General features: G+C 41.8%; 1 protein-coding gene across 2 annotated transcripts; it reads right to left on the bottom strand.

The window, feature by feature from the left end:
- Positions 1-8,570: 8,570 nt before the first annotated feature.
- Positions 8,571-100,064, bottom strand: PTCHD4 (patched domain containing 4). 2 transcript variants are annotated; one of them, XM_075089830.1, is made up of 3 exons: positions 99,519-100,064; positions 71,793-72,273; positions 8,571-10,204 (listed from the first exon to the last, which is right to left on the bottom strand). In XM_075089830.1, the coding sequence occupies exons 1-3, from the start codon at positions 99,942-99,944 to the stop codon at positions 8,571-8,573; spliced, it is 2,541 nt and encodes an 846-aa protein (XP_074945931.1). In that variant the 5' UTR covers positions 99,945-100,064. The 2 variants fall into 2 exon arrangements, with proteins under 2 accessions (XP_074945931.1, XP_074945930.1); XM_075089829.1 differs by having other exon boundaries at positions 99,345-100,064.
- Positions 100,065-144,179: the final 44,115 nt, after the last annotated feature.

Below are 144,179 nucleotides of genomic sequence, written 5' to 3' on the forward strand. Positions count from 1 at the left end.
AATCCAGTGTGATTATTCACAACGTTTACAGCTTGGAGGTTGCATCTTTTTTTTGCAGGAGTGAGGACTTGATTTCTTTTCCTGGTGTATGATCAGTGTTCCTTACCAGATGCAGCCCAAGAACATGTATAGCATGATTCTCCACTTCTGCCCCATTCATGTCACCATTCATATTTAATTTAATTAAAAAGCAACAGATGATGCCATGGCAAGTTTTACACTAGGCACAAAGCCAGCTTTGGTTTTTTCTTTTTTTTTTTTTTATTGGCAAAGCTGTCTTATCCATAACAGAGGCATATCCAGCACTTCTCCAGAGTATCACTTGAAAGAAATAATGAATTACATTAAATGAGAAGTTTCATTTTGTCTTTTAAAAATGAGCTTTAACATCATGAAATACTGTATTCTCATTCTGAGTCAAATATCTTCTTGTTATTTTTCCAGAGAAAGTGCTCAGCAAGGCTTTGTTCTTGCCTGAGTGTTGTATGACTGTAACAAATCACTAAAATGTCCCTGAGATGTCTCACATCAGGGAAATTGAAACCCTGAAAAATATATGTTCTTGGCACGATCTTTCTACATATTGTGAAATTGCTACTATAATTGTAGAATTTAGTATGTTATGGGGAAAAGGCCTTTTCTTTTAAGGACTCTTTTTCTGCAAAGCTCATGTTTAACTTGAAGCAGAGAGATAAGTGCATCTTTATTTAGCTCAGTACTTAAACACATGCTTAAATTTAAAGATGTCCTGGTCCATGAGACTTAAGAATTTGATTAAACTAAATAATTTACTTGAGTGCTTTGCCAGATTAAAATCGTCAGAGTAAAATACCAGTATGAATATAGGCTGCATTCGTCTCTGAAGTTATAAATTCGCTAGTAAACTAAGCAATGTCAAGGTTTGCTCTGTGGTCCCGAAGGAGGCTGTCATGGTCTGGCAATGCCCATAATATCAAACTCTCCTGTATTCTAAAAAACGGGTAACTGTAAACAAGCTGTCTGGTGGGAATGGTCCCTGGGCCACGCCAGCACCCAGACCGTGCCTAGGAATCGCTGGGGAAAGAGCTGGCTTTCTGGACCAAAGCTGTGCCAGAGGCTTCCCTAGATATTTAATAATTTTGAAGATTAATTCCAGCACCTGTATCATGCCATAACCTGGAATCACCTCTGAAGGTAACTGCTTCAGTCTTAAGAGGCTGCACGTTAAGTTCTGTGCTTCAACAGGTTTTATCATGCCCAGGACTTAGATCAGGCTTGAAGGTGTTGTTCAGTAGTAGTTTGGTTTCATACACATGGTGCTCTGAGGTAGTGAGGAGAGAACAAGCTAATGTTCAGAGCTAGCTACTGTCACTGTTTAGGCTTTCACAGCTAGATGATCCCTCTCTGCAATTCTCACACAGGTACGATAATTGCAGCCAGACTGGCACCTTGGTCACTCTGCTTTTCCACCTCATGGTGGAAAGCTGATCACCGGGCAGAACTGAATTTTGCAACTACCTCATCTTTTTCTGTAGAGGCAAAATCACATGCCCCACAAATCCTACATATTTAGGATTTGGGTGTACATGATGGGAATGAGGGCCTATGGCTGGATAGGCAGATACTAACACCTCTGCTGTGCGAGATGCTGCAAAATCTCCATTGATATGGAGTTGAAACCAACAGGGTTTCCTCCAAGACAATGTCTGTTTCTGGTAGACAGGATGTTTTTGTAGGTCAGGAATTATCTTCGGTGTGATAAGTGTGAAAAAAGTTCAGTCCTTATTGACAAGAGGAAATAAGATCAAGGACCAGGATTTATCTATTCAAGGAGAATTTTACTCCCTATTCAAATGACATTCCTAGTCAAATTCCCATGTAAAAAAATTATATCCATGACTGAATCTAAAATACTTCATGTCCTATTCTCAAGTGCCTTAATGAAACAAAAGCGATGCTCTTTGTCCTTTACAGAGGAACTCAGTACAACATCCAAGATACAGCTGGGAAACTGAGAAGCAGTCTTAACAGTAGAGGGCTGCCATACTCTCTTACCTTGGGATATATCCCTTCTCCAGCAGAAGCTGTGCTAATCTTTCATGATTTTAGTACATAAGCAGGGTAGACTCTGATATGTGCTTGGGAGAACTGTACAGTTGGTATTGCCAAAATAGTGGTGTTGCAAGTAATGGGGAGGCCATTATCAATCTGTGTTAGAAATACTGCCTGGAGTACTCAGCAGGCGGATGCAGAGGGGTTGAAGTTAAGCAGGACACTGATGAGGTGCCATTAATTTTTCTCTAGTTAAGGCTGTATCAGCATTTCCAGTAGATTACTTGTTTCCAGAGGATTGTATAATTCAGCCTGGAAAATGTGCTTTGAGCAGAAACTTGGCACAAACAGTTTGAAGCAGGGGCAATATTTTCTTTCTAAGGGCATGAAGAAATACCCATTTATTTTTGTTTCTGAGACAGAAAATCAGTGAAAAACTAGGCATTTCTATGATAAAAACATGTTGAAGAAAAGAAATGCCTACAGTAAAAGGAACTAGAAAGAGTAGATGTTTATGAGAGAAAAAGTTCAGAAAAATGGAAATTTAGGCTTAATTATTTTCTGAGTTATCTTACAGACACTCTTCAGTCTGAAGAAAGTTTTTAGTTGTTTGGGTGCTGCTATGAATTAGCTTGCTCTGTACCAGAGTCTGCACTTTGATGCATCCAAGCATCTTCCATTTATTTCAACAGGGTTATGCTCTCAGAGTTTTCAAAAATAAATACGAAAGTTTTGCAGAGGTTGAGAGCACACACAGAAGATTAAAGCACAAAATAAGTTGAGCTGCAAAGGAAAGATAGCCTCAGGGAGTGGGAAAGAGAAACTTTATTTTCTTTAATGAGGAAGCAGGAAGAAAATGAGAATAGGAAAGATGAAGTTCAGAACTGCTTCACATTTACCAGTTTTCAGCAGGATTTTGATTGCCTCTCTGGGCAACAAGGCCAGATCCCTGTGTTTGGCTTGAAAACCCACAACCCACCTCAACCTTGTGGTTAAGCAATGATGTTTCACACTGCTATGGGTAGGACAAGCATCCAAGTTTCACATTGGATCCTTTGCTTTTAAGCCATGAAGGAGGTAGAAACAGTTGGGGAAAAGAAGACCTTGAGAAATGAAAGGAAAAGCTTCCAGAAAATTTTCTTCTACCTGACTGACATGTCAGAAGAAACAGTTGCACCTCTCCAGTGTTGGGCAGGTGAGGTGATGTGTGGGGCTCTGTAGTGAGAAACGGGGATCTCTCAAAAAACACCTCTGAAAAAGTCCCTAAATCCTTCTTGGTCGGAGGTGTATGCCTGTGAGCTGCTGTGATCACTAATTCCATGTTACTGCTGAGCAAATTATGAATGCTGGCACTCAGCACCAGGCAGGTACCTCTACATATCTCCAGGAGGCTGGGGTGTTGCTGCTCGTAAGAAGGCAGAGAACAAACAATGGTGGCATGCAACGCCTGTGCGTGCAGTGTGGTGTGCACCTTTCAGCTCTCATTCACAGCTTCGTCAGGTAAGGAAGCAGTTCTGAATCTCCTCGCCAAGCATGCATGAAACCCAAGGTGGGATCCTTTACTTGCTGTACACGGAAAACAGGTCATGGAGAGGCCCATGCTGAGGTGGGAGAATCTGCACTAGCTTGGTTTAGAGCATTGCTTTATACAAGACTATAATGAAAAGAAGCATTTAGGCAATGGATGAGCTTCTTTACCTGTTCAGCTTCCTTCCCTGTTCAAATGTTTTCTCACTTGTGTAAGATAGTATGGAAGAAGAATCAAAGTTTATCCTGTCTATAATTTGATTACACTATCCTCCAAACAACATGTTTCATTTGGTTTCCACTTCACCTTAATCTTCTGAGATAGCATTAATATAATTTTTTATTTAAAGCCTTGTTGGAGGATACGGTGCCTCTTTGTGAAGTATTCCTTTTCCACAACACTACAACATGTCTCCTGCTCACTAACCGCCTAACTATACTTTCTTTTAGTGTTTCCTAACACATCAAATGAGAGCTTGAGGTACTCAAAAACCTAGTGTTGTAATGAAAAAGAACTTCTTAAAGTTTATAATTACAGAAAAATTAATCAAAGAGACTTAGCATGGTGCTTGCATAAAGACAATAAGCCAAGCTCCTGTCACAGTGAAATATGGAATAACTCAATTTAAATAAATCTTAATTATGGTAGAGTCACTACTCAGTGTGACTTAATTAAGAGTAGAGCAATGAGTGCCTTTCGGGAAAAAAGAACACTGATGACACAACTACTTTACTTCATATTTCTTCCTTTCCCACTTTTTTTTCCTTTCCACTGGAGAAAATTTCAAAACTAGAGTTGTTCAAGTGAACTTGAATAGATATTAGCATAGGCAGGTTACATCCTAAACAGGAATTGTTTGAAGTAAAACGTTGAGAACGATAACCCTGAAGACAATCTCTTTAAATTATGCAAGGTGTCATGCATCCATACTTATCTTAGCCATAAAAAGTATGTTGCTTTGTTAGGCAACAAATGTATGGAACATCAAGTACTAGACTACAGAGGTGAAGGCTTAATTGTAATAAAAAGACAGAGGAATAGATTAATTAAGGTTAAAATAGCTCACATGGGGAAGTGTAAAAGAAAAAATTAGAGATAGAAAATATATCTTCACTGCAGCCTCCTGAATGCACCATGCAACAATGGCTATAGACAGTTATATTGTTCAACAAGCATATCGACAGTGTAAGAGGTTCATTTGTCATTATTTCATTTCCTACCAGACAGAAAGCATGCAAAGCGAGATATATCATGGCAATAAATCTTTTTACTTCAACAGGCTTATCTCAACAATTAATTCAAACCAATATGCTCTGAGGGAATAAAACCAAACCAAATAGGAAATGTAGGGTTCTTGGCAGCTTATGGAGACCATATATGAAACCAGACAGTAAAGGATTATGCACAATATCCCTGGGGACTTAAGGTAACTGGGAGAAAAGTGCATAATGAAGATCCAATACACAGCATGTATTAGAGTGTCAAATTGCTTTTCATGGGCTGTGTGCTTTCTTCAAAGGTACTTATGTAGCTCCAGGTGAGCTGAACAGATGCTGCAGAAAAGGGTAGAACTTATTGAAAAGGATTGAAAGCAAAATAAAAAAAAAGGCAAAGGAATTAAAAAATATGGACTCCCCATCTACGAATGATTCCCGTGTGAACTGAGTTATAGAAGAAAATAATCTTTTTTTTTAGCTTGAGATGAAAGCTTCCCTTGTTCCACAGGGACTGACTTATCTGCAGGAGCAACAGCCTTTCTTGGTGGATCTGGAAAATGGTTGTTAAATAAAATAATATAATTACATCCATGGAAGATCTGGTTTGTTTTCTGCTCCACCCCTGCATTGACGTAGAACTAAAAAAATTCTAGTCCCAGAGTGTAATCTATATATCTCGTGTCTGGTATATACAAGTGCTACTGCGCATGCACAATATTGAGAGAGAAGCTGGTTTGTCATCTCATCAAACTCTAGCTCGTTTGTGTGAGCCCATCTTCAATATTGACATCTGATTTCTTAGCTCACCATTCTCTGCTAGAGGTATTCCAGTGGCAATTTTTAAATTATCTATTCTGTGTAAAAGCCTAATAAGCCAAACATAAAATTTGAGCTGTATTACTCCTGGGATTCATCCCTAAAATAGATGCTCGGGAAGCAAGTTTTAAAGTTTTTTTTCTTTTCTCTTTCACTCGATATTTGGTCATTTCAAGTGGGGTTAATCTCACCAAATCTGGATGAGTCTGCGCTGCCGATTGTGTCTGAACTAAACATGCTGAGTTTCCTTCATCACCAATGGACAGAAATACAAATTTTTAAAGGTTTGATACATTTACTCCTAATGCACAACTTTAAAATGGGCCAGAAGTGTCTGTCCCTCTTCTATGGCCATAAAGGGAGCTCAGATAAAATCATTACATTGTCAATGTCCAAAGCTGGATGAGATGAATCCTGACTTTGATGGCTTTGGAAAACACTACTTTCTTCATTGCAATGCATGACAGAGATCCCTGGGATACATCTAGGCAGTACAAGGGAAGACCAGCAGCTTCCCCTGTGACACCTCTAGAAGCGATACACAAGGGTCACAGTTGTGCTACAATAATCCAGGTTTTGTATGGACAGAGGAGGAAATGTAAGAAGGTATGGAAAGCTTGACATTCATAACTGACTGTTCTAAAAAAGATGGATATTGCACGATGTCTTCAAGATGCAAATCAAGGTCAATAAATACTTCCCAACTAGAGATGCATCCGAGTCATAACCCAACATTAAAATATCCCCCCTGCATCTAAATCTTACTAAACCATTTAGATCTCAGTTTTGCAGCTGGCCCTTGAATATCCTGGATCAAACCAGTAACCCTGATCTAGCTACACCTGAAGTTTAGATCTGGATTCAAACTTTGGAAGCTTTAACTATCTAGAAAGTTTACCTTTCTCTAAAGCCTGTTGTACGCAAAAGGTCCCTTGAACAATCAAGAGCTTTGACCACTCCTAAAACACAGAGGTCATTTTTGGCAAATGGTAATGGCAAAGTACAGAAAGTATAGAGAATAGGCGAAACTGCATTGCTTGGAAACAGAAGCAGTTAATGAACATTAGAACTGGCGTTCAAATGGCTTTTTGTGCTGCAGATGAATTTTCTCTGGCTCTCCCTGACTATGAAACAGGAGAGGTGTGAGAGATGTCACAGAACAAAGAATCAACTTCTTGCAGAGAGCTTTTTAGTGAAACATACGTACACACCCTCATCAGCAAATTCTGCAGGTTTGAGACTGAGTTAACCAGCCACAAATAGACATGTATACACATTTTGGAAGGCAAACAGCTTCCAGACACGTTTTAAAAGTACCCACAAGTAAAACAAACATAAACACTCCATATAGTGATACCTTTACATAGTGTCCTCATGGATACTATATATTCAGGAAGACATTGCGCATTTAGGTGATCCTATACCATACTCCAGAGAGTAGAAAGCAAGCCCTTTTAAAATACTCAAGGGGGAGATGGACATGGCAAGCTCCAGCACAGAACTGGGCCAAGAGCAAACTGAAATGGCTAGACCTATTTTCACCCCTTCTCTTGGGCTACTAAGCTGTATAGTTTACAAAGCAGAGAAATTCATTCATAGTTGTTTACAGTACAATTTCCAGTGTCACATAGTAACTGCAGATTTACTGCACTCTCCCGTGAAATTTCAACTGCCATTACAAAGCTTTATGTTGCAGACAATCAACACTCAAATATTTAGGAGTAATAATAACAAAGACATTTCGCCCTCCCCTCCCCTTTCCACAGGGGACCGATCTGGCTTTTTACAACTAGGGGTTGATTCAGCCCCATGCAAACCTTAACAAGGTTTTTTTTCGTGTGTGGCAAGTATTTGACTGATATTTTGCTTAAAGAAGGGGAAAATCCCACTTCCTGCAGCATATTGCAGGGACCAGCAAACGTATCCCTTCATCCGTTGGACCAAATATATAATGATAGTACTGTGCGGGTGCCCCAGAGCTGACTCAGCTGTTGCATGATCACATAATGCCTGTGATATGCAATCCATCATTACGTTTAAAGTGCCTTCTTGATTAATATTCAGTATTTAATGTCAACACTGAGAAATTAAAAGTCAAAAGTGTTGCACTGCAGGAACTGCAAATACCACTGCAGTGGTAATGGCCTGGGTTAGTTTAGTGAGATCTGTTATTCAAGGGGAATTTCACAATTCAGAAATACCAAAATGTGTGTATGGTATTAATTACCAGCTCTGACCTCTTGGGAAAAAGGTCATGTGTCACATTTAAAGAAACTAAATGTTAAATTTACAAATGGGTATGATTATTTCTTCTTCTATATAAATAGTACCTCTATTCCTCAGCAGTATAGCTTTGCCACCCATATTCGCAATAACACTCTTATTGTGGTGTTACAGGTATACATGGTATACTAGGATTGGGAAGTACTTTGGCTTAGATTGTTTTAAACGTCTACTTCCCAAGTGCATAGGTTTCATCTTAATCAACTTACTCAAGAAAATAAGAAAAAAATACCATGGGATTTTTTTTATCTCTCTTGGTCTTCTTCCCTTTTCTCATCTGAAATGCTGTTTTTTCTTTTCCATGGACAATTTTTTCAAACAAACAAATCTGCCTTTTTCCCTACTGTTTACTTAATGGTAACTCTTTTTTTCACCTTTGCTTCAGTCCTACATATGACAGGTCAAGCAAATTCCCATTAGAGCTACAGCTGAGATTCAGGAACACTTAATGGCCAACAGACTCTTCCCTGGTGGAGGATGAGGATTCAAAGGAAACGTTTGAGATTATTTTTACTTTCATTATTTTTGTTATAAAAAGTTTGCACCTTGATGTGTCATGAATACCCCTTCTTGATCTTCCTTTGCCTTGTCAGACCTGGCCAGCACAAGCAGCTGAGATCTTTGCTCTATTTTCCCTGCATCTCTGTGCAACGCTTTTTTAAAAAGAGAATATACTATTACTTTTTCTAAGCCTTTCAGACTGCTGTAACATGATCAGGATTCTCCTGAATCTCTATGCATTCGATCTCTTCTCGTTCCTTCCTTTTGGCCCGTTTCTTTTTCTTGTGGTGCTTTTTGGAAGGTGGGAAAAAGGTTAGAAAGACGGGCAAAATAACAAAACAGTGCAGAAGTGTGCAACTGCCGGCAAGCAGCAAGCATTTGAACAGTGTGAAGGTCAAGTTTGAAGGCACAAAGAGAAGGGGGACCAACCCAATAAGAAAAGAAGAAACGTTCTGCAAAATGGCTGTCCCATGCTCTTGGAGGGAGTTCTTTATACACTGAGTTCGGGTGTGCTCAGTAGCTAGTACAAATGTATAAAGCAGGGGTGCACAGTGATCTATGGCAAAATTCAAAGTGTAGATAAGGCACAGTATAGAAATGCAATCCATGTCTACATTCCATAAGGTCATCAAGCCAAGGACACCCAGCTCTATCGAGGTGACACTGAGAATTAACCAGAAATTTCCCAGAGGATGGATAACCAGGAAAAAGGTCAATATTAACACCAGCAGGATGCCAAAGCCAGAAATCAGGACAGGCATAGTTACTGATAAACCATAGTGGTCCATGAAAACGAAGGTAGGATTGAACACAATGAACTTGATGCTCTGTATAAGAGAGAGTGGCCTCAGCTTCTCCAACAATTCTACCGCCTCCCTCTGTGTGTTTTCACTAGTCCTGGCCACCAGGTACAAACGAGAAGCAATTATGTTGTTCTCATCTCCAGCTTTGGAGAAAATGATGTCATTTTTGAAGTGCTGGAATTCTGGTTTTTTTAAAAAGGAGCTCTGGAGGATGCTGATAAAGTCACTTTTGTTGGTTGCACTAATGTTACCTACTCGAAGGTATTGGTAATACTGTTCAATCCAGGACACTGTATTGAACCCCTGGCTTAGTGTTTTCAGGTCTTCTTGCACAGTGCCATTCCAGTAGTCCAAAGGTTCGTAAATGTAGAAACCTATCACTGGGCTGTAGTTGCTGAAATACTTTTGCTGTATGAGGGCATAGGAGACGCTTGGAGATTCACTGGCAAGAAGGTTAATAATGTTGGCTCCATCATTAATCTGTAAGCACCCCATAAAGGAGAAAGAGGCATAGATGAGATACAGTATCACCACAAATGGCTTGACATAGATATTGGTAATCCACTCATTGTAATGCTCTCGGAGGAAATGCTGGATAAAGTGATGCTGGTATGGGTTGGTCTCATGATGAGAAGTATGCTGATGGCCATCGTTCATCATGGTCTGGAACCACACAGGTTTCCGGTCCAGGTATTCTGCTGAAGGAATTTTACAGCAGAAGATGCTGTGATAACGGTTCTGCTCCAACTGGCCTGCAAAGACCAGGCAGGAACCAAAAAAGGAGAAGATATAGAAGTAGTTCAACAGGATGGAGACACACATGTTCTGGCAAAAGACTTTTACAGCTTCAATGTTGGTGAAAGGGCTTGCACCCATGCCAAAGGCTATGAAATACAAGGAGCTTGTCATTGTATAGGAGACCATGACATCTGAGTAGGCATCTGCTACTCTGTCCTTAAATGGCAGATTCTCTCTGGTTCGACGCCATCCTGAAAGAAGTTCAAACACTCCTTTGGTTCCATGACCTGAAATGAGAAAACAAAGTATATACACGTCCACATATAAAGGGGATCCTATCATCCTCCAGGCTTTTCATCCTCCAGCAGGCAAAAAATTTGTCAGCTAAGCTTCATTATGATTTTGTTACCAGTTAAACAAATGGAAAATTGTGAAGTATCTGTCTAAAGCTAGATATCAGAATTCATATGCAGGTGCTTAAATTAACAGCCTGATATTATGAGACTCTTCATGCTCAGAAATGAAATGATAAAATACCCTTTAAAAGACATTCATTGATTTTAATGGATATTGAATTAGATCCTAAATGGACTACCTATATAAGACAAAGGAGACCATTAAGTTTAATTCAAGTCTGGGTTTCATTCTTGAAATTCCTTCTGGCTTCCTACTACATCTTTCAGTGTTTAAGGGATTCAGTTTGAAACACTTACAAATGCAAATAACATTTTTTTCCAGAAAATAGAAATTAAGGCATTAGTTGAGAAATGAGGAGGTGTGACCAAGAAAGGGACACCTTGGTTCTTCATGCTGGACAGAGAAAAAATATACTGCCATAAAGTACAAATGACTAGAATAATTTGTATGATGGTTCTCTACCTACTGAGTGAAACTGGAACTTTTCAGTGATACTTTTGTCCTTCCCTGGAGACATTCCTAACCTGCCTGGACGCGGTCCTGTGCCCCCTGCTCTGGGTGTGCCTGCTCAAGCTGAGGGGTTGGACAAGACGATCTCCAGAGGTCCCTTCCAACCCCTACAGAATCACAGAATCACAGAATGGTGGGAGTTGGAAGGTACCTCTGGAGACCGCCTTGTCCAACCCCCCTGCTTGAGCCTTGCTACCATTCTGTGATTCTGTGATAGCCCACAAGTTACCACACTACATGAAAGTTGACGTGCCGGTGGTAATGATGGAGAGTACAGTACTGGCTAAATCACGGGTCCACATCAGTTGTCTAGAAAATTCCTGGGTTTTTTTTCATTCTTATGTCTCCATCTGTCTCTCTTTTACTCTCTTAGCTATCTAGAGCTGCTCCTGGGGAGAAGAAATTCCCTTAGCTCACATGAAAGGACACTCAGAAAAGAGCCAGGCATGACCAGTGCTCCATCATGGGTTCTTACTTTGTATTGTCTCCCGAGAAGGCTCTTACGTGTATGAATTTTTAATAAATTAAAGCTTAATACAGGCTTACTTTCATTTTACTCATCACAGTCACAGTCCAGGAAGTCTACAGCTATTAAACTTTGAGACAGAATGGTAAAGTTGAAGCTAATCTTACTGGAAAAGTTTTAGCTAGTGAAAATTATTCACTATGTATACCTATTCATATAATTTTTGTGTTGAATAGATATATACACACACATTCTTTTATTTCACATTAGAGAATTTCACATTGGGGGAAAATATAAAAACTAATATTAAAAAACAGAGCCAAAAGGGTTTGGCTTTGAAATACTTTTTTTTGGTCAAAAATTTTAAAAACATATTTGAGTTTATATGAGAAAGTGGAAATTCTCTGCACTTTGGATCAAGCCCTGACAAAATTCTGGACAATGTAAGGAAACACACTACTGAGCAGAGAAAGAAGTAGAAGCAGAATGCAGATGCTCCTGCCTCTGTTTGCGTGCCTTCACTCTCTGCAGTAGAAGAATTATATGCAACAAAGCATGCACAAAGGTAATCTTCTTGTAACAAAACCAGAAATATGACAACAGGAGATTTGCAAATAATGAAGTGTGTAATAGTGAACAAAAAGTCAGTTGAATTTGTCTTTTGATTTAAATTGTTTGGATTCATACAGCTGCTTACGTTGCCCAAAACAGACTCCTGACAGCCATTCTACACAGGGAAAATTACAGCATAAACCGTCAAGTTCTGTGAATGTTACCTGTTTTATTGCAAATCAGTGTCCCCAGTGAAAGATAAACATACAGTATTACAGAAGTCTTGTGGTTAGCATAAAGCCTGTGTGGAAATGCTGCTCTCTTACAAATCAGCATCTTGCTTCAGGAGGGACCTTGAATTCCCTGGTAGGTTTAGGGTGAGTCTGTTCGAATTCTCAAGGCACAGCTGTCTTGCACACTGTCACTTTTGGACCGTCAAGCAGAAAGAATTGGCTCCCTAGGCTGAGTAAAGCTGCAGAATCCAGTGACTTGGATGCAATTTTATATTATGCATAAAGCAAACGTGTAAGTACCCTGCAGGGTGTGGACCAGGCTTGCCTGTCACCACTTCCAGTGCCTGTATCCTGGCATGGCTTAATTTAATGGTATAGGAGCTGTGTTTCATTGTCTTTTGGGGACAGCAGAGCACAATGATCTCAGATGTCTGTGCTCACCCCCTTTCCGTCTTCTGATTGATTTTGGATGTTTCTTCTCCAGACATTGCTGACAAAGGTCCCTTTACTGTATGACTTTGACATTTAAATCTCGTTCATATCCCATGTGTCCATAACACCTATCTTTCTGTGCCAGCTCTTGACCTCAATCTTGCCCCTTTTCTTCCAGCTTTAGGCACCCCTCTTCTTCGTCTCTCTTTTTGTTTTCTTCTTTTAAGAGGAAGGCTGAGGGGATGAGTAGTGGAACAGGATTTCTGCTTCTATTGCTGGTGTTATTCCTCCCATCTCCCCATCCCAAGACTCTTCCACTGAGGACAGAGTGATCTTACCGAGCAGTGATGTTGTTTTCTACTTAATTTTCTTCTCTTCCACCCACTCTTCCAGGTACCTTGCTGTGATCTTAGAGTAAAGGAATCCTTGGTCTACAAATCTCACCTTGGAAACACTAATTTAGGGTCTATCTGAGACTTTGAGATCATCTTTTCTCTCTTCTCCCTTTAACAACACCATGGTAGCCACATTGGGTCAAACCCAGGGTTGTTCTACTTCGGTCTAGTTGACCTGACAAAGTGCAGAGATAGATTTTCAGGAATGAGCATTGCCTTTAATAGAACCTGTTCTCTATACATGAGTCCTTTGTTCCTGGGATCTCCCACCTGAACAGTCCCAGCATTCCTCACCCTTCTGACACCTCTCCTTGACCACTTGTCTACAGCTAGGCATGTGCTCCCTAGCTGGTTGCCCAAGACAAATATGCTAATTTGCCACCTAGATGTTACCAATAAAATATAAAATAGCTGAGTTCTGTCCTCTACCTCCTCTAGGAGGTACTAATCTGGGATTTTTTGTCTTTCTAGGCAACAATTTTAACAAAGCTTCTAGGACGGTAGTAGTGTCTGAGATCTCTATCCCTCTTCTAGATGTGACTGAAATGGGCCCATTATTTGCAGGCTATTGTTACACATGCAAATGTATGGAGAGAATAACTGTGGGAGACTCTTGTTAGGAATTACAGCTAGAAGTGATTGGCAAAATCAAATAGAGAAAAAAGATTTTGAAATGTTAAAACAGATAGTTTGGATGATTGTAATGGTTTTAAATTGGAAATTTAGCAAAAGCAGTCCTTTTGCAGAAAGAGTTTAAGTTATGATGGATTGGCACTTTCCAAAGAAGCCTTAAATGAAGCAATGCTCTACCAGCTCTATCTGCAATTTATTGTAGTAATGACTTTTCTCTGCATATTCCAAAATCTCACTTATCTGCTGACCTGAAAGGATATGTTCACAGCTCCATATTTATCATGGTTTTACTGTTATTAATTTATAAATTTTAGTGTATCACATTTTCAGTGATGAGTACCTGGGTGCATTTAATCCTAGGGTAGGTATGAAATGACTGATAGAAAGGGGTTTTACTGTGAAACATATACATATGCAAGGACTACCCAAAAGTATACCCTGATGTGTATGTACTAACTTGTGTTAATACTGAAAGTTAAAATACTGTAATTAAACTCTAGACTTTTTTTTTCTAATAGAACAAGTAGTATCATAAGGAAATAAAATATTGATATTCATAATGTCTTTGAGGATGAAAATGGGCACTAATTTTGTTATGATTATTATTACACAAATGTAAAATTTCCACTTATCTCCCTTTTGCAGATAACTATAGCTCCGTCACACAAATAAAGGAATTGGGGAATACAGTGGAGTAATTCCCTTGCTGCCACAAGAAGCAATCTTTCCCTGACTCATTTTCCTACAACAATATTCATATCAAGTTTTCCAGCCAGCATCTGTTGTTTTCCCCAGACAAGCAGATCTATTCCCCTTTCCCACCAAGAATACAAATCCATTTTTTTCTGAACTGGACAGAAACCAACATTTTCCTGACATGTCTGATGATTCAGACACCACAGTCACTCTGTAAAATTCTGTTGTTCCTTCAGCTTCATCACTAATATCACTGACAACATTGACAGTGGGGTTAAGTTCACTGAGCAGTTCTAGGAAGGTTCACAGGGTCTTTGGCTCCAGGTCAAAACTGCCAAGTTTCTCTAGTACTAACATGACATGAACGAAGTACAGCAATTTTTTATTTGCCAGACAAGCAGTAGCCTATGACTACTTAAGAAGAAAGGAGACGAGAAATTTTTATGTCATTACTTATGAGGTTAGGAGAGCAAATAAGGGTGGCTGCAGAGAAAATGGAAATATATAAAGCTTTTTGTGCCTTAATTTTCAAAACAAACAGTTAATTATGAGCAGATATTTAAAATAAGTTTCAAGAGGATAGGAATAAGACCATGAAGAGTGAAATAACAGATTTAAGACCACTTGATTCAGGTAAATTTATTCAAGCTGGAAGAACCTGGAGAAATTAATCAATTAAAAACTGAGCCAAAGCTATTTCTGAACTATTAGCCGTCACCTTAGAGAATGAATGTATATGGGATAGTCCAAGAAGAATGGAGAGGACAAAATAGTACGTATCTTCAAAAAGGAGAAAGAAGAAGACCTGTAGAACTTAATGTCCATCAGCTTAGTCCCTATATCAAAAGATGATAGAATAAACAATTGCAAACCATTTTACTATCACTGAGAGGATAGGAAAGTGATCAGAAAAAACCAATATAGGTTTATAAAAAAAATAATCTCAAGTCAATCTAATTTCTTGCTTTGAAAAGTAACTAGCTTAATAAAGGTATAGGACAAGTTTTACAAAAGATAAACCTGAGGGCAGCACGCCAATGTTTGAGGGATGGTGTACTAGTGAGGTCCTTCAGTCTGCTGTCTCAGTGGAGGTAGGGGATGGAGATCCATGCAGTAGAAAAGATGCAGGGGTTATGGATGTTTTAGAAACCATGGAAGAGCCTGAAAATGGTCATGTAAGAACTGGGGTTTCTCTCCCCAGAAAGATGGCCAACTGAAGTACATCTACACCAATACACGAAGCATGGGCAACAAACAGGAGGGGCTGGAAGCTATTGGGCAGCAGGAAAACTGCGATATAGTTGCGATCATGGAAACATTGTGGGATGACTTACTGGAGTGCTGCAATGAATGACTATAAACTCTTCAGAAGGGATAGGCAGGAAAGGAGAGGAGGTGGGGTAGCCCTGTATGTTAGGGAGTGTTTTAACTGTCTACAGCTTAATGATGGTGATGATAGGGTTGATGGTTTATGGGTAAGAGTCAGGGGAAGGCCAACAAGGCAGATATCATGGTGGGAGTCTGTTATAAACCACCCAACCAGGATGAAAACGTAGATAAAATATTCTATAAGCAGCTGGGAGAAGTCTCAGAATCACTAGCCCTTGTTCTCATTGAGGACTTCAACTTACCAGATGTCTGCTGGAAATACAATACAGCAGAGAGGAAACAGTCTAGGAGATTCCTGGAGTGTGTAGAAGGTAACTTCCTGACACAGCTGGTAAGTGAGCCAACTAGGGAAGGCACCCTGCTGGACCCGTTGTTTGCGAACAGAGAAGGGCTTGTGTGTGATGCGATGGTTGGAGGCTGGCTTGAGCATAGCAATCACAAAATGATAGTTTTAAATTCTTGGAGAAGTAAGGAGGGGGGGTCAGCAAAACGGCTACCTTGGACTCCCGGAGGACAGACTTTGGCCTGTTTAGGACACTGGTTGACAGATTCCCTTGGGCAGCAGTCCTGAACGGCAAACGACTCCAGGCAGTTGGGAATTCTTCAAGAAGGGAATCTACAAGGTGCAGGAACAGGCTGTTGCCGTGTGTGAAAGACAAGCCAGTGGGGTAGAAGACCAGCCTGGCTGAACAGAGACCTTTGGCGGGAACTCAGGGGAAAATGGGAAGCTTTTGACCTTTGGAAGAAGGGGCAGGCAACTCAGGAGGACTACAAGGTTCTTGTGAGGTTATACAGGAAGAAAATTAGAAGGGCCAAAGCCCAGGTGGAAATTAAACTGGCCAGTGCCATAAAAGACAATTTAAAAAGTTTCTACAAACATATTAGCAACAAAAGGAGGGCTAAGGAGACTCTCCATCCTTATTGGATGTGGGGGGAAACATAGTGACAAAGGATGAGGAAAAGGCTGAGGTACTTAACACCTTCTTTGCCTCAGTCTTTAACAGTCAGACCAGTTATCTCCAGGGTATTCAGCCACCTGAGCTAGAAGACAGGGATGGAGAGCAGTATGAAGCCCCCATAACCCAAGGGGAAATGGTTAGCGACCTGCTACACCACTGAGACACACAAAAGTCTATGGAGCCAGACAGGGTCCACCCAAGGGTACTGAGTGAGCTGGCAGAAGCCCCCTTCAATCATTTATCAGCAGTCCTGGCTAACTGTGGAGGTCCTAGTTGACTGGAGGTTAGCAAATGTGACAGCAATCTATGAGAAGGGCCAGAAGGAGGATCCGGGAAACTACAGGCCTGTCATTCTGATCTCAGTGCCAGGGAAAGTTATGGAGCAGATCATATTGAGTGCCATCACGCAGCACATACAGGACAACCAGGTGATCAGGCCCAGTCAACATGGGTTTATGAAAGGCAGGTCCTGCTTGACTAACCTGATTGCCTTCTATGACAAGGTAACCCACTTGGTGGACGAGGGAAAGGCTGTGGCTTTTGTTTACCTGGAGTTTAGTAAAGCCTTTGACACCACTTCCACGAGAATCCTCCTGGAGAAACTGCCTGCTTATGGTGTGGATGGGCATGATCTTTCCTGGGTAAAAATCTTGACTGAATGGCTGGGCTAAAAGACTTGTGGTGAATGGAGTTAAATCTAATTGGTGACTGGTCACAAGTGATGGGAACATCACAGGACTCAGTATCGGGGCCAGTTCTGTTTATCATATTTAGATCTTTATCAGTGATCTAGATTACGAGATTGAGTGCAACCTCAGTAAGTCTGTGGATGACACCAAGTTGGGTGGGTGTATTGATCTGCTTGAGGGTAGGAAGGCCCTACAGAGGGACCTGGAAAGGCTGGATTGATGGGCCAAGGCCAATTGTATGAGGTTTAACAAGGCCAAGTGCTGGATCTTGCACTTTGGTCACAACAACCCCAGGCAACGCCCCAGGCCTGGGGCAGAGGGGCTGGGAAGTGCCCGGGGGAGAAGGCCCTGGGGTGCTGGCTGTCAGCCGGCTGGGCATGAGCCAGCAGTGCCCGGGTGGCCAAGGAGGCCACCAGCACCCGGGCTTGTGTCAGCACTGGTGTGGCCAGCAGGAGCCGGGCAGGGATGGGGCCCCTGTGCTCGGCACTGGTGAGGCCCCACCTCGAATGCTGGGCTCAGGTTTGGGCCCCTCGGGACAAAAGGGACATTGAGGTGCTGGAGCGTGTCCAGAGAAGGGCAACAAAGCTGGGGAAGGGTCTGGAGAACCAGTCTTATGAGGAGCGGCTGAGGGAGCTGGGGGTGTTTAGCCTGTAGAAGAGGAGGCTGAGGGGAGACCTTATCGCTCTCTACAACTACCTGAAAGGAGGTTGTAGCAAGGTGGGTGTTGGTCTCTTCTCTCAAGTCATTAGTGATAGGAGAAGAGGAAATGGCCTCAAGTTGCATCAGGGGAGGTTTAGATTGGATATTAGGAAAAAAATTCTTCACTGAAAGGGTTGTCAAACATTGGAACAGGCTGCCCAGGGAAGTGGTGGAGTCACCATCCCTGGAGGTGTTCAAAAGATGTGTAGATGTGGCACTTAAGGACATTGTTTAGTGGTGGACTGGGCAGTGTTAGGTTTATGGTTGGACTTAATAATCTTAGAGGTCTTTTCCAACCCAAACATTTTTATGTTTCTGTGATTCTAACGGAAAGAAGGAGAAGGAGACAGGCTATCTCAGTAAGGCTTTTAATACCTTTCTACTGGGCTCAGTAAGTTTTAAAATACTATTGTACTTAGTATTCTGAAGAATTAAGGCAGTAATGTCTAGAGGAAAACATGGGAAATAAGTTTCAACTGATTGCAAGTGTGCACATATAGAGTTGTTTCCAATGATCTATCAATTTTCACAAGGACATTGTAAGTGAGCTTGCATTAAAGGTCCATCTTGGGCCTAGTTCTTTTTGATATTTTCTGTTAATGATCTGGGCACTTACAGAATTTGTGTGTGAGGCTTAGCTGGGAGATAGTTCAAATCCTCTGCAGAGCAAGACTTTAAACTTAGAGAAGTGGTCAGAAATCAATAAGATTAAATTTAATGAAGATAAATGCAAGAGGCCTTGAGGAAATCAAATGAAAGAAATGCATAATAAAGAATAACAGGTGAGGAAGAAGTCAGACAGAAGATTGTTTAGAGGATGTGGGGAACTTCAAAAATTCTCTTAAAACATATAAAAAGCTGAATTAACAGTAATAACAAAAATTGGAGGCAATAATTTTGCTTGCTCTAGTATGATGGAGGCATAAACTGGAACACTGTTTTGAAATGGGGCATGATATTTTCACAGAATCATAGAATCATGGTTTGGGTTGGAAGGGACCTTTAAAGATCACCTAGGTCCAGTACCCCTGCTGTGGGCAGTGACATTAAAAAAAAAGAAAAAGGCAAAATTGGTATGAACACTTTGAGCAATGAAACAGCAAACAATAACTTGTTTGTGAAATATGAAAAGCACAAAGAAAAGCTGAATGATTTGGCCTTTTTCCCACTATAGACCACAGTGCCAGTGAGGGCTCAGTAGGATTCTACATGAAAAAAGTTATTATGAAGAGGACCGCAATCAATTCTTTCTCATTTCTATTGGGATGAAGACAAGGAATCATTGTCTTCATTTGCAGAAAAAACATTTAGTTTAGATACCAGAAAAAGGAAAGCTTTCTTCCTCTAAGGTTCGTTGAACACTGGAACACACTAAGGAGGCCATAAAGTCTTCTTCATTGCAAGATTTTAAAAAAATGTTTAGATTAGTAAATGTTAATGGAGGTGCTAGGTACATCCTGTCTTAGTGCTGTGAGGTGGATTCTATGCAGATTCCTGAAATCTCTTACATCTCTGCTTCTGTACCATTATAACTAACTTAGACTTAAGACGCTTTAGGATTACTTAAGCATGAAAACCAGTCTACTTTCTGTGTTGTCTTAATCAAAGCATGTCTGTTCAGTGTTTATCTGTTCCTTCTGCTACAACCCATCAACTTCTTGGGATAGGAGTTTGATCTGCATTTATCACTCAGCATAATGCCAGTCTGAAGTCACTAGGCATTGCTGGAAGGAGGGGTTGGGTACTGCCAGCTTTCATACTATTTCTAGGATCACCACCATGACTCTGAACTGATGGAAGTCAATGTGGTGATATCCTTGTTGTCTATGTTACATTTCAAATAAAATCTGCAATGGATACTGTAATGGGATTTTTAATCACAGGCAAAAAAATCCACAAGGCTTTTAATCATAGGAAAAAACAAACCCAAACCCTTAGAACTTAGTGCCATAGCACAGCTTTACTCAACATTTCTGCACTAAGAAACCTAAGTATTTTATTCAGTTTTCATTAATAGCCACACCTAAAATCTTGACATGTATATACAGGATGCAAGGATAGCTTTCGTATATTTTTACGTTAAAATTCTTTGTTGTGAGTCTACAGGAAATGATCTTTCCATTATTTTAGCTAGAAAAAGAACTTATAACTCCTTGAGGGGGGAATCACATTTTTTTTTCCCCCTGAGAATAGACAAACAGGGTACACGGAGATCTTTTTTCTTCCTTAGCACTAGAGAGGCCAATTCATCTCCTGGAAAAACTGGGCTTGTTTTATCTAATCAATGCCCCATGATAGCAGGGACTGTGGCCACTAGTAGCATATTGACACGACTTATTCTCTAATTAAATTTTTTAAGACAATACAGTTTATTTGGGTGCAATTTAACAGCCTGTGGTATTTAGAAAGTGAAGCTGTGATCTAAATTCTCTTCTGGTCTTGAAATTTATGAATCTATGAACTTATTCAGGACTACTGATTTGAAAATACACCCCATTTTAGAAAGTTGAGGCTCACGCAATCACTTTTTTACAGAGGCGAAACTTTCCATGTCAACACAGTGCAATGTAGGATGCATTTGTTCTTCTGCTTAATCACTAATATTAGAATCCCCACTCACATTTAGAAAACAGAAGCACAGAGATTAAGCAAATTGATCATGGTCACCAAGGACTGTCTACATTTCAGAAGGGAAGAAGCAATAGAAAGGATGATTAAACTACTTTATGAAGAATCAGTAAATCCTTGTGGTCCCTGGTGCAGAAGGCAAAGAGGATTTGAAGCTTGGTGATACCTCAGGCAGCATTAGGATATATAAGGAAAAGTGTACATTAATCTAGATCCTCTTCTGTAAAGGTAATTCTCAGGACAATGAATCCAGGCAAGAAGTGGACCTTGACCACAAAGCTGAGTAAACAACTTCTAAGCTTGATTAGAGGTAAGGAAAAGATAAAGTATACATTTTTTAACTAATCTAAAATATAGGTTGGAAAAGAATGGTTTTCATTTTATATCTCTCTGTGTAGCTCTCAAATGATTGAAGTTGAATTCTTCACACAGCTGGGTTGCTGACCGTATTTTGTTTAGTTTTCCCTTAGCTATTATGATGTTTTAGTGGTAACTGGGGTAACTAAGGGGGTCTGCTGAGGAAGATGAGGTACTAAATCATCCTCGCAGTGGTTAGTGATTTACTCTTTCTTCAGAACCTCAGTACAAGAAGTGAAGTAGGATGTCATCCTACCAGTAAGATGCCTGGGATGGTTCAGACTTTGGGGACAGAAGGTCTAACTGTGGAAGCAATGCACCACTGACTAGCATTGTCCAAAGGGAAATTTAGTAATTTCTAGGTACATTCCCCTTGTGATTCTATGGAATACACATTTTTTTCTCTAACCATATTTATGCAGACATGCTGACAGAGGGGTTTATACCCTGCTGTGCCTTTCCATCTTGAAAAGTATGCAGGGTGCAATTGTTCTTTTAAGCAACAGATCGCTGTCATCATAAACTGGCTAATTTACAGAGCTGGGTTCTATAGCAGGAGTGTTTAACCAAGTGCAATGAAACGTCAGCCAGCTGAACTGTGCATCTTTAGTGACAAGGACCTCAGGGAAATCACCAGTGCTACAGAAGGGATTTTGGTATTGCTAGATTTCAGCACTTTCAACAAACACAACAAATGCACTTAAAGCTATCACAAATATCATAAATGAAGTCAGTAATGCCTATATTTTGATGTCCTTAAAAACATTTCTTCTAGCCTATGACGATTTTGCAGGCCTGAACACATTAGTGGCTTCCAGCTCCCAAGTTCTGGTGTATCCCCATTACGATGTGAACCCCATTCAAAAAATAACAATGCATCATGGGGTACTTATATTAAACATACAGACTATGACTGATGCCTTCGTGTGTGCTCCAAGTGATTGCATTTATTTCTGCTCTCATAAGCAGTTCTACAAACCTTCTAAATAATTATGGGAATTGCTGATGAGGCCAAAACGTAAGAGAGTCTCCTCATGGGTGGTTTGGTGGAGCCTGGCAGATAGCAACCCCATGAGTGTTTGAGGCTGGAAAGCAATAAGGAGAGAGGCAAACATTTGATTCTGTCTGGTGTTTGTTGTATAATGGCATTTCAGAAGAACTCAGTATCAGCCTAACACTGCTCCCATAAAATATTGCGAACTTCTCAGCCACATCCATAACTGTGGTAGCTGATCTCCCTGCACTGACTACAGCAGGAGATATTGGCCTCTTTAGCCTAAGGTTACAGGTTTGCCTGACGCAATGAAAATGCCTCTCCCTTTTTACCTGTTAAAAAGGGAGCTGAGACAGCTAGTTTAGCTTAGGAGCCTGACTTTTAGACTGCTGAAATTATCTTCTGTCTCCATCCTGTTTTCTTAAATCCTTCTGATGCACAGGGATGCCTATACAGAAACAGATGCCTTTAGAAGAAGAAAACAAATTAATAATGTACCAGTCATAGTGGAGTCTGTTGATTTCCAGGATCCTAAGGATCTCAGATCCTAAGGAACACCAGCCTGTAAATTACATTATTGCTGATCTGTTGGAAACACAGACGAAAGACGATGGTTCACGTGCTCTTTTGGTCTCTTTTTTATGTGCTCTCTTCAACTAATCAGCTCCACAGTCCTTAGCAGCCCCCTCGCTCTACCCTTTCCCATCCACCTCAAAATACACGTTGTTCCAGACAACATAAAGAAGCCCAGACATAAGCAAGCAACTATGGAAACTGTACTAAATTGCACAGCAATCATTTACTTACATGTCACATCCCTTCAGCACATCCTCACTCTTTCATCAGTTTCCCTTTGTCATTTTGAAGACTCTCCAAGGCAAACACTGCTATTCCTGTTTGCACAAAGCCCAGCATAACGGGACCTTGATCTTGATTTAAATTAAAAATAATTAATGCTAACATGAATTTGGCATCTCCGATTTTGAATCTTATCCAGTTTTGGATCTTTGATATTGAAAAGGCCTTTCCAGAGCTTCACCATGAGCATCCCTGGGTAGAAGCCCAGGGCTGAGTATGGGAGATGAGCCAAAGACCTGCTAGTCCAGACACAATCATGTTTCTAACAGAAGCACAGTGACATCACTTTGTATTCAAGGTTTGTTTGCTACAGTTCATTTTAAGGTCAAATTTTACATTTTTTCATGCCTAGAAGCACCTCTTCTTCTTGTTAGAAGGAACTGAAATATTAAATAGCAACCCCCCACCCCGTGCATTTAAACACAGCTGATCATGGAGAGTGTTTCAATGGATGTGATTAGTCATCAGGCTGCACACCTCATTATGTGAGATTTACGTTTGAGCTAACGTATTCTGCTTGCAAATTGTATATAAACTTGGAATCCTGCTTAGTTTTCTGCTGTGCTTAGCAATGAATTAAAATGCTTTTCGCTGTTTCTCATCTAAACCTTTTAATGAACATTGTAAGCAAGAACTGCACATACGGAAATTGCTATTCATTGATAGGAGTTTAAGTGACATATAGAAGACAAGGGTATGAATTTAGATCAAGCTATTAAGGAATTTATTATATATTCATTTTTGCTAAAATCTTAGGATGGATTTGTGACACTGATCAGAACATGCTTTGTTTATCACCTGGATTTCATAATCCAGTAACATTCAAAAGAAAAACAGATTAATAAGGTACTTGTGAGTCTCAAGAAAGGAAAATACTTTGATCAGATGTGGATTCTGGCATTCAGAAGAAATAATCTATACTTGAATAGTTATAGAAACCATGAGTTTTGTCATTTGCCTTTTTCTGGAATAGAGAGAGCAATCACGGATTCTTCAAAGGAAAGCAACAAAATGGTTAAATAGTTGGAGAAGCAAATCAAAGGTGTGAAAGAATACACGTCTGAAAAATGACTGTTGTGTTTGTAAGTCCAAGCACATGAAGAGAGTACATGAGTGTTTGAAGAGAATGGGGCAGATTTCTAGAGCTACCCATGAGGGAAGTGAACAAAATTTTCCATGGTGGGACCCGGTTATGAAACGGGGAAACTTTTACCTTTCAGTGAAAAGATGAATTCGTCTGCACAGTCTGCAGTTTCTGAAGTGCAGGATGACAGTGTGTAACAGGCAATAAGCAGGAAAATGTTCACCCTGCACATCCTTCAGTGAAATCAGTCATCTATCCACCAACATCCCCTTGCTTGAACAGCTGGAAGCTCTCCTGGACAAAGCTCTGTGGGGTTTTATCACCCCTTGAAAGGGATATGGACTGTCTGATCACAGATATTGCTCATACATCCCCAAAGCCTAATGTGGCACCGTCTTTTCACACTGGCTGAAGATCTGGTCCTGTGGTTAACTTGGTTTGTGGGGTCTGTAATACGCTAAAGAGCACAACTACTGCATCTTGACTGAAGTAGCTCATTTTTGATTGCTACCCCAGGGTCAAGTTCTAGCTCAGAAATGCAGGGCTAACTATTATCTCGATAGTTAATGCAGACCAAATACATTCCTTCTCTAATAATATCTATCTGGAGATTACTCCAGCTGGTGACACTACAATGCAGAGCATAGCACATCTGCCTTTCACTCGGCCACTGAAGTTTCCATCTAGATTACATACCTGAATGGGACTGAACCCATCTGCTGACAGGGTGATATTTTTAACAGCGCTGTTAGTGTAGGATTTGCTGACAATTGTTTACTTCAGTAAGGAGATGGGGTGGCAGAGCAGGAGGCAACATTAGCCTTTCACTTCTGTTTGCTGTGAGTGAAGGAAATAGGGAGGACTGACTCAGCAATTCAGAAAAAGAGGAACTAAATCTCTCTTTCCCTTCTCAAAAAGCCCAGGTTCTGCATTGCACAAGAATGTGGAGGGAGGCTGCTCTGCTGCCCTTGCTAAGCCCAGGACTGCGCTTGGGAAGGAGGCGTTCGGTGCACTGCAGCGCCGGGCTGCCTGCGCCCCACTGCAGCACGACAGCCCTGGCTCAGGTCATCCCGCCGGTGGGACTGCTCAGGCGGGGAAGCATCCTCCCTTTCAGCTGCAAGACACAGGCAGCTGCCAAGTGGCTGACGCAACGATGTGGCTGCTGCCCTACGTTGTGGCACACGAGCTGTGCTGCTCATACAGTAATGCAGGGAGCAACAGCCCTCTCCTATATTCCCAGCTAGTCCCTAAAAATTTACCCTGGGGACTGCAGTTTGCAGATCGAGGGTGTGTAGGTTACCTATATACCATTTATCAGACAGTGGTGTCAAGGAATGCTGTGGATGCAGGAATTCATTCAACCAAGCTGCCAAATGATTATAATGGTCCTCACCATGCCTCTGCATGGGCAAAAGCCTATCCTTGGACCTAAGAGTTTCCTTTCGTTAGACAAAGAGTGAAAAGTAAAATGAACAAAAGAGAGAAGAAATCACCTATTCAAATGACTGGAATAAAACCCTACTCCTTCCTTATGTTTCATTATGCAGCTGTATTGAAAAATTACAGCTGCACCATATTGACGCCATGCCTGCTGCTCCATGACTCTCAGCTGGACTCATATCAAAATTGTTCAAAACCTGTAACAGTAATATGGACCATTCAGGAGGTTAACAGGACTTGCATACATTCATGGAGGAAAACTGCGTGGAAAGGCTCGTTAGAGTCAGAGAGAGCACATTTGGATGTGGAAGCCAGTGAGCCAAGAAAGAGCTGGAGCCTGGGGGCTGTTTTGGGGAAGTGTAACTTTATGTTCGATCAGTTGAAATCCTAATTTTTAAAGCACTTGTCATTGGCTACTATCAGAGATAGGATGCTGAGCTAGATAAACCCTTTGGCCTGAATCATTCTGAATGCTTTTATGTCCTTATGTATTCATGGGGCTGACAGCGTTAAAATCCATATACAAGTTAAGAATGAATTAAAGCTGTGCAACTCTTCCAGCCCTTAATTTTGGCACTTAAGTTTTTGACTTTACTAATTGCAGTCTTATAGTAATACCATTTAGAAACCTGTCTTTGCATTGATACAAATACTTGCCTCATTCACTGCATAGTCTCAGGTCCTATTTACCCTCACCATTTGTACACAGCACTGATTACAAATTGATTATTTTGCCATAGGTTGATATGGCAGTGTGTGCATCAATTCCCATGTGCACTACATACATTAATGAATGCCATGACCTCTGTGAGCTTGTTATGGGTATTACACCAATTTTATGGCAGGGTAATGAAGACAATAAGAAATTTAGTTTTAAAATATTACCAGGATCCATCAGTGAGAACTTGGCATTGACCAAACCTTGCTGTTCTCATGTAGCACGGGACTTGTACCGCAATTTATATGCTTAAAGCCTGATATTAACTAATATATGGACATGTCATACTTTGAGGATTCATACCTTGGGTGTTAGACAAAGACACAGAAGTAGTAAACTGTGCAAACTAATAGGCATCTGTTAAAACATGTTGCTTGCCCAATATTGGAGATGGCACATAACTGCTGGTTTTTTTTCCCCAAGCCCTAGAGTCCTTCCCTTGTTGCTTTTCAGCCTTTCCAAAAGGCAGGGCTGCCACCAGCAAAGGCCGCCTCCTCTGCATGGCTCTGATTCACCCCCCGAATCGCTTGCTACAGGACCCCATGAGGAACTGGAATCAGACCAACAAGCTCTTTCCCAGTTTTGTGGTGCATGGCCTCATCTTCAAGCTGCTTCTCATAAAACCTGGTGAAATGGTTGTAAAAAAGCACAAGAAGAGCTTTCTTTTCATGGCAAAATTCCCACAGACATCTGATATGCCCAGTGTTGGCATTAAAAATATGAGTGGGTTGGCTTGTGCAGGACTTAAAAAAAGCCTTTCCCAGTTAGCAGCATTTAGCAGCTCATTAATGTATCTGAAACCTGACCTTTAGCAGTCTGTCCCAGGGGGTTATAATTAAGATTTTCACTTAATTATTATTCTGGCTAAACTCACCATAGCCTTAAAGCAATATATGAGAAACATTTCTGGCTGAGGGGGGTGGGGTGTCCTTTTTGCTAAAAATACCAGGAGCAGTGAGCCAGCTGGCTGCCCACCCTTTTCCCATTATTATTTTCAATTTCCAAAATTTCAGATGAGAATAATTTTGAACATGAAATTAGTTTGAATGTGTACTTTCCTAATACCTCAAGGAGGAAGACAGTGGGATAAGGACTGAAGAGGGAATGCTTTCTCTGATTAATTTTTTATTGTGCGTAGGTCTCTACAGAGTTCATTGGATATTCCTAATCTGCAACTATTCTAATTAATTAAATATTTCTAGGGTTAATTTTCTGATATGGAGGCCAGCTGATACAATCTAAGCATCACTATGGTATTTTACTTCTTTAGCTTCCAAAATAGAATGGCCTCATCCAAGCCCTAATTTGCACCTAGGAATTATTCGGGAAAGTGCCATGGACAGGACAAAATCATGCCGGGGAGCATGCAAACAATTTAATACTATAGAGATAGTCACAGCTCTGACCCTGTTCTGTTTTCTAGTAGAGGTTTTAGCCAAAGGGTGGTGTTCCGGCACTGTGCATGCACACGAACCACCGAGATGCATAATTTCCCAGTTCTGGTGAGGTACCTAACTTTTACGTTTGTATCTACAAACACAGGAAGCGGTCTTAATCCCTTTTCTGTTCTGAGCCTGTCACTCCCACCTGACTTTACTGTGCATTAATTTCTCCAACCATTAAGGAACGGCAGAGTTTTTCATGGTAATAGGAGTGGAGGAGATAATCTCTGCCTCTCTTTTTATCTGACATGCTGATTCAGCTATCTTCCTTCTCTAAAAAGTCTGACAAACAGATTACCCCTTATAGGAAGCCCAGTGCTATGAAATAAAAAGGAGGAATGAGGAAAGTGCTAAATCAAACTCCTTCAAACTCTCTGGTTTTAGTGCTTTTGATACACTTCTAAACTGTGATGGGTGTCAGGCAGAGATAACCTGAGCCCAGACTACAGACCACATTTAATTGCTGGCGAGCTGCAACTGAGAGATGTAAAAAATCTGGAGAGAAGCAGCCTGTTAGTCTGTTACCAAAAGAGGGCTTTGCTTGCTAAATTCAGAAGAAAGAAAATTATAATCTATGCCAGAACAAGGTGCTGACTGTTCTCAATGAATCACTGATCTTATGGCATGCGTCTTTTCATTACTTTCATGTCAGCAAAGCTTTGCGAGTAGCACTTCACAATGTGCTCTCAGTACATTGAATTTACTCAGAAAGGCAAATAACAATAAATATAAAATGAAGAAACCATATATATAAATCACTGCAATTTAAAGATGGAACAGAATCCAAAGTTACATTTTGTTTTAAAAAGAGATTTTAAGATTGTTTGCCTCCTGCAGGAACCTATGTATCAGTTTATTTTAGATGATTGCTTCTGAGAATGTTGCTCATTCATCCAAACTATGACATTGCAAATTGCTCTTTCCCTTCAGTTTCAAAGAACTAAAAGGCCTTTCAGATATTGTCATGAGTTATCATTATAAGACTGAGCCAGAAATTTGTACAGTTTCAGTCTACATCTCTCAAGATGATAAATGACTGTTATAATGGTGTTTTCATTCATAAGGCTCCAACTGCACTGTACAAACTTAAAAGGTTGCTAAATACAAGCCAGAGCAGTGGGGCAATAATTTAAAATATAACAGTGAGGAATATTAAAAGGAATTTTCTTGCATAATCTGGGGTCTGTAAGAAGTACCCTGTGCCTTCCAAAGAGTATTTTTCAAGAGATACAGTAAATTACCAAAACAAATATTTACCCATTAAAAAATTTACTACATAATCTGTATTTGGAAACCTCTTTTTAGATACAATATTATTCTCACCTATGTAAATTTAGGATTAAATATCTTTTTCTTTTTTAATGGGAAAGAGAAAGCTTCACTTAGCTATGCTTTCATTATATCTGGAGTTCTGCTTCTCTAGCACCAGATTACCGCAACTCGGTGCTGTTTTCTCAGGATTTGCAGCAGCACCTGTGATTCCTCTGACAACTGCAGTTATTGGTGTCCTGGGACTGTGCAAGAATCCTGATCCTCAGCTGAACAAAAAGAAGCTTTCTACACTCCTAGTTTGCAAAGAAAGCCCCCAAATTCTGACACCAGACTATGAGAAGAGCAGAAAACAGTCACAAATATTACTTTCTTTTTCCTTCTTCTCTTCCCCTTTGCTAGTCGCAGAAATTTAAAGCCAATTTCATGGTGAATTCTGCTACAAAACTTTCACCTTATTGAACCTTTTTTCTGGCCAGTTCAACTAATTTGTAAGCATCTCTCATGCTTCTGGATAAATTCCAGTAACCCAGAATTATCTTCTTTCTAATTAGCAACTCTTTACTGTCTTAAAAGTTATGTAGGAAATGTAAGATAGCTCCTGCTTTCAATGGATCTTTTCTATTTCCCTGAGTGTTGGTTAAGCAATAAACCAAACCTCACCTTCTATCATTTCAGCTGGTAATGCCTCACAGAACCCATATAAAAAGTTTATTAGTTTTGTAGGGTATTATTCTCAGTGATGGAGATTTATGTCACTGAGTAGAGGCTATACGTTCCTCAGTCCCTCCTTCCAGGACAAGGCAGGAAAGGACTTTTTCTCATACTCAGTCTGTCTCATAGCGCCTGCCAACTGGCCAGCATGCCCACACCAGCCCGACAGTCACACATGTGCTTCTCTAAATCAACCTCATCTGCCCTAGGTGACTCACCACATCACAAGAGGAGAAGGGGAGGCCCATGGACTAAAGATGGGATTTGAAACAAGATGTTATGGAGATATTCTGTGGATGAACTATTTTAAAAAGGATCATATTCAACCTGTTGGAGTCAACATATTGCTAATTTTGCTGTTGCAGCAATTTCTGCTGTTGCCAGCGTCGTAGGAAAACAGATATGGCTGGAGATGTCCCTGCCCTGAAAGTGCTGTTATCAGCCCCAGCTTGCGTCACTACTTCAGCTTGTGTCACCGCTTCAGTGGTGTAGGTCAGCCCCTTGACCATGAGGTGTAAGGGCTGACTTCCTCTCCTTAGTCTCCTCATTTCTGCTTCCTTTTTTTCTCTGGATGTGAGAGAAGGCTCACCTACTGTGCTGGATTTGGCTGGGATAGAGAAAGTTTTCTTCAGAGCACCTAGTATGAGGCTGTGTTTTGGATTTGTGCTGGAAACAGTGCTGTTAATACAAAGACATTTTTCTTATTGCTGAGCAGTGCTGGCACAGCATCGAGGCCTTTTCTGCCTCTCAGCCCACCCCACCAGCGAGTGGGCTGTGGGGGCACAAGAAGTCAGGAGGGGAAACAGCTGGGGCAGCTGACCCCAACTGACGAAAGGGATATTCCATAGCGTATGACATCATGTTCAGCATTATAAAGCTGGAGAAAGAAGGAAGAGGGGGATGTTCAGAATGATGGCATTTGACTTCCAAAGCAACCATTATGCATGATGGAGCCCTGCTTTCCTGGGGATGGCTGAACCCCTGCCTGCCCACGGGAAGGAGTGAATGAATTTCTTGTTTTGCTTTGTTTGTGTGTTCGGCTTTTGCTTTACCTATTAAACTGCCTTTATCTCAACCCACAAAATTTTCTCACTTTTACTCTTCTAATTCTCTCCCACTGGGCAAGGAGTGAGTGAGTGTCTGTGTGGTGCTTAGTTGCTGGCTGGGGTTAAACCACGACAGTCCTTTATGGCACCCAATGTGGGTTTGAAGAGTTTGAGATAACGACATGTTTGACTGAAGTGTGCTAGATCAAATTTATAGCTGTTATTTCTGTTTAGCTGTTAATTGGCAGGTATCTGTGCTTGCCATGGGGCTTGCTTGTCTTACTGTATATTAAAGCCTAGTGCTCATTAGTGGCTGCTTCTTTGCTTTTGCTGCTTGCTGTACTGCTGATCGTCTGACTCCGCCGTGCCTGGGAACAGTTTGATAACAGCAGTGGCGATGTGCCTGGGCTGGCAGATGGCCAGGGCATCGCTGCTGTTTCTGTGCTGCTGTGCTAGACAGGCTGGAACTCCAGTGTGAGCCTGAGCCAAAGGGATTGTGACCTGTGGATGAGTCCATGTGGGAGCAGGGCATTTGGAAGCATCTGTGGCTGTGGATAAGCCCATACCAGAGCACATACATCTCAGTGTGTCTGTGCCCATGTCTGTGCTGCAGCAGGTATACCTCTGGAGGGACTGTGGCCCAAGGATAAGTCCACGCTGGAGAAGGTACACCTCAAAGCAACTGTGGCTGTGGCTAAGTCCATGCTGCAGCAGGTACACCTTGAAGCATCAGTGGCTGTGCATGAGGTCATGCTGGAGCATCTCAAAGCGTGTGGCCATCGATAAACTCTTGACAGAGCAAGTACTCCCTGGGAGGGACTGCAGCCATGGGTAAGGCCATGTTGGAGCAAGTTTACTTCTGAAGGGACTGTGGCTGTGGGTAAGGTCATGCTGGAGCAGGAATATCTCTGAAGGCATTGTGGTCCATGGAGAAGGCCACGCTGGAACAGGTGCACCTCAAAGTGGCTGTGGCTATAGATAAGCCTACGCTGCAGCAGGTGTACCCCTGAGAGGCTGTGGCTTATAGATAAGGCTCCACTTGGAGCAGGTGCTCTCCTAAGGGACTGCAGTCTATGGAGAACTCCAAGCTGAAGCAGGGCCAAGGGGAGAAGTTCACCACAATGTTCTGGTCCAAAGGGGCCAGGGGTGGAGATTGTAATGGAAACACCTTTAAGTTGTTGTAACCCATGATTTGAGTTGCATGTTATAGAAATTACTACAGTAGGAACCACCAGAACCAATGGAGGACAAGCCTTACAAGAAGCAGTGCAAGTGCAGCAGTGACCCAATCTGAGCTGGCTTTTGTGCCAGGTATCTCCATGTAACACACCACCTTTCCTGTCCTGAGTGACCACTGGAACAGATGGAGCCCAAAGTCATGGACTAAATTAACCAAATGGACATTTTGCGGACATTTTGCAGACATTTTACAGGGGTGGTCAGTAGACTAAGGCAACGATATCTGTGTATTGCATCAAGGATGGGAAGGGTGGTGGTGGTTAATGAGGTTGTATTGGGTAGTGTGGGAACTGAGAATGATATGTATGGAATAAGAGGTGTAGAGTGTGCTGGTTTTGTCTGGGATAGACTTAATTGCCTTCAGAGCAGCTAGTATGGGGCTGTGTTTTGGATTTGTGCTGGGAACAGTGTTGATGACACTGGGATGTTTTTGTTATTGCTGAGCAGTGCTTACACAGAGTCAAGGACTTTTCTGTTTAGTTGCTGGCTGGAGTTAAACCACGACACCTGCCTTTGCAGGAGACATTGCTAGTGAAATAAATAATGACATCTATGTAAAAATCTGTTCATGAGAAACAAGGAAGTGGGTGAAGCTGGTGGTATAGAGACAAATGTAAGGGATAAGGGAAAGAGATGGAGGTATCTAGTATCAGGCCTTAATGGACCTGGGAAGACTTTGGAGCACTGTGAGAAATTTAGAGAAGAGAGGGGGAGGGTGGGACATAAGGAGGGTTAGGAGTATTGTGAGAAGGTGTGGAGCTGACCCACCAACACAGGGGGCCACAGTCACAGTCATCTTTCTTTGTAGTGATGTGAAGCTGTTCTGCTGTGCTTCATGCAGGGGTGGCCCAATGAAGTCATCAACCCTTCCTTACTACAAACTGCTCCATAGCAGAGCACATCTTTCCAAAGAAGAGTGTATCTGACCTAGCTTTCCTCTCTTTAGACTTCCCATTATTTGCAGTCCAGCTTGCTTCAGTCCTCCAAGCTGTCTCCATAAACAGTGCAATCCACAGTTAATGGAGGACTCAGTATGGTATATCTGTGCTGTTAAAGAAATGAAATCCGGGACCATTTCCTGGTCTGGAGGCCAGCTGAGGGATCTGGTCATAGCCTTAATGCTAAATCTCTCTTATCAGACTGAATGGCTAGTTCCTGACTCCCAAACTCTGTCTAATAGTTTGTTAGGAAAATGTGAGTTGTTCCTGACCAAAAGCACGCCAGGGATTCTGTAACTGTACAGAGAACAGGTGTGCAATGTCCTGCCTGGCACGCCCTCTGGCACTGTGATTTTACTAGTATAGATGCAACCTGAAGGTCATCCCAAGGTTATTCAGTCCACATAGACAACCTGAGCAGATCTTTCATTCAGTTGATCTATTCCTCTTTCCTGTGTAATGTTAGGTATTTGTCTGAGGTGTCTAATCATCCTAAGATCCCTCTGTAACCAGAGGGATAGAGAGAGGACAACCCTAGCTTGTCTATCTGGAGTTCTACAGGTGTCTGTCTCCTTCCATTGACTTAGAGGGAGGTCTAGAAAACAGCTTCAGATGTAGGCAACTTAGTTATGTCAGGTGAGATGAGTCCAGGTGTGTGTAAATAAAGACCACAAAAAGATTATCTGTATGGAATTGGCTCATTTGATGCAGTAGGGATTTGTGCTGAAGCCAAGGATGCAGCTGGCAAAGCCAGATTTCTACACCATGGAGCAGTCAGGCAGATTGTCACATTTTGGCTGTTAAGTGTTGGGGTGTTTCCGGGGAGTATTCTGAGACCTTATAAAAATATGTGCTGATATGAATGGAAAGTTGTTGTGGATTTGAGTTATTACTGTTAGGAGGTCTGTCTTCTCCGTGCCAACAATAGCTAGAAGAGTTGCCCTTGCATAGTAAGGAGAGCAATATCTGATTAGCAGGGAATAAAAATATAGTGTCAGCAGATCATACAAATGTTATGGTTGCAAATTGCCAAGGAGCCTGTCATCACTTAATTTTCTTGCAAACAATTCTGCAGAAAACTCTTCGTTGTCTTTGGCACCAGCAGAACAATGATGGCAGATTTTATTACATCTGGAATAGCAGAATGGGAGGTGGTGTGTCCAAGCAGATTTGCCAGCAGACCAGACAAAGGCAGGGTGTACTCATATATCTCCTCTCTGTCTGCTTCCTGGGCTTTCAGGTATGAACAGAGTAGAGCAGAAAACAAAATGCTATTTCTCACTATTGGCCATTTTATCTCTTCTTCTTTTTCTCTTTCTTTAGACATAGACGATTGGGAGACCTTTCTCAATTGTTTTTCAGACTTGCTTGTTCAGGTGTAACTTTCTTCTCCTCCAGTGTCTACTCACTGGTAGCAGGGTGCTCAGTGATACCTGCCCATGTCCTCTGGCATTTGGTGACGCTCACTGCAGTGATTCTTGCAGTGTGGCAGGAAACCCAGTCCCAGCCCTGCTGTGAATGATTGTCCTTCTTCTGTGACCCCCATTTTTGTCTGCAAATGCAGAAAGCTTGTCAGTTAGCCCCAAGCTTGCCTTAAACAGAAGACAAACTTCTGATGGAAATCACAAGGGATTGTTCAAAGGAAGTAAGAATTTTAAGTTCTTGGGCTACAACAGTGAAGCACACAAAATGTAAAATAAAGGTATAGGAGTTACTTAAGGCAAGGCTCCTGTTTTGGCTATTTTTTTATGTTTGTTAGCTGGGGAACTTGTTCACATAGTAATTTGCCCCATAAATACTATCCCTTGAAGAAGAACCTTGGAGACATGCTCTAACCTGTAAAGGCACAGTTTGACTTGAATACCTACCCAAAAATGCAGCTAATCAAAATGAGCTAGCTGCAAAACTGTTGATTTTGGTTATACTTAGCAATTTTTATCACTGTTCCTGAAGTATCCCATCATGTCTCAATAATCCTTCTCATCCACCTCTTGTTTTCTACTAATGAAGATTAATTACTTTAGCCTTGTTGGTAAATATTCATCATCCACAAGAGTGTTTTAGGCTTATTTGAGGGTAGATTTGGAACAATGAGGAATCTTGGTGGGAAAATTTTTGTATCCGTATTCTTTCAGGTAATTGGCTGAATTTGTGCCATTATATTTCAGTCTGTTTGCTGTCTTGTACAATAAAGGTGGTTTTTCGTTTGCTATAAATTTATAGAGTACCACTGTAACCAGTTAATGTTTTTTTGTAGAAACACATAGTTCTTTCCTCCCCTGTTCTTAGGACTTGGCTTTAAAAACACATTTTAAATGAAAAAGCAAGTGAGATGAGACAAAGTGAGAGAACAGCAAATGACTGTCTATTGAACTGAAAATATTCAGCACATCCTGAAGTGGGCAAATACATTTGATCAACTGAAAAGCTGTCTTGACTATGTTTGCTTACTACTGATGAAATCCAATTGTGCAAACATAGACACTCTCTGACATTTCAGATACCTTTGTGCATCTGACACACAGGCAAATGTAGGGCAGAATGATACAGGACCTTTTCATGTCCTTTTGATTTGGCAGCTAGAGACCACACAAAATATGTCCCAAGGCTTCTTAAATAGCACAAGATACTTGCATTTAAGCAGCCGAATTCCACCTTTGACCTCTGTTGATACAACTGGAACCCAGAAAGCCTTATCTTTATTCAGGTCCCCCTGGATAGGCATCTCATGCCATTAAAGATGCCCTAGGGCAGACAGCCCGGTGGGTTTCTACCTGTGATTCAAGAAAAGCATGAGTTTCCCATAGGTCTCTAAAGTAATGTTCCTTAGCATGATTCAAGCAGCAGTAGATATCATTATCTACTGTGTCAAAGCAACACAAATTTACTTGCAGAGATCACATAAAATCAGAATCACAGAATGGTGGGGGTTGGAAGGGGCCTCTGGAGATCATCCTGTCCAACCCCCTGCTTGAGCAGGCACACCCAGAGCAGGGGCACAGGACCGCGTCCAGGTGGGGTGTGAATGTCTCCAGGGAAGGGACTCCACAGCCTCCCTGGGCAGCCTGTGCCACTGCTCTGGCACCCGCACAGGGAAGGAGTTTTTTCTCATATTGAAGTGGAACTTCCTGTGTTCCAGCTTGTGCCCATCGCCCCTTGTCCTGTCATTGGGCACCACTGAAAAGAGCCTAGTCCCATCATCTTGACACCCATCCTTCAGATATTTATAAGCACTGATGAAATCCCCCCATCGTCTTCTCTTCGCCATGCTAAACAAGTTCTGTGTCCTTCTTAAACAGGGGAGCCCAAAACTGGACACAGCACTCCAAATGTGGTCTCACTATGGGAGAGTAGAGTGGGGAGGATAACCTCCCTCTCCCTGCTGGCCACACTCCTTTTAATGCAGCCCAGGATACCATTGGCCTTCTTGGCCACAAGGGAACATTGTTGGCTCATGGTCACCTTGCTGCCCACCAACACTCCCAGGCCCTTCTCAAAAAAGCCGCTTTCCAGTAGTTCAGCCCCCAGCCTGTACTGGTGCGTGGGGTTGTTCCTCCCCAGGTGCAGGACCTTGCCCTTGCTCTTGCTGAATTCCATGAGGTTCCCCTCGGCCCAGCTCTCCAGCCTGTCCAGGTGTCGTTGGATGGCAGCACAGCCTTCTGGTGTATCAGCCACTCCTCCCAGCTTGGTATCGTCAGCAAACTTGCTGAGGTTACACTCTGTCCCTTCAGCCAGGTCATTGATGACTATGTTGAACAGGACTGAACCCAGCACAGACCCCTGGGGAACACCACTAGTGACAGGCTCCATCCAGACTCTGCTCAACTGATCACAACCCTCTGAGTTCTGCTGTTGAGTCGGTTCTCTGTCCACTTCACTGTCCACTCATCCAACTCACACTTCCTAAGCCTTCCTGTGAGGACGCTATGGAGACAGTGTCAAATGCCTTGCTGACGTCAGGATAGACAACATCCACTGCTCTCCCTTTATCGACCCAGCCAGTCGTGCCATCATAGAAGGCTATCAGGTTGGTCAGGCATGATCTTCCCCCTTGGTGAACCCATGTTGACTGTCTCTGATAACTTTCTTGTCCTCTACATGCCTGGAGATGACCTCCAGGATGAACTGCTTCATTACCTTTCCGGGGGTGGAGGTGAGGCTGACTGGCCTATAGTTCCCCAGGTCCTCCTTCTAGCCCTTTTTGAAGGTTGGAGTGACGTTTGCTTTCCTCCAGTCCTCGGGCACCTCCCCTGTCCTCCACAAGCTTTCAAAGATGATGGAGTGGCTCAGCAGGAACATTCGCCAGCTCCCTCAGCACTCGTGGGTGCACCCCATTGGGCCCCATGGATTTGCAAGGATCCCATTTGCATAGGTGATCTCTGACCCGATCCTTCTCAATGAATGGTAAGTCTTCCTTTGTCCCAAATTGTCCTCTCTTCTCTGGGGGCTGAGATGCCTGAGGGTCAGCCTTAGCAGTAAAGGCATAGGCAAAGAAGGCTTTCGGTAACACTGCCTTCTCTGCATCCTGCGTTACCAGGGCCCCTTCCGTGTTCAGCAGTGGGCCCACTGTATCCCCAGTCTTCCTTTTACTGCTGATGTATTTAAAGAAGCCCTTCTTGTTATCTTGGACATGCATTGCCAGATTTAATTCCAAGTGGGCCTTGGCCTTCATTGTTGCATCTCTGCATACCCTGGCAACATTCCTATATTCCTTCCATGTGGCCAGTCCCTTTTTCCACACACTGTGAACCTCCCTCTTCCGTTTGAGTTTCTCTAGAAGCTCTTTGGTCATCCTTGCAGGTCTCCTGGCTCCTCTGCCTGACTTCTTCCTCCTGGGGATGCACCGATCTTGAGCTTGGAGGAAGTGGTCCTTGAATACTGCCCAGCTCTCTTGGACCCCCTGCCTTCCAGAGCCCTAGCCCCTGGGATTCCTTCTAGCAGGTCTTTGATGAGGCCAAAGTTGGCCCTCTTGAAGTCCAAGGTTGTAACCCGACTCGTAGCTCTGCTTCTACCTTGCAGGATCCTAAACTCGACCATGTCATGGTCACTGCAGCCAAGGCTACCCCCAGCTCTGACATCCTCAACCAGCCCTTCCTTTTTTGTTAGGATGAGGTTGAGCAGCACATTTCACCTCATTGGCTCCTGCACCACATGCATCAAAAAGTTGTCCTCGATGCTCTACAGGAACCTTCTGGATCGTGCACATCTTGCCATGTTGCTTTTCCAGAAAGTATCAGTGTGGTTGAAATCCTCCATGAGGACCAGGGCCTGTGATTGCGAGGCTACTTCCAGCTGTCTATGTTGTTGTGATTGCTTCATGTCATATAAAATGATCAGAAACAAACCGTGTAGTAATTTTATGTTCTTTTGATCTTCTTTGACTTCAGTTATTTGCCAGTGATCACTTTAACGCCCATCTCCCATTGATCCTATCTCCTATATTCATATATGCTTAGGTTACCCAGCAAATATTCCCCTTTATTGGCATCAGCTGTCATTCATTCTCACTGTATTATGACCTTCTTTCATAGCTTCTAAATCTATTTTTATATTTTATTGAAAATGGAGACAAGATAACTAAGAGATGGGTCCAGCATGCGCTCGGGTATTTCTTTGCCACTGTCTCTCCTGAAGTGTGCTACAGGTTATTGAAGCCCAAATTATTAAAGCTGTGCTATAAAGTACTTTTCAGTGGGCACCCCTATATCAGTACATTGTTTAATGTACTGATACCCCTGGAATGGGCACTGCAAACCTATTTGCCATATTTCTGATTGTCAGAGAAGTCCCTGGCACAGGTTTGGTCTGGACAAAGTAGCATTCTCACAAAGAGTTCCCAGGCACAGTTTAGGACCTATTATAGACCAGGAACCATCCCCAGTAGGAAATATTGATACGGCCACTCTCTTTTGAAGGCTAGGGGAACTGAAACATATGGATGTTGTCAGATAATGCCAGCTGGCCTCCAGGATAAAAATTAAACAGTGGTACAGTCTTGGTAACTGGTATGGTTACAGCCATTGTTTCCAGTGGTTATTAGATGCATAGATACTTAAGAGAATGGGAATCCAAGCTACAAATTATTATAATTTTGTTTCTTCCTTGCTACATATAGATTCTGCTTAGAATCAGATAGGCTTTATTTTCTTCCCTGGAAGTTCATGCATTTACAAAACATCTAGAGTGGAGTTCATCTGAGCACATGTAACCCTGAGCTAGCTATATAAACACTCTTCTTAGTCCATAAAAGAAGGATGTTTTTAGGGGACAATTAATTTCAGTCTAGGAGGGCTTCTAATTCAGGAAGGATTAATTATGACCCAACAGTGCATATTTCATCCCATTGATTACAAAGGGAACTTACGATCACTTGCTTAGGGGACCATGGCTAAAGCATGGCTGAAGTTATGACAGATGAAGCCCACTCTTTACTTCTTCTGGTTTCTGTGCATTTCAGGATTTCAATTTTGCTTTCTAATTTATTTTTTACAAAGCTTTTACTGCTCAGCAAAAGTTAGTTGGCAGCATAATACTGAAACCAAGATACTTAAATCAAACATAACAACAAAACAAGCTCAAGATCAGTTTGTTGCCTTTTTTTTTTTTGTGATACTAAATGTTTTATTTTGTGTAATTAATTTTTAGTCTTCATTAAAAAAAGTAGTCCTTCATCTAGATACCTTATTTCTTTCCCATTTGTCTAGTTTACACTTTGCATAGGAATGATGATTGATGTACATCTTATCTGTTATTCTTCAGGATTTTCTCTCTAACTTTTTACTGTCTTAATGGGTTTATGTTTTAGAGTCTGCCTAACAACTCTAAAGCCTATCTAAATTGTCCTTTTCTGTAGACGAAGACCAAAGAGCTATAACATACTAATAAACTTCTCCTTGGAGTAGTAAATTCAATCATGTATTAATAAACACTCACTCTCAATTCACTCCTTGCCTTTAAGCTCTTGAATATTTCTCCCCTATTAGTCAACAGAGACTCCCAAACTGTCTCAATTCAATTGCTTGTTCAGACTGTCAGAATAAATAATTAACGCAGTTCAGTAATTCTGTGCTAACTTTTTCTCCCTGTAACTGATTGGTAGAGATGTCTTATGGATAAAAAGGCCTTTGATCTTTCCTAAATCTGCTAAGGTGCACAGGAACTTAACCATCACCTTATCTCTGGGATAAGATATCCAAACACTTTTGAGGTTCTGAGTTTTTGTCATATTCAATTATCTTTCCTGATTGGGTGACATTTTCTTCCTGACTTGAAGGGCTAGGGGAAATGTTTCTTTTATTCATGTGTTTTGCTTGTGTGTTTCCAGATGGGCAAACAGTAAACAGCTTTGCAAGCTTAGACATGGCCCTTTGGCAGAATTTAAAAAACAAGTGATCTCCTCTGCAAAGAGGCTGCAGTATTCTGCAATGGATAAAGCTGTCAGTTATCCTTTAAAATAGAGGGGAGAGATGCAAATCTCATCTAATACCCGACTTTGCTTCCTCTGGTTCATTTACCCATTTTGTCACTTTCTTATCCTCACTTGTTGGCCATGATTCTCCTCCAATGTCAAGGAATGGTCTTTGTGATTGCTCCGATACAGATATCATGGTTTGGCAATGAAATTCTATGTAACTCCTGCTCGGGGTGCCAGACAACCCCGCAGCCCTCTCCAGTTCCCCAACATCACGTACTCCTCTATAGCAGAAGCCCCATATCTGCTTCACCCTCTGTCAGGTGAAACTTTCCATCTTACACATTGTGTATTCCAACATTTATCAGATTGGCATTAAGAGTCCTGGAATGTTTTCAGTCCCCAATCTGGAACCAGGCTGAATTGTTTCAACAACTGTTGAATTGTTGGGATTGTTTGGCCGTCAGGAAGCATTCACAGAAATAAAAGCCTTCTTCCTGGAAGAACCCAGCTGGAGTACTAGCTTCCTTGTCAGGACTACCATGACAGACTTGACATTGGAGAGGGACTTACACATTTCTATGTGTAAATTTAATACTTAGGAAGAAGAAAATAGGTAAGATGAATATATGATGGTGACCAGAGAAAGCACCAATAGCAGAAGTAGATAAAGTAGATAAGAAGTTAATATTGACAGCAGTAGTTGACAAGTAGGAAATACAGGTAAGTATGGCTGTTTTTTCTTTTCTTTTTATCTTGTCATGCTCTATTTTATGACACATTAAACAACTGTGGATCTTTTGTTTCCAGAAGACTGGAATGATTCAATGGCTTGCTGGTTTATGGGGAGTATCTAAACATGTTTGGAAGTCACTCTCAACCACACTAGCAGGTATCAAGTTTCATAAGTGATGTTTCTTTAGCCAACGCACTCATAGGTAAAGTTCCCCACTGTTACCTGCTTTTCTCTACCATTGCAGCTCAGGGAAAATAAATACATTAAGCTTATCTTTTTCCTCAAATGCTAAGAAAGAATTTCTTCCTCCACTTTTTTCCCCCTGGATCTTGCCCTTCGGCATGCATAATTAATTTTCTTACTGCAATGTATTCGTAGAAAACATAGAATAAGGATAAGCTGTGAGTGCAAGAATAAGAATAAGTGCAATATGAAAATCTCCCAAGGTGACATTTTTAAAAAAAGTATTGTATACCTTATAATAAAAACAACATCTATCTTAACTAAGATGCCTAGAAGTCAAGTTTTTCAATGTTCAGCAGTATTTTCTGTGAGGTCAGAAAACATTGTCAGTCTTGCACACATCAAGAAGAACAAAACAAGTAAATATAAATGGAAAAAAATAATTCAGAAAGCTCAGGCTTTGCTTGATTTGTAACTGTGGAAAAGAAGAGATCAAAGATTTTTTTTTCTCCTTCTTATCTTTCCAAAGATGTGGTGGAGATAGGAAGGAACATAATTTTTCACATCTTCCGCAAGCATTTATTTTGATCTAAGCCTGTAGTTCAGCTTGGAGAGAAATTTACAACACTTCATATAGTTGTTGTGTGCTTTAATACGAGTTCAAATCACAAAGGGTCACAAATTTACTAGAGGGGTTGGAGTTTGAGAGAAGGAGGGGTGACAAAGGATGTCCTACCAATACCATGGTACAACCCCCTGTATGTGTTGTATCACATGAGGCAGGCAAAGGTTTACAGCTTCTCTTGTGCTTTTCCCTTTTCCCACTCTCTTAGATTGGATTGCCAGCATTTTTTTAAGAGAGGGAATAAGGAATCCCCAGAGCATTTCCCTTTCAGATATAATGCCAGCAAAACATATTGCAAACTTTAATAAAAATGGGCTTGGAAAACACAGTTTTTGGTTGTAAACAACTTTGTATTTCACTGTGTGTTTCTGCAACAAAACAGATCTAGTTGTACTGGCCAAGAAGGTGTAAATTAGAAACTAAAACAGGATACCACTCATATAAATTCATTTTTCTTTCTGATGAGGTTATATTCTTGCACAGTGAAGTGTCCTAAATTGAGAAAGAACTCAAATTACCATGAGATACCATTTTTAACAATGGACCATTAACTTTGAAAAACCATTTGACAGTAAATGTATTTTACTAAAATATTGTCCAGAGACATCTGTCAGGATTATGCATTAGCGTAGGTCCTTTATAGCTCAACGACTATAATATGTTATTTGAAGATATTCAAATGCAGGGGAAGGAAGAAATTATCTTCTATGACATTAATCTAAACAAAAATCTAACTGCAAAAATAACCTAGAGTATTCAACTGCAGTGTTGTTGTAGTGGCACCAGTAATGCTATCAGGTAAGAAATGTGAGGGCGTAGAGAACATGAAAAGCCTGAAGCGTGAAGGAATATCAGCCCACTTTCTTTTCTTATGCAAGATATTTAAACAGATGTAGGTGAACACAGTAGATATGTTTCCACAAAATTAGCTACACACCCACGGCAAATCTCATTCAGAATAAGACTGCACAGCATTCCAGGAAGCCGTGTTTATAAAAAACAGTTCAGAATATCAGAATCAGTGAGAAAAAACAAGTTATTTTCTATCAGAAAGCTCATCTTTTGTTTAAGTTTTTCAAGGGATGTCTTAATTATATGTCTGTTTCCAGTTTCAGGTAGTTTGACCTTTTTACCAATTCCAGATAACTAGAAACCACCAGATGTGTAGCAGTCAAAATGTGTTGCTTTTTGTCAAAAAACAAGTGTTTGCTGAAAAGCAGAGTCAATGGTTTTCTTTTGTTTTTGTGAAACAAGCATTGCCCCGGGGGGAAAGCATGTGCTTTCATGTAGAAATTCTTTAGATGAGAATGCTTTTAACAAATTATTTTCTGATCAGCCGTGCTTTAGAAAGAAAAAGTGAGGAAACAGAAATGCAAATCTCCAAAACTGGCTTGCATAAATGCCATAAAGTGACATGACTTTATGTCACACTTCCTTGGCTACTGCCTTGTGGTATCACAGAATCTAGAAGTGTCTGGAAATGGAGATGTCTCTACTGCAGTAATGGATCAGTCCATAATGAAGTGACGTTATGGACACCAAGGGTGGTTGGGAGCCATCTTCTCTATCTTCAGCCAAGGATGAAGGAATCTAGTCCAAAATTATCACCTCTGCTTCCTCTTTGGCCACTGGAGAGAGAAAGGAGACCCTCTAGGTATCTAAGATACCTGGAGATAATATCTATCTAAGGTACCTCTTACTACTGAGAAATATTGTGTGATTTGATGACAGTAATTATGGCTTATTTATTTTAAAATCATATCCAAAGACTTAATCATGTTAGACAATACAGAGAGTATAAAGATTTTTTTTTTTTCTCTCAGGTTCCCCATCCTCTTCCTTGTAATGGTTGAACTCCTTAAAGAGATTAGTCTCTCAGAAGAGTCTTTATGAAGACTGATGTGCAGGCGAGACCTGACATTTTTAAGCATCACAAATCTTGCAATTCAGAGTCTGAGAAAAATAAATACACATAGTGTGTGTTTCAAGAGAAAGCTTCGTAAATGCTTGGATGTGAAACAGAAGTGTCTATCTCAATAGTTAACATTTTTCACTTGTCAAGGTATTCCAACAGGAGCTTTGAAATTCCATGTACATTTTTCGCCATATAGTATATATCACCTGATTTTCCTCACCATCTTTCAGGGGGCTGTCCAGACCTACTGACTAAGAGTTTAAACATCATGGTGAAGTAACTGAAGCTCTCTGGAAAAAAATAAGGAATTTAAATTATTTTTTTGAGTAGAAAAAGAAGTCAAAATGGCTTTAAACATAGAGCAACAAGCCAAGTCCACATAATAAAAAGTAATTTTTTTCTAAAACACCACTACCACTTTAAGTTTCCCCTTTGAATGCCTGTGAAGTGTGACATCTCCTAAATACACTGCATATCACAAAAAGTGAACATCACTCTGGACTCTAGGCTGTGATTCAGGAAAGCATCCCATTCAGGAAAATACTTGAGCATGTACATACGAGATTGGATTTAAATGCATGTTTAAAGCTTAGCATGAACAGAGATGGAGTTATGTCTCTGCTTAAATACTTTTCCGAATTGCCGCCTCAATTACACTGTTTTAAACCCAAGTACATCTGCTAAAATTCCTCAAATTACTTTGGATTTGCTCCTGTATAAATGAGCTCCATTGGTTCAGCTTCATTTTATTCAAAGTAGATCTCTAGTCATCTGAGAAGTTACACCAAGGATGAGGCTGTCCTGATGGAAATTAGGGATGGGGTGATTTTTCTTTTGTCACAGCCCTTAGGAAACATAAATACAGTGTCACTTTTAGTAATTCTCTACAGAATTCTTCAAGCATGCCTATGGTGGAAACTGGAGGTAAAACATTCATAAGAAACACCCTAGAGGAGACCAAAATGATTTCAAGCACATTTAAAAAGGTTGGGGTTTGTTTTATTTTAAAGACCCCTGAGAATAAAAACATTCAGTGTATAGGCTGGCTACTGGAAAAAAGTCTTCTTTTGTTTTTTTAAATATATTTGATTTAGCTTGCTTATGAAATGTTTGTTATGTTCCCTGTTCTTCTTTTGAGCCCAGAGGGATTTTTCAGCCTTGTTAAAATGTGCCATCTGCTAGAGACATCCGTTATAAAATTACAACAACATAAATTTATGTGCCTGCTTTATTCTTGGGAGAAACACCAACACCTTGAAGTTTAAAGAAAGTGGCACACTTTTAGAGAGTGTCTTTCTTAAATATGCTTTCCTCAATTATAAAAATATACAAATAAGAGGAGTTCTCACTAGTACTAAGTATAGAGAAAATAATTTCCCTTGTTGATCCAGATTTTATATGGTTACTCCCATCCCACTTTCCAGTCCAGAAAACAGGGATTTTTTGCTTGACCCCTCAAAGTATCCAGTTCAGCATAAATGTTAGGGGAAAAAAAAAAGCCAGCATAGACATTCCCAACTGCATGAAAGATTGTATCTTTACTAACACTGTTATTTGATTATATGGTAGTCAAAGGCTTGTGATATTTTGCACTAAGGAAGACATTTTGCAGAAGCGTGGCTCTTTCAGGATGACAGATGTGTCAAGGTATATTTTGTTCCATTGCATTTATGCATTCTTTCACAAGAGATAAATAACACCAGACCCACCACAGGTTGTTAGAGAACATAAGCCTACAGAGTTAATTGGAAGTATTCCCATTCACGTCAGTCAAATAGCTAATCCACAGATTTTTTCTTCCTTTTGGCAAAACCTGGCAACAGAGAAATAGATTAAAGAGATAAATCATGGAATATTCCCTGGTGGTCATGAATGATGCTGAATGCAATTATCACAGAAGTCTACTGCAAAGCTTAGATGAGATTTTGCTCTCATATTTTAGTCTCCCAGGCTCCAGCTTCATTGCACACAGTTGTACTCATGATTCAGGAATTCAAAAATAGATCACCTTCAGTTTACCAGGAGCGTTGAGGGATCTGTCTCTTTGTAAAGGAAATAATCTCTTTTCAACCTGTTTTCTCTTAGCCTGACCTGACTGTCTCTCAAAAAAAACCGCATCAGTGAAACTCCACAGATTTGTTTTCATGGACAGAAGAAATCACAATGACACTTGTTATGAAAATAACAATATAATAACAAAAAGGAAGACAAGAGACTTATGTAAGTAGTGATGGAGTATGTAGTGATGGTTACTGCTGAAAAAGATGAGATCAAGCAGATATTTTTGTATTACATGGTTTAAAGAAAGGCTCATCCAGCTTAGGTGAGCAATAGCCTAAGAGGGAGAGGGTACAATGCCTGTATAGCTTCTGCATGGAATATGGCATCCAGTTTTTGATGCTGCTCCCTGCCTTCATCCCACCTAACTTTAGGCAATTAAGGGGTACCTACACTAGCAGTTAGTTACACCAAGCTTCCTTATAATCACTGGGAAGAGGTAGGTTACCAAGATCAGAAACACCTGCTGGAGATCCCTCTTTCCCTTCAGCTATAGAGAATGCCTTGGGCAAGCCAGCATCTCAGCTGACTGCTTCAAGTTAGGGAAGAACAGGGGGAGCTCAGGTTGTGTCAGGGAAAAGTGCTGAATAGATGATGTGATGCATTTCCAGGAAACTAACCATGAGTTGAAGAAAGGGGTCTAATTGAGAGGCAGTTCCTGGCAAATTTCTGTCTTCAACACCCAGTCAGGGAGGAAGTTTCTATATTATGCTCTGAGGAAAATAAAAAATAAAGCAAAAGGAATATAATAATAAATACCAGAAGAGTATGTACACCAGGGAAAGAACAATATCTGGTCATACCAACTTTATCCTGGTGTCAGGGTTTTGGCTGTGATAGAGTTAATTTTTCTTCCTAGTAGCTAGTACGGGGCTGTGTTTTGGATTTGTGCTAAAAACAGCGCTGATAATGTGGAGATGTTGTAGTTGTTGCTAAGTAGTCCTAGTCAAGGATTTTTGCAGCTCCCCACGCTCTGCCGGGTGCGCAAGAAGCTGTGAGGGGAGGGGACACAGCCAAGACAGCTGATCCAAACTGGCCAAAGGTGTATTCTATATCATATGATGTCATGCCCTCTGGGGAAGCAGTGATCGTGGCTCAGGGGCTGGTGGCATCAGTTGTTTTTGGTGTTCCCCCCCCACCCCGGGTTTCACCTCTCATTATTTTCCTTTTCATTATATTATTATTAGAACTACTATTGTATTTATTTAATTTTAATTATTAAACTGTTCTTATCTCAGCTCACAAGTTTTCTTTTGCTCTTTCAATTCTCTCCCCCGTCCCATTGCAGTGAGGGAGCAAGCAAGCGGCTGTGTGGTGCTTAGTTGCTGACTGGGGCTAAACCACAACACCTGGTGAATTAACCTCACAGGTTTTTTTCCTGTGCTATGATGGAGTATTTGCTTTTAGAGGTGCTTTTCTGTTTGAGTAAGGGCTGTGTAATCTTTACAGGAGTGAGGTGTAATGCTGTGCAAGTAGGAAAGAATGAGAAATGATCTCACATCTGAAAAACAAAACGGACTTCCCAGCACTGACTTTGATGTCATGATAGCGCTACCCACACACAGAGACATCAGGCCCTCCTTGAAGTGCTCTCTGGCCTCATCCATGCTCTCCACAGCATGAGGACTGCAGGGGAGATGCTTGCAGCAACAGGTGCTGGAAGTGGTGCAACATCCAAACAGTGATGGCAACGGTAGTTTTTTTCAACATGTGGGTGTTGGTTGTCAGTGTTACAGGCTTTGAGGTGGCTGAGGAGCCTGGAATGTGTATCCCCAGTTGTCTTTGTCTCCATCTTGCTAGAAAATGTTTCCTTCTCTATCTGTTGGAGCATCATGGCCAGTCATTAAACTCCCTTTTCATTTTCCTTTGGCCTAGTCCTTTTCCTCTTTATGCAAGTTCCTTCTCTATTTTGTTTCAGGTTTTCGTTTGTGTCCTCTTTGCAAGAGCCATGTTTCCTTTGTGCTGTCATTACTGACAAACTCCCAGGAGCTGTACCTGCTGCCAAGGGCTTCTCCTTGCTCCTATACCCTTCTTATGAGTGTTTTTATTCTCTATGGTCATATTCCTTTCCAGCTACACTCTGCTTATTGCCTGTTTTCCTTCTGTCTGATCCAATGCAGTGGACTTTGGGATTAACAAGATTGCAACCTACATTTTCAGTTTTCACTGACTTTGGGGTACCGTCTTGAAGAACCTCCGTCTGTTCTCTTCACAAGGGCCATGAATCTAGGGCTCACACCAAATTCAGTGGAGTTAAGGTAAGTAACAGAGCAAGTAGGATGAGAGTGTCTTGTCTTTCACTCTTTTCTGATTTTATGCAGTTCATTCCAGAAATGAAATACTTTCTATTGTCAGTCCTGGAAGGGAGGTCACATCAGAAAATCACAACGGTCTCTTTTGTTATTCTATCCTGCAAAGAATTTTACTTGAAAACTGCCAGTGTCAGCTGCTTTTCCCCATGGAGGAAGGATCTTTTGCACAGGCCAATGCAACATGGCAATAAGCCTTCATAAAAACCCCAACCCTCAGCAAACCTGAAATAATCCTCTCCCACCTCTTGGGAGTGGAGCATGCACCATTACTCTACCAGGAGACCTTCAACCCTCCTCTGCCAAGGCTGTGAAATTCACTTGGTTTAATCAGCTCAGAGAACATGTTCCTACTTAGTCAGACCTCAGATTCAGCTGCAGAAAAAATTGCAAAGCTCTCACAAATGAAACAAAACACTTTAATTCTATCCTCAGAAATACAAACATGTATTTATATACTTCTATTTTAAGATCATTTTCCGATCTCATTGGATAGAGTAACTAAATGCCAGCCTGAATAGGAAATTTAAAATTTTGATATTAAGTTGCAGTAAGTGAGCTAAGTTTATGGCAATTAGAGAGGAATTGCATTATTTTGCTCTCAGGCAGATCTTAAGCTCAAGGATGCCTGGACTGTTATTCCCAGAGGTGACATTTACAGTGATTTTAAGATGCCAGAGAAAGTTGTTCTGAAAATAAAGGGAGAGGGGAGGTGGAGAGGAGAGCAGAGGAGAGGAGGGGATTTAAGGGATGAACTTCTTTTCTTTTTTGTTCTCACGTCTGTGTCTCCTGAAAGTAAGTTTCTTAAGTCACCAGCTTATTTCTTCTGGAACCAACAGTTTTTCTACTATACAATTTTTTCCCCCCCTCTGTGTAATTTTGCAGCATTGTGGTTAGAAATTGAAGTCCACCAATACCTGGTAGTGATGCCACCCTGATTCAAATATGGACACAGTGCTGATGATAGATGTGCTTGTTCCCCTGAGCCTGTGCTGTGTGAAGCAATGGGCTCCATTGGTGCATCACCCAGGGCTGAAAATAATGCTCAGGGAAAAGTGTTTGGGTAAAATAGCAGAGCTCAATTCATTGTAAGGTTCATTGAACTGAGACTGATTTATGCTAGCTCTACCACACATTTGCGTGCTACTTTGAGCTGGAAATTTTAGCCTGATCAAACTGGAAATTTTTATATAATTCCTCAAGAGCACCAGAATTTAAAATAGGAAGGAGAGTATGGAAACTCTGCTGCAGAATTTTGGGTCCTAATGTTGTATTATTGTTTCTACATTATGATAATGGTAGTTAGGTTGATACAGAAATCCATTGGGTTACTTTTTTCTTTTTGTCATGATCCAGCCCGACTTCCTTATCTTTCTGGCAACTAAGCAATCCAGATCAAAATCTCAAAAGTGCCCACAGACAATTATCAGACTAAGCTCAGGGAGGCATCTAGGAAACAGGGAAAGCTGGTGATTGCCCTTAAAATTGAGTTGATTCTTTTTATCATCTTGTTTTCTTTTTGTGTTATCAGATGGCCTTTGTCCTCCCTTGTACAATGCTAGGGAAACCAAGGCTGCTTTTTCAATGGAGCCAAGCCCTTTTTAATCCCTGTATTTGGATGTCTCTTTATCTCTTATGCATTACTTGCTGTGAGGTTTATGTGGCATGCCATGAGAAGATTACTTCATGAGCATGAGAGATACAAAGATCTCACAATATTCTCAGAAGTCACAGATGAACAATGGCTTGGTGCGCACCAGTGGCCCACACTCTGCCAGAGTTAAAACTCAGGAAAAAAAGCCAGGTAAAGATATTGAGGGAGGATCTCTCCATCCAAACAGGGAACCGTGATCAAATATTTGTGATAGGGATGGTATTACAAACACTTAGTGCTGAAGGTATCACTTCTCTACCCTAGTTTAGGCTATAAGCCTAACTTTTCAATAGTTAAAATACACAGGTTGAATTTTTATGTAGACATCTCTCCACTGGATCCAGATACAGCTAACACCTTTCTGCCCTGGATAATAAGGAGCTCGAATTGCTCTTTGTGCTTTAATATCATGTTAGTTGTTAAAATCCATCTTAGACACAAAGGTAAATTACCTGAATAAAACTCCAAACATATTAAAAAACGGTAGATTAAAATTAAGCACAATGGCATTAATTAGATAAAAACCCATGTGCTTATATTTATGTTATTCCCAATGATGGCTTTAAAACAAACAACACAGACTTCACCAATTTTGTTTTATGGCAGAAACTTTTTCCTCAGCGCTCTTGGTGACTCAGCACTCAAATTATCATATTTTAATATACGACCCAATGTAATTAGGACAATATTTTTTTTAGTTGGTTGTTACTTTTATGCTGTAGCTGAGTCTCCAGAACTAGCAATTTATCTCCAGTGATGAGAGTCTGCCCTCTTTTCAATATTAAATGGCTCAGACATTGTAACTGTTACTTGAAGCAGCAGAGATTGGAAGACTACGGACTGTTCTTTGGAGAGCTCTTTCCTGCCAGATCCCCTCATTTCTGCAATAGCAGATGTTTGCATTTTAAGACCTAGTTCGTTTCATGAGTTTTCTTATTTAATGGCACTTTTTCTGTGCTTGCATAGAGTATGCAGGAGTTTTTCAAAAGACCCTAAGGATGAAATTAATCTCTCCTAACTTTAGCTATGTAGAGTTTTGTATATAATCTAAATTTGTTGTCCTTGGCTCCCTCTCTTGTCAACACAGAGAGAGGAGAACACCAAAGAGGGGATTCAAACCTCTTTCCAGCTCCCACCCTGGGATGGGAAGAGCACTCCTTGGAGGTGCTGCTCTGTCTGGCCACCGCAGGCTCAGCCTGGGCAACTAACTGCCTTAGAATGGGTGCCTTGGTTTTAAATAGCTAATGTTAGGGAAGGTGCATTCTTGCACAAATTATCTTTGCATGGCAAATCAGACCCTCTGCTGAGGGCTTGGGAAGGCCTCATGGAAAATTGTGTAAGTCTTTTTCTTCCTTGCGCGTCTATGTCTTGGCTCTCTCCGACAGATACATGGGGTACAGAAATGCCAAGCACACATTGATAGGAGGGTAAACGGATTGAGAAAAGGCACCCCAACAACATGAGAGGACAGAGGATTGACAGACAAAGACTGAGAAGAAACAGCACAGAGCACAGAAGCTGTGATGTAAAAAGGAGGCAAAACCAGCAGTAGACCTACCACCTTCTGCCTTGATATTACTGATCCAGCCCTGGCTGGCATTTTTTAAGGTTATGTCCTGCCTCAGGGTAATGGTATCATGGAGCCAGAAGGGAAGAAGGTGGCAGGTAGGAATCTACAAGCTACAATATTCTCCTTACTACTTCTGCTCAAAACCATGGGCAATAATTTGGGACCTCAAGCAGGTTACCAATTTGCAGCTCCAGTACAGTAGCAGGACCCCAGCAGTGGAGGAGGAATGGTCTTGCCTTCCCCAGGTCACAAGCTAGTTTGATCTGCTCACTGATTTACAAGTTCTCAGTCCAACAGGAGAAAAAAATCCAATGGTTTGATCTGCAGAGTCAGCCCATCCAACTTCATTACCTTGTTATAAAATGGATTGATGCAAAACCTCTCCCCAGTGCTCATCCAGCATTTATGTGGATGCAGAATATAATGCAAATTAGGTAATTAACTAGGTTTTGCTTCATTAATAGATAAATCAGAGCAATAAGAGTCTTCCTAAATACTAGCTATGCATTTCGTCAAAAATAGGACATCTAATGCAATTATATTTATTAGATCTTTTGTATGTGATCACAGAGCATAAAAAGGAATTAGAGTTCCATGTTTATTATTACTAAAGAATCCCCCTAGCCTCTTTATTTCATTTGGCTCAAAATAGAGAGCAATGTTGCTCTTGTAATACATTATCAGACTCACATTTTAATTCATAAGTCAAAGATTCTTACTTTCAGCTTGTCCCTAGTTATACTGGAGTTAAGGGTATGTTTAAAGGACAGAAGGCTAAAGCTGAAATGATATTAAAATACTCAGATTAACAAAGAGGCAATATACTGTACACTAATCTGTATTTTTGAATATTCTGTTTAAAACAAGTAAGGATGAGTGAACTACAGGTTTTGAGCACAGACCCTTCCAAGGTACTGATAGGGCAGCTGAAAGAAGACCTACCAATACGTTTTAATACACCTGTCTTTGATTTCCTACCAGATCTGCCACTATAGTATCTGATCACTTCAAAAGTTACCAGTTATACATTCATGGTTGTACACTTCATTATATAAAAACTGCTTGTAGTAGGTAATAGCATTTTAATTATGCTGTAATTTTGAAGTTGTTTCTGTATAATTATATTTTAGACTAAAATGGTTTTGTTATTACTGCTATGCCACAAACCGTGTTTATTAAGCATGAAAGAAATAAAGAAGAAAATCAATAACTCCATCACGTAGATGAACTGTCAGTTATGTGAAAAATGGGCATGAAAAGTATCTCAAAGTTAACTGCAATGTAGCTATGTTATCACCTCATTACAACTACAGTGTAATTATGGTAGCTGTTCCTGAGAATATATCACTTACACCTTTTCTTGTCAGAGTAGAAATTTATTTTATAGAAAGATATTAAACATATTTTAACTAACACAAAGAAGAAACTTAAGTCATTAAAACTTCGTCAAAATAGATAAAAGATTCAAAATGTGTGGTTGTTTCTTCTGTGGGGTGGTTTTTAAATTTCTTTTTCTTTTTTTTTTTTTTATTTTTCTTCTTTTTTTATCTCTCTCCTGTGCTTCACCTTGTATCGCTTCACCCAGCCTTTCACCCTGTTGCTTCTTCTATTCCAGGCTTGGTTCTTAGATCAAAAACCTGGTCAATAATTTTCCAAGTTTTACCCTTCTTACCTACTCAGTAAGACATGTTTAAAGGAGAAAATCAGCTCTAACTAATGCATATTTAAGTGGTAAGTTTGATGCTTTTGCTTACCTAAATACATTGTAATGCTGGAGGATGAAGCAGGATAAATCCTTATCAGCAGCCTTGCAAAGATGGCTGCTATTTGCCCATCCCAAATAGGGTGGCGGTCACTAAGACAAAAAATGTGGGAACAGCTGTGTAAAACTGCCTGCTGGTGTTTTCTGGGGAGGCAGCGTCCTCTTCCCTTGTTGGAAAGCATGTGACAGCTGAACTGTGTATTGAGGAAGAACACACCAAGTCAATGGTGCTCTGTTAACCATAGATAGTTACATAGTACAGTAGTACTTTGGTAACCGTGAAAGTATGTACCTGAGCCTCATCCTGCTGTGACTCTGGATCACACTTATGATGTGAAAAAGGTTCTTTTACGAACTGATGCACAGGTCTCACATCTCACTTTTAACATATTTCATTCCTATAAAAGTTCATATTTAGCTGTGAAATGCCATATGCAAAATTTCTGGTAAGATTTTGATACGATTTTCCTACTCACATATGTGACAGTACATATTCTTTCAGTGCAAGTCCCTTCAGGACATTGTTGATCTTATAACGCAGCCAGGGAGTATTAAAATCATTTGCCGTTGCTGTTGCTACTTCTCTGGTGAAGCTGGCACCTGTAGCAATTCTGCTGGCACTGTGGCTGATATTCTTGTTCATTTATCTTTTAATTGAACAATAGAGTTTTCCTCTTTTCTTCTTTATCAGCAAATGACTAGTATGTCTGAGGTATTTCCAGCAAGACTCTGACTTTGTCAGTATCATTATGGCTCTCCTAAGAAGGTATGGTTATTCTTACTTGCTTGTAGATCTTTGGGTGGTCGTGTCTTGGTGAGGACCAGCAGATGAGTAAGCTGCTTCCCTTCATCCTCTTTCACCTTAAATGCTAATCTGCACTTGAATGGAGGTCCCAGAGTGCATAACATAGACATATATAACATTAGAGCAGCTGTCTCAGTCCTCTTAATAGAGTTTTGGTAGTGGCTCATGGCCAAACAGGAAGCAAACAGCTATATCCCAGTGGTGCAATGCACCTCCACTTCTGCAGCAATACCCTCCTTAGCCAAGTAACTCATGGCCTGATTCCAACTGAGTTCAGCTGCATCTATCATGAATAAATGCTTTGTAGTGAGATAAAGTATTTCAATCACAAGTGTCAAATTAGAAAACAGTTTGAGTGGCCTGTCCTTCTCTCTTTTCATGTGGTGATGGCAAGCCCTGGACACTTTCCCAAGCAGACATCCGGCCTCCTTCATGGTTAGTCCCACCCGTGTTTTATAGCAGTTGGGTGGCATTGTCCGAAATCGATCATGCAAGGAAGACATGAAAGTAAGAGTAAATTTCTAAAGCCAAGTCTCCTCTGTGACATTCCTCAAAACTTTCTTGTTTTCCTTCTCTCAGTCTCTGGAATCAGTTTGTGTTGCAGGGTCCTCAGGGCCTCAGAATGGATCTCACACAACAGGACCATGCTGCAAGCACAGAAATAACAAAAGCAGAAGCCAACAGCACATCTGTTGCAAGCTATCCCAGACAAATTAATTTCTGAATCAATTCCATTGACTTTGATAGACTCATCCTGTGAATTCAGCCATGACAATGAGAAGCCAGGGCATGATTTCTGCCACTTCCACACTGATTTACTGAGAATAGTTTGGGGAAGGGGGAAGATAGATTGATGGAAGGTGAAGTAAAGAAGCCCCTTATCTGACATACCACATACGTATTTTGTCTCACTACAAAGCCAACAGTACTTTTTTTCCCCTAATGGAAGAATACAAGCACATCTTAATCAAGCATTTAGAAGTATCTGGTATAAGGACCTCTCCTGTTTCATGATGCTCCTGTTTCTCTGCTATACCAGGACCAAACCAGCAAGTGTTTCCTGACACGGGCACCGCAGGGCTTTTTGGAGCTCCCTCCAGTCAATGGAGGTCCTTACTGTAGGTACTTGACTGCCTGTGATAGGATAAGATGGGGGTCTGAGAGACAAGTAAAACCTAACAGCTGGACTGTCCCTGAAAGAGCATGAAGAGACCCCACTTAGGCAATAGGAGCACAGCTACTGCAGCCCATGGCAGATCTTCACCAATCAAAATCCAAAAAGTGTTAATGAACAGTGTAGCCTAGCTCATTTTACCAATGCATTTTCTGAAGAGCAATGAGGTAATTTCAAAATATGTAGGAAAAGATGCCAGCATGCTCAGAGCCAAGTATCTTCTAGTTAGTCAGGTCCTTCAGTGCTCCTCAACATGGTCCTACTCCCAGCCCCCACAAGAAGCTGTGCTTTTCGGGATCCAAGGAGCTGGTGTGGAGAGCCACTGCAAACCAGCACTTGGGCGAGCGGGCAGCACATATTGCAGGGTTGCTGGGATGCTGCTGGAAGCTAATTCCCCTTCTAGCTTTACTTGCTGCTTGGATCGTCTGCCACTCCATGCAGATAAGCTGAGACCTTAGTTGTCACTTGGAAGATTATTGTGTTTGATTATTAAAAGAACAGTTAGCAAATATGAAGATGCAACAAGAAGACTATGGATTATGGTTCGACAATGTCACCTCATCTGGGGATTATCGGCACATGCAGCATGCAGCTGGCACAGAGGGATTTATGAGGATGCTGCCTCTAAGAAGAAGATGTAGTAGGGAAACATTGTTATCCTGAATTCTTTAGGAACCAAAGAGATTTGCAAAGTGGTTAGTGGAGGCTCATGGTCACATCATATGCTTGTTGCAAATAGGAAACAGACAAACAAGAAAGACTACAATTTGATGCTGAAGAGCCAAGGGCATATAAGGTTGTGGGAAGAAAGGACGATGGAAGAACATTTCGTGAGCTACATGGACGGTAGGAAGCCTGGACTGTAGGAGGCAAAAATAGAGTGGAAGAAAAATATATTATTAGATCATATAATTATAGAATCATAGAATCATTAAGGTTGGAAAAGACCTCCAGGATCAACAAGTCCAACCATCAACGCAACACTACAATGCCTCCTAAACAATGTCCCAAAGAGCCATGTCTACATGTTTTTTGAACACCTCCAGGGATGGTGACTCCACCACCTCCCTGGGCAGCCTGTTCCAATGTTTGACAACCCTTTCAGTGAAGAATTTTTTTCCTAATATCCAATCTAAACCTCCCCTGATGCAACTTGAGGCCATTTCCTCTTCTCCTATCACTTGGTAACTTGGGAGAAAAGACCAACACTCACCTCACTACAGCCTGAGGGGCCCAAAACTGAACACAGTATTCAAGGTGTGGCCTCACCAGTGCTGAGCACAGGGGCCCCATCCCTGCCCTGCTCCTGCTGGCCACACTAATCTGTGGAAGCAGGGAAATGATATGTCAGTATATCTAGGAGGTGGTCAGCAGCAAGTAAAACTACCATAATAGAAATAAAAATGAAAAAGCAATATAACTGCTTTGTTTCCATTTCCCTTAAGAATTGCTCCTTACTGCTAGTAATTCTGAACATACCTCACATAAAGAAGCAGTTTCTGATTTCCAGAAAGTGCTAGGTTCCCAAACGATTTGGATATTGCCTTAGTCTGTTATACTGGAAAATCAGTATCCAGCAGTGATCTGCAGAGTGCAAGCTACCAAAAGAAAGCCATAAAGGGGTAGCTGTGATGAGAGAAAACTTTAAGTAGTGTATTTCTGTCCCGTGTTACAATCTGAGAGAGTGCGTATGGGCTTTACGCTGTTGTGAAATCCAGGTTGTGATTAGCACAGAACCAGTGAGTGTGTCAAGGAGCAAGCTCTACAACCCAGATCAAGAAGAGCTTGAATTTCAGCTCTTACTGAGGCGTCTTCCTTCACTCCATTTCATAAAGCCAAAATACTCTACTGCACCAGTGTGAAGGGAATGATGGCTGCAACCAGCTTCACCGAATTGTTGCCAGTTTGTATTGGAAAGGTATAAAAAGGGATGTCAAAGACTGAAGAGGTGAAGAACTAATCATGATGCTGATCTTAAGAGATAGAGTATATCTATTGCTAACCACTGAAACTAGCTTTCATGTCTAGGCAAAAGAAAAGATAAGTATTAAAGAGGAATACCATTAACAAGGTACCAGATAAGGCAACTAGGTGAAATTAATCTCTGTGCTGAGAGGCAACACATGGTTTAATAGATAAATGAGCATTTCACTGGCTCTCTGTTGGGACTCCACGCTAGCCACAAGGTAGAAACACTGAATGGGTTTATCGAAGAGTGATGTCATTAAGACTAATATGTAGCTGGAAGTGATATGAAAATAGAAACTAACAGAAGAGATGCAGCATGTCTCGCTTAGAGAAAATCCTTGTGATGCAACATCTCAAGCAGTCCTACTGTTATACGAGTTGAAGCAAAATATGATCAAAAGCCAGTGAGCCATATGAACAATAATAGCTTTCTAGTATTTTTCACATGCATTGCATTTATATGAGTAAAAAGACATGTAGGCGTAGAAGAGTTTGCCAGATGAGTCACGGCTGCTCTGAAGAGCCTAAAAACTAGCTAGCAATGTTCTAGAATGAATGAAGCAAAACAGTTTAGAAAACTCTGTGCATATCAGATGGGTCAGTGGAGCTTGGGCACTTATCAAAATGTACTAAGAAAAAAGGTTTTGGAAGTGATTTTGTATTTTTGGTATGTTGGTTGTAACGTGATAGTCTTACAAAATACCATTACATAACAGAGTGGTTTTATTATTGAAGTCTTGCTAAATAAAAGGTACGTAACATTGAGATATGAACATAAGATTATTCTGCAGGAATATTTGTAGGAGTCTGGTAAGTAAAGACAATTATTTGATGTTCCCTAAAGGTGGGCATAAAATAGCTATAGTGGGATAAAGCTGAGAAGACAAACATTTAAGATGAGCAAAAGCAAAGCTGATGTCACACAGGTGGGAGACAAAATTTCTGTTCTTCCATAAAAGAAACTTCGTGGGTTTTAAGACAAGGAAAAACTATTATGATCACATGCCAAAACACTGTAAATTATCATTTCTGCATCAAAATCAGACTTTTTGAGGTATAGCCTTGTACACTAAAAATGCAGTCTTGGTCTGACAGTTTCTAGCCATACAGAGTCCATCAAGCCCTGAAAAACTGTCCCAGTGGTTAATTGCTTTTGGCGAAAAAGAATTGCACTTTGTTCTGGTATGAAGTGGTGTAACTGCAGCTTCCTGATGCTGGAACTTGTTGTGCCATCTCCACCTGCCTGTTGCTGAAAGCAACATGAACATCATATTCCTCCCAGTGAAGGACTCTAGTTTTGCAGTCTATTTTTGAAACATACCCTGGGAGGGGGTCAACGGTGCCATAGAGATACTGCATACATGATAGACGGCCACATTCTATCAGGTGAATCCCACTCAAAATGCCAATTAGTATCTTCCTGAAGCCACTCACTTAACAGATATCATCTTCCTATTCTTTCTCTAAAACACATTTGTAATTTCATCCTTCCATGTTAACAACAGCAGCACACTAGGAATTCATATTCGATGCATTATCTACTGTGATCTCATTGTTTTTGCTTTCAGGGATGAAATTCTTCATCTTGAAAATGTGAATACATTCTTTGTTTCTAGATACATAATCTAGCACTTAACTGTGATGAAACACATGTTGACAAAATGAGCCTGCCTGATGATGTGCTTGGGCTGCTTTTTCATTATTTTTATCTGCCAAACCTTTCATTATCTGAGAATTTTACTACCATTGATTTCTTTTTCACTACAGAATATGGGAAAGGTGTTGAATAGCATAGAAGAAATTCTTTTTGGCCTGCTTATTTATGTCTTTCCAGAAGGAAGAGTGAGCATTTACAAATTAATATTTCAATATTACATTTAATATAAGCTACAGTGATTTAATGTAGTATGAATACATGCATGTATCAAAATGTAGTGCAGCAGAAATCAGGTTTCCATTGTCTGAATATACTACACCAGCATGGTTTCTTTTCTTGTGTACACCTGGAGATTAATTTAAAAAAATCAGGTTTATCTAATAAGACCTATTTCCATAGTATCATGGGAATAATTATTGCACCATTTAAAAAGCCATTTTATGGGATAATTTTAACTGTTTTTTTTCCAGATAAACATTTGATCTAGGGCATTAAAGCATCTGCTGCCATCACATTTAATATTAAGATTTTAGAAGATAAAGTTGTTGGAATTTTTTTAGTTAAATCTTTTCTCTACTAAGATGGGTTATTTTCTTTCCTGCATATTTACAATTTAAAAAGCAAAATGAACTCCTGGATGTCTTAATTTCTTAATTTCCTTGCATCCTGATTTTTTTCTTCGCCTTTTTCTTTATTTCCTTTTTCCCAGAGGGAAAATAAAGGATAAGTGAAATTTTAGAGTGGAAAGTAAAGATTTTGAAAATTATGAACACTAGAAATTTTTATAATTTTTTTTTTCCAGGAAATAAAAAGTTTCCTACACTAGGACCAATGAAATAATTTTTGACAATTTCTTTTGAAAGGAAATTTTAAAATTAACTGTAACTTTGCCAACTTTTGGTGAAACTTGAACTGAAAACTTGAAGGTACTTGCATGTGTACAGAGGATGGCAAAAAAGCTGGTGAAAGGCCAGGAAGGCATGTCCTCTGAGGAGCAGCTAAGGGCTCTGGGCTTGTCTAGTTTGGAGAAAAAGAGGCTGAGGGGCGACCTCATTGCTCTCCACAGCTTCCTGAGGAGGGGACGGGACAGGGAGGTGCAGATCTCTTCTCCCTGGGATCAAGTGATGGGACGTGTGGGAATGGCTCAAAGCTGTGCCAGGGGAGGTTTAGACGGGACATTGGGATGTATTTCTTTACCGAGAGGGAGGTGGTTGATGCCCCAAGCCTGCCAGCATTTAAGGGTCATTTGGACAATGGCCTTAATAACATGCTTTAACTTTTGGTCAGCTCTGAAATGGTCGGGCAGTTGGACTAGATGATCAGTCAATCAGTGACCCAGTTACATACACTGTTAAGGGAAAAGTCATGGAAGAGCCTGATCTGCAGGTAAATAAATAAGAAAAAAAATCTATTTTTCATAGAATCATAGAATAATAGAATGTCCTGAGTTGGAAGGGACCCACAAAGATCATCGTGTCCAGCTCCTGTCCCTGCACAGGACAGCCCCAAATTCACACCGTGCCTCTGAGGGCCTTGTCCAAGTGCTTCTTGAATATCGCCAGGCTGGTGCCGTGATGCCTCCCTGGGGAGCCTGTTCCAGGGCTCCACCACCCTCTGGGGGAAGAACCTTTCCTAATGCCCAGCCTCACCCTCCCCTGGCACATCTCCCTGCCATTCCCTCGGGGCCTGGAGTTGGTCACCAGAGAGCAGAGATCAGCACCTGCCCCTCCTCCTCCCCTTGTGAGGAAGCTGCAGAGCGCCATGAGGGCTGCCCTCGGCCCCCTCTGCTCCAGGCTGGACAAACCAAGTCACTTTAGCTGCTCCTTGTACCGTTTCTCCTCTAAACCCTTCACCAACCTCATGGCCCTCCTCTGGACACTCTCTAGTATGTTTGTATCTTTAATATACTGCGGTGCCCAAAACTGCACCCAGCACTCAAGGTGAGGCCGCCCCAGCGCGGGGCAGAGCGGGACAACCCCCTCCCTCGCCCAGCTGCGATGCAGGGCTCGGTGCCCCCCAGGGCACAGTTGGCCTCTCTCCATGTCACTTTATCCAAGCAGCTAAAAGATCATCACAATTAGATTTTTAACCAAGAACTTGCCATTATGGCAAACTGAATATAAAGGTAAGTTTTGAGAATTCATATAATAAGAATGAATCAGAAGAATGAATATCATAATTAAGGTAGGACACTATATCTCACATCTAAGTTTATAAAAATCAAATCCCCCCTAAATTTTTAAATTAGTTTAAGAAAGTATAGGTCTATGAGATGTGGCTCACAGTCTCCTGTAAAGCTAAATCCCATACCATAAACAACCTAACTGCAGCAGCAAGAAGAAGCAATCTGTGTTGCAGACATATGCAACTGTTTCAAACAGGATTTATTTTTTGGTGTTATTTCAATCTGCACATGCTGTTTTCATTGATCTGTGATACGTAAGTGGCTAAGAAATTTTTTTCTAGATGAAAGTTGAACCAGTTTCATAGAATACCTTCAGCAGGAACATCCCACAGCATCTGGAAGCCACAAAATATTTTTGTAGTCACAGAGAGACAATATGTAGATTTTCAACAGCTTTGTGATGCTTCCACTTTTCCTCATTAATGTCAGGTCAAACAATCCCCTCTAAGAGTTAAAAACCTTGCAATGTGTTCCAGTAAAAGGCATTAAACAAGACATTTGTGTCACAGACTAATGAAACTAAAGATATTCCCGTTTTTTTTTAAATAAACATTGAATAAACTCCAAGGAAAATTTAGCAACAGCTAAAGCAAAAAGTTCCATAAGGAATGCACTGTTTGATGTGTGTTTTGCAGTACAGTGTCAAGTCCTAGGGAAGTGGTATGCAAATGTGACAGGGTTGGCTGAAAGAGGTCACAAAAGACGAGCAGAGGTCTCATGGAGCACTGACAATATTCTTGCAATTTAAAAGCTGACAAAATATCTTTTCCAGCTTGTGAACAAAAATCCCAAGTGGATGAGGTTTAATGATTTCGTTGCTGTGAAAGCTGAATCATGACTGTTTACCTCATAACCAGTTTTCATTTTTTCTTTTATACTACGTGTAAGGAAAACGGATTGACCTTTTTTTTGCCTTGTTTTGCCCAATGGTCTATGTTTGTGTATGCATTTGGGTTTGTTTATCTGTCCTTCACCACCAATTACTTTCATAGCTTCTGACCAATTTCAAAAATTGTGGCAGAGCAGAAGACATCTCAATCATAATACATTTCTAAACTTGGGTGTTTTTCATATAATCCGTAAAGAGATTCTATTACTTTCTCCTCAGGGAAAGAGTAAATATATTAGAGGTCAAAATCCACGTAAGAGAGATCTTTTGAGATTTGCTTCATTAGCTGGATTGTTCAGAGCTTGACTTCAAATAACCTAAGAAAGAGGTAGAACATCTGTATGATTATTTAAGCCGTTTCTCCCTCAATATCCTACCAAGGTTATTCATTTAAAATCAGGCTATCTTCATGATAAAGTTTGTACGGTTTCACGGCTCTCCTGAGAAAGATGTTGGAAACCCACAGAAGGACTGACAAAAGGCACTGAGCCACACTTTTGCAGAGATCCGAGGACTAGATTAGCCCAGCAGCTCCCACTCCTAAAAGTGGTGCCTTGAAGAGGACTGGCAGTGTGATGGGAGCGATATTTGCACTGGCTTTATGCCAAATCAGCTCTTGTGTAGCCCCAACATCGCACTTTCTGGTAATGCTTTCAGTGGTACGGTCACCATCTCTCCTGTGGGGTGGTCTTGTCTTCCAGCTGCTCCTACAAGAAGACTGTGCGTTAGAAGGGTTTTGGTTTTCCTTTTTGCACAGTTTATTTTTGCTGTGGTATCTCCTCTAAGCACAAACAGCCTTTTTGTTTCCAGGGCTGTCTAGGTTCAGAAGGTTTAAATTGCCTTCACCAAAATCTTTGTGCTAAACTCCTTTAAGCTGCTGTAGAAGGACAAAAAGGTTTCACTGCTCTGCACTCAGTATGCAGAACACCTCTCAGCCTTCAGCTTCTGCAAATGTATCCTCCCTGGAGGATAAAAATTTCTCAATGGTAATAGTAAAAATATTAATTAGAAACATAAAGAAGCACAGAAAATCTCACCTGCTAGTGTCTCACCAGGTGTGCGGTAGTCTCCCATTTGGTCCTCTTTATAAAACTATGCAAGTGCTCCCTCTAGCAGATTACACCCGCAGTTTCTGAATTTATATAAAGTTTGCAAAAATGATACAGTACTAATTGGTTTCATAGCTATGCTAGCAAAGTAGTTTTCTCCATATGCAGGATATCAACAGCAATGGAGTTCCTAACACCAGGAAAAGCTACAGCATCTAAAATTTCTGTGGGAGATTTGCATTTGAATATGGGTTGAGATGTATAAATTGGGCAGATCTAAGTATCATATCAGGCTGTAAAGAAATGTTTTTCTTCCTTGGCCTTTAAGAGCAGAGTATGAGCAAAAAATTTCCTTCTGTTGAAATACTACAGACTACTGCAGGACACTGCAATGACAACATGCCAAGACCCAGTTACATATTCTCAGGTAATGCAGAATGATTTTAAAGACTACTGAGCCACATAAAATGGCCACTGCATTCACCAGTGAAATACAGTCACGTCTGGGTAAAAACTAGCAGCTGCTTAACAGAGCAGCACCTGCACAGTGCTTTGAGCCAGGCAGTGCTCACCAATACTGTATCCAACCCGCACGGCAGGGGGAATTTGAAGAAGATAGAAATTCAATTATCCATGCTGAAATTCAGCCAAGGCACCGAGGACAGTATACCCACTCTTGCAGAACAAAAATTAAAGTCATCTTTAGTGATCCAAAGCTGCAAAGGCCTGAGGTTTTCACCTCATTCAGTTGGTTGTACCACTTGGAGCCCTGTGCCTACGTCATTGCTGGCGCAGCTCTCACTGCCACGTTGAGCATCCAAACCAGCATCCTCACCTTGCAGGCAGACAGGCGGAGATGAAACATGACCTGCTTCACCGCACCCAGCAGGGCTAACACATGGAAAGTCACAGCTGTAATACCCAAGTGTACCCAAACGTACCCTGGTCTGAAGGCCAGCAACGCAGGCGTATGCCAAAGACATGGAAGGATACTTGTTGAATAACGTAGGCTGCTGCTATCAGTTGTTACCACTCATGGAGCAATGAGCGTGGAGCCAGTGTGGGTTCAGCATGCTGTATGTTACTGCAGGCAGTTATCCTGCCAGAGAGGAGAAGTCACTTCAGGGGAAAGAAATGGAGTGGAAAAAAAGGATCAGAAATGGAAGGATAAAATTGAATTATTAAAACCTCAAATGGTTAGTGGTTGCACAAAGGAGGGCATATAAATGATGCAATATCAAGTAAGGTCTTTTTAGTTTGTTTTGTATTTGCAACAGACTCTTCAAGCTTTTAATTCTGTGCAAAGTTTTTGATATGGCAGATGAATACAGCAGATAAATATTGATTTAGAACTTTTGGCAAATGGTCTGTTGAGTTCTGTATCCTGTCCCTAATTCTTCAGGGGGAAATTATCAGACTGAAAGAGGGCAGCTATGGCAAAATTTCTTCGTAAGTGAAATTTCTTTGTGCCCATTTTTGAACCAGGCTTTTGAACTTGGTCATCAATTTTTATATTTCTTCCTTATGGTTATGTTTTAGTGCTGCAATAGGGTTCAAAATAATGAACATATTTTAGCTAGCTGTGCAAAAATACTACTCTTACTGAATCGGGCTGCGTTTTGAGCCACAACCCTATCTCACAACAGTGAGTTCCAGGGGCTATTTGCAGATAAAGTGTATTCCAGGAGAAAGTAAATGCACCTGCTGCCTTTCATTTTTGCTTAAAAAGCAGAGGCACAGCTTTGGATTTCCCTACAGAGGAACTAAGTACCTAAGGTAAGATTTACAGAGCACAGGACCATTCTATGCCTCTATGCAGAAAAGAAAGGACAATGTAAGATTGCATTTTCCCTCCACGCACTGAAGAGCACAGGACACATCCTCAGCCTATCCCACATCTGCTCTTTCCTGCAGATCCACAGCGCTCCAGCAGAGACCAGAAGCCATCATTAATCTTCCCATACGGATAGAGTACATGGGAAGTGTAAATTACAGTAAAATATCTGGGGAAAAAAAGAACCGGTAGGAAATTATATCCAGCTGAAGCGTGCACATCCCTACATATAAAATATCCTAAAAGTATTTGCAAATACATAGATGCTGTGAAAAATTACACTCCACAGTCAGGCCAGACAGACTCTGAAGTTATAGGCATAAGCTGCAGCAGTGAAAATATTAAGAAATACCTTTATAAATGTATGGCTGTTTAAGCTGTCGAGGCAGGTTACGGAATTGCTTGCAATGGTGCTATTCAAGGCTGGATTTGACATTGCTCTATTAGGGATGATATACATGGAGCTAAATCATTTCTGCCATGATGCAGCTCCTTTCCAGCCCAAATGAGCCGAATGTAAATGTGATGTGCATCGATACATACTAAGTACAAGGAATGAAACTCCTGCTAAATGAGATCAACACGCAGAAAAGGTGCATCCAATAAAGAACTTTAAATAACCCATTTTATAATCCAATACTAAGGAATTAGTATTGCCACCAAAGGGTAGAAAAATGAAAGCGAGAGGTGTTCAGAAAAATGCGTGAGGCATCTGAAAAGGAAACAGCCTTGACTATCTGAACAGAATTTGTGTATTGATTAAGAGTATTAAACATACATTTTAAGTGTAAAAGGAAACCATTCCTTTTGGCCTTTGACTTTTTAGCTCAAAACATGCTCTATCCTCTTTTGAAACCACTTTTTCCAAAGGATTGTAGAAATGCTTCCATCAAATTAGAAGCGGCTCAAATGACAGCTACCAGTCTGTTAGCTGCAGATGGGGAGCTGAGGAGGCTGTTTTAATAATAAAAATAATAATAATAACAACAAAAAGATGACTGTATTTGGAGACTTCACTTTGGACAAAGGGATTAATTGAGTTCCCACTAGAGTCAGAAGGGGGAAGAGTTTAGCTGGCTCTTCTCAAGCAACAAACCCAGCCAATATCTTTCGTATTTGCTCTGTCATTATGGAGGATCTGGTGATGATCTGTGCTTGGGCAATGGTCCAAGATCAACCTTACAAATACAGAGAATGTCTAAACCCATTCATAAGAGTTATCTATTCTCAAGCAACAAACCCAGCCAATGTCTTTTGTATTTGCTCTGTCATTATGCAGGATATGGTAGTGGTGGTCATTGCACTGACCAGCAGACCTGCAGACCCACCTCCTGGGGTGGAACAACCACCCTAAGGTATGATGACATTTGAGTTGCTAAGAGACCTGGTAAGTCTCTACAGGAGAAGAAGAGCTAGAATTCAATCTGTAAGGGATTCAAGTCAGTTTATGCTGTATATGCTGTATATGCATACATGTATATACATATTAGAGCTTAAGTATATAACCTTAGGTGTTAAAGACTAAGCAGTCACCCTAGCTTTTTCAGAGATGGATAGACATTCCAGAGATTAACACAGTTCATTCCAAATATGTACTAAGTAACCATCAAAATGACTTTGGAGTTGCCTATTTCTCTTTATTGACTGCAGAGGAAATTGAGATTATGTCGCTTCGTTAAGGGAAGAACATTTGGGACACCTGAAACGAGGTGCTACAAACCCTGCTGTTGGGACTGAGGTTGGCTGTGCTGCTTCTTGCATCCCTTTCAGCTGGGTGTGAGAAGGCACAAATGAGACATCCTCATCTCTCCTGTGTTTGAGGAGAGGAGGACAGCCTCAGTCCTGTTGCCTCGCTGTAACCATGACAGCTCCAGGGTGTAGCTGCGGCGCCAGACCGCATGCTACGAGTCTAACAGGCTATACCAGACAGGCTTTCATCTTCTGCTCAAAATCCAGGAAAGAGTGTTTGGGGGATGTTATTCTTTCCTACAGAAATGTAAAAAAAGTCCCAACTACCTGCAACTGGGAATAGACTTGCTAGGGAGTATACCAGGTTATGGGGAAATCAACCTTACAAATACGGGGAATGTCTGAACCCATTCATAAGAATTATCTATGTTATCTGCCCATCCAAACAGGTAATTTTAAACACTTTTATATCTTTCAATTTTTTTTCTCCTGCTGCCCTGTGATTTTTGTTATTCCCATTTCCCACTGTAAAAGTCAAGAACAGACATTTTCTAATTAAGGACAAGGTATTTCCAAGTCCTTAATGATCTGCTGAGTGGGTGGGGACATGAACTGCTGTAACATCTAAAATGACAGATCCACCGTATGCCTAAGACATGGAGTGGTGGGGGTTTATGTCAGTAGGTCTCTTTGCTCTACAGAGTCGTTCTCTAGCTCCTCATACAGAAAGTAGATGATCATATAACGTGAGATTCATGTGGGATTTTCTTTACTGCTGCATCAAAAGGACAAAACCAAAGTCAGAGTCACTCTTGAAATATTTTGAAGTTGCAGCTGTAATGAGAAAGTCCATTGCTTGAAGCAAAGGTTAGAAATACTGTGATACTTCATTTAAGGTAAACTAGCAATAGCATGTACTTTAGCACTCACATTTGTCTTCTGAGGTTTTAAAAAAATAATTTCCTCATCTGCACTAGGACTTTTTTCTGTAATTTCCGACATCTCTACCACTAATGGTAATACTGTGACATCTCAAATTTACTTAAAGGTGATTACCGGCCATTATTTTAACAACTGCCATCCAAAAGAAGTTAGATGGCTTCTGTCTGAAATGCTAATAACTGCCTGGAGTCTTGTCTGCTTTTGCCTTGCTTTCTCTTTCTATTTGAATAATTCAGGGGAAGAAATAATGGAATTTTACCAGAAAAGTCTTCACTGTAAGTGCAATCTCTGCCATCTGTCTTGCACTCTTACATCAGGCCTGGGGTTACTGCTGGAAACAGGTAGCTTATTTTTCCTAAAGTTTTTGTATCTGTTTACGACACCACTACTAACAGTATTGCTATTGGTAGCAGTGGTGATAATATTACTATGTGTTGTAGGGCATCCACTGAGCTTAGTGTTCTCTAACGACTCAATGAGAAATACCTGATCCCATGAAGATCTTCTGGTCTTCGTGGTCTGGACTTACAAATATTTCTTACATCCTTTGTGAATCCAGCCTTCTAAGAAACATATATACTTTATAATACAGAAAGCAAAATTACTCCCTAATTACACTGTAGTTACATTTTTTAACCTATGATTTGCAGTAATCTATATAATGAGGTACTTCATGGACTGGCCAAAAAGAATTGCAGTGTAAAATACACAATTAATATACCTGCATTTAAAAATATACAGTCAGATCCTCAGCTGAGTTATATCGTTATCTCTCTGATTATATCAGTCTGGTTCCTGTGCATTAAAAAGCAAATCATGGGGGCAATAATATCTCAATTATGTAGTTAACTTTCTGTTTATATTAATTAATGATGATTAGGCATGGGAAACCATAATTATGTCACATACATAACATCCCTTTGAAATTACATTGTGAATCCAAACACAAAAGAAAGAAATGAACTTCTAACCAGGTTCATTTCTGATTTCCAGAACAAATCTGAAACGCAATGATTTGACCCTCTACCTCCTATATGAAAGACATCCAACAGCGATAGCTCTGCTGGTGTCAAACTTGCAGAAGAAACCGCAGTTTGTATTTGTCCCAGAAGAGAAATGAAAGGTAGGATGATCCCATATTCTGATTTCACATGGTGGTTACTAAAACCCAACTTTAAAACAAAAAAGAGAGACAAACAAAACACCTAGGTCCTGTTCAGTTCCGCAAGGAGGAAGCCCTGAAACTAAAGAAGCACCTTTTCTCTAACTCGCCACATTTAGCCATTTGTCTGGGATATGAAGAGCTAAAAACCAACACCTCTTGCTCCTGTTTGCAGGAGATCCTGGCAGTCAGCGTGTTACTTGCACAGAACCATTCTCAAGAGTTGCTCCTCACTGACTCCAAAAACACAGTGGTAGACACTGTACTGGGGAAACTGATTTTCCTGAGCCAGCTCTCTGTGAAGATCATGATATTGGGAAGAGGGAGTCAGAGCAAGCAGGATTTTCCACCACTGCCCTCACGCCTAACTTAAGACTGAAGTTTCTCACCTTCAAGGACAAAGAGAAAAGCCAGTCTGAGCTAACATTCTTCCTCCAGTATACCAGAGAGATGCGTTATCCCTGCAGACCCTTTCCTCACAGCAAGACTACTGTAAATAATTAATGTGTAGGTCATTCAGTCCAAATTTAGAAAAATATTAAACATTTTATTTTTCTATAGGCTTTTATCACTTACTGAAACCCACAGAACAGGAATTATGGACCTAAACCTTTGTACAAGTCCAGGGTTATTTCTGTCATTCAGATGGCAGCATCCTGCCATCTCTGCAGGAAAAAAGGACAAATGCAGAAGAACATCACAGAATTTCCATTAAAATTAATCCTTTGAAAAGTGAATGTCAGAAGAAACTGCATATTTTTGACAAAACAAATATACTTTAAATGGACATTTTGCAAATATCAGGTTGAAACATTCCAAAGTTAGGAGCTGCCAGAATTAAGTTTGTGCATTCTGCATAACATTGCATAGGCACTTTGTGGCTATTATTGCCTGGTTTTTGCTTTTATTTTTTTAGTCCAAGTAACTTGACTTTGAAAGGTTGACTTGCAAATCTGGCATTTATAATTCTGGGAAACCCCACTTTGCACAATTTTTAATCTATATTCACTGAATTATTATTTGATGTATTGTTTGCTTCCTGCTGCGCTAGCAGCCAGGGGCACTGCTACAACATGGGCCACAGTTACGTATTGCCCCCAGAATTAGCAGCCTTGGGGTCTTCAGTGGATCTGCTCTAAGGTGACAGGACACTTCACAGTAAACCAAGTTCAATAGAAAACCCTGCCCTGTGAGGAGCCCAGGTCTGTGAGGCCCTGGGCATATCATGGGCAGAGCAAGGTGGCTTTAGCTGGCATTATCTGGCATTTAGGGGGATAAAGGTACATGGCAGGATGTAGCACAGTATGACTTTGGTAAGATATTCTTCCTGTCTTTTAGTTCACAAAACTGTACAACAGTTACCTAATATTTACCAGCAGCAGTTCCCAGGCACTGCAAGCTGTTCTCTAACAGTATTTCCCATTCAGTCTGAGATTCCCGAATGAAATTTCTGTAGAAGGATTACTTAAATGTTTCACCCTGAAGTTCATTCAATATAATGTTATAGAAGCAATCCTTGCAAATATCTCTCTTGAAGGGATTTTTTTTTTCTTTTCTTTTGCTCTTGGCAGCAGCTGTGACAAGAATGACAGTGTGAAACACAACAGAAAGTTATGAACATTACTTTTCCTCAGACAGCAAACAAACTCCTAGATTACCACCATCCTAGATGGGAAACTGAGCCACTCTGCTTTCAGAAACCCCTGTCCTTGCCTCACCCTGGGGCCGCAGGGTGTGTATAAATTGAGTGCAATGCTACTGCTGTTTCAATTAATGCTCCTGGCCTTTATGGATGTTGATGCTTTTGAGGTCAGCCTGAAGATGAGCTTCACCTACAGGCATTGTTTGGGGCTCCTTGAGACTGACAGATTTTGGACCTGTCAAGTAAACATGGGTCACCCTTCTCTACAGCTGTCTGAAAATGGACACCAGCAGAGGAATAAACATAGAAGGCAGGGGCTTAGAGGATGCATACACCTACAGGGCTTTTCTTGAGGGGAAGAGCAAGAAAAAGTAGGATTTTTGGGGGTTGAGGTTTTAAAGAAAAATATAAGACCCGTCTGCAAACCTTGATTCTATCTCGTGGCTTTATGTATTTAGTTACGTCTCACTGTAGCAGAGGATTGGAATTAAGTACTACAAGCATGAATGGAATTTAAGAAATTAACTGTAAAGATGCAGAGTTCTGTCCACAGGTAAGATTTCCTGACATCAAAAAGCCAGCATGGAGTTTTTTGGGCCTGGGCTGCCACTGCTGAGGTTTTTAATAAAGAGTTGTAGAATCATAGAATCATTAAGGTTGGAAAGACCTCCAGGATCAACAAGTCTAACCATCAGCCCAACACTACCATGTCTCCTAAAACATGCCCTGAAGTGCAGCATCTACACATATTTTGAACACCCCCAGGGATGGTGACTCCACCACCTCTCTGGGCAGCCTGTTCCAATGCCTCACCACTCTTTCAGAATAGACATTTTTCCTAATATCCAACCTAAAACTCCCCTGACACAGCTTGAGGCCATTTCCTCTCATCCTATCACTAATGACTTGGGAGAAGAGACCAACACCCACCTCATACAACCTCCTTTCAGGTAGTTGTAGAGACCGATAAGGTCATTGCTGGGGTTCAGACTCATGACATGTTGAAACTCTGACAAACTTGGATGTGATTGTGCCAAACAACACTGCCTCAGCAAGCAGTTTTGGGCATGTTTCCCTCTCCTTTTCCAATGCACCCTCCCAGAAAACTCATTAACCACACAGATGCTGTAAAAATGCTTGGAACAGAAATAAGAACAGAAGGAATGAAAACAGTTCTTCTGCTAAAAGAGCTGGGGTTTATGTTTGTTCTTCATCTGCACCTTCCCCTGCACATGTGCAACACAAAGGAAATCTCTGTAACTGCTCTGGGACTTCACAAACGGAGGGATTATGCGCTAAAGGTACTGACAAGCCCCTTTGCTTACAGCCTGGCGAACACCACAACAGTAATCTCCTCTCTGAGATAAAGTCCATCAATCTTATTCTTACACCAACCTGTTCCCCTCTGCCCCTCAGACAGAGCTGAAAAAGCAGCCTTCCTCTGAAAGGATGCTAAAATCTTTCCTTCCACGGCACCCTCTTTTAACTTACTCTTTCAGCTGGCATCCGATCAAAGTCAGGTCAACACATATCCATTTTCTGTGCTGACCTGACTACTTTTCAATAACAATTTCTCCTTTGTTTTGTAACAGAGATCAATAACACTGCCCCTCTCTCATACTGGCTGAGATTCCAGAAACGTCATTTGCTTTTTATTGTTGCTACTGCTTTGTTTTGTTTCCCTTTTCCTCTTTCCTTTTTTTTTTTTTTTTTTTTGGCAAGGCACAGATCAATTTAACAAGATGAAAACGACTTAGACTTTCACTCAAGGTAAAATCTGCACTTTATAACCCAGGATGTAATTTACAATCCTGTCATTAAGCTCCGTTAATCCTATTATTATGAAGATAAATAATTACCCATAGCGAAGAAAGGGATTCCCAACAGAGTAGAATTATATTTTCCATCAGTAATGAAAAATATCCCTGCCGCAGTGACACTGGAAATACAGATAGTGAGTACTCCCAAGAGTCCCAGGAAAGGTTTGCTACGCAGGCAGTCCTTCATGGAGCTCGAGAGGGTAGCAGTCAGGAGAATCAGCATCAGGCTCACCAAAATCTTGCCCCTGGCCAAGAGACTGGTCTGGTGGAAGTCCTTCCAGAGGCTAAAGGACGCCAGTGAGTAGAGCTGCAGATCTTGGTGATCCAGCTGCATCTTGTGCATCAGTTTACAGAATTCACTCTCCCACTTCTCCCCAATGAGGTCCTGGGTGACAGAGCCATACGTTTGGAGGTAGTAAGTGATTTGGATGGCTCTGGCTGATTTGACTCTCTGGTCCTTGCTGTTTGGTACTTCCATGACCCCTCCAAGCTGGTGGCCAATAAAACTGCTCCTTCCATCCTGGGAGGGAAAGTAAAAAAGATGAGCATGTGGTTATCCTGTGTAAGATGTGATACAGTGATACCATTTGACTCTACCTTCCTTTCACGGTCATGCCAAGACCTTGACTCAAAGGCCACTGCAGTCAACAGCAGTCATGCCATTCACTTCAGAGGGCTTTGGGATGCACCCCTACTCCCTGCTGCAAGTCTGTTCCTTACTCATTATAGACTCATTTACAATTCTGTGATGCAGGTCTGGGACTGCCCAAATACTCAGTGCTGTCCCAGATGTTTGGGAACGGAAATGTAGCATGCAAGCTCCTTACCCCGTGGGAGAGGATCACTTTCCCACATTTTAACTGTGACAGACAACAACAAATCTCCAATTAATGAAGTATTAAATGTTTGAGATGAAGATCAATTTCTGGAAGATTTGTGATTTCCTAACACTTTAGAAATGCTTTTAAAAAGTTTGAATGTACAGAAAATGAGGCCTGGTTCCTCAGTGCACAGATGTAAAAGTAGATGGATCCAGTTTAATAGCTACACTGGCTCTGTAACAGCATAATTAAAATCAGATGTTTGAATTGTTTATTTGAAATTTCATGGATTTCTTATAGTGGCACAGAGATAAGAACCTACCTTACACTGTGATTTAGCCAGGATTTGGTTTTTTATATTTCAAGAATATAAACCTTACTCTGGTCTCACTTCAGTATATGCCTGGACATAAAAACTCCATGACAATCAGTAATGGACACATCAGGTGCACTTAGAATCAGACCCCATCTATTTACAGGACCAAACTACTTTTCTGTAGTGTTATCTGGTCCCACTGAGATTTTTTTTTCTTTTTTTGTAGCCACTGGTTATTCTAGTTCTCTAGAATAACTGTGATGTGCCCCTTTCCAGACTGGTGAAACTTGCGTGGATTTAGATCAAACCCAGTTGCAAAGTGAGGAAGAAGGCTCAGTAGACTGGATAAAAATGTCCTAGCACAAGTAATCTCTTTGATTAAAAACTCTAAACCCAGGGATTAAATGTCTGCTGCAAACCAAAACCCAACATTCCACTTTTTCCTTTTTTTTTTTGGTATAAACAGGATTAAATTTTTTCTGATTTCTTTCCTCTTGTATCTAATAAAAACATAAAATTATAAAGCCAGTTAATAGATAAAACATCTTGCAGCAGTGAGTTCACATGACATAATACTCTGCCTAGCTGCGCTATGGAATGAGCTGACTGACAGCCTGAATTTGGGAGATGCTCTGCCCTACACACACACATGGAAGCAGTCACCTGCAAAAGGCCAGAAGCATTTGGGGAGACACTTTTAACATCTATTACATCCAACATTAACCATTTGTAGAAGCACCTGTGCTGCACACAGGTCATTATCTGAAATTGCCAGACCTGCTCTCTGTAATGATTCCCATCCTAAGGAAAAATCAATGAAGCAAGGTATCCGGCTTTATGAAACATAGATGTCTTTGGAGATGTCTGCTCATAGAGCAAATAAATATCAGAAATTGAGATACAGTCCTGAAAATGTTTTATATACTCACTTTCCCTTGTCTTGGGTATGTAAAGGAAGTAATCTTCCCACTGAGAAATTTCTGCCTATGCCTGCTTTCATGGCAGGAGCTCTCTCTATTTTCAGCATTTGCCTGCCACAGCCCAGGGAACGTGACAAAGTGCTTTTCAGAAGTTCATTTTTTACCTATTCCCAGTTGTTATTTCCCATTGAAATAATGGCTTCTGGCGAGGTATCCTGGCACAAGCTGACATGAAAGGTGATTTGCAGTCTAACGCCAGCTTCTCAAATCACCTGAAGCTTCACTGCAAATGTCATACAAGCAGAGACAGCTAGCACAGAGGGGCAGGTGGTGCTGTTTGGACTCCAAAAAATCCTTGTCTCTGGCATTTCATGTTAGAACCCTGTTTTGATTCATTATTTCTATTTTCTTCTAAGGAGGGGTCACACCTAACACACGCTCACAAAAGGTGCATTTCCAAGCTGGTAATTAAGGTCTGAGCAATGCAGTCCCTGCTCATATCAGATGCAATATTGCAGTTAAAAATCCCCTTTGGCACTGCTTTGAAATTTTAGGGAGGAATGTCATATTTCTGCAGCATATATGCAGTGTTGACATTCAAACGTTTTCAGCCACTGCAGGATACTTTAGCAGCACAGCTCCAAACTCAGACAACGGACTGTAATTCAGATTTCATTGATTCACTATGCAGCACGCACGGCAAGGTTATGGGAAACTTCACGATGACCATCTGCCTTCCTCTGCGAAAGGTGCACCAAACGACAGCAACATTTCAAAAGAGGCAACAGAGCAGGCACAAATAAATCATGTTCTGCTGTATCTCCCATGAAACAGAAGATAACGGCTATTTGTTACACTGATGTACAATAGGGCACCCAGCTCATATGTCAGCAAAATAGAGAGAGAGATTTCAGATGGAATCGAGGAAATTGCAGATGCTGAATTGCTTTGAGGTCGTTTTGTCCATCCCCTTCCTTCCAAAGGCAGATTGCTTCCTATCGACGCAAGGGCTTTGCCTTTGCTGCTCTTACAGCATGCAAACATGAACCTACCACCATCGCATTTGGGAAAATGAGGCCCTTTTCTCATACAGCTCACATGCTATCTTTGCCAAATGCTCCAAGTGAGATAAAGGTCCTGTTGCGCTAGGCAGGGCTGTCACATCAATAGTTACAATTCCTCAGCAAGGAAGACAGAAGAAAGATGGGAAAAAGTATTGCCTTTCATTTTATTTTACAGGTGGAGGCTGAAATGTGGGAAAATGAAGACCCAGATGCCAACATGACTTCCAGAATTTCCTAGAGGCCTTCAAGCCAGGGATCTAACTACCTCTTGGTGTCTCATGCGCACTTCAGGGTTGCTATTCACCATCCTAAGTTCTCTGTCATCCTCCAGGACTACCTTGGTGAAAGAAGGAGACATGAATGGCTAAGCTCCTGGGATAAGCACTAAGGTTTGGGAAGAAAATGAGGCCGCAATGACTTGTATAAATGAGCCCTGAAGACCAGGCAGGTTTTGAGCAAGATCCTTCACTCTGCCTAGTTCCTCAATGAAAAAGCACTTTCTGCTGTTAATTAGCACATCCAGCCTGGAGCAGAGGAGGCCGAGGGCAGCCCTCATGGCACTCTGCAGCTTCCTCACAAGGGCAGGAGGAGGGGCAGGTGCTGAGCTTTTCTCTCTGGTGACCAACGCCAGGCCCCGAGGGAATGGCAGGGAGATGTGCCAGGGGAGGGTTAGGCTGGGTATTAGGGAAAGGTCCTTCCCCCAGAGGGTGGTGGAGCCCTGGAACAGGCTCCCCAGGGAGGCATCACGGCACCAGCCTGGCAATATTCAAGCAGCACTTGGACACGGCCCTCAGAGACACGGTGTGAATTTGGGGTTGTCCTGTGCAGGGACAGGAGCTGGACACGATGATCCTTGTGGGTCCCTTCCAACTCAGGACATTCTATGGTTCTATGATTCTATACTCATACATGATGTTATTTTTAATTTCATAACACTATTTTCATGTTTCAGACTACAGATCCCTTACACATTTTACCTGCTTATGTTGCTATTTTCTGATCTTATACACAGAAAAGCAAACTCGAAAAATAGAGTAATAATAATACTTACTGGTTGTACACCCTTTTACATCAATGTATCTCTAGAGGGTCTACAACACAATATGATAACTGTCTTTAGCAAGGTCACTAGCATGGCTGAGGCCTGAATTTTAGATTCCCAGGCTGTGTCTGTGTGTCTTTCTCTCTTTTTATATTTTTTTTCTTTTTTTAATGTCTAGTGAAAACTTTACAGTGTCTGTTCTCCCAGAGGACAAAAAGGTACATCGACCATTCTGATGGCAGCTAATTCTCTCCAGATCTGAGCATCCTTAGAAAAGGCATGAAATATAGACCACTTGCTGGGGAATGTGATATTTGATCTTAAACATGGACCAAGCAAAAACCTTTGCTTTGATGGATACCATTAAATTTTTTTTTTTGTGTACTCCCTTCTCTTTTGCTAGATGACCCAATGCAATTGGGTAGATTTAGACTCTGAAAGGGAGGAGGACAAGAGCTAAAGACTTTCAGAGGAGTGAGAGATGATGGACATCAACAGAATCATCCACCTTTTCCCCAGGAATGATGGATTTTGCCACATGCATTTATGCAGACCTGGCCTTGCATGTGGTTAAAAATCCAAACTCCTTGTCCATTCAGCAGTAAAAATCACTAATGGTGAATGGATGGATGCAGAAAAAACCCCTACTGTATTTCAGGCTAGAAACTTGTCTCTTAAGGATGCTTGGACCCTTAATATCCTAAGAAGATGTTTAAATGGCATGGGGATGTTTGGCCTATTCCAGAGCTGAGTGCAGGACTTCTCAGGTTAAACAAATCTGCTCCTACTGAGCTAAACGTCTTTTGCTGGTGCTAATGTAGGCATAGATCCTCACTTTATGCAGCCCCGAGGGATACTAGCAATACTACCTTACTGCTGAATTACCTGGGATATTTTTTGTTTCTTTAATGGTGTCAGTGCAGCTGCTGCAACCCTGACTCCCATCCCCAGCGTTCTGTGTGGTCACTGCCCACTGCCACACCAGCCCTGCCCACACCAGGTGGGCAGATCACCTTCTTCTGCCCGTTTTGAACGGCACCCGCTTCTGCTGCCTTCCTTCACGTGGGAAAAAGTTCAAGGTATTTTTGAGATGGCATGATTCCTGCCTTCCAAGTGCCCCACTCAGTGGAGGTTAGGGCTGGTGAGAGGTTTAAAAGTAGTTTCAGATCCCTGGCAAGGAGGAGAGAAGCCCTCAGCACAGGAAGGACAGGGACCTGTTGGAGCAGGGCCAGAGGGACAAAAAAATGATCTGAGGGCTGGAGCACCTCTCCTACGAGGACAGGCTGAGCGAGTTGGGGTTGTTCAGCCTGGAGAAGAGAAGGCTGCGGGGAGACCTTATTGTGGCCTTTCAGTACTTAAAAGGGGGACTATGGGAAGGATGGGAACAATCTTTTTAGCAAGGCCTGTTGTGACAGGACAAGGGGTGATGGTTTTAAACTAAAGGAGGGTACATTTAGACTGGATATAAGGAAGAAATGTTCTACAATGAGGGTGGTGAAACCCTGGCCCAGGTTGCCCAGAGAGGTGGTCGATGCCCCATGCCTGGAAACATTCAAGGTCAGGTTGGACGGGGCTCTGAGCAACCTGATCTAGGTGAAGATGCCCCTGCTCAGTGCAGGGGGGTTGGACTAGATGACCTCTAAAGGTCCCTTCCAACACAAAGCATTCTATGATACTATGATTCTAAGTGCATTTGCAGAACCTTTGTCCACAAATTTATCTCTATTTGTATTTTTATTCTTCTTTAACTGCTACCTCTTATCAGCTGGAGCAATGGATAATCATCAAGTTACATTCTAGAAAAGTTAGGATAAACCATGCAATCCTGGTTAAACTCTATTTTATCTTAAAAGTTTAAAAATGTTCAACAGAGGGCAACCAGGAATGTGTGTTGAAATATATTGTGAGATAAACATTCTAATAAGATCAATGCAGTGGTTTATCCCCATGATGAGGACTTTCCTACTCTATCAAACATAGGTCATAAAAGTATTACACTAAAATCCACAGAGGCTAGGATAAAGCCAGTTGTTTTAGTTCACTTGAAGTTTTCAAGGTAAATTAGAATAAAAATCCCACTTCTTCGATATATTATTTAAGGTTTAAGATACTTGGGTGCTCTACTTCCCTCTAGCTCACTGTAAAACTTTGGAGGAAGTTTTTTTACTCCCCAGCCACAATGATTTATCTGTCCCTGTCCCTAGTATACTTATCCATGGAGACCTTATACCAATCGATCCCTATTACACAGCCACAAATTATCACCAGTTCCTGAAGTATCCTTTTCAAACACAGAATCATAGAATCATTGAGGTTGGAAAAGGCCTCTAAGAACATCAAGTCTAACTGTCAAGCCAACACTACCATGTCTCCTAAACCATGTCCCAAAGAGCCACGTCTACATATTTTTTTAACACATCCAGGGATGGTGACTCCACCACTTCCCTGGGCAGCCTTTTCCAGTGCCTGACCACTCTTGCAGTGAAGGAGTGTTTCCTAATATCCAGTCTAACCCTCCCCTGGTGCAACTTGATGACATTTCCTCTTATCCTATCACTAGTAACTTGGTAACTTGGGAGAAGAGACCAACACCCACTTCACTACAACCTCCTTTCAGGCAGTTGCAGAGCAGTAAGGTCTCCCCTCAGCCTCCTCTTCTACAGGCTAAACACCCCCAGCTTCCTCAGCCGCCCCCCAGCACACTTGTGCTCCAGACCCTGCCCCAGCCCCGCTGCCCTTCTCTGGACACGCTCCAGCCCCTCAAGGTCCTGCTTGTCCCGAGGGGCCCAAACCTGAGCCCAGCATTTGAGGTGGGGCCTCACCAGGGCCAAGCACAGGGGCCCCATCCCTGCCTGGCTCCTGCTGGCCACACCAGTGCTGACACAAGCCCGGGTGCTGGTGGCCTCCTTGGCCACCCGGGCACTGCTGGCTCATGCCCAGCCGGCTGTCAGCCAGCACCCCCAGGGCCTTCTCCGCCGGGCACTTCCCAGCCCCTCTGCCCCAGGCCTGGAGTGTTGCATTCACATTTAATGCTGATTTATGTAAGTACAGCAGTTTTCTTGCCCTCAGAGCTATGTAGGTGCTCCTGCACGCCCACTAGACTGCTTGCTTTGCTTGTCCCTGTGCAGCTATTCTGTACGACTCAGTGACGGAGAGACTTTCCAGGGCAAGTGAGCCCTGAGAGCAATGCATTCGAGGTAAAACTGCACCTCCGCTGACCGAGAACAGGGGCACAACAATGGCCATCTGGTGCGTTCATTCAGCAAAAATAAACTGTATGAAAGTGACCATGAGAAGATATCCAGGAAATAATCCTCTAGGTCTCTGCTGCAATAATGATCAGTTCAGTAATTTCCAGCTATCCAGCAATGATGAGGTTCAGTTTATCAGCTAGTGAAGCAAATTCTTTTTATAGTCACTGAGAAGAGTCAGGCACATCCAAAGGATGATCTGCCCCATCCTAAGGTATGGGTAGAAACCAGACTTGCCCTCTGCAGTTGCTTGTCTGTCTCCATTTATAGCAGAGGCACAAGATTACTTAAGACTTGATCGTAGCATTTATCAGGTGAAAAAGTTAGGAGAGGTTAACTCACCCACAGTGGCAGATGCAAACACAAAGCTAGGTGATCTGTCTTGTCATCCGTGACTCATATTGGCCCCTTCACAGGCATGTTAACAAAAATACAGACCTTGACCCCACTTCCAGGGAAATTAAGGATCACAAGACTGATTTTTAAGTGAAGGAGATGTGTATCCAGAACATCCAAAAGGCAAACAGAGCCTTCTGGCACCTCTTTCTGATGAGTCTGGGCTCATGCTCCTTTGCTTGGTTTCTAGGTTATGATCAGGTATTTCAAAATACTTACATATTCTAGGATAAATAGCAGGGAATAAAAGAAGTGTTCCAACACAGGTCTATTCTTACCAAGTAAATCAAATTATGGAGGAATTCATATGGGTGCAATAGCAGATTGTGATTGCTATTGAGACCTCTTCTGTGCAGAGGAGTTTCTGGTGCTGGACACACTATTTCTGAGTGGTCCTCCCGACTTTGCTCTTTCAGTATCACCCCATCAGGTTTTCAGCTGTCAAGAGAGGGCAAGGCCAGAGGGAAAGCAGAAAAGGCTGTCCCTCCACCTTTGCTTCCCCTGCGCATCCCTCAGGAATGAAAACACAAATCAAGCCCTCTCCCTTCCAGACCACCTCAGTCCACACCATACCTTCCCTCCAAGACTGTATTTCACCTTTACATACTTTTCAAGCCTCCTGTATTCTTTGTCCTGTCTTCAAGCTCTTCATCACTTAACTGACTCCTTCACTGTTAAGGTCAGATTCCCATTCAATCCATCTCAGATCCCATCCCAGTTCTTCTGGGAAAAAAGGGGTGGATTTACTGCCCAGTTCACTACCAGCACAGCTTTGTGGTTGTCCTAAATTGCACCTATACAGCCAAGGACACAGTAGTGTCCTTGAAGCTGCTGAGTAATACCCATGTTGGCTGTGATTACATACCTCCCCTACATGGGGAAGGGCATTGCTGGAAGATGGGAGGTTACAGACAACACAAAGACGACCACAAGCTCTGGGAGGTAATTTCAGGGCACAACTGGCCTGCCTTTTTCTTTCTCATTCTTCCCTCCACCAGGAGCAGGATCACAGCCACAGCAGTGAAATAGCTTTGGCACTGACACTTCAGGCAGCACCAGGTGAATTGGTGGCTGCACCCCAGCCCTGCAAGATCGATCCAAGGGTAAAGGGTGCTGATGGCTTTGGGTGCCCAGTGGCCTGGGGACTGGTGAGATGGCAGGAGAAGAAGCCCTGCAGTGGGTGGCTCAGCAAAACTTGCTGCTGGTGACATCAGTTCACCTTCCACAGATCTGTGTCCACAGGACCTCTCAAGTTGTAGGTAAGCCTGGGTGTGTAAAGCTACCATGTCAGTCCTAAAATACTGCTGCCCTCTTGTTACCAGCAGGCACAGAGCCACAGCTCCCTCCCCACTTCATATTGTCCTTCGAGTTTGTTCCCTGCACTGTCCAGGATTAAAAATCCTTGAGGCAGTCACCTTGGGCTCAGCCCTCTCCTTTTCACTGCCCATCCCTGCCAGCAGAGCTTCCCTGGTATCGTAGGCCAAAAAGTCAGGCTGTATCTAGCCCCTAAATCCCCCAGGATGAAGGATGATGGTAAAAATAATCACCACAGACCAGCAGTTTCCCCTGCCCATCCCTGAATGGGTTCCTGTCTGAGGGATGGCTGTGGACAAACCAAGCAAGTGGGAAGTGTGCTTTGGGAGGGGTTTACATAGCAAGAGATTGATCAGTGATGCAAAAGAAGTGGAGTTTGTTGTGACTGTAAAATAAAAGTAAGGCTATGGAGTGGGGTGCCCTAGAGACTGGAGGTGTGAAAAAGAGGGAGACAGGAAGGAGAAAATACAGGGTGAGGGGTAAAGAAGCAGGAGTTCTTATTGTACCCTGACCACCCAGAAAGAGGGCAGGAGAAGGTGGGTGGAAGCAAAGTTGTTTTGACATCCTCCTGCAAACAGCAGACCTGTGTCTCCTGCGCCCTGTGCCGCCGTGCCACTGGCAGCAGACGAGCGCAGCCCTGCACTGCAGTCCCTGCTTCAGCTCTCGCTGCCTTCCCATCCCCCTCCAGCCTCCCTCCTTCCCACCTCCCCACAGGGACCCAGGCCACACAGTAGCATTGAGCAGAGTGGCAATAACTCAGGGCTGGGTTTAGCTACCCTACACTGATCCCCTACCCCACACTGATCCCCTACCCCAACAGAAGAATAGGAAATTTTAAGAATTTCTACCCCAAAAGACACACTTCAGCCCGGGCAGCACATGTTATTTCTTCCTGCTGGTGTCTATCTGTTCCTGAGCATCTGGTTTGCAAGCTCTGCACGGCCATACTGTGCTGCCCTGGACCTGTGTGTAGGGACCCGTACAGCACAGGAGGATTCAGACCCCATCCCCAGCTCTGGGGGTTTCCCCAGTGGCCTGCAACAGATCAACGTGCAAAGGGTGAGCAGTGGGAGAAGAGGGAGAGCGTGGCATGAATAACCCCAGCTCTGTCTCTGGTCTGGAAAGAAGCAGGGACATGGTTTATGGGTCGGAGACTTCCTCTCACCATGCACAGGACCATGCCCTGATTACTGGAGATTTTTGGCTGCCTTCCCTCACCTGCACCTTTTGCAGGCCAGCTCCCGAGCATGGTTGATTCAGTTAACCAGGAGCTTTGCACTGAGGTGTGGAAATTTCCTCAAAAACTGCTTTTCTACCCCAGGACCTCCATGCTTCTTCACACCACCAAGCAGGACAGTGTTCATATTTTTCATATACGAAAGGAGGGAAATCCAAGCTCCTGTATTACATGGCACAGTTGTGGTTCTCCACCTAGGCAAATGGGGAAAACGTCTAGGCCTCTGCCAGGTGCTAAGCCCTGAATAATATCCACGTCCAATCAAAAAACAGCTGAGTTTGTCTCCTTAGCACAGATAGTGTTCATCCCAAAAGATTTTGTCTGTGCCAAGGAGGAACATAATGAATCACTAAGGAGACAGCAGTGTGTCAAGGGGCATGCACAAACCACCAATATTTGGATATATACAGTTACACGCTCACACTCACATAAGCAGGCATGTGTGTGAAGAACACTTTTACCACCTCTTATATTTGTCAAACTCAAGGAATCTCTAGCATGACTACTTTATATTAAAGAATACTTCATTATTTCACCCACAGCCCAAACTCAGTGTTAAAAATGTTCAAAGGAAAAGAAGAAAATTACAAAGAGAGTAAAAAGAAATGCTTTTTCAGTGCAGGCCAGCAGTCCATCTAGCCCAATTATGCAGTGTCTGTGCATTTCTAAAGCATGACACACCAAGATAACGTCTTTCATAACATGGCTGGAAGACACCTTTGGGAGTCTCATAGTTATTGTGGATTTTCCAGCTCTTTAACAAACAAAAAAGTGAAATGAGCTGCTGGGTAGGGGGAGAAATAATGCAACTCTTTATTATTTACCAAAGGAATCCTTCTCCCAAATGCAGGCATTTGAATGAAATTGACAATAAAAAGTAAGGAAGATTAATGAATTAAAGCTATCTTGTGCCCCAGTGAAATCCAAGAGAGTTTTGTTATCTGAAGAGGATCTTTGCTTTCTCCAAATGGGAGTAAATAGGACAATGTTTTACTCTCTTATTCTGTCTCTTGTGAAGGTCTAATCTTAAAGCTTTCTTGAAGTCCATGGAGTTAGGCTAAACAAAAATTCTTAAATAAAAAACCCAAAAGACATCAGAAAACCTTAAAAATCAATAACACTTCCTTTCTTATTGGCTTTCCATATGAACAAAAGCAAAACATTTGCAACACTTCACCACACGCTTCATATGCCCAGGCTGAAGAATTCTGGGGAGACAAGAATGGGATCCAATAACTGTCCCTAAAAGGAGATCCTAAGAAGGAGTCACACGTTTTCACTAACCGGTTTGTAGACCCTCTTGCTTTGTGTGCATCCCACTGTGTACCTCTTCTAATTGTTTTTCCTACACCACTTGAAGTCTAACACACACAAGAAAGAGGAATAAAGCCTGCTAGGAAGCAAAAGGAGTAGGATTTGCCTGGTTTTTTATTCCATCTAAAGGAAATGTTAAAAATAAACAGCAGACAATAAAAAGTGAAGAGTAAAGCAGATCCACTGGATTTGCTTTTATTTAAGTATTTTAATATTATATATACTATATGAATATTTTTCTATTTCATGTATATGATATATTTTTATAGTTTATATAATATTTTTATACTTCTATATATTATATAGGTTGTAATAGATAACGTATATTACTTATAAATATAGTAATTTAACTAACTCCAAAATGAATCATTTAAGCTCATATAATCTGAAATTTCAATAATGAGACAGAAAAAGGTGCTTTTTTCTTTTTAAATGATGTTTTATGTTGGCAGACTTCTCTTTAATTTTCTCTTGTCTCTGCTCTTTCTGGTTTCTCTGGGGACCAGCAGCCAAAGTATGGAAACACTCTGATAATGTTTTATCAAAGGCAAGAAGAAAAGAAATAACTGAGAATCAGACAGACAAGTGTGATGTGGCAAGATTTTGGGGCCAGCGTGGTTTTGAGGTTAACTTCCAGCTAAGTAGTTTGCAGGTTTAACTAAGCCCAGCCTCCAAATGCGAAGCGCTGCTGTGCTCTTACCCAAGCCCTATCAAAAGCTTCCACTCTTGTGGTGCTCAATAAGATATAACAAGGAGCTACGTAAAGCAGATTCAGTTAAGGACACTTAACAGTTCCAGCTGAAAATTCCTCCTTTCTAAGAGATAATTAATCCTTTTCCCTCTTTTTTTGGGGGTTTTGTTTTGTTGTTTTTTTTTTTTAATCTCGTATTTGGCATTGTGAAGCAACATCCCTACCCTGAAGCATCCTCTGCTTCCCTCCAGCACACACTGGTTTTTAATGAGTTTGGCCATTTGTTAGCTGGAGGGAGCCAAAAAAATGTCTAGTTTCAGATGTTTTTCTTTTTTTTTTTTCATAACGTTGGACCAGAATCTGGAAAGGGAGAGTGGGAATGAGGCATTTAAGTAGGCTTGTATTTATGCATTAAAATATAACAGAAGCTGGGGTTCTGGATCTGCATATGAGATAGCTGAGTCCCACCCAAGGTATTTTTTAATTCAGTACATTCAAAGAGATTTTTCACCCTGACATACAAACATCAGCAGGCAGTTTTTATATTTGTGTCTGTCTCAAGATCACCTTGTAACGTGTGCCCTTTGTGATAAAACCTTATGTTCCTAGTAGCCCATAGAGATGAAGGTGCTGTCATGGGTGATTCTCCAACATGTTTTCTTTAATTCTTATTCTAGTCAAAAAAGTAAAGCTCATGGCATCGTTTCCACTTTGGGCTCCTCATTGCCTGCCATCACTGGAGAGGTCTCCCACTGGAAGTTTGCTGACATTACAAGGGTCAGCTTGTCTTTATTTTTTCAGCCATACTCTGTGGGAGAGGGTGTCTCGTGCTGTCTCAGACAGCACAGAGCATATTTACAATGATAAACAAGTGTTAAACAGCAGCATGTGACAACCTGAAAATTTTATATTAGCCCAAAATCTTCATCTAGAGATTGCAGCGGTTGCTAACAACTGCCACTGATCAAGCCGCACATGCTGGGAGGAATTCATCTTGACCCAGCCTTTGCACTGCTGAGGCCCCGGAGCACGTGTGTACCCGCACAAGGTACAGCAGGTGTGAGCTCTCAGTTCAGTCCATAATCACTGGTCACCAGTGAGGTGCTGGCATGGCCCAGGACCTTGCTGTGCAAGGTGCTGTGCAAGCACACAGCTGGAGAAGCTGCCCATGCTCCAGATATCTTCCCGTATGGTGCTGGAGTTTCCTTAGTCGCTGCATTTCACAGTATGACCTGGTGATGCTGCCAAAGGAGGCGTCCCTTCCCTCTCCTTCCTAAGCCTGCACCTCCTCCCCGCCAAGCTTGGGAACAGCAGTTCATGTGGCAGGTGGTGAACTGGATTGGAGAACTAATCCAGATTAATGCAAACCCAATGGGAAGGAAAAAAGAAAAAAAGAATTAATTCCCTCCTTGCTGCCAGCTGGCTCAGGGTTTCTTTAATTCCTGTGCTCAAACCCCATAGTCCAGTGGTGGTGTCAGCTATGCAACACCTGAATAGCTTCTTCCTCAAGGTGGCTGTATTTCACAGCTGAGTATTTGTCCTTTTGTGCGAGTACACAGTAGCTATTAACTGCAAACAGAGTTTCTGATTTGGGTGTGCCTCTTCAGCCGGAACAGGACTCAAAACAAGAAAAGTCAGAATTTAGACTCTAAGGCCCCGAGTCAGGCTGCCTAACCAAACCTGCCAGGTTAGAAGTGCCAGGACTACCAAGCTGCCTGCTCAAGAAGAGAAAAACAGGGCACCTCCAGAGGGCAATTTTGATCTTAAATGGTCTGAATCTCATTCTTAGGGTTTTTAGTCCTCCTAAAGCCTACAATGTCCCAACCCTCATTTAAATTTCATCTTTAAATGCTTAAAGTTAGGTTATATGTGTTACTAGATTTATATGTCAATGTAGCACTATTGTTAAGAATGAGTTCAAGATACCAAATAAGATGAATATTAAGTTACCGCATATAAGCACTTCTGAAGAAATGTAGTATATTAATTGCGAATAATAATAATAATAATAATGACAACAATAACACTTTCCACTTATCTGAGACACTTCCCTGCAAGACAGCAAAACTTTTTTCCCCAAATAGATATTTTACAATTACTTTAATGTAATAAATTTTTTTAAAGACAGGCTTTTCAAAGTTCCCTGGAGTGCAGAGTGATTTTTCAATTTATGCTAGTATAACCTATTTGGAAAGGTTTTGGTTCTGGCAGAACAGGGAGGATTGAACTTTTAATTTTAAAACAAAAGTGCTGCAGATAGTAGGACCTTGTGGTATGTAGTATCTGGTATCTACCTTTGGATTTCCAACAAATAAATATTTAGGGAAAAATTCTGACAAAGTAGACCAAAGAGTAATCAGATGGTAAAGCACTGCCAGATGACAGAACCTCAGCATGTGTCTTCTGAGTACTCTGCAATATCTCAGTCTCCCTGCTGCAATAAACTGCCAATATCTGGCAATCTGTTTTGCAGGAGGGTGGCATTTAACTCCAGTTCCTTCAGTGGAAGGTAATTCCTTATTCAGATTCATGTATTTTACTTCTTTTGCAACTGTTAATAATTTTCAAAATTACTTTTTCAAAACCCTGTCAGAGATGTGGTGTGAGACAAAGCTGCAAAGGGCTTGAGAAGAAGCCTTTATTTTCGCATGTCAGTGCAAATGCAGATTATACCATAGGTCATTCAGAAACACTTCACCTGTCATAAGTCTTTGCTGTAAAAATCTTAAAATATAACAAATTCACAGAATCCCAGAATCCCAGGTTGGAAGGGACCTCAGGGACCATCTAGTCCAACCTTTCTAGGAAGAGCACAGTATAGACAAGATAGCCCAGCACCCTGTCCAGACGACTCCTGAAGGTGTCCAATGTGGCCAAATCAACCCCTTCCCTGGGGAGATTATTCCAATGGTGACTGTCCTCACTGTGAAAAATTTCCCTCTGGCGTCCAATCGGAATCTCCCCAAGAGCAACGTGCGTCCATTCCCCCTTGTCCTCTCCATGGGACTCCGTGTAAAAAGGGAGTCTCCATCTTCTTTGTAACTACCCCTTAAGTACTGGTAATTCCCATAGTTATGAAAATTTCCCATAGTTATGAAAATTTAATGGAGGGTTTGTGGAGTTTTTGGTGATTTGAAATGAAAGTATGGTGGGATTCAGCTCACCTAGTTTTAACCGGCTGAAAGGTAAGTGCATAATCTGAACATTCTTTCTCTGGTCCATGGTGTTTCTGAAGAGTGACTTCATCCCCACCCAATGTAGTTGTTCAGAAAAAGTGAAATGCATTGCTTCTGGAGGTTCACCCTTCTCTCCTCTGATTGCATACTGGAGCCAGTATAGATTAGATGCCAAATATAAAAGGGCTCAAATTAGAAGAAATATATCCTATATTTGGCATGGGTTTTCCCATTGTGATTCTCTGTATGACCATCCCCAAACCGCTACATCATGGACCCTCAGTGGCAGGGCAGGGTCACAGCCTGACTCTGCAGACCAAGTGTCATCCAGTGCAGCAAATGGTGTGATGTTGCAGACATTTGTCAAGAAGAGGAGAAGAAGTGGCCTGACTCCACAATCCACTTCACAAACACTACCAAGCTGTTCCTAGAGGCTTGGTCTGCAGTCACACTCAAGTTGGACAAAAACCAGTAGAAATGATCCAGCTGAATATTTTTTAACTGTCCTGCTTAGCTGAGCTTTAAGACTGCCTGCTACGAGAATTTTTCCCTGGCACAACCAGAATATAATCAATGAATGATAAAATTCAACAGGGACAAAACTGAGCCAATTTGTGACATTAGGGGTATGTGGCCATTCAAATCTGAAGTGCTGGGGAACAATCAGATGATGCACAACATGGCAAAAAAATTTCAAGATTGGCCCATCCAAAACCCAGCATTTTGTCAGCACAAAACTCCAGAAGACGACCGATTTTGTTCTAGAAAGGTAACAAAAGGACCAAGGCAAAGCAACAATCTATCAAGGTTTCACTGATTATTTAACATATCATCTCAGCCTCCAAAGCACTGTTCAAACTCAACTGTCTTTGTCCTGCAGACCTTGATCTGCAAAAAGGTGAAGGACGAAGGACAACACTGAGCAGTGAAACGCCCATATTTGCAAAGCAGTGTCAGAGTCAGAAGTAAAACTAAGTGCCCTTTCCATGGTGGTTGCGAAATCCCAGCTTTAACATCAACTTTGTCTTCGACCTTGGTCCTGTCATTTAAGCAGTGCATCTTCAATTTGACATTTGCAAAACTCAGCTCACAGGAATGTGTTTCAAGGGAGGACCCAAGATTGCCCTTTGGGGACCAGAATGCAACCAAATCTCTTCAGGAAATGATTTTATTTTCTGTTCGGGTTTCTAGCTGCTCCTGTTCTGTCTGTGTAAATTCTCTGACTCAGCTGCTGCTGACATCTCCTCCTTGTTTAATATTATCTGTGAATTTAATTCCTGTGCAATTCAATTCCACTTCCCGATAATTAATAGAGATGTTAGATGAGATCAGACCTAACACAAATTCTCCAGATACCCTGCAAGATACCTTCCATAAACTTGTTACATTATCGTTTATCATGATTCTTCGTTTACAATCTTTCAGCCAGTTTCCAACCCACATGACTGATTTCCCATCCACGCCAACCTGAATTAATTTTTCTATTAGGATTTCCTCATAATCCTGCACAGTCCGGGGAACGGGCTAGGCTGACCTTATAAACCATTTATGTCTTTGACCTCTTGATGTTACACCGACGAGGCATGAGATTGCTTATAAAACTCCAACAGCTCTTTGACTGAATTTCTCCAGCTGCACCACAGCACTCCCTTATGATGGGAAAATCAATGTAAGGAAGAGGAAGATCTGGGTTGCAGCAGAATATAAATCCTTGAATACGTGGTCCTGCACCAAAATCACCATCTGACACCCCAAAATGCTCCTTCACAAAGCAGCATCTGAAATGTTGTGCTTTATGTTCGCTGTATCCTCATTCTATAGGAAAGACCCAGTTCAAACTGGTCCTGTCAATTCAGAATGCACTTGAGTTTCTCTGAGCTTCATCCCGGGCTATTGTCTGTCCTGGTTACCTTTTATTTTGCTACTCTAAAGGAAGTGAAAAAATATCCTATTCTGCCTTTATTTTTCCTTGTCATTTTTGCTGCTTCAAAGAGTAATTGAGTTTTCCAGAAAAAAAAAGTCAGAATCATTCCTGAAGGAGCATTGTTCAGATCTGTTAAATAGTGACAAATGTCCTGCTTTAACTTTCCATTTGAGGTGAATATTCTGATGAAAAGACCACTGAACCTATGCAATTACAGTATTTGGCGTTTATATAACATATTTTTTCCCTTCAAGAATGTCCTCCTCTTTCTCCCACCTCCGAAATCTTATACTGGAAGCAAGAAGATGGTAAAAGTTGTAAGGATAGAACCTTTATTCTTTTAGGAGAAAAAAAATACCCTTTTCTTTAAAATGAAATTATTCTCAAAAATGAAACGTCCTGAAATACTTCATCAGAGCAGGGGAGCTCTTAATCTTGTCAAGCTTGTGAAATTTATTTTTGGGTATATACCTAAAGCCTAATACTTGTGCTAATCTTGAAGCCTGGGGAAAGAAAGGACTGGAGAGACATTTTTAAATATTCAGAAATGTTCATGTTCCTTTGCTGGTGTCCCAACTTTCTGTGCAATTTACAATGATAAATATGTTGTGTATCAACTGGGTGACCAGTGTTCTTTACATGCAGATACAAAATCAGTTATGGACAGGAAAATTAATGTTAGTTAACAAAGAAACACCACTGATTGATAGACCATTTATTACCACACCTTCCAGCCACTTCTAAAGAGAAGTGGGTTTGTCATCTGGATCCAAAAGTCTATGTGGTGCAATCTCTATTGGAAGATGTTTTATGCTTATCTGTGAATGGAACCTCACCCAGTAGGACAGGAGTCAAGAACATGAGCAAACTGAAGTGTGGATTTTAAGGAGAAAAATGCGTATTAATATTTCCATGTTCTGTCTGCTCAGCACTCAATTTTTTAATGTATTTAATTAATGAATAAAAATCTACTCTAACAAACCATCCTGGAAAATGGTTAGGAAAAAGGTGATTTGTATTTGTCACAGGCCCCGCCAAACAAGACGTTGCGTTGCATAATGAAGCACCGCTAACAGCATCTTTCTTCTTAACAAACTGCAAACTGTTTTATAAACTAAACCTCTCTCAAAACTGGAAGCAAGGATCGCTTGGCCCATCAATACAGTGCCTTGGTCTCCAGTGAAAAATCACATTAAAAGAGCCAAAGCACCCTGTTGGGGGATACATTCAAGTCCACGGGGACTGGGCTGTGTCCTTGGCCACACAGAGATCCTGCCAGGCAGAGCTGGTGGGTGACTTCATTTCTCTGTGATTTTTCAAACCAGAGTGACCTCTCCTTCCCCAAAGTTTGAACATGGGAAAACATTTCCTTTTAAAGTAACTTCTCCCCGCCCCCCCCCCCCCCCCCTTTATTTTCTAATCTACAGTATAATGCGAGAGCAAAATTTTTTGAAAAGAATTTTGGAAGAATACTTTGAAAGAACCATTTCAACACAAAAAAATAGAAACATTTTGTGGGGACACATCAAAATGAAACTACAAGAATCCTCCCTGTCCAAGAAAAAAATAAGGGCATGGTAGACATTGTTTCACAGATGCTTTTGGTTTCAAGAACACTGTAACTTCTGACAGAACAAGATTCAGCTGAAATTTTATGGGCCCACCCAACACGCAGCACAGGTAATGCATGATCTAGCACAGGTAAACGAGCGACTCAGCACAGAAGCAGCAAAACATTCATGGCCACTTCTGAACCGTAGCACCCTTTACGAAGCTGTTGACACAAGTGCAAAAATACACCGTGTAAGTGGTAAAGATAACACCTCCCCATCAGACTGACAACACTTGTGTAACACTGGTGGAAACATTTATGCAAGGTGTAAGAAAAGCAAGACCCTGTCTTACACGAGGGCAACTCTTCTGTCTTGCTTAGGTATTTGGGCACAAGTGTTAGGTGCCCACTGAACCAGTCCTATAGGTGATGTTTACGTTCCCTGTACATTGTGAGAGCATATACGTTAGGTGTTTGGGCTTCCATCTGAAGGTGTTCAATGGCACTTCCCACCAACTGCACAAGGAAATTAATTGTGGCAGGCTGGCCCATTAGGAGCTTAAAATTTAATCCCAAACTCTGTACCCTGCGTAGGTGGGCTGCATTACATTCGAAGTCTCTGCAATGTGGCATTGCCTTCAGAGGCACACGACAGGTAGGCAAGACTGCCCTTTGCCCTCTCGTATGCTTTCAGAGCAGACAAGAAGGCTTTGGGGCTGGTTGCAATTGCTATTTTTAAAAAAGAGTTATTCTGGCAGATGCCGAAACAATTGCCATCGTACGTATTGAAAAAACATTATACATCTGTGGTGCCGGCTGACTTTTTCCATCTTAGTTATAGATCATTATCAGACCAAAACCTTTCTGCAATACTAGCCAGGTAGCGGCATGCCCGTCTCACCATCTGCTACCCTCCGAGCAGCTAGCTGGCTGCGGTACCAGTTTGCTAGCAAGAGTGGTCTGGGGGAGAGCACGTTTGGTGCCAGAAGACAGAACCAGGGAGAAAAGCTGATCTGGCTGACTCACGGCTGTGGGAGGGCTGTCCAACGTCTTACAAAGCCACTGCTGGGCATGCAGAAACGGCATCATGCAGGAATTACACACCAACATGTGAGCAGGGTTAAGGAGAAAAAAAGCTGCAGAAAAATCTCTTTGCCATACACAAGATGCCCACCAAGAAATTATCCCCAGTTTTCCCTTAAGCTGGTTCCACAGTAATTCTTTTTAGCTGGAAATCCTCCCACTGCCACTAGATCACACTTACCAGTGTCATCAAAGATTTCCAAGCACTTCACTCAAAGCTCCTGCTCCCAAATGGCCCAACCAGTGTAAAAGTGAAGGTAATTCACACCCAGTGAATCCAGGGCTAGGGCAGTGACACGTGCTACGGCATGTGATCATCTCTGCAATACTCAGGAGCTCTGTCACTGCTCTCTCCCTTTGTAGGATCCTTCACAGCCCTGCTATCAAGAACTTCCTTTACTATCTGTTCTCCACATGAGCATCTTGCACCTTGGTAGGTAGGAAAACACAGAACAGGACTGAGTGAGGAACAGAGGTATAAAAGCCTTTATAGCTTGCCCTTTCTGCCTCCCATTGTCTTCCCCTCTCTTTTCCATGACACACAGCACCTGCTTTCCTATGTTGTTGAAAACTTTGTTTCATCTGTGTTTAAAGCTGTTTTTCAGCCCAAGTCCCAGCCGTGCACAGCATGTCTCACTGTTTGCACTAGGAGTGTGCAATGGATGTGGGGTCTGCATAAATTAAAGGCTTTCGGTAGGAATGCAAGATCATTATTTTAATAACTGGATTCATTCCTCTCAGAAAACTGGTCAGCAATTTTTCCACCATGACTTTTGTAATAACAGCTGTGCAGAGCTCTGCATAGGGCTCTTTCACCTCTTAATGGCTGAAAAGGTTTAATACAGGTTTTGTTCTTAGATTGCTATTTTCAAAATGTCTAGCACAACCTCACCTGTATAATTGTTTACCAGCTAAGATATGAATGTAATATACATACCCATATACATATAAAGGGCATTAAGTAATTTAAGAACTTTTTTAGTTATATTTATTAATATAATTTTCTCCTTACAAAGTTCCTCCCACTTCTACCACAGAACATATATTTAATCAGTTAAAGTTGGTTTAAGGCTCTCCTCTCTCTTAAAGCATCTTTCTCTGGCTAGGAAGGTGACACATCTTCTTTACTAAGGTTCATCAATTGTATTCTCTTGCCTTGCTAGCATGGCAGTCTCTGAATTTGTTTTCATTCTTGTTACAGATAGCAAGAATACCTATCTGTTGTAAATTCAAAGGGAGAAGTTTGGAGCCCTCCAGCAACTCACACAGCCAGTACACTACAGGGCTCAAAAGGCATTTCAGAAAGGCATAGGGATGGCTGAGATTAGAAGATGTTATGTCAGAGTAGAAACACTGCCAAGAGTTAACTGAATATTTAGTAAGGGAAATAATATTTATCTTTCTGTCCACAGAGGAGTAGCTCTTGTAGGAAGGTGGCAAAGTTCTACTGGACTTTCTACCTTTGTTAAGTGGTTGACATCCGTCCCAGATCCACAGTGCTGAGCAGTCATTATTAACTGAAGGGACTTGCAATTGCATCTTCCTTTTCTCTCTACCCAAACAGTCTTCCAATTGCTTCTTTATTGTTATTCACATCACAACAAGGTCTCCAGAAGGCCTGGCACTGCGTAAAAGGCCATGTCTCCCAGCAAGTGCTGACAAAACTGAAGAGTGGAATAGCTGGGAGGGAAAGGCATGAAGCAGCTGACCAAGGTTGTCTGAGAGCTCAGTGGAGAATATTTTCTTTGCAGTCTTTGACAAGGCAGCTGCTCTCAGCTGCTCGATGGGAAGGAATAAACCCCACACCCAACAAACCTGCTGTCTACAGCCCTGGTAGGGTGAAGGTGGAATTTACCTCAGGGTCTGATAAGGAAAGTTAAGTTCATAACTGAAGAACGACAATGCAAAAAGAGGACCCTAAACCCCATCCTTGCTTTGAAAGGTTTCTGCTGCCTTTTTGCTGTTTGTTTATGGTGGGACAGCTTGTCCTGGTGCAGGTTAACCTGTTTTCATGTCCCTGGTGCAGTCACGACTCATAGTCAGGCGTTCCTTTTAGGCAAGACGGTTGTCTTAACACTCAGTCTAGCAGGGCTAAGAAAGAGACTGTTCCTAATGTACTAAACAGAGGAAGGAGTGGAGAATATTCCTAAAAATGCAAGAAAATGCTTCATTTCTTGCCCATGCAGAGCAGGCAGGCTATCTGGTCATGTTCTCAAGCGCTGATAGCTGCAGGGACATCTCCCAGTAAAGGCACAGCTAACCCGCTGCCGATACCAGCTCTGCCAGCCCCTCCAGGCGAGGTGGGTGAGAAGCCCTTCCTAGTCCCACTGGACACTACAGAAACACAGCTGGAAAAACAGGACAGGTTTTTGGTTTTTTTTCCATACAAGTTTTCCAACCTGTGAGCCAGAGAGGCTACTTGCCTTCAAACATTATCAGTTTGCTTTCATGATACTAAGCAGCTACTCCGAGCTCAGCCTGCCCAATCCTGCCTTGATGAGAGAGAGGCTTAGATGAAAACTATCTGCAGCCCCCAGCCTTCCTCTTCTGATCCTCTCCCTGCTCATGTTTTATTATTTTGCTTTGACTTAGCAACTTTTGCCAGCCGCAGAGCACTTCAAAGGATCCTGAGCCACAGGCTTGGACTGGGACAGGTGGTATCACAAATGGGTACAGAGCCGCGTTGCCTCCAAGCAAGCATCTGCTCCCTGGAATCAGAATAATCTTATAGTTGAACCGACTTTACTGAACAAATAAACAGTTTGTGGATATTATTGATATGCAGATGCCTACTCTGATGTAGGTGGGTTCTGGTTTTATATCCTCTCTGTCCCATGGAGGTGGTCAGTGCCTCACAGTCATGTGAGGAGGAATTAATCCTAGAGAAGTGGGAAAGACTCCACAAATGCAAATGAAGCAAGGTTTATTTAAAAGTACAGCTGTCAGTGTAAGAAAAATTGAGACCTGGCCAGTAGAAAGTCTGCAATTACAGGGTTCAAGATGCTAAGTGAATGCAAGTAACTTTTCTACCTAAGCAATAAAAGATTCAATATCCAGCTGATGTACTTATTACAAATGTGGTAATAGAGATGCCTGTTTTATTTGTTGCTGTTTAGCCTAGTGTTCATAAATGACTGATACTTAATTAATTGAAGGCAATATTACAAAAACCAATCTGCTTACAAAGCCTCCTTTTAACCAGCCATTGTCATATTCATTCTGCTCTCAGAGACATAAGTTCTGTTTTCTCAGAAAAACTAGCAAACAAACATGAAAAGAAACAGTAAACGTGAAATACCTGAAAAAATTCTTTCGTGCCTTTTTTTTCCCCCTCTAGGTAAGGACTGTGTTCAGAAATCATTCTCAATTCTTTGCAGTGGGTTTTTTTTTTTTCTTTTTTCTTGATAAGGACAGCAAATGCGCTGGGGTTGTTGGTAAATCAGGGTCATAAACCAATCTCCTTCCCCATATCTGATAGTACACAAGAAGTAATCCCCATGTAATCAATAATTATGTCTGTACCAATAAATAAAATGTGCCTCAGACCATACTCTGGCCCTGGGGGCAGGGGCACAACATATCCAAGCAGACACACAGTTATCCCCAGAATGGAGTAGGTAAACGAAGCAGGAGTGGACCCTTTCCCATGCTAACTCCCAAGCAATGCCCAGGAATTCTCCTGGAAGTCTTAGCTGACAAAAATGATGCCGGGATTTGTTAAAACTTGCAGTTGAACAGTTTATTGTGTGAGGGTCAGTGGACTTGCACTGTTTATCGGTTAGGGCACAATCCAGACCCCAAGGACAGGAACACTGGTGTTTTGTCCTGGGCTGGGGAAAGCATGAGCAATCTTGCTCAGGATGTAGCTCAAAAGCCTGCATCAAGACTTCATACATCCAGCTTTGTTTTCCTTATCCACTATGGTCTATCTGCATGACCTTGGGCAAGTCACTCCTGGCTGGGCTGCAGACTGCAGTGTAGCGTAGCAAGAACTGTGAGCGGGCTAGAGAGCGTCCCCAAAGCAACGGGAGCAGGTATTTTCATACAGCTTGGTTCACCTGGTCTTTCAGAAGAGTGAAATAGCCCACAATGACCCCTGTGTTGCAGAGTGGATTTTAAACCCATCTCAGGCATTTGAAACCACACTGCAGTCTGTGCTCTGGATGCGAGTGTCATCTCTCTGCTCCTCGTCTGGCGAGTGGAGGGACCAAGACTTCCTGACAGATGTATTCAAGGCTGTAAGTTCTTTCAACACTACAGCAAAAAATGATTAAAAAATCATTACCCTTCACAGCCAGATTTTCTTAGGAAAAGCCAAGCATTTTCATTAGATTTTGCAGCCCAATAACAGCTGTTTCAAATCCAGAGCACTTTGCTGAAACCTGCTTGTACCACTCCCACAAAGTTCCCGTGGAAGACCTGGCAAGAGCTCACCTGCAGCCAGCCTTCAGCCAGCCTCACCTGAGGGAATCAAACCTGCTTGGGCTCCAGCAGGAGACAAGAAGAGGGACAAAGTGAGCACTGCTCACAAGACTTGAGGGAAAGAAAAAACTACAAGATGTTTTTGCAGCTCCCAGATGGAGCAGGGGAGTGTTTGGAAGAGCTCAACATTATCATTGTGGTTACCAAAACAGTAGAGGTTGGCACTTGACCCATGTCAGCTGCAGACCAAACACATATGGGACACCTTCGCGGTTTGTAAACCCACCGTATTGACCTTAGCAGAATTTTATTCAATCTGAAGCCATTATTAAAAGACAAAGACAGCACAAAATTTACTAGTAGTAACAAAGCAATGCATCCTTTGAGAAAATGAGGCAACCTAGAAGATCCTGGTGGATCCTTATGGTGCAGGGATGTTTAGCTGAGAAAGCTCCCAAGACACGGACCAGTGAGTGTGATGAACACTGCTCCACAATGAATAAGGACATCCAGATTTGCCCCTCTTGTTTGCATTTCCATGAGGTCTAGCCACAACCTCTCCTCCATGTCATGACTCAAGTAAAAAGAAATAAAAACCCTCATAGCTACAGCCACAGGGGTTACTCCCTTTGCTGAACATCACGAGACTGAACTACTCCAGTGGGTGCAGCATCCAAGGTATTTCTGGTTAAACACATCTAGACACCTCAAAACAAACGACACAGGCTGGGGTTTCTACAGTCTTTGCTCAGAAGTGCAGAGAGGAAGGTCAGCGAAGAGCCTTGAGCCTAGATTAAATCAATATTTTGGCCATGGCTTGAAGGAGAGCAAGAGACTTTTGCCCACAACTTTCCAACCCTGTAGCTTAGTAGATGGGACAACAGAGATGACAGAGAGGGGGTTCACCTAGGGAATTAGTCTATACAAAGTAGTAATTTCTTCCCAGCAGCTAGAGCCAAAGAGACCAGAGGGACCATAGCTGAAGCCCAGTCCAGGTTCAGGGCTGACCTCAGTCCCACAACAGAGTCCTTACCATACCAGAAAAAGACAAACTGTGGCAAAGTGTGTTTCTTTTTCTCAGTAATCCCAGGAGCTCTCCTTGTCCACAGAAATTGGTTGCAATCGTTAGCTTTTCTCTGAAGTGCAGTCACAGGTTTTGGCGGCTTTACCTCCCTTCACTGAGAAGTGGGTAGAAAGCTGCCTGCTCCGTCCAGCCTTAAACCTAGGTACTTAAGGGCATTTATTCCTTCATCCAGAAGATGATACATAACAACTACTTGGGGGATTGGAGGTGCCGGGCTGGTATTTGGCAGTGCCCAGAGTCAGACATCTATGTTTTGGGGAAAGCTTTCTCTGTGTGAATTATCTAATGACCACTAATGCCAATAAATCTCTAATCCAGACCAGGTTATTTTTTCCTTTGCTTTCAGCTTTAAAAAAGGAGGAGCTGTAGGCACACCCCTAGTAAAAAAACACACTGCAAGTGACCCCATCCTAGTTTTGCCAAGCTCAGTTAAGGCTTCTCTACACATGAAAATTAATCTGGATTGAGAAAGTAGAATGACTATTTTTGTGTAAAGCTGGTTTATAATTAAGTTAGTCCAAATTATCAGTGTTCTCCACTGAACTAGCTTATTCTTTATTTTAAAAGTAAGCAAAATGAAAGCAAGCATTTTAATTCTGCAATAGCAGGATTGTCTTCACAGCAAACTAAAAGACAAAAAAATTTCAGGCATAGTTTGTCCCAAAGAACTCATGTTTCTGAACACTCCTTGCACTCAGGACTTTCCAGCATCAGCAAGGACATCTTTTCATTTCCACACACTCAACTCAAACAGACACAACTCTGTATAAAGCCATTACTGTAACATCCAGAGCAATGGGACAAAATCCCAGTTGCCTCACCTGGCCCTTTTACTGAAGCAGAAAGACCAGTAAAATCAATCTATGTCTCTGCTTTAGTTTCTGGGGCAAGGACTGGCTTTAAATGTTAACTTCAGGATCTGGCCAGTACTTGCAAGAGCACTACCTCCCTCATCCCTGAGGATCTCTCTGAAAAAAGGGGGACAGGTAACCCCAAAGAGTCTCTCTGGTTTACAAGAAGGACCATATCTTCTTCCCTGTGACCCGAGCCATGAGTAACAAGAGTGCTAGGGATTTTGTTACACTCTATTAAATAAATCCTGCCTCTGGTGCAATGCCTGGGGGAGCATGCAGATACACTGCAATTCACAGAAACTTTCAGCAGCCACCCACAAACTTTGCACCTTATTTGCTCATAGCAGGTTAGTCCTGGTGAATCGGCTTGCTCCAGATGAGAAGGAAAGCAGATGGGTGACAGGGAAATACTCCTGAGACCATTTGTGATGAATTGTTTATTCTTTTATTTGGAAGGACTGAAACTTCTTTCACCTTTTACCTTGTTTCACCTTTGCTGGAAGCCTCTAGCTGATGGGATCTGTCCCAAAACTCCAGCCCCATCCAGATCCATCAGCAGCAGAGTTAATTATTCTCACACCGAGAGAAAAAATTCCACCTCCCTTCCCCTTCTTTGCATGCAGGTAAAGAAAAAGAAGGCAGGACACCTGGAATCGCTTCTGGCCCAAACCTCCTGCTGCTCCCATGGCACTCACAGAGGCAGGGAGATACAGAAGCTCACTGTGCATTTGAGGAAAGCCTTTTCTGGCCATATTAAAGATAAATTATCCCACCACAGCAGTGGGGCTGGAAAAGGTGATAGTGAAACCCCAGCTCTCCACCCACCCACCAACCGACCTCCTGTCCCTTTTCCCCGATGTATTAACCCTTCAAGGCATTGCAAGGTCTCCCGGTCCCAAGGCTGTTCTTCACTCCCTGCTTCTCCTGGTGCGTTAGCGTACAGTCCCCCCACCCTCCCTCCTCGTACAGAACAATAGCAAAGCACCGGTTTCAGCTGCTTCCCGAGGAAAGCCCAGATCACACACATTTAGATATAGAGAGATAGATATGATTATATTTCTCTTTGCTGTTTAGGACAAGAAATGAAGTGCTGCCTCTTTAATTGGCAAAAGCATGCAGTAAGAGCATACCTTTAATTTAGTGTTGGGATAGCTCACTTGCACCCTGGCTGTTGTCTTATTGGAGAGGGCAGCCTGCCTCAGATCCTCTAGCACTGAAATAATATCATCCAGCACGCATTTCTTATCCTGATTTCTCAACACACACAGATGGGAAAAAGTATAATTATAGCCTTTGTAGTTCACCTTCATTTCCAGCACGGCTCGGTGGATCTGCAGGATCACATCAGCCTGATGCAAAATATTGCCTCCGGGTTTGGAGAGGAGAATCACCCTGCCATACCTCCCCGGGGTGTGCAAGTCCGAATAGAGCTGGCTTTTGGATTGATCGAGGGAGAAAAGGCTGCTGGCTAAGCTCCTCTCGATCTTGGCCAGGCTGTGGCTGGGGGCTACCAGGCTCTCCAGGTCAGTGTCAGGCTGGAAGCGGTTGAGCAGGCTGAAGCCGAAGATGATGGTCAGGACTGCGGGCACAGTGAGGAAAAACACCGGATGCCTGCTCACGAACAAGCCCAGCTTGTAGAAAAACGACTGGAGCCCTCTGTGTATCACCTGCCGCAGCATCCTCCACCAGATCCAGCCTGCAGATGCTCCTGGCCGTCTTAGAAAGCACATGTGACATGTGTAGCTCCTTACCCCTTCCTGTCAGTTTCCCTTTCTCTCTCCCTCTCTCTCTACTACTCCTTTAAAAGACTGCAGCAAGTTGCAGCAAGACAGCCAAATATTGATCAATGGGGTGTGTGTGCGCGCGTGTGTGTGTGTGTGTGTGTGTCGGGGGTGGAAGGGACCGGGCAGAGGAGGGAGGGGGGTCCTTGCCTTTTTTTTTTTTTTTTCTCTTTCTCTTCTTTTTTTTTTCCCCCTTCCTCCCTCCTCCCTCCCCCCCAGCCAACTGGCATCGTCCCCCCCACCCCCCCCGCCCGGGTGCCCCCCTTTCGCCGGCGAGGCTCAGGCGTCGCACCGGGAGCGCTGCCGGCTCTGCAGTGCCCGCTCCGCGCAGCCCCGCGGCCGCTCCGCGCAGTCCCGCGGCGGGCTCCGCTCCTCGGGGGCGGTGCGGCGGGAGCGGGTCCCCCCCGCCGCTGCAAAGCGCCGCTGCTCGCTTTCCTCCCTCCACTCACACCCCCCCACAAGCGTGGAATTTGCCGGGGCAGGAGGATGATGCTGCATTTTAACGGCCCCCGACCCCACCGTGCCCCTCCCTCGCCCCCCGCCCCCCCGCCCCCACCCCCCCCACGCCCGGCCGCAGCCGTGGGGCCGCCCCGGGTGCCCCCGCTCCCCGCCGGCTGCCGGAGGAGGGAGAGCTTTGCCCGGAGACTTTGCGAAGCTCTTCCCCACAGCAGCAGCAGCAGCAGCAGCAGCCGCGCTCCGCTCTCCGTCCCCCGGTCCCACGGCTGCTGCATCCCCCCCGCGCCGCACCCAGCTCTGCCCCAGCCCCGCTCTAGCCCTTGGAGGGGGAACACGCACCATTCCAGGCAAAGCTCCCAGCCCAGAATCCCACCTCACCCCTTTCGCCCTTTTGCAGCCCGGGGTGGCCCGGGAGGAGCTGCCCCGTGCTCCTACGAGGGGCAGAGTGACTCCGGGAAGGGCCTGGGGCAAGGGGAGGAAGGGGGAGTGAGCTGCTCCCTTCTGCTGCCCGGCAGCCTGGCACCTCTCCCCCACACATCCAGCAGCTCCCTGAGCAGTGTCCCAAGGGAGAGGTAGGACGGGGCTCCTGACACCCTCCAGCTGAAAAAGAGGTTTTTCCAAGCAAAGACACCAGCAGACCATTACATAAGAGGAGAAAAATTCTGCAGCTCCCCGGTCCAAAGGAGAGCAGCAGAGAAAAGCATGCATTTGCAGCAGGAGAGCTGCCCACCGACTCTCCAGGCAGCAAGCTCTGCTCCTCCAGGAGCTTCAGCCAGGACTGCTTGGGACAGCAGATCCAGCCCTAGCAGACCTGACAGCCCCTTGCAGGCAAGGCAGGAGGAAAGGCAGGCTTGTTTTGCTGAGGCTTTACACTTAACTCAGAAGTCTAAGTCGCAGAAATGTAATTCAAAAACAAAACCCCAAAAACAGAGATCTCTGCTCTGCGTCTCCCCCTCCACCAAATTCCTGCTGTATTTTAGCTAGTTTTGTCAGGCAGAAATTGATTTATTTTGGGACGGGAGCAAGGATGTAATGCAAAGCCTGAGACAGCAAGGTTCTTCTGTGATAAACCCTTACTGAAAAAGGAGGGAAGAGTGAAAACTGGGGAGCTTGAGACTGTCAGTTAGCAGACTCTGCCCGGTCCCGGACTAGGCAAACAGCAGGCTACGCTCAGGTTGAAGTAATTATCAGTGTTGGAGAAAAGCAGCATATTGGGCAGTCCCTTTCATGCTGACACACACACACTTCTGTGCAGATGAACAGGAGATACAAAGAAGGAGCCCATATCTGAGAGTTTTTTAGGGCTGGTGTTAGCTTGCAGAGACATTAATTTGGGTTGGGAGCCTGAGGTCCTGCAGACATGTGGAAACATGAAATCCTTCCAAGGGATGCAACAGAGACCCTGGGAGCATCAGATTGGCAACCTATCTGACTGAAATCAGTGGCTAAGATTCACAACTGCCTTGGTAAAACTGGCTTAATTTTTAGATATTTGAACAAACGCTGCAAGCACGTCACACCTTTCAAATTCAAGCTCTTTTTCTCTAGTGGCCTAGATACTGCTGACCTGGAGGGGCTTACAAATGTGGGCTGGAGTTCTTGCAGGCAACAAGAAGGAGAGGTCGAAGGTGGAAAACTCTGTGGAAAAAACCCTATCAGCCTCCTATTTGCTCATCTTAAAGCATTACCCATGATGGAAATCTGCCTCAACAACCCCAGGAAATGCTAAGCTCCATTGGTACAAATTACAGCTCTTTGTCTGTTTTATGATGCACTTATGCCGCTGGTTGAGTGCTCCCAGTGAATAAAGTCTAAATGCAAAGGCTTTATTGAGCCTTTGTACTTACACACATAAGCAAGACCTTGAGTGGGAAGTCAGAACCTGATGCCTCATTTCTACACATACAGGTTTATAATAGCCTTTGACAGATTATTCCACCATATCTAAATGATGGGTTCTACTGGCAGAGATACCTGAGCACTGTGGGCTTCAGCACAGGCTGCAGAAGCTCTGCCTGGAGCTTTTGGGTCCTTGGTGGTCATTGCGTCTGTAGCTTATATAGTGTTGGTACCTGGTCTGGCAGGGAGGAAGCTGCACTCCCTTCTCTTGGCTGCCGTGGCCTTGCCTGGTAAGCCCTCCACAGAGTTGATCATTGCTCAGGAGGTTGGCCAGATCTCCTGTTGACCACAGGAAGAATTCAGGAAAAGCGTACAGGCAGTCTGGGCCACCCTAGGAGGAGCAGGTCCCTCTAGTGCCTAAATAAGATACGGCAAAGGACGTTTCTTTCTGCAGCTTTTCTAGTCTTGGACAACTTCTCTCTGCCAGGATGCTGCAGCGGCGTGTTCAGACATGGCATTACTGAAGAGCAGACCTTGCAAAGAGAGGGCAAGAAATATGTGCAATGAAAGGTGTGAGTGAGCACATGCTGCTTCCTTCCTGAGCAGGAAAATAAAGCAATATTGCCAAAGGGCACTGGCAGCTGGTCTTGCCTGTCCGCTGGAGTACACAACAACAAAGTATGATCCGGCATTAGTGCCCCCACAGGTAATGTGGATGATAAAGTGACCAATGCATTATGTTGGTCATATCAAGTGGCAAAATCCATGGAGGATCTAAAAAGTCAGTATGAAGTATGTCTCAGAAACCAGTAGGGCATCAGCCCCTTTACTAAGAACCGAGCTGGGTTATGCTGATATTTATATCCTCCCTGGTGTCATCCAGTGAATCCTCTTTAAAGGGGAATAACTGGCACATCAGGGATGTTAGCTGGGGGAACTGAATGATGGTTCACAGAGTCTGGATCCCAGAGAAATAACAAACCACAGAGAGATTTGAAACACTCAGAAATATTTGAAACAAGATTCAGCTTGGAAAAAATGCAGCTGTATATGGGGAAAATAATTAGAATTGCCTACTCCCAGAAAGGAGACAACTTTGGGAACAAATGATTTGGTACAAAAAAAAAAAAAAAAAGGATTAAAGCACAGGGCAAGGTAGACATGGTTTTGGATAAAACGTTGCATAGCAGAAAGTCAAAGCAACACAAATTTACTTGCAGAGATCACAGAATCACAGAATCACAGAATGGTGGGGGTTGGAAGGGCCCTCTGGAGATCATCTCATCCAAACCCCCTGCTTGAGCAGGCACACCCAGAGCAGGGGGCACAGGACCGCGTCCAGGCGGGGTGTGAATGTCTCCAGGGAAGGGACCCCACAGCCTCCCTGGGCAGCCTGTGCCCCTGCTCTGGCACCCGCACAGGGAAGGGGTTTTGCTTCATATTGAAGTGGAACCTCCTGTGTTCCAACTTGTGCCCATCGCCCCTTGGCCTGTCATTGGGCACCTCTGAAAAGAGTCCGGCCCCATCATCCTGACACCCACCCTTTAGACATTTATAGGTATTGATGAAATCCCCCTCAGTCTTCTCTTCTCCAGGCTGAACAAACCCAGGTCTCAGACTTTCCTCATAAGGGAGATGCTCCAGTCCCCGCATCATCTTGGTAGCTCTCCGTGGGACTTGCTCAAGCAGTTCCACATCCTTAAACTAGGGGGCCCAAAACTGGACACAGCACTCCAGATGTGGCCTCACTAGGGCAGAGTAGAGGGGCAGGATAACCTCCCTTGCCCTGCTGGCCACACTCCTTTTAATGCAGCCCAGGATACCGTTGCCCTTCTTGGCCACAAGGGCACGGTGCTGGCTCATGGTCACCTTGCTGCCCACCAGCACTCCCAGGTCCTTCTCAACAGAGCCACTTTCCAGTAGTTCAGCCCCCAGCCTGTACTGGTGCAGGGGGTTGTTCATCCCCACGTGCAGGACCTTGCCCTTGCTCTTGCTGAATTTCATGAGGTTCCCCTCGGCCCAGCTCTCCAGCCTATCCAGGTCATTGGATGGCAGCACAGCCTCCTGGTGTATATCCTAAAGCAGTGGGGGGCTGTGTTCAGCTCAGAGGGTTACTGAGACACAGGAAGCTTGTCAATAGTTTAAATAAGAATTATCAGTGGGCTCAAGGGGTTGGCATAGGGGCACTGATTAGGTGTTGAAGAAGGTAGAGCCAGGTGCCTGAGAGCCAGATTGCTCTACATTGATTCACAAGCAAGCAAAGCTACAACAGTCCTATTGACATAGTGATTTTAAGTTGTTATGGTTTAATAGCTGGGTGGATATAGTAAAAATTAATGGTACAAAAAAAACATTAAATAGTAAAAAAACCCAGAGTAATAATTTAGAATAACCACAGAGGCTGTGTATATAAGAGTAAATATAATTGACTTCAGACTGATTAGCAGTTCATGTTCATACAGTTATATCAACTTGGCTGTGGATGTTGTCTACCTGGACTTTAGTAAAGCCTTTGATACTGTCTCCCACAGTGTCCTCCTAGAGAAGCTGGCAGCTCATGGCTTGGACGGGTGTACTCTTCATTAGGTAAAAAACTGGCTGGATGGCCGAGCCCAGAGAGTTGTGGTGAATGGAGCTAAATCCAGTTGGAGGCCAGTCACGAGTGGGGTTCCCCAGGGATCAGTGTTGGGGCCAGTTCTGTTTAATATATTTATCAATTATCTGGACGAAGGAACCGAGTGCGCCTTCAGTAAGTTTGTGGATGACAACAAGTTGCGCAGGAGTGTAGATCTGCTTGAGGGTAGGAAGCCTCTGCCGAGGGACCTGGACAGGCTGCATTGATGGGCTAAAGTTGACTGTATGAGGTTTAACAAGGCCAAGTGCCGGGTCTTGCACTTGGGTCAAAACAACTCCAGGCAACACTGCAGGCCTGGGACATTGAGGTGCTGGAGAGTGTCCTGAGAAGGGCAATGAAGCTGCTGAAGGGTCTGGAGAGCAAGTGTGCTGGGGAGCGGCTGAGGGAGCTGGTGGTGTTTAGCCTGGAGAAGAGGAGGCTGAGGGGAGACCTTATCAGTCTCTACGGCTACCTGAAAGGGGGTTGTAGTGAGGTGGGTGTTGGTCTCTTCTCCCAAGTTACTAGTGATAGGACGAGAGGAAATGTCACCAAGCTGTGTCAGGGGAAGTTTAGATTGGGTATTAGGAAACATTCCTTTACTGAAAGAGTGGTCAGGCATTGGAAGAGGCTGCCCAGAGAGGTGGTAGAGTCACCATCCCCAGAGGTATTTGAAAGACATGTAGACATGGCTCTCTGGGACATGGTTTGGGAGGCGTGGGGGTGTTGGGTTGCCTTGACAATGCTGGAGGTCTTTTCCAACCTTTTCCAACCTTAATGATTTTCTGATTCTATGATTTTGTACCTTTACATGGGAAAGAAAAGCTCTAGTATGATAGTGAATTTAGTTTTAGAAATGTGGATGTTAAGAGAAAATCCCTTCTTATCAATTCTCATTTAAGTTCTGAACTTCCTTGATCTGCAGAGCCAGCATTACACAGAAGCCAGGCAGGGAGGGCGGGGATGGAAAGACGGAGACAGAGGGGCCCTGTGTGCAGTACTGGGGGATGAGGCACTGGAAAAAGATGTATGAGCTGGGATAACCCTTCAGGGGGAAAAACACAAAACTGTGGTTTCTGTTTTTGCATTTTCTGTTTTGTTTTTGTGCTGTGTGGTAGTTTTGAAAATAGTTGAGAATACTCTGCCAGCTGCAAAAATGGAGGGTATGAAACAGTGAGGTGCCTTTTGAGGAGGATGTCAGGCCCTGAGGGACCGGAAGCCTTCACCCGTAGACTCTGGAGATTTTAAGCAGAAACACCTGAGACTGATGAAAAGCATCGACAGTCAGGCTGTCAGTAAAGACGCAGGAGGCTGTAGTTGTAATAACAAAAGGAGTAGATGCTAAAGAGCCCTTGAAACCTTTGTATGGGAGGAGGCAAGTATCAGATCCTTTATGTATTGATATATTTTAAAATGTTCAGTGTTACTATAAAGTTTTCTTCCCCCAATCAGGTGTTATTTCCTTAAGTAGTTACAGAGCAGTTGGTGAAGTTGCTAAAATATTACTCACATAAATAAAGATTGCCAATACATGGTTTTCAAAGTGTTAATATTTGTTGAATAAAATTGGTCAATACTTTCACATATGAAAAACAGATTTTGAAAAATATTTGGCATAAACCCACTGTTTTATTCTACATTCAGCAGATTGTTTTGTCTCTTCTACAACAAAAAGGTCTTTTAGTTTTGAAAAGCAAAACATGTCAAGTCAAAAATCAAGCTCTGGGAACAGATTAAAATATATATTTTTTAAATGATTAATTCTGCAAATGTTTTTAAGTTTCAGTTTTCCACCAAAATTTTGAAGCTTTCTTGGTAAATTATTAGAAAGAAATAAACAGGTTTTGCTCCTGTTTAGATTTTGGAGTTTTGGTTGCAAAAATGTACTTGCCATGTTCTAAGCAACTATAGATAATTCACACTGTTATCTGATAAAGCCCCCCAGTGTTAGAAAGGAGCTGTAAGACCTATGACAAGTAAGAGCATCATAAAGTGCATAATGCTAATGTATTATGTTTCTTGAGAGGACTGAAAAATTAAAATGCTGAAAGAAGACAGCTTGCAAAGATGGCTGGGAGCAGCAGGCAGTTAAGTAATATGTTGTGTGTGGGTGGGGAGGTTAAGTTGTGGTTTTGTTTTCTTTTGTGAGACAGAAAATATTGATTCAGCTGGAGAAAATGGAAATGACTGAGGAAGCTACCTCAGATGAGTGAAAAAAATCAAGCAAATACGCTCCCACATGTGTTTCTCCTTATCACTTCTGCAGAAATTAGACCCCATCTTTTCAGCTCTTGTTACTGTGCTTCCTACTATCACAAAAAGGTAACAATGAATATTCATTTCTTCCATCTCCATATGTCTTTATTTTCATGTCCCTGCCTATTTGGGAAAAGTACTTTGGAAACAAAGGTGTCTGCTACATCTCTAGACGGAGATCTGTGGAACTGTAAATTATACCTGCTATCTGTGTCCTCCTTATGGGCTTTATACAGAGACCGTATCTATTCTGTGGGTTTTCAAGCTGACCAGTGAAGCTACTGTGATGTATTTTGAATGCTACAGATCCAAAGGAAGCTGGAAAAGACACTCCTAAGCACAGGAATCACAATAAGAAAATAGATGGTATTCATTCTTGGTCTGACAATATCTTGGACACTTGCCTTGCATTATTTCACCTCTTCATTGAGGACAGAGGGTAGTGTTGTTATTTAGCCCAAATCAGAGGGTGGTGCCAAACGGCAGTGTTAGTTCCTGTTTGCAAAGGTGGTTTCAGAATGGAAAAGCAAGGCAATACTATAGGTCTTGTGGAAGAGACCTCCTTCCTAGAACATCCTCCTAAGGGGCTTCCTGCTTCTCCTTTATTGTAGGCTAGCTCTGCTAATTCTGTCAGCCTCAGACTGCCTTTTTGGAGGTGGCCTGAGATGGCCTTTGCTGTGAGACCTGTGAGAACAGGGCTGAATGCAGTAAGAGAAGCTGCTACAGAAACTGATTGGGAGGAGCAAAGTGCAGTCCACTTAATGACTTTATTTCTTTAGACTAACATATGCAATACCTTTCACCTAGTGGTCTTGTTGGCTGTTTAATGACATGAAGGGCGTCGTGGTTTCAACAAGAGGTAAAAAGGAACATGAAAACTAATGAATTTATTACCTAGGAAAAGAGTCTTAGGATAAAGTATTTTATTATTCCTAAAAGCTGCGTTGCCTTAAGCTATTGATAATAGAGAACCAGAGAATGTTTCATGAAGAGAGTACCATGGTCATGAGTCCATGCAAAACGTCGCAGTTCAGTTTATTTCTGTCTGTCTTTTAAAGAGTAATGCAGAATTGAAAAAACAAAACAAAAAACCCCAAACAAAATAAAAAACCCAAAACCAAAAATGCCCAAATCAAACCAAACCAGTGGGACAGTGGCTGCAGGAGTGTGAAGCATTTGAATGCTACCTGGAGGGGATCTGGTGGTGTTCCTGCCTCTACCACAGAGTTCCTATGCGGTGCTACTCAAATGGCTTAGACCCAGCAGGGCTGGAAGTCTCCTGTCAACTTGAGATCACCAGGTCTATTTTGGCAAACCACTGATTGTTCCCAGCCACAGTTGTGATGGGTGTTGAGCTGTGCATATGACTATCCTAGTAAAGTAAGCAGTGCCAGGGCCCATTTTCTACCCCTGGGGCCAGCTGGCACATCCTGGCGGTGTCTATAGCATTAAAACATCTCAGTCTCCAGAATAGGGTAGCTGCATCCAAAACCACAGCACAGAACAGTCCCTGGGTGGTGCTGGATCCTGACCCACACTCAGGAATGTGTTGGGAAAGTGCTGGTGGTTTTGAACCAAAATCATTCCAGGCACCATTCTAAAAATTGAAGAAAATAGGTGATTGCATAGCAGTGCTTGGGAATGTTCCCTGGCACCATTCAATCTACTGATAAAGGTAATTATAGGATGGGATTTGCCTAATCAAATATAGATGCCTACATCTGAGACAGTTGTCTGGGTCTGCCCCAGACAATGTCTAGTCAATGAAGAGAAACACTTGGGCATAATTTCTCTGATCATATGAGATCTACTTATCATTAAGTGGATGTCTAATAATGGTCACATGGATTGCACCGTGAAGGCTGCATTAGATAACACTGACTGTAAGAGGAGCCCAGAAAGACTACGTCACTACATTATGAAAAACATAGACCAATATAACCAACACAGGGAAATTATGCTCCAAATGTAGGTATTGTAGACAGTGCTAGAAGCAAAACTGGGCAAAAATCTGTGGCAGAACAGAGATTCAGTCTTAAACTCATAACAATCCCTGAACTGTCTTTTCCTATATTTTATTAAACTTCTATCTTCCTACGCTTCCTCAGGTTTTATCTTCTGGGTGCTTTCACCAGGTGTGACTAAGTCTGTGTATATCCGAACATACAGGGGCCTGATCCTGTTTGCAGATCCCTTGGCAGCAGTGTAAAAGCAATCGTAACAATTTGCATTTATACACTTCCTTCCATCTGATAGCCTCAGAATGCTTTACAAATAGTGATTGATTATGTTTCACATTACTCCTATGGGATGGCTATAAAATAGAAAAATAGAAGAGTGGATTATGAATAACTGGAACTGAGAGATAGGCAAAGAGAAAAGAAAAGCATATAATTAGAAAAAGGGCCATTACTTTTCCTTAAAACCAGGAACTCAGTGATTTTGTCCCTATTTATACCAGCTGGAAATTAATCTTTGATGCCCCAGACTCCTGGAAGAGCATGAATTTAATTCAGGATGTATCCTGGCCTTAATAAAAACTCTGGATGCTCTTAACTTTTGACACAGTATATGTACTATGTAGAGTAAAGGCGATTCTCATGTGTGGTATCAGGTTTTTGTTGCACTGGACTAATTTAATGGACTTAATAGCAAGGAAGGCTGCTTAACCAATACCTGGTGAGTGAACAATAAAGATTCCCCTATCAGTAGGCACTATAGATTTACATAGACCAAGTGGCTTCACAGGGATTGTGTTCCAGTTTATCTGACTCAGTGTCAAGTTCCTCCCAAAAGGAGTGCTGAAATTCCCAACGTGGTGCAGTGGAGATAGGCAGGGTGCTCTGGAGACCTCCAAGGAGAAGTCTTGCCTGCCTAGATTTAATCACCTAAATTAAAGTAGATCTTCCTTTTGAGGTCTTCAGGGCACCTGTCATCACTACTTACCTGGGAACTCGGGTACTTACTGTGGGACTGCTCCTATAGGAGCCAAAAATAAAGGTGTTGCTTAGAGAGTCAACCCAGGCAAACTGGATCCCCCCTAAAGAAAAGGCATATTAGAAAAATCATATGCAAGCGTTGGGGTGTCAGTGAAAGGAAAAACCTGTGTCCTTCAACAAAGACTCACCTCCCTGCCCTATTTGCTAGCTTGCTCTCTGCAGAGGTTGCAGTCCCTTTCCTGACACACCACTGCTCATGTTGAGTGATTCACATGCTAAGCCCTGAGAATCCTCCTCCCCGCTCCTCCTCATTGTTGGCTACATAACCTTGTCTGGGTTCAACTTGCTGAGTGATGCTTATTGCTGTGCACTGTTGCTCCAATCTCTGCATTATTTAGCATGCTGACAGCCTCTGTATTATCTGCAAATATTACCAATGGTGATTGCAAACTGCCTTTCAGAAGTATGGGATAGCAACAGACATAGCAACAGTCCATGCAGAACCCTACTAAGAGCATCCTCTCGGCATTATGGTTTCCCATTGAGAAACCCTTTTGCAGGTTTGTGAATTAGCCCATTCTTGATCTCCTTAACACGTGCCTTATTGATATTATGTGGAGCTAATTTTTAATCAAAGTGTTATGCAGCAAAATGTCAAACACCACACAGAAGTCTAAATAGATTACGTCTTTGTTGTCACCTTAATTAGCCAGCCTTGGAAAACCATCAAATATTTAAATCTCATTTGTTTTGTGAGACATGTTTTCTATAAAATTTTGGTGACTAGTATTAATTAATTCTATTCCCTATCATTTATTTATTCTTTATTAATTTTGCCTTTTTTTTCCTGTATCAGTTCTGTTATTGATGTTACACTGGCTTTCCCAGGAGATCTCATTCATCATTTGCTATTGACACACATCAGCAGGTTTCCCACCCTTTAGAACATCCCCTGCATTCTGTTCTTTTAGAAATTGCTTTTCTAGAAACTCTCAGGCATGAAAGTTGCCTCAGCCTGCAATTTTTCCTATGTTTTGATACATAGCCTCTCTAGTTTTTCGTGATTATGTTGAGTAGCTGTGTCAAAAGCAGGGGTGTCATTTCAGACAACTTCTATGGGAGTTGAAGAACACAGAGGAAAGGAGAGAGCTAGCAACTGCAGGAAAAATGCTGCAGTCCCAAATGAGCCTGGTAGTTTTGAAGTATGAGAATGAGTACAGAGAGCTAGAATAGTAAGATCGATACTTAGTTATGACCTGACATGAACCGCACCTGTCTATTGAAAATGTATGTCACTTCAGTCCCAGCCCACCCACTACACAAATGCTACCCCCCTTCTTCCCCTCTCTTCTGCATGTGCAGTTAGGGTTCTCTAAAAGCTTCCACTTTAACCAGCTTCTTCTGCCTTTGATGGATAGATAAAGAAGAATGGAGGTTGAAGAGGTAGATGAAGCATTCTACAGGTGACTGGCAGAAGTCTCACAATCGCTAGTCCTTATTCTCGTGGGGGACTTCAACTTACGGGACTTCTGCTGGAAATACAACACAGCAGAGAGGAAACAGTCTAGGAGGTTCCTGGAGTGTGGGGAGATAACTTCCTGGCGCAGCTGGTAAGTAAGCCTGTCAGGAGAGGTGCTTCCCTTGACCTACTGTTCACAAACAGAGAAGGACTGGTGGGAGATGTGGCGGTTGGAGGCCATCTTGGGCTTAGTGACCATGATATGTATGAGTTCTCAATTCAAACATGGGGTGTCAATTCTCAATTGAAAAAAGGGAGGTCAGCAGAACCACTACCGTGGACTTACGGAGGGCAAACTTTGGCCTGTTCAGGGCACTGGTTGACAGATTCCCTTGGGAGGAAGTCCTGAAGGGCAAAGGAGTCCAGGAAAGCTGGGCTTTCTTCAAGAAACAAGTCTTGAAGGTGCAGAAGCAGGCTGTCCCCAGATGCCACAAGACTAACTGATGGGGAAGACGACCAGCCTGGCTGAACAGAGAGCTTTTGCTGGCACTCAGGAAAAAAGAGTCTACCACTTTTGGAAGAAGGAGTAGGCAACTCAAGAAGAGTACAGGGATCTCATTAGGTCTTGCAGAGAGAAAATTAGACAAGCAAAAGCCCAGCTAGAAGTCAACCTGGCCACTGTAATCTACAAATACATTAAAAAAAAGAGAGCCAAGAAGAACCTCCGGTCTCTGTTGGATGCGGGGGGGAACATTGCCACCAAGGATGAGAAGGCTGAGATGCTTAATGCCTTCTTTGCCTCAGTCTTCAACCATCAGACCAGTTATCCCCAGGGTATTCAGCCCACTGAGCTGGAAGACAGGGACAGATGGCAGAATAAACCCCGCGAAATCCAGGAGGGAGAAGTTTATGACCTGCTGAGCCCCCTGGACACTTGCAAGTCTATGGGGCTGGATGGGATCCACCCGAGAGTGCTGAGAGAGATGGTGGAAGAGCTTACCAAGCCACTCTCCATCATTTATCAAGAGTCCTGGTTAACAGAGGAGTTCCCAGACGACTGGAGACTTGCCAATATGATGCCTATTTACAAGAAGGGCCAGAAGGAGGATCTGGGAAATTACAGGCCAGTCAGCCTGACCTCGGTACTGGGGAAGTTTATGGAGCAGATAATCTTCAGTACACTGCCCAGGTATGTGGAGGACAATGAAAAAGTCAGGCCCAGTCAGCATGGCTTCATGAAAGGCAGGTCCTGCCTGACCAACCTGATCTCCTTCTGTGACAAGGTGACCCGCCTGGTGGATGAGTGAAAGGCTGCGGATGTTGTCTGCCTGGACTTTGATATGATCTCCCACAGCATCCGCCTAGTGAAGCTGGTGGCTCATGGCTTAGACGGGTGTATGCTTCACTGCATAAAAAACTGGCTGGATGGCCGAGCCCAGAGAGTTGTGGTGAATGGAGCTAAATCCAGTTGGAGGCCAGTCACGAGTGGGGTTCCCCAGGGATCAGTGTTGGGGCCAGTTCTGTTTGATATATATATCAATTATCTGGAGAAGGGGATTGAGTGCACCTTCAGTAAGTTTGTGGATGACAACAAGTTGGGCAGGAGTGTAGATCTGCTTGAGGGCAGGAAGCCTCTGCCGAGGGACCTGGACAGGCTGCATTGATGGGCTAAAGTTGACTGTATGAGGTTCAACAAGGCCAAGTGCCAGGTCTTGTACATGGGTCACAACAACCCCATGCAATGCTACAGGCTTGGGGCAGAGGGGCTGGAGAGCTGCCCGGCGGAGAAGGCCCTGGGGGTGCTGGCTGACAGCCGGCTGGGCATGAGCCAGCAGTGCCCAGGTGGCCAAGGAGGCCACCAGCCCCCGAGCTTGTGTCAGCACTGGTGTGGCCAGCAGGAGCAGGGCAGGGATGGGGCCCCTGTGCTCGGCACTGGTGAGGCCCCACCTCGAATACTGTGTTCAGTTTTGGGCCCATCAGAACAAGAAGGCCCTTGAGGTGCTGGAGAGTGTCCAGAGAAGGGCAACGAAGCTGCTGAAGGGTCTGGAGAGCAATTCTTATGAGGATCAGCTAAGGGCACTGGCACCGTTTAGCCTGGAGAAGAGGAGGTTGAGGGGAGACCTTATTGCTCTCTACAACTACTTGAAAGGAGGTTGTAGTGAGGTGGGTGTTGGTCTCTTCTCCCAGGTTACTAGCGATAGGACAAGAGGAAATGGCTTCAGGCTGCATCAGGGGAGGTTTAGATTGGATATCAAGAAAAATGTCTTCACTGCAAGAATAGTCAAGCATTGGAACAGGCTGCCCAGAGAGGTGGTAGAGTCGCGATCCCAAGAGGTGTTCAAAAGACGTGTAGGTGTGGCTCTTCAGGACATCGTTTAGGAGGCATGGGGGTGTTGGGTTGATGGATAGACTTGATCTTAGATGTCTTTTCCAACCTTAATAATTCTATGATTCTATGACGGATCCTAGCCCTCGCAAAAGACCTCATGTTTATAAGTGCTGTTACATATGAGGGCCTGCCTTCCTCTCAGCCCACATCCACTCTTGCAGTATTCTGATACTATTGTTATCCCAGAGAAAGGAAATCTTTGATGGTTTAAATCATCCCATGAGGGAATGGACACTGCTATACATCAAGCGCATTAACATTTTCTTAGATTGGATCCTTTAGCAAGATGGGCGTTTTAAGAAACTGCTTTTCTCCCTTACTCGTTACAAGTCTTAAGAGGCTTTAACTATTTGGTAGCATTTTTCCTTCCATTTTCAGCAAAAGGGTCAGGTGTAATCAAATCAGATGGCTAAAAAAGTGAATGCCAGAAAAAAAGGAATAACAATCAAAGTAGAACAAAAATAGAAGAGGTTGTAGAGAACATTTAGATTAATCTAAACTGGATTCTCAGATAATTTATGGAAAAGTATCTTAGTGTTATTGTCAGGTGTCTGTGAACTCCTGGAAGCCTGATGAGCTCCCATAAGATAGGAAAAAGCAATTACTGTGGACTTCTAAAAAGGAAAAGTAAGAATAGAAGGCAAAAAGGTATTGAACAGCCAGCCAAACAGGTATAACTGAACAATAACTATCTGAAAGCAGGTAGGGAGAAATAAGCAGTAATGTGGTATTGTTAAGAAGTATAAAATAGTGTCAACTGAAATGAATTTCCTTCTATGGCAACCTTCAGGATAGGTAACAAACAGTAGTTAAATACTTGACTTTAGAATGTCTACTGGCATTGTCTCATATCATTTTCTCACAAACAAACTGGAGAAAGATACTTCTGATAAAACCAAAAGTAAGGTGGGTGAAAAATTGGTTAGAAAATGACTGCCTGAAAGTAATTATGATTGGTTCGTTTTCCAAATGGATGTACTGTGAAAAATTTCTCAATACTCTTTCTTTGGTCAGGTATTACCAAATATATTAAGTTAAGCCTTAGATATTCAAATGGGGAGTATGAGTATTACACTTGCAAAAGGAATCAATTGGGGTGAAGGCTGAAAGGAGTGGAGAATGGAACAGGGTGGAAGAAATGCACACAATTCAACTAAGTATATGTTTGTCCACTCAGATAATAATAGCCTTAAGACAGGATATAGAATGTCTGGATTCAAAGGTATTTCTGAATAAAAGTGGGGTTTTACTGCATCACAATATGGACATGGTGTAATAAAATTGGGTAGTTTCCGAAATGGCCAAATATCATGTCAGATGTGTCTGTAAGACATGTCACATAATCCTTCTGCTTACACTTTAAGGCCTGATGTGGTTTAGCCCCAGTGTTGTTGCAGGTTATAAAGAGATGAACTAGTGTTGTGGTTAAACCCCAGCCGGCAACTAAGCACCACACAGCCACTCACTCACTCCTCCACAGTGGGATGGAGGAGAGAACCAGAAGACTAAAAGTGAGAAAACTCGTGGGTTGATATAAAGACAGTTTAATAGGAAAAGCAAAAGCCAAACACACCAGCAAAGCAAAACAAGGAATTCATTCACTATTTCCCATGTGCAGGCAGGGGTTCAGCCATCTCCAGGAAAGCAGGGCTCCATCACGCATAACGGTTACTTGGAAGACAAACATCATCACTCCAAACATCCCCCACTCACTTCTTTTTCCAGCTTTATATGTTGAGCATGATGTAATAGGGTGTGGGAAAACCCTTGGGTCAGCTGGGGTCAGCTGCTCCAGCTGTGTACCCTCCCAACCTCTTGTGCACCCCCAGCCGACTTGCTGGTGGGGTGGGCTGAGAGGCAGAGAAGGCCTTGATGCTGTGCAAGCCCTGCTCAGCAGGAACAAAAACATCTCTGTGTTATCAACACTGTTTCCAGCACAAATCCAAAACACAGCCCCATACTAGCTACTATGAAGAAAATTATCTCTATCCCAGCCAAAAGCAGTACACCAGGAATATACTTGATTTGGCCAGTGTAAACGGTGTTCCAGACTTCAAGTTTTAAGTCAGAGGTCACAACTCAAGGACCAGATGCTGTTTGGTAAATCTAATCTCAGTGCTGTTTCATGATAGCTGGTCTACTCTGAGCTTTAATTTCCTCCTATTGACCAAAAAAAACCAAACAAAAAAGCCACCTGTGTTATTTGTTAAAGGACTGTTTCCATCACTTATACTTTAGAAACCATAAAGAGACAAAGTTGGGTGTTTATCTTTAGGCGATGTGGCAGTCTTCTCCCACCCCAAAGTGGGCAAAAAGCATGAATGCCTATGTACTTTCCTCATCTTGCAGAAACCTCTGTCATTGTGGTAGTGCTCTTTGCTTCTCTCCCTTGCAAATTCAGGTCTGTATGATAGAAAGTTTCAGGCATCAGTGCTCACTTCCCTCACACCAGTTACCCAAGGAAGAGCTGCGAAATGCATCAGACTGACTGCACTACAAGCAGGTTCCACTGCAAGGCATGAGATATCATACCTCAGCAAACCACGAATTGATGCTTCAGTCAATATTTTTCCTCTGATGTTCTTTGCTGAATTTAATTATTGAGTTTGACTTCAAGATTCTGTCATCATCAGAATGAAAATGATCGCCTGAGAAACTTACTGCAGCAGAAACCTCATCATTTGATATGAATGGCTTGCAATTAAATGGCAATAAAAGGTAAACAAAACTTTTTAAAAATAAATTTCTCTCTGTTTAAATATTTCTGGTTCTATTTCCTCAGAGTCAAGTTGCCCATCTGAAATGTCAGTGGCTATAAAACCAGCTAGGTGCCTCTTTCACCTTTGCTGAGCAGATTCCAGTTACACACTGTCCCATGGTGAGGGAGTGTGAAGTAGAATTTCAGTAAACTAATTGCACAGGGCTCTGCTGTAAGCTGACCTGATTGCCCTCTCTTTGCTGTGAATGGCTCCATCTTGCCAAAAGGAGACAATTAGACTGTCTTTTAGGAATGCCGTGCCAAGATCATGAAGTACTTTGAATACTAGGACCAACTTATCAAATGCTATGTGATACTCTGAGACTATCACACTCCTTCCTCTTCCCAACCATTTATGAGATTTCTTCCTAATCCTAAACCTTCTTCCCTCTGCAAACTTCTCAGTTCTTCATGCTTATCTATCTAGTTTCCTCTTGAGATGGTACTGCTCAAGAAAATGCTCCTTGCAGTATGCACATGCAAAGGCAAAGAACAAAGGGGGCGTGATGGTCTTTTTCAAATATATGGAAAGTGGATACAAAAGAAGTAATGATTAATGTGTTTTGCATGTCCTTTGTAACTAGACAACATGTAATAAACCTCCGTGAGCAGGTTGTTGGGTATTGCACCAAAACGTTCTAACACAGAGAACAGGTAAGCACTAGCACTGACTGCCCAGAGAGGCGGTCCAGTCTCCAACACTGGAAGGTTTTATGAGTCTGCTATGAGTTTCCCAGTAGTCCCTGTCTTGAAGGTCCTCCTAACAGAGGAGTACGACTGCAAAGCTGTGGAGCACATCATATTTCTCCAATCTCACCCTCCTCAGGGATTAAAAAAAAAAAGAAAACCTGAATGGTACAATTTTTTCTTAAAACAAGAAAAGAATGAAAAAACTTTTGTAATATATACACACATATATATATGTTCTTATGTTCATCTTCAGTGGTCGGCAGAATCTGGGACACACTTTTGCAAATATTGGTTATTCTCTATCTAAATGCATTTACATAAGAAAATCCACAAAATAACCCAGAATAACCTCATTTAAGTTCTTTATTTTTTCATTTCTCTTTTGCTGAAAAACGTGAATGACAAATTTCTTATTTTCTAAAGATGTAATTAACTTCCCCTCCCCCTGCATTGTAAGAGCCAAATAGCTTTCACATGGATCCAGGAATTTAATTAAAGTACGGAAACCAAGGTTTTTGAAAATCATTTTTATTAGTTAAATAAAATTATCTTAAATGTCCTAGATGCATAAGCAGTGTTTGGGAGCTTTTGGCGACATGTTTTGCATCTAGGATGAAATTAAACTATAATCTGTACAAATAAATTGAACAGATTGCTTCAGAACTCCACAAGATTTACCATAGCATCACAGTATCAGGTCTCATCCTTCCAGATGGGAATAAAGAATTTTCTCACTTCTTTAATTCCTAGTTGATTTCTTTACTTTGAACATGCTAGCACTTAAATAAGTTGACTGTGTCAGTGGTAGAAACAGAAAATACTCTGCACTAAAACAGAGCTTAGTGGCATCAGCATTAATCTAGCTCTTTAACAAATCCACTTCCTGCTACTTGCTCAGTGCTTTTCACAGGTTAAATGGTTTCACATTTTTATAACTTTGATAAGAACTCTGAACTACTTGAAATTATTTTAATTTAAATGATTTATATAAATGACAGTAACTATAATGTCAGTTTTAGCTTATTCTAAGTAGATTAACAGAGGTGTCAGAATTTAAAATTAAATATTAAGGACACATTATTGAAATAAAAACATAACTGAAAATCCCATCATTTCATCTGATATAATTGATTTTTATCATTTTATTATCTATCCATTTTTCCTGTGATTTCAGTGTACACAGTGCATTTTGTATTGCAATATTGAAATAATATGTCATAAGAAGTAATGAAATTCATTTATGGGACAGGTTACAACTCACCTAACATTAGCTGTTTAAAAATTATGTGCCTAGTCTCATCTAGTTAGGTAGGTCCCTTAATAATCATCAAAAAGATATCTTCACCAGGAGATTAATCTTAGACTTATGTTAGATCTTTTATTAGATGGGGATGAAATAGCATTTGTACATGACTGTCTGTCTCCAGGGACTATTGATGGCTCCTTGACGGTTAGTTCAGACCAGATACCTAAACTTCAGATGGCTGAAGTCAGGTAAGATCAACGAACTCTTAGAGACTATGAGGGTCACTTGCATTGTCAGCTACCATCATTCATCCAGGTAGTCTACCAAAGAGATCACTCCTAACGGAGCAGAAAGATTCTGTCAGGAAAGGAAGCTTCCCTCTGGGCAGAAATTGTGGAATGCTTCAGTAAGCGTGTCCCCCTCCCGTACTGATGTTAATTAACACGGCTGTGTGGACAGGTGCAATTACAATTCACAGCAAACACAGGTCTGCATCTATCTACCATGAGATAACCCTGAAGCAGCCTCATCACGACAGGCTGGCACTATCCCTCGGTGCCTAGATCAATCTTCCCCCTGGAAGGGCATTCTTCACATGCCGACCGTTGGATGTTCAGGCATTCCTGGGCAGTACATGAGTTAAAGTCTAGGCTGCTGTCCAGGGAATATTAGGGCTCATCTCCAGATAAGCACTCTTCTGTGGAGGGTTTTTATCTTGGGTGTTTTTCTTTCAGTCATAAAAAAAGAAGGAGAGCAAAAAATGTTAATGCAATGACATTCCCCCAAGAGAAGGTGGAGCAGCCTCAGGAAAACCAGCAGAGAAGGAGAAAGGGACCAGCAGGAAGTCTCAAGGTTAATACTTTGCCCTTGTCATTCTCTGCATAGGGAAGCTGCCAAGAGTTTTCTTTGTCATGCTGCTTTTTCTGGAGGCCTTTTGACTTCATTTAGTTGGTGAATGGAAAGTTGCACATGAAATAAATAATGTTTGTGAGACCAAATGTTGCCACAGCATTGTTCTTGCGTGATGGTCTTTACTTCTCACTGTATTTTCCTTTGGAAACGCCCTTCTCACCCCATTTCAGATACTCCTGCTTGCTTCTGTTTAGATCCATTCTCCAGACCCACACCAGCATTGCCTTTTCATGATATCTTACCCACTACAGCAGTTCTGAATTCTATTTGTTATAATCAGCAGCAAATAAAAGCACAACCAGCTCCTTTTCCACTTCCCGTTTTTTTGTTCAGCAACATACAACATTTCTTTCACTTCCAGACTGTGCCAGTGATTTGGGCAGAGATTGTCTTTACCAGTCCATTCCATAAAACATATACTTATTGTCTAATAACAACAACATCAACAAATGATGAGTGAATGATGCAAAATGCTCATCTGAGGAAACATGTCAAGGTAAGAGATGACATTGGATTTACTCGACCCACGTCTATTGGCAATGTGGACATAAATGAAGATACCTGTTATCGCCTTCTAGAAACTTGCGGCCATTGTACCTACACAAATATATACTGGTTTGACTCTGCCCACAGCCCTCATCTACCCCCTCTGAAAACCCATTTAATGCTCATCTCTGCCAATCTGATACAGATGCCAGTAGTGTGATGAAGGGACCAATGTTTCCTCCTTGTTTCCTTCACGTGTGCCCCCCTTCACTGAAGTGAAGATGGTTTAACAGCAATGAGAACTTTACGGCTGGCAGGTCAACACCTCCTGGAAGAGAGAGGGGTTTCTGTTCATCTGAAGCTCATGTGTCAGTGATCCAGAGCAATGCAACTCCTCAATAAAGACATATGTTGACATGTGCTAATGCCTTGCTGCAGCCATCAGGATGAACAGGCTTGTGTCTGGCCTGAAGGATATCTCATTCCTTACTGTTCTTTATTCATTTAGTATAATGGAGATAAAGAAATCGAAACAGGAGGGTTTGACAGGATAATAGGCTTGTGATGCTTTGAAAATAAACATCTACCTCTGTCTTGACATTTATTATCTATAAACTGCTTGGCTTCTTTTTGGCAGTTTTATTGTATCAGGAGACCATTATCCTGTCATAGCACTGTATTGCACTGACATTATCTCTTGAGTAAATTTTGGTATTGAATTTACAGTTCTGTGGGTATTTCCAGCCTTACAGTGTTGAAGGCTCAAAGCAAGGTAGGGCAGGTCTTTGAACACACAGGTGATGAGACTGCACCAAGGTCCATGTGATGGACCAGCTCAGGTTCCTGGGTGCTGGTGGGAAAAGTCTTGGCAACTGGATAGACAGGAGGCTTGTTTCCTTCCTTGCACTGGAGCAGGACTTGCTACACACACAAAGATCATGGGACAAGCTGCCACAGCAGAGTCACAGCCTCTCAATGGATGCTAATAATACTTCTACTATATACTACTACAAAGAAAGAGAATAACCTGGTAATACCATGCATCTTATGGGACATTATCACCCTAAGCATGTGCCCAGTAAAGAAATTTTAAAATAGAATGTAAACAAACCCCAGTGTTAATTTGAATCAATTTATTTCTGCGCGAGGATAAAAGATTCTAAGGCGGGCCAGGTATGGTTACTGACAAAACCAACCCAATGAAACAAGAAAATTAAGTTCATTCTCCTGTAGTCTTTTGTAGTGTTTCTAATACCAATCAAACAATAAAAAATCTTTTGAATGTATTTAGTAAATTGTGGATCCAGTGAAAAGCCACTGTTTATGGTCTGCTAACACCTCAAGAAGTAAGTTCTTCCTGGAAGAAACTGCAAAGGCAGTTTCTCAATATCTCAAAGATGCATTGTTTTAGGGGAACTGATAACTTCTCTGTCCAGAGACCCATAAGAACCATCGCTCTTGTTAGTCTAACTAATGATTTCTCTTGTTGTAATAAAAAGAAATCCATGAAAAGCAGCGACCATAGCCTTTTGTAGCCAGTTAATAAAATTCACAGACTCAGTTCCCAGGGTACAGAGCTGATCAAAATCTTCCAGTGCTGAAAGTCTGTAGCAGCATTTGGACCACCTAGTTAAATTTCATTTATAAAATGCACCGTAGCTCCTATACAACAAGACCTACCTCCTTCATATTCTAACATCTAGCCCTTTTATTTGTGCTTTACTTGCAGCCTACGTTTCCTGCTTCTGTTACCCTTCATACTCCAAGCATAGGTGTTTCCATTAAGCCTTCAATCAAAGAACACAAACCCTGCTTTTAGGATTTTGATGTTCGTTAAAAGCGGAGGCAATATTTTTAGTTTTATTCAGAAGGCTTCGCTTCCTTCTGAGGGACTGAATTTCTAGAGTATGGTATGCAACCATGGTAAGGAGGCTATAGATATTAATTTGGCAGCTTTAGGGTCTCTTCTCTTTAGAGATTCATCCTATTTCCTACTTGCATAAAGTGGCAATCTTGCCATGCTTCCCTCCATACTTTCTAGTTTCCAATAGCTCAGGTTTGGTTTGACCACCTCCAAATTGCTCTGTAGCTCCAGAATGGGAATGTTTGGCAGTAAGGGCTTTGCGGTACTGCCTAGTTTTGACTAACGTTCAGAGTTGTTGATGGATATCAGATAACACTTACACGTAGCCACTGTAACAGGCATAAAAATCTGTTCTGTTTTTCGATGACAACGTAAGCATTATCTAATTTCCATTTTTTCCTTATCGCCAGTTCTAAGTGCATAACCTTTCTACACTACATCCCTGTCATTTCCTATGTTTGGGATTAGAAAGTCTTGTGAATGTTAGACTCATGGAATTGGCTTTTTAAAATAGCCATTACTTATAAAAATATTCATTTTTTTCAAGCTATAGTGTCCTATTTTTAATAGCTTACCTATTTTTTAGACAGTGTTCGTTCCACTTTCAGCCATCTTACTTTCTGAAGCACACTAAGGAATCACTCTTAGGTAGGATGGCAAAAAAATCCCATGGCAAGGGAGGCAAATGCTCCAAAACATATATCCGTGGAGAAGGTACAATGCTGCATAAGCATGGTGCTCAAGGCTGGTATGTACAATCATGTATAGTTCATCCACAGAAATCTGAAGCACCTTGTTAACCTCAAAGTTTTAATGCCAGTGGTTTTCTGACAATTTTTTTTTCCCCAGACAGATTTTACCCTGGGCCATTATTCCATCACTGTCCTCTATGTGCCAAGTAGCTACTGGAGTCAAGTAGTACATCTGTAATGATAAGAAATCAATTTGACTGACACGTAACCTTGCCACAAACATTTGCAAAAGCACTCCTGTTACAAAATACTTTTATTTTCCACAATAATTCAGAGATCTAATATCAATTGTTTTTTCTGGGCTCCCTCTGTTGTCAGTGGAGAGGCAAATGGGGCATGGGGGAGCATGGTCCATCTTGTCTCAAAATCAGTAGGATAAATTTCCCTCTAGAGGTACCATTTTCCTCCCTGTGACTGGAAACAGCATCATGACATTGAATGTAGCATGAGTCAAATCTCTTTGCAAGTTGTTTGACAGCATTGCCTAGGTCCCACTGAGCATAATGGCAATTTAAACACTTTCATGGATCCACCTGGATGTGGGTGCCAACACGTAGATGTCTGAAGCTGGAGATGAATCCTAGCCTCTATGAAAAGCTCAGAAAAGAGGCCTGTTTTTTAAAGAGCAAAGGTTGGGTGAAGCTAATCCTGCTCTGTATGGGAAACCCTACATGACTTGATATTAGGTCTTTTTCAAGCTAAGACTTTTTTCTTCAGTGGGCTACTGAACATTATCCAATCCCCCATCATTTAATTGATTGTTCTTTGTCCAAATTAACAGATCATCTGCAATTACTTCCATCAGCCAAACTCCTCCAAGATCAGGAAGTTTACAATAAATACCTTTGCCTCATTGAAACAAGTCGGAGTTTTGTCAGGGATTTCAACTGAGTCAGGATTTAATTTCTAAAATTTTTGGTGTTTTTGAATAAGCTGAAGCAACCTGATTTTTTTTTTTTTCTTGGTAAACATCTATCTTCAAAAGAGGATTCTGAAAACATCACTCTTTCTTAACCCAGACCTGCCAAAAAACTTTGGCTGCCATCCAACACTGAAACACATTGCCTTTTCTTCCTCCTTAACTTTCCAGTGACATTAAAGATTATGTACATTTAAAAAAAGCCTAATACATAATGCAAAACACAGCTGGTAGAGGAGGGTGTGGAAGAAGGCAACTTAGCTTTAGGCCACCAATCTCTTCTTTCTTCTAAATTTTTTGACATGACAGTTGCATTAACACCAAGTCTCACAGATCAATACATGACAAAAAATATCAGATGCAAAATTTTGTAGGTATTTTAGCCAAAAACATAAACCATGCTATGTTTTCATACCTTGGTGGTGAGTGTATCTGTAACAAATCACCTGATTTTGTCTTGTAATGGCAAGTGAAGAGCAGGAAGATGTAAGACAGAAAACTAAGGCAAGAGAAAATCTCTGCTTGAAGTAGGTGTTGGAGAAAGGCACAAAGAGTGTGAAATGTATTTTTTCTGTACTTTAAATCTTTTAAAAAATTATCTTAATAAGCTACTATTAAAATGGAAGGGAGTTAAAGTGAGAGATAAATGGGTGTGTGTTTGGGGTTTTTTTTAAATAATGAAGCAGCTCTATGTTTTGACAATCTTGGAAGCCACAGCTACTCTTCCTAGATTCAGTGTGTTTGAATGGTCAGAAGAATGAACAATGCAACCTGAAAGCCATCCAGAAATTAAAAGGAAGATAGATTTCTGCAGCTAATACCAAAGCTGGTCAGCATTTTTGACCGGGAACACTTTTTCCTTTGGAATATGCGGCTTTGTTAAAATTAACATATAATCAAATTAAATCAGTGTTAATACAGACTGTCATAGGAATCTATTTTGGTAAAGAAATGAATCCTTTACTGAAAATTGCATTCTCCTGAAGAATTAACATGACTTCAAAATTGCTAAGGAAAATATGAGTTTCCTCTACAGGAGGAAACTTTATCCAAAGATAGTCATCTCTATAGGTTTCTTCCTCAGGAAGAAATCTATAGAGCCTATAAACCTGCAGCAGCAACGGCAGAAGTTAATAGCTCTGATAACAAAGATGGCTGAGCATATAAACTCTGCACATCTCTCAAGTTAAAGCCAATATGAGTTTCTCAAGTGCAATAGTTTATAGTTTCAATCTCATTGAAAGGTCTCTCTGAAACACCAAGGAAAGTGCTGTTTACACATATTTAATCTTCATAATTAGAATATTACCAGAAAACTGCATGCCAAGGTTTGATTTTAATGGTAAGAATTAATACCATTACTGGTTCACAGAACAAAGCAGGCTCATGGGAGACACCTTCATCAAGGACCATGGACACAGATTTTTGCAGGAGCAAGAAGCAAGAAATGCTGGGGAAGTGGAGGTCTGTTGCAGACATTCACTAAGCCTGGAGCAAGACCTTTAGCCAAGTGAGATTTTCCCTTTTCTCTGATGGAAGACATAGTCTTTGCAAGCATTTGTACCCAGCATTTGTAGAGTCTGCAACTGAAGAGCAAATGTAAGGTTCCACCCTGAGAGAAATACTGAGATTTACACATTTGGAAGCTCTTTTCCCAAAAGTTTTCATCCTAAACCAGGATGAAAAATTTAAACAAATTATCATGTAACTCATAAATTTTTCAATTTGGAATTCTATCCTCATTGAGAAACGTTAAACCTAAATTACTATCTCCTTTTTTTTTTTTTCTTAATTAAACTTTCCTGAACCATAAATTTCATTGCTCTTTCCATGGCAAGGAACCATGTTCTACTACACCTCTGTCTTCAGTCAATTATTTAAAATTTTATTTTAATGTTATTAACAATACCTTAAGCTGGCAGGGACGATGGAAAGCTTGAATCCTGTGTGAGTGTATTATACAGGAAAATTTCATCCAGCAGAGACTGAGTCCCCATATATAGCCATCTCAATGTGTTCTCATGATAAAATATTAAAGCATAATGGTAATATATGTATGCTAATGCATTCAAATAAAGTTCATACTAAATCTTGTTTTAATGAGGGATAAGCAAGGGCAGACTTTCTGAGTATCTTGAGTCCATCTAATGAGCTGATCCTTATATACTGTGCCTGCTTAAGGAACTTCAACAGCAAAGGTTTTGTGCCTCCAGTAGAGCCAAATATCCAGTCTGTTGTTGCACTCTGTGAATGGCATGAGGTGTCCTTCCAGAGCCTTTCAAAGGCTGAGACCTGAATGATTGAGGTTGAAATATTTGCTCTCCCTCTGTTGCTAAGGGTCAATATTGATGGAGTAAAATGTGCTGCAGCACCTTCTGGGGGCAGACCTGAACTCATTCAGTGTCCACACTTCAAGCTGACAAGAAGCCGCATAGTCACGACTAGCGAGAAATCAGCTCTGATGCTATATGGAGAAAAGAGATATTGTAAATCAAAGTCAGTGTCATGCTGCCATTACTAATTACTTTTAGCCATTGCAGATTGTGGGTTAGATGAACCCATACCAGCCTGCACAAGGCCATGAAATCAGCTGCAAAAGAAGTGGATTAAAAGCAGATTAATCAGGTGTATCTCCAATCCAATATATTTTAAGTAAAGCTCCTAGCAGCGACAGTGATATTTGGATTAATCCCTAAAGAGTGTATTACTTTTCTAATGATGGTTACTAAGAATATTTCAGATGAGAAACTTAGAATGTAATATTTGGAATATCATGGACTATTTAAGGTAGATGAGCCCTGACATATTAAGATGTCAGTTCTATTCTGATACAAAAAGTCTCCATAAGCTTGACAGATCCAGACATCATCTTTTAATTGTGCTCTGATTGCTTTCCCCTGAAGCACAGATCTCTTTTGGGCTGGTGATTTGAACACAATGTCCTGCGCTTCAGAAATGTGCCTGAAAACCAAACTTTGCAGTCAGAACTTAATCCAAAGGTAAATCCAAAGTCATCAAGAAAGTTTGGATTGTGCCATTTGGACTGAGCAAAGGAGTCAACTCATAATGGTGCTCTAACTTTTGGAGTTTTCTTTAATTCATCTCCTTCAGACAAATGTTGGAGTAATTAAGCTTTGTGGCAGAACTTTTACTTGGAAAAAGATGAGCTTGAGGGAAATAGAAAATATTTGCGAAAGTAAATTCACAAACATGTAAACATACCGATTCCTTTAAGAAATTCTTCTAAGAGGCCATATGGAGGATCCATCTCACCTAACTGTATCCACCTAAGAGTATAAATATACTCTGTATAACACTGGAATAAATCCTGTCCAAGACAAAAACGTATAGGGTCACATTCAAGTTTACAAACCCAAAGCTGTACCAAAAAGCCATTTACTTATTAATAGTGGTCGGTATAATGTATCACATTAAAAAAAAAGTTGCCCTACCTTTTCTTTGTTTGATCAAGCACTACAAATGGGGGGAAACCAACTAATAAACAGTGTAACAATGCAGATAATTGCTTTCTGTGAAATTAAGAAATAGGTACTGAGACTAAGCCTGTGTTTGAGAAACAACCAACCTGTGAAGAAAATGCAGGCTTTGTCAATATCAAAATTTGAAGCAAATCCACAATGAGGTGTAAGACTTGAGTCTTATGATCCAGAAAAACGAAGGATATTTGCTGAAGCTCCCAGGAGAAATGAGCTCATCAAACTTGCTCTATTTGTTATGAGGCCCTTCACAGTAAGGAGACAGAAAGGACCTCCTTCTGCCAACAGCCCTCTGAAACCCCACTAAATGGTCTCATCCTATGTTTGCCCCCACTAGGCCCCTTGACAGCTCCTTCCAGGTCCCTTAACTCCAGGTCTTTGGAACTTCATAAAGTCTCCTAAAGTCCTCCCAGCTCTCAACCTCACCCCTCACAAACCCTCACTTCCACTTCCAGCTCACCCTGCTGTCCCTGGGACTACGCTGCCACTGCCAAGAAGCCCAGAGCTTGCCGGGCAGTAGCTTGAACCTTTGTATCATTCTCCAAAAAGCTTTGTAACTGCCTCATCCATCCACTTTTTTTTTTTGTGTGTGTGTCCTGAAACTGGCTTCATTTGGCCATGACACAAGGAATGAAAATTGTCTTTGTTCTGTCAAGAGCAAGGACTGGAGGGTGCTGCAGGGCTGAGGACTGGGTGACAGAATATGAGAGACAAGAGGAGGACAGAGAAAAGGGCTGGGAGGAAGATTATTGCACTTAACAAAGTGAAGACAATTCAGGAATAATACTGAGAATATTAAAAAAACCCATGAACCTTCTTACAGGGAATTAATTATTGAAAAATGCAAAGCAATAATTGTGTGAATGAATTCTCCAGTAAAATTAATTACATTAATGAAGCAGTTATTATAGCAAAAAAAAAATCCAGTGATCAACAAATATAGAGTCTAGGCAAAGAATGGGAGGTTGCATGAAAGTATTTCCACTTCAGTTATATCTGGGCTGTATTTTCGGTGTAGATAGACTTGACATGAAACTTTTAGGTTTGTTTCCTTTTCATTTCCTTCAGATCATTTCAAAAGACCAGGTGATGTGGGAACATAAAATTTGCAGGGCAGGGGGGCATAATTCAGTTTGAAAACAAGCACTTTGTTTCAAATATATATTTGTATTTGTAGTCAAAAACTGTTCTCCAAATAGCATGCAAACTTTCAAACAGCTCTGGAGCCTTCATTCAAGAAGGCTACAATCCATTGAACAATATCACCCGGCTCTTCTCTGGTGCAAATGTATGATGCTGTGAGAAGGCAATGAATTATTGGTAACGGGTAACGGGTATTGGTAATTACGGGTAATGAGAATAGGAAAAAAATTAACAGGAAGTCTATGGCTGCATCGGATGGGTGACAGCTGCAGCCCAGAAACAGGCATTATGAAAGATACAGCCTGAAAGGCTCTTTTGGTCACTTAAATACTTTGCCACAACACTCTTTGTAAGCAGAAGAGTGGAAAAGCCCTGTCCATGGCCCTAGTCACTCTCTAACATCCTTGCACCAAACACCTCTCACAGCGCTCAGATTCAGCTGTTTCAGTGCACCAAGGCTACCTCTAGATGTTGTTTATCCCTCCGATTCAGAAACCTCTCCTGTTGAGCAACCTACACATAGAAGTACCTACCACCTTGAAGTGTGAATTTAATTCTGTCCCGAAGCATCTATGCAATCTCTAATGATATCTGTGGAGTAGAAGGAGGGGTAACTGGAAACAGAATGTAGCCAATTATCTCTGTGATTTCAATCTACAACATGAATAACGGAAAATCCCCACCTCTGAGTTTGTCTTCACTGCAGCGTACTTTTTCAAATTTTATTTGAGATTTATTTTACTGACTTAAGGGAATTAAAAGTACCTAGTGGAGGAATGCATCCTGTACATGGGTACTGGCTGAGAAACTGTAACTGCTTCCCTGAAAAAAGATCACTAGCCAGTGAAGAAAATCATCAATATTTAATCTCTTGCCTTCCATCTGATACATAGCTCTAATTGGGAAGTAACATTCAAGCTTTTGAATGTGACCTTGTATGTTGATTAGGTTACTCCCCCAGCAGTTGCATGTCATCAGTTATCCCAGCCATTTACAGAGAACACTCTGCATAATGTGGAGCATCCAAGAGTTTAAGGGACTGCAGCTCCCTCAGGGGTCACTGGGAAAAATATAGATGTTGCAATACAGCTCCACGTACAAGCAGTAGTCAGAGAATCTCAAAGAAGATGTTTTCGGTCTTATCTGGCAGGAAAATCATAACCAAAATGAAATCCCTGTGGAAGAGAAGTGAATGCCATACACGCTGTGCACATTACACCTGAACACAAAAAGGCTGCCCCTCCAGGAACAGAGCATGTGGGAAGTATGTAGGTAAGTCAATAGAAAAGCTGGTGAAGACGTCCTTTGCATTCAACTAGATACATAGCAAGACCTGAGTTAGTACTTATCTATGCAAGAAAGAGTATAAGCTATGATTTTTATATATATTCTCCTAGCTTAAATTTTTCTTACATAGATAAGATGATATATAAATAATAGCTATATTATAGCTATAATTATATATTATATTATGTTACATGTTTTGTATATAATCTTATATATATGTAATATAGCTATATTATAGCTATAATTATATCTATATAAGCCAGGCACTGTGGCAGAGCTGGGCCTGCCACCTTGATTGCTGATGCGTGCATGGATTTCATTCCCTTCACAGAGGAGGAGCTTTGGTAGGTTTTATATGCAGCACAGTGGCCATGATAAGCACCTGGGAGTGTTACTCCTGATTTAAACTCAGGGGTGTGACAGACTGCGTAATCAAACATCGGCTCTGCATGTTGAACGTAATCTCTCAGCTAAAATAACTCAGAACAGATCACTTTGCATTCAAGGAAAATTACAGAGAACCTGTTGATGGGTTAGTCCTTTTTAGCACCTCCTCTTCTCTCTGAGAATTGTGACAAACCTAGATCCTGACCCAGGCACGTTTCTTGTGTGCACCAAAGCTGGAAACTTAATTGCTCAAAAACCAATAGTTGTGATAATTTTGTTCGTAGATAAGTGACACTGTGAAGTTCATTGATACAAAGGAAACATCTGCTAAAACCTTACCAAGTCCAAGTCATAGCGGTTCTTCTAGAGAAGAGGAGACTGTGGTTGTGTTGGATGGGACAAGCTCTGAATGGGTGCAGACATCCTTCCAGAGGCCAGCTGTGAACAGCCCAGCATCCGATGTGTCACCGACTTACAGTCAGGATGGCTCTAGTTTATGCAGGTATAAGAAATTTCATTCATGCATCACAACAAGCTGCTCAGATAAAGCTGTTTTAGAACACTGATCCTGTTTTATTAACTACCTGAGCTAATGTTAAAACTAGCTTGGGGTAGGATAGAAGTTTTTCCAAGCTCACAATATCCACTCCGTTTTACTGAGAATCCACAACTATCCTCCCAGTGTTGTGTAACTCAGAGTTTAATTAGCAAAAGTCTTGAAAATTGTTATGTCTGCTCCCCCCACCCCCATGATTCTCACTTCGAATCAATGCCACTAATTAAGACAATTTAAGTCTGAAAGCAGATGTAGTGGTGTTGTAGAGGGAGCAGGGAATGGGGAAGGTAACTCAAAGGAGGAGCTTCTCCCCATTGTAAGACTGGGATCCTACACCGCACCAGGCTGTGTAGTTTGGAAATATGCCAAACAAAATATTATTACTATGAATCTATCACTATCTATTATTTCCTAACTCAAACTATGTACTTTAAAGTGGAGCTGCAGGCTGATGTTTAGCTCTACTTTAATTACAGCTAAGACTTTCGATGTGGAGGGTATGGTTCATCAGGTCTGACTTTTGCTGTCATACTATGGATGTCTGGTCTGAAACACTCATGGTCAGCAGGGACAGATGGGAACCTCCTGAAGTGAGTTAATCCCATCAAAAGGCAGGTGCGAAAACAAGTTTGATAAATCCATCCCTAGAGCTGATTGCAGCAGAAATTGAGACAACCTCCTTAGACTGTACGGCTAACTGCTGGACAGCAGAAGTTCAGTAAAATGAATTCTATCCTATAAGCATATACTCAGGGACCTGGGTGAGGTGCCATCTCTCTTGTTCTAGTTACAAAGCACCAAACAAGGAAAATGAACAAACAAAAAACCATGCTTAGTTGGCTATACTTAGTAAGAACTTCTTTCTCTGAAGTGAGTTTTACTGCCTTCCTGGAGGCTGGGCTTGGTTCAGGTATCCATTCCTGTCGTCTCACACTGGGTTCACCCCCTAGTGGGTTGGTATCACACTCATCCTCAAATTCTGCACATGTAGATTCAGAAATAAGCTTTTTAAGGTTGATTTTTCACCTTTTCAGTCTGTCAGGAATTACTTCTGAAGTGATGTAAGGATTTCTTTTCAAGCTCAGTCCCAGCTGATGAACATCTGCAAGTACATGGAAAATTCAATAGTATGAAGTGAATACAGGCATATCATGTTGGATTTCAATACGTGCAGGCCTGTTGCTAAAACACAGCCTCCAGGCTATTTAGAGTGGCCTGTACTGACCCTTAGCAGCTATTTCTGCAGCTCATCTGATAGGGTCATGTGCTTTCAGCACTGATGACCTCAGCTTCTATCCATTTTCTGTGTCAGCAGTCAGATTTTATTAGGTAAAAATCATAAGCTCCTTTTCCTTGTTATTTTCTGGGTTTTTTTTTGGCCAGCCCAGGAACCATTTCCCCAAAGTTTATATGTCTAACTCTTATGTCATTACTTTAGACTGGTCAGCTAGATGAAAAGATCTTCAAGGCATGTCCAGAGAACATTTCATTCCCAGTCTTAAGAGGAACTGATTCACTTTCAGGGAATACCCCTCTCTCCACTGTCCATCTGCCAGTGTATATTAACATAGTCTAGACATCTCAAATGGTATTCCAATCTGGATTCACATCTAATTTCAGGTGCCTGCAGGCATGTTTATGTATGACCCAGGGACTCAACACAACTGCTTACACATCAGGCTTTAATAACTTTAGAGATGCTTCAGAGCATCTGAAACACATGCCTGGCCCTGCCAGATGTGCAAGGGATCCTATGAGACACTGGTGCCCTCCTGCACCTCCCTCCAGGAGGGGTCCAAAGGCTCAGGGTCCTCACTCAGTTGTCCCTGCCTGACTGGTTTTGGTGCAGGATCACAATTATACAACCCTGAAGAGCAGTGAGGCTGCAGATGTTTTCTACCAACACAACTCTATTTTGCTGACAACTGAGTTATAGCTAATACAGCTGGCCACTAGTTTGCAGCTGAAGATAAAATCACAAAAGATGACATTTACTAGAGCAACCTGTGCAGATTGTCACTGCTAGTAAGTTATGTCCTTTAAACTATGCACTCAGAATTCAGCAAGCAATGATAAATATTGCACTGACAGACACCATTACTTTACTTATTCATTTATGTAAAATTCATGTAAACATGTCCAAGTAGCACAGCATTCTGTGCCAACCATTATTAGAAGGCATTAGTTTCATTTTGTAGAGTAACGAAGCTGGAATAAAGTAAATGATCAGTCCGGTAAAGATGAGAGCTAAACACAGATCCCATTTAAAATGTGTGCCTTGGAGTCTTATAGAGAAGGATGACTCCAAATATTTTCAGGTTTACCTTTATTTTCAGGTCATTATTTTCAATAAAGAGGAGGATGGCTCTCACAAGTTTACTCTGATATTTGGCTAGAATGGAGCTAGCTGTTTGAAAGCATTTTTTTTAAAGCTGTTCATTTTTAGAAATGGTTTGAGTAATTGGGTTTAAATATAGTAGGTATCTCTTTTGTTTTTTTTTTTTTTAATCTTACTGTAGTCCCTGCAGCTACTGTACCAATATAAAAGAAAAAATTATTCCTTCTTCAAAACTCCTTAAGCAGGTAATTTCTAATAGGTGAGTGAAAAAAAAGGCAGTCATAAAGAAACTGATGATGTTACAGGCAGTGGTTTGCAGCACCCAACTGATCTGAATGTTATCAAGGTTTTATAGACATCACAGAAAAGAAGACAGTAAAAAAATATATGAAGAAGAAAGAAGATATGACCTTGCAAAGCACTGGCATATGATGCTATCTGGCTATTTTAATTTAGCTTCTTTGTTTATTAGCAGATGATCTGTACTATGTTATGTTGTAAACACAAACGTATTAAGGGATCAGCTAAACTTTCTCCATACCTTTTACCACAGTAGACCTGCTAAGAATTATGGAATAAAGCTTTTTGTTGACTATCAGACGTACAGCCTGCATGCCTGTTACCCTAATACTTTTTACTTTTGCTCTTGACTTAGACAGATGGAGATTGGATCATTCTGTTAAACTGAATGCCAGAAACAAGGTGAAAAAGTATTTCTGTCCAAGATCATCCCTTAACAGGTCTTCGTTTACAGACACTGTGGCACATACAAGACCAGAATTTGGTAATAGCATCTATGTTACTGGTTGGTCACAGACTTCCCAGTAATAAACAATAACTCATTGACTTGTAGCAAACTGGTATTCTGGACTTTTATTCATATTCAGACTAATATTAAACGAAAGGTTGCTTTGGGGGAACTTAACTCAAGAACCTGGGACAAAACAAGGACAAAACATAAAGCATTATGTTTCAAGCAGGGGTTTGAAAGCACATCTGACTGCTAAGTGAGAGAGAACAAGCTAATATGTAGAGAGCTAAGTAAAACCATGGAAAAGAGAACTTTCTTACACTTAGTGCAACAAAAAAGACACAGCAGTATTAAAGAAATAGACAGAAATAAATTGTATGATCAAAATAATGCGGAAGGAAAGTTGCTTTTGCACCCAAATTCTGGATAGACATCAGTAAGAATGAATTGTGCTTATTGAGGCTTGAGACATCAGGTGCTCAGAGCCTGGATACAATTTAACTGGATGGATGGATTAGAAAATATGCATCTTTTTACAGAAAGTGACTGCGAGATTTAGAAATAGCTTGATGTGATGGAGAAAAATCTGCATAGGTGAATATCATGTCCAAATGATAAGCTTGATTGACAAGGATGATGGTGTTATTTTTCAGAGTGACTGAAAATGAGGCAGAATGCAAGTACAGGGAAGGGGTGGAGATTAGGAGTGTTGTTTTAGCAATGTTCAGTTTGAACTGAGATATAAGTCTGGCTAGAGATATATCGACATCTTAATTGGGAATGGGAGACGGATTATGGCTCATTTATAGAAGAGTGTTTCATTTTTCTTTGCTTTGCACAAATGGAGCCTTTCTCTCCCAAATGCCCCAAAGTTCCTACATTTCCAAAGCTGTCTCTGTTTTTCAGGCTTGTTAAAAAAGTGTATCATGACCAAAGGAAGACGCACCACTTGACTGTGAGGTGTCAAGAATGGTTCTAAGGGAATTCACTTGCATTTTTGGATACTCAGCTGCTTTGAATATTAGGCCCCCCAGAACTACTAGCCTCCTTTAGAAATGCAGGTCATGGTATTCTTCCATTGGGTTGGTTTTTGGTAGAGCTAGTAACAGGTACCAGGAATGCTTCACTCATACTTTTTCCTGTGGTGGTTTTCCTATGGTGGCTTTCATGTGAATGATCTCCAAAGCCTTCTGAGAATCAGGAAACCAGTGCATGCATTAAAGGCTAAATCTCTGGGGAGAAAAATCTTCACTTTTGGTTTTTGCCTTTAGATTTATCCATCATACAACTTTTTCTCCACTTCCACATGCAGAAATAGAGCAGCAAAGGAAATGGTTCTCAGACAGTGATGATTTTATAGGATTTTAAGGATCAACAGTTGTCATCAGTTGCAGCCCTTTTATTTAAATGACCCATTGCAGGGAGCACAAGAAAAATCCTCCTCCCAGCCTGCTCAGAAAGCAGCCATCCACTGCAAGATTTGGATTCACTGTCATAAATTCCAGCATTCACTAAATATGATGAAGATAAAGAAAGATGTGCTTTTTGCTAAGTTTGTTATACAAAAGGAAAGAATATGAAGCAATCTCAATAGCCAGCAAAGCAAGAAACAAGGTATACGTTAACTAGAATATTTTATTCTTTCAGCTGCAGTAAATTCTGACAAAATACAGCACCCATCTTTCCTCTCTAACTAATCACAGAAGAGACAGAGTCTGTTTTTCATGTAAGGCAATAGAACACACTGGAACTGCCAGACAATAAAAGAAGATACCATAATGGCTATGCTTTTAAGAGCACACAGTTTTGTTGTCACAGTAGTCGTATGGGAGCAAATTGAATATAGCTGAAGGTAATAAATACATAATACTGTAGAATCACCTAGCAGGCAATACAAAGGGACACTGGCTTTGGGAAATATTGGAGAGTCATCACTGTATTAACCCTAGAGCTCCAATCCCCTCCCCCGCCCCCCACCCCCCGCCCCGATTCAATGTAAAGCTTTAGTCAAGATCCTCCTTTAGATTAATCCCTGGACCTTTTCTTCTGGGATTTTCTATAGGTGGTATTTAACAGTGAACTATGTTTACCATTTCCAAACAATTTGGTGTTAGCAGTACTGATTGAATAAGCCATTGGACAGCTAGCATATATGAAATACAGCCAACCCCTCCATGAAAATTATGGCTATAGGGATAGGAAACATGGCATATGTGGACTATCCTGATATTTCATTTAATTCACAGGAAGTAGGAATTTATTCATCAGACAACATGTGCCTAATTTTCTATTCTGAAAATTTCTGATCATTCAGAAATCTGACTGAAGGTCTACAAATGGTCACCATTTAGCAATCAACCACTTATATGAGATCAGACAGGATTTCCTGGAAATGTAGGACAAATCTAGAAATTGTTGCTGATGGATGGATGAATCTCTTTCTAAGACAAAACAGAAATAAATTATTTTACAAAATGAATTATATTGAATTCAACCTGTTATTGGAATAGACCGGATTAGAGTAGTCAGAGTCTTGTTCACAAATATAATTTGCTGCCCTGCATAGAAACAAATAGCATGTTCCTTCCAGTTAGGACCAAGTAAGCAAGAAATAATAAATTACAATGTTTTGGATTCAAGGAGTATGTCTATGTCCTTCAACAGGCATCTCGACATGTTTCATATCCTGATCTTCCACACCTTCAGATCAGCCTACAGTGTCCCTCTGCAAACATGTACAGTAAGACACAAACATGAGGTGGGATTCAGCTGACTAAATACAGTGGTGAGATTCAATTTGAGATGAAGACAGCTAAACCTAAAGGTTTACATTTTGGGGTCTGATGCATTAGGGAATCAGATCATTTCACAGCACGTAAGTGCCTGGTGGCATAAGAGATGCATTAGAACACCTAAGACATTAACACAGGGCTGAAAGATATGATATCATTGTGCCTTGAATAATGTGTTCAGTTTTGGGCCCCTCAGGACAAGAGGGACATTGAGGTGCTTGAACGTGTCCAGAGAAGGGCAAAAAGGCTGGTGAAGGGTCTGGAGAGCAGGTCTGATGGGGAGTGGCTGAGGGAGCTGGGGGGGTATAGCCTGCAGAAGAGGAGGCTGAGGGGAGACCTTATCGCTCTCTACAACTGCCTGGAAGGGGCTGGAGTGAGGTGGGTGTTGGTCTCTTCTCCCAAGTTACTAGAGATAGTATGAGAGGAAATGGGCTTAAGTTGCATCAGGGGAGGTTTAGATTGGATATTAGGAAAAATTTCTTTACTGAAAGAGTGGTCAGGCATTGGAACAGGCTGCCCAGAGGGTGGTGGAGTCACCATCCCTGGGGATGTTCAAAAGGCATGTAGGCATGGCACTTGGAGAGATGGTTTAGGAGGCGTGGGATTGTTGGGTTGACAGTTGGACTTGATGATCTTAGAGGTCTTTTCCAACCTTAATGATTGTATAATTCTCTGATTCTCTGATTCTAGTTGGATGTATAGGAAACCTGCATCTGTTTCGGTCAGCAACTACAGACAAGACAGAGTATCTTAGGGCATCACAGATAGCACTGGGCACTTATTTTTAGACAACTGAATTAGATTTACATTCGATTGATGCTGTGCATTGCCCAGCCCATGCTTCACGTCAGACTGTAACCCGAAACAACTTTGTCCTAGGCTCAGTGCCCCTTACAAATTTTTTTACCTTCATTGATTTTAGGGTATATTTTTTTCCACTCAGAAGATTTGCTTTGCCACATCAGTGGCTCTTTCCACTGGTATGTGAAATACCAACTTGTCAAGCACTCAGCAAAGCAGGTAAGGGAGGATGGATCCTGCACTTAATGGTTCATCCTTCCAGAGAGCCATGTCAGCACTTCAAAGAAGCGAGGTTTCAATTGTTGCTTAAAATACAGATCCGGTAATGCTACCAACTTACATTTATCTCTGTTATTGAACTTATTGGCCACAGCAGGTGAGGACAAAATTCAACAGCCACTTTTCTTCATTGGTGTTCAAGCTGTAGATCCTTTTAGCACAAGATTGCTGTTTATTCCAGCAAAAGGCAGCAAGGCAATAGTAGCAAAGTTTTAGAGGTATTTCACGGAGTGTAACAGTCTTACATATTTACTTCTAAGTGATGTCCACTACCTTACTTAGCAGTTAACTATTAGTATCAGTTGAGGGGGATTTATTAATGGCCCTGCAGAAAGTCCCTGTAAGGCTTTATATAGAATACTGCCCTGGCCATGCATCACCAAACAAGAGAAACTGCAAAGGTCTACAAGAAAGATCAGAGGAAAAGAGTCTCTCTGTTAAGAGGACTAGAGAATCTTGGTCTATTCAGTGTAACAAAAAAAACTGTGAAAAGGGAGGGATGACAATCCATTGGGGCAAAAATAAACCTGGGGAGTGAAAAGAACCCATTAACCTAAAGGCCCAAATAATCACCCAAAAAAAAAAAAGTTTTAAAGTCAGCTGTAGAAAATGTAAGCATCAGAGACACAAGGAGCTGTGATACTTTCCTTTAGGCAATGCTTCATTGTGGTGACAAGGGGGCATTGCAGCTCAGGCTGCATTCCCTTAGGGATGGCAGAAGTCACTACTTGGGCACGTGTTTTACAGAGTCCCAGTGTTATAGATTGCATGTGGTTCATGTATGTCAAGGCCAACCTGTGCATAAAGTTTTCAAGACCATACACAGGTTGACTGCTACTTCTGACAGCATAGAGGCCAATATTGATGGTGTGCATTGCACGTTGCATGATCTGATGCAAACCATGTAGCCTTACATAGGGAGGATAAGAGGAGCGTATTGAGGAAGGGAAAATAGCGGATGGATACAAGACATGGGATTCGTCTCACCTAACAAAGCATACTGCTGTAAAAGCTAGCAGTCTTCTTTACACTCGAAGAGGAGAAATAGGCATCTAAGGTTTGATTCACCTGACCAGTTTTAAACGCTAATATTATGATAAGAAACTGCAAGCCAGACAACTACACAGTGTCAGTGAAATCTTCCTTGGCAAATTTTGGAGGAAATTAGATACAACATGTTTCTTCATGGAATAGGGAGTTGCAAGATTTTACTTTATTAATATTAGGCACATGTATATAGATAAGAAAGTCAGGCTGTGATTTAGTCAAGATATATATCTAAGGAAGCTAGCAGTTTTGGAGAACATTTCTGGAAGATACGAGGTAGCTAGTAAATTTTGCTTTCACTGAGAAATAGTTAGGGTTTTTATATAAATATGGGCTCGTTTCAAGGTTGGTGGGTACAAGTAATTATATTTTATGGAGATAACAGATTAAACTTTCAACACTCATATCCAGTCAGCTGCAGTGTAAGAGCTAATAATAACTGTCCTTGGGAAGATTCAAAGTAGCATCCAGAAAAATCAGAAAAGGCCAGCAGTGACGTTCCTGAAATAGCCAAGAAAAAAATAATTGCTATGAATAAACAAACAAAAAGAAATAATATCTTTGTACACCAAAAAGAGACAAAGCATAACCCCAATTAAAAAAAAATCCATTGTAGGTCACCTTAGAAAGGAACAGCTTACAGTCATTGGTAAAATAAAAAATGCAGTAAGGAGGAAAAAAGTTTGAAAGGAAAACAGTAGGAAATGAAAATAAAAGTGGCCAAGTTAGAAAAACAGTAATAATTGCTTTGCACAAGCTTCCAGGCTTTAATAATCAAAAGAGGGGAGTGTAATTACAGCAGAAAATTACAAGAGAACACAGATCACTTGAATAATCCAAAGTGATAGAGGAGTTTCTGGTATAGCATTTAGACAAAGAAATAAACATCATTGACAATACACTGCTGAAGGTGGCACTTAGTTAGAGATGAGGATCTTGGCAAGAAAGCACAGAATGTTTCGACTGATAATTTCTTTCTTAACCAAAAAACCCTAAATCTGATCAGAAACTAGTGCTGGTTGGTGTTTGTGACAGTTCAGATGGTTAACACTCACAAATACATGGGTTTTCCTCTTGGAATAAAAATACAGATTGCAAAACTTCATTCAGAAGTCATTTATCAAGGAAACTCCCTTGCTTGAAGAAAAACTGCCCCCAGTCCAATCAGGTTTGCTGATAACTGCCTCCAGGTCATCATACTTTGGTGACCTTAATGCACTGTATATAAAAATGGGTAAGGAATAGGTATCTGGGGACTAAATAAAAGTGTCTGTGCCTTGTGTAGAAAAAGTTATGGGGGATTTTAAGCCTCCTCTTGTCAGCATCACTTTAATGACAGAACACAGATCTTTGGTAGCAATAGTAGAATGTAGCCTACATATGTATGTGACTTCTAAAAATGTTTGTCTTACCTTCCCAAGCGTGATGAATAGAAAGTCAGAGACATTTGCTCTCGGTCTGTGCTGGGTAGCGGGCTGCACTTTGCATGTCTTCCACTGAACCCATAAACACACCACCCAGGACTTGCTGCCAAAGGCAACAAGCCTTCAAGAAACCAGGAGGAGATTTTCCACGCCCCCCTTCAGAAGTTTCCTGTGCAGATATCTGCATCTGCACTACCAGCACTTTTAATTATCAGTGGAGAGAAATATGCACTTTTAAGAAATTAGTCACGTAATGTCTCTCTTAGGATAAAATGCATTTCAGCTTACAAGCATCTAAACCTTTCTACATTATTATAAAGGGAATCTAGACAGCTGTGTCCATACAAAAATCATCATTACTGTCAAATGTATTTGCCTTAATACCCCAACAGGAGCTTGACTGCAAGATTGTACAGATTACTTTGCCTGGGTGAAAGAAGCCTCATGTTCCACACCCTCATGCTCAAAGGCAAATTAAAAAATACCATTTCCTTAGCAGCCTGAGATGCATAAACTTCCAGCATGGAAGGCAGAGAAGGACTTTGTTGTTGGATGATATGTTACATCTGGGGCAGCATATCGCATAAAGGAGAGGATGCTCCAGAGCTAAATGTGCCTGTAAATCTAAGAAGCATTCCTGTTGGTAGCCAGTATCACCTCAGGATGTGAAATTAGCATGTCATTTCATTCTGACACCTTGTTTGCTCTTTGTATTAATACTCAGACATGTTTCAGGGCTCTGACATGGTGGTCTACCAGTAATTAAGATTAAGGCACATTCTTTGCTGACAATTCACTGATGAATTAAATTGTCTCTGCATTCAGCCTGGGATTCAAAGTTTGCTTCATTCCTTGGCTGGGACAGAATCCTTGTTATGATTTATTGCAATCCTTATTATGATTAATAGAGCTCTGCGTTGTTCATCTCCTGGGCAATGAATGCAGGATGCCTATTCAGCCCAAGGAGGATCATGTGGTCTCACTTTCAGATCAGCCTGGTTACAAGCTTCCACATAGGGTATTTTTGAAACCATGTTTCTCACGGAAGGAGATCAGCTGACTAGTTTTGTGGTTTTGTTCTGTGTTCTTTAAATGCTCTTAACTATATGTTACAGAACAGCTTCTGTCGATTTTCTGATGCATCTGCAATGTATCAAGCTTATAATTTAAACATTCATTTAGTATGCTTCAATACTTCAGCAGCATAACATCAGAAATAACAATATGAAAAATGCTTGATAAAATGTCAATGAAAAGCTGCTACTTATTAAGAAATAAAGAGGATGAGAAAATGTGAGAAGTAAAAATATTAAAAAATACGTAATGGGTTGTGGCTTTTCCCACTCTGTTCAGAAAACCAAATTGCACGAGATATGCTTGTTTACTATTTTTAGAATACCAATGTCTGCAGTTATTTACTTTATACAGATTAAAATAATTTAATACAAAGAACACCTGATAATTGTACAGAGAGTCGCATGATTTTATACTAGGTGATATGACAATAAGAGGAGGTTTCTGTGCTGGGGTGCTATTCCCTGACACTGAACTTCTGATCAGGCTGAGGTTCCTACTTCCAGATCTATTGAAACCTTTGTAAAGTAGTCTCTGAACTCAGGTAAAGTAACTAAGATTTCTTCCCAGTACATTGACCACCAGCTTGTATAAGCCTGAAATTTTGAATGTAAACTACCAACTAATAATCTCTGTCATTACTGATTTTATAAATGCCAAACAACTGTCCTTCATATCTACTAATACTGCAATATATCCTGTTTAAACACAGGTAATGCACATGTATGTTTCTAACTAACATCATTTCTTGACTTCCTCAATTTCTAGCTCATGTCTGGAAGTCATTATATGCAGCCTAAAAAGTTGCACTGATCTTTTTGAAGCTACAGTAAATATAAATAATTAATATTCGCTTATGCAATAGCTGGCTGCCGTGAAAGTGCCCTGTAAGGGGTAGTTGACACCAGTAATTTTTAATTCCTGAGGTATACCTCTCAGATGGATCTGTATGAACCGTAAATGAGGTGACTAGCGCCACTCACCTCTTTGGCCTCAAGAGCTGTTTCCTACCCTGAGCTGAAAAATGGTTCTTAATTGACTTGAGTGAGATGTGGACTGAAAAGACTGAGAGGATTTTCTTTATAAAACCTGTTTCACTTTGCACTAGCACGGATTTAGGACTGCTCTAATGATCAGTTATCATTGCTCAGCTAGCATAGGTAGCAGAGAGCCTGAGGGTCAGTGACCTCTCAAACTATTCCCAGATCCACAAAAGAATGCCTGATTTCACACCGAAATCTCCCTTTCAGAGTGGGTATCGGTGTGGTGATGTGACCTCAGGACCTTGCAGTTTGGTAGCAGGATGGCTGTGGTGCTGTGGTGGCATGGGTTCTGCACCCCTGCATACCAGTGCCATCAGTGTTTCAACAGTTATTTAGTGAATCTGCTAAGAGGGAGAAAACCTAATTACAGTGCAGTCCTTTGAATGGGTTTGTGATTCACATTTGATGTGATTCCTTTCTATCTGCACTGCTGGCATCTTTAAAATGCAATATCTAAGTTTAAAAGGGCTAGTTTAAGAAGTATTGTGTTCCTGTTTATTTTACTCCTTCATCACATGAGCTTTCCATGTTCTTTTTATAGTTCTAGTAAATACTGATACTATCCTAGTATTGTATGCAAAAATGAATGCCAAAGTGTAATGAAAAGGAGCTTTATTTTAAGGCTTCAGTGGAAGCAGAACAGACCTGCAAAAGACTCAGAGAGCGCCATAGGATCAGCGTATTTGTGTCTCTTGAGAGGCAGGATCAACTACTTGGAGCACCCCAGAGACTTCAATAAATGGAAAGAACAGAGGGAAAGCCAAGGAAAAGCAATGTACATCAGTGTAAAATATACGAAGAAGGAAAAAAGCTTACTTTCAAACTCTCAGAGATATTTGGATGCCTAGGATCCTTTAAAACTTATGATCTCTCCTGGGTTTCCCTGAGCATTTAGGTACCTGTCAATGATAAATACTTTAGACATGTATTGTGGCTTTAGCATTGGTAGGTACCTATGCTAAATGCTTTAGACACATATCGTGGATGTCCAGGCCTGACTATCCAGGGTAAATGGTGGGAAGCACAAAAACAGCCACTTCCATCAGAGATGGAGTGGAAACGTTCAAGGTCAAACAAGGAGATTCATAAACAGGAACTGGCAGTGGGAACATTGCTCCTGGGGATCCTCCATAGAAGTAGCTGGCAGATGCAGCTGCAGTTATTGAAAACCATGTTTCTAGTTATTTCACCCAAGAACATTTGGGGGTGGTGCTGGAAGTTTGCAAGAGTAGTTCTCCTGGTAAGTTTTAGGTTTCTGGTAAAATGGGGATACACACTCTGTGGGTGAGAGTAGTCATTTTGACTGCATCTGTTTGCTGATTAATGCTAAAGAAATGGGATTATTTTACTTACTATTGAATGGGGATCACAAGAAACCCTACGACTCAACAGGTGACTTGCACACCAAACACTGAATAGGCTTCCTAGAGAGGTGGCCGATGCCCCAAGCCTGTCAGTGTTTAAGAGGCATTTGGATAATGCCCTTAATAACATACTTTAACTTGGTCAGTCCTGAATTGGTCTGGTAGTTGGACTAGACGATCGTTGCAGGTCCCTTCCAACTGAAATAGTCTATTCTATTCTATTCTATTCTATTCTATTCTATTCTATTCTATTCTATTCTATTCTATTCTATTCTATTTTAATTAAATCTCACAAGCTTGAAGTGAACACGAGGCCCTGCTCACTCCCGAACACAAATCACCTGAAGGGTTGGGCATGCAATAAATTTTCCGGCCAGTGCATCAATGCCTATGAAAGGCTGCGCAGCTTCAAACTCAGAGCACCCTGAAGAACAAGAACCCCTCCTGTTTCATTGAAACATAGACCAGGCCTTTCACCAAAGGTGTTTGTTTAGATCTTCATGATTGTTGCAGAACTGCTCCTTGGCTCTTAAAAAAGTCTCAATATCAGCAACAGCTCTTGAAAGAATTTGTGTTGAAGGAGAAAAACAGAAACCTGTTTCTTCCAAACACCCGATTTTGACTGTTATTTTGGCTTGGCCATGCTGTCCAAAGTATAATAGATAATACATTTTAATGGTACAAATCCTCACCCAAAGAATTCAGTGATATAAATAAACCTTTTTCTGGCTCTACTGTGTTTGACATAGGCTCAATTCTAATCTCATTTACAAAAGTCTGACCACGACTGCCTGTATTGAAATTGACTGAATTTTCCTAGTGTGA

This window comes from Phalacrocorax aristotelis, chromosome 3 (genome assembly GCF_949628215.1).
Source record: "Phalacrocorax aristotelis chromosome 3, bGulAri2.1, whole genome shotgun sequence".
In the NCBI taxonomy this organism is placed as follows: domain Eukaryota; kingdom Metazoa; phylum Chordata; class Aves; order Suliformes; family Phalacrocoracidae; genus Phalacrocorax; species Phalacrocorax aristotelis.

What these genes read in the sequence shown, in the direction of transcription:
- PTCHD4 (XM_075089829.1), bottom strand. Translation starts at nt 99,944, where the DNA reads ATGTGCTTTCTAAGACGGCCAGGAGCATCTGCAGGCTGGATCTGGTGG. An exon ending in ATCCCAACACTAAATTAAAG is followed by an intron (nt 72,274 to 99,344) that starts GTATGCTCTTAC and finishes TTTCCCTCCCAG; the next exon opens with GATGGAAGGAGCAGTTTTAT. An exon ending in AATCCCTTTCTTCGCTATGG is followed by an intron (nt 10,205 to 71,792) that starts GTAATTATTTAT and finishes TTCTCATTTCAG; the next exon opens with GTCATGGAACCAAAGGAGTG.